The sequence below is a fragment of the Papilio xuthus genome, unplaced genomic scaffold (assembly GCF_000836235.2).
Source record: "Papilio xuthus unplaced genomic scaffold, Pxut_1.1 DF825928.1, whole genome shotgun sequence".
Classification (NCBI taxonomy): domain Eukaryota; kingdom Metazoa; phylum Arthropoda; class Insecta; order Lepidoptera; family Papilionidae; genus Papilio; species Papilio xuthus.
Genome location: NW_013532721.1, coordinates 3,574,298 through 3,718,476, shown reverse-complemented (window position 1 = coordinate 3,718,476; position 144,179 = coordinate 3,574,298). Strand labels below are relative to the sequence as shown.

The window sequence follows — 144,179 nt, the reverse complement described above, 5'->3', positions numbered from 1 at the left end:
AAAATAGTTTAAAGTGTGTAGAGACGTAAATAAGAGTAACTTAACTCATTAGACGAAGGTCGAATTAAATGGGTTTCTAAAGCCCTTATTCTAAAACTCTTTTCAGTTCTCGGCGGAGGCTCAACTGTAATTTATTTAATAAGAGATTTATTTAAAAAATATTATCGATTTCAATATATGCCTAATTACATCGACTGCAGATGCGTGAAACAATACCAGACATGCCGCACGCACGTGCTGGATCAACACTAATACTGCCCTCGGGGTCCAGTCACGAGCCATGCGTGTCAGTTTCGGATAATTTTACAAAACTTAAGCAATTTGTGTAAATTTTCAACCTACATAACAAATACCTACTATAAAGGGTATCTTAGTGTTCGATGAATACAAAATACCTTATTAACTCGTACTGATTTCAACAAGCTAAATAGTTGTGTGTGTTCTATTTGACCAACATGAATTATATTTGGTATAACTGCCTTTTTTAAGTTTTCTTATGTTATTACTTTGTCTTTAAGAAAAGCTCTCTTCCTTCATTTCTTTCGTTAGTTCTGAAGGGGGGGAGGGGGGTAATTGAAGTCTTTAGTTCAGTTCACTAAAGGAAACGTTAAAGTTTAAATAAATAACTTTTAGACAAAAAAGCCGTTGGTAGCTTTTACCGGTTAAATACCCTATTCAGCAATCGCGTTATTTTTCTAAACCAATCTAACTTCTTACTAATATTATAAATACGAATGTTTGAATTTAAGGATGGATGTTTGTTAGAAGGTATCTCACTGAAATCTGACATAGATGTAGAACATAGTCTGGAAGGACACATAGGCTACTAATATTTTTTTGTATTCCGAGCGGACGTAGTCCAGTGGCATGTATGTGTACAAAGCCCACCCACTAGTCCGCGGCTAACGCCATCTATGTGCCAAAGTGTGCAATCAATATCGTCCAGTCGCCGCCGGCTGATTTATAACATTTATTAACTTCGGTTCACTTTTACTGATGCAAGCAAATTTTTAAATGTACCGTGACAGAAAACCTTTTTTTGGTTTGTTTATAAATGTATTAACATTTAACGCTGATAAACTCGAGACTCCTGTAACCAGGATAAATTGAAAGATGAACAAGGAAGCCTTCTAAGAAGCATAGATATCATCTAAAGAATATTTAGGTATTGACTATATTTATTAGGCTTTTACTAAACTTTTTTCTTATACTATGTCACTTCTAGTTTCTTAATTCTCACTGTGTAATTCAAACTGAAATAAGTTGTTTAACAACTGCAAAAATGTTAATATCAAAAAGTTAAAATTAGAAATAAATGTGGCATTTTCCTTTTACCATTAGTCTTCAAGTCGGAAATAGTAACACTGAGGCCGTCCAAAGACTGTTCCCTAGGCCAACGGCACCGGAACCATAACTCAGGGCTGCGCCAACAAATTACCCGCTGACAATAGACAGCTAGACGTCGCGAGGAATATTTACGACAAGCAACTGTCGTACGACAGCCCTACGGTGGTACTATAACTGCGTCATCTGCCCGTTGTGTTGATTTTTATTCTCTAACTGTCGCCCGCGACTCCGTCTGTGCGGAATTAAAAAAAAATACTTATTTAGTAGTATGTGTTCTTCTAAAAGAAATTTAAAGATATGTGTGAAGTCAACCAACCCGCACTGGGCCAGCGTGGTTGAGTATGGGCTAATCACCCTTAAATTAGGGTAGGCTCCGAGCCCCTCGGTGGGGACGTATAGTGAGCTGATGGTGATGTTCTTCTAAATTAGGCTCTACATTTATGCGAAATTTCATCGAGATCCGTTCATCCGTTCTGGACAAACATCCATTCAAACAAACATTCATCCATCCATCTGAACATTCGCATTTCTTATATTAGTAAGATAGTAAGATTCGGATTATTACAAAACAATTTCGATACTTATACTTACATTAAAGACAATTTAAAAGTGATTTTTCAACACTTGGTTCCATAATCTATTTTCATTTCAATTCTAAAATTGATTTATTAATGTAATAAGATATCGTTAAAAAACTTATTTAACCTTAACCAAACCGTTTACAATATTTAATTCAAATTTCCACAAAGAAGTTATCAATAATTTATAATTTACTGGAGAATTGAATTGTGTCAATATCTCGATGTATTTAATAGATTTAATCTGCATTTCAAATTTTTTCATCTCACTCACTTTAATTATCGTTTTTAATATAAACAAATGCATTATTATGCATCATTATTTTAAAATAATATTTAAATATTAATTTTTTAAATATATCTTTTCGAATTATCAAATTTAAATGTACATCCATTAATATTATTTATTACTTCATTTATTTATTTCCTTTACAATAAATTTCATTAAAAACAACCAAATAAATATAACATATTTACTAAAAAATAACGCATGACCTGAAGAATTTTATGACTGAAGCAACCAGCGGTCAGAGAAAAAGGTACCTACTCACTATGCGTTAGTATGCCTCACTAGGTATCCAAAATAACTGCTTTTGCTACCCTTAATCCAATTGTTTAGCGAAAACTTCTTAAAGTGTTGAAAGCTCTTGTCTATTAGTCTATTTACGAATATGATGGGAATAATGGTAGTCGATGTCACAAGACGATAACCAAGAGAGCTAATACTATTTTAACAATTTTTCGTTTTCACAAGGTTCTTGTTTTTTTTATAACAGAAGGGGGCAAACGAGCAGCGGGAACACCGAGGTGTTCAACGACGCCCATGGACATCAGCAATATCAGAGGAACCGCAGATGCGTTGCCGGCCTTTAAATATATAGTTATATTTTATATGGGATAGTGACATCGACTATTACACAACTCTTTCCGTTGCTTTCTGAGACCAAAATCTATGTATGAAACTTATCGTGCTCCTTATCATTATATTTGACAAAACACATATATGTTATAAACGGGGGTTTTGGTCTCAGAAACCCGCGGTTTGTTATCTAAAATCTTTCTTTGTAATTTAAAATAATACAATATGAATATTGTCTTGAATACTATTATACCTATCTATCATTTTACGGTCACGCTGACACTTACCTTTTTATAGTCGCCTCTGCTTAAAAGTTCGAATTACGGAGCTCTAAAAAAAGTAAAAAAAGATGGCCACAAAATTCAACCGGAAACTATCAATTACAATTTGCCAAATTGGACCATAAACAATGCAATAAATAATTCATATCTTTGGAAGAAATAATTTATAATCATACTGTACTAAATTATAAATATTACTAATATTATAAATGTGAATGTTTAGATTGATGGATGTTTGTTTGAAGGGATCTCCAGAACTGCTGAATGGATCCCAATGAAATTTGGCATACATGTAGAACATAATCTGGAAAAACACATAGGCTACTTATTAAGTTTTTTTTTAATTCCACGCGACCAGAGTCGCGGGAGACAGCTATTATCATATATTAAAATCGCTCTTGTATTTGTAAAAAGTATAATTTCCGTCCATGTCTAGAGTATAGCGCGTTGACAGGTTGTAAATAATTTGATAGCGTAAAAAGGACACACGTAAGTTAACAGGCGTGGCGGAAGCGGTTTATCGCGATCGCTTGCGCCCGCACCGTCTGCACCTGCCCTTACGCGTAGGGACGACCCCTTGGTACACTCACGTTCACCATACATGTATACACGACAACATATTTCTTTTGGTATATTCTCCAAAAATAATTATTAAGTAAAAGACAATTATTTGTAGTTGTGTTTTTATTGGACTCGACTTTTTTTTGCTAAATTCTTTTCTTTCAATCGAAACATATTTGGGTATTGGTGTTCACTTAACACAAGATGAGGCGTTTGTTTTTTAATAAAAAGCAAGTTTATAATAATCATTTTATTTAAATAATTACGAATATTTATAGGGATTTATAAATGATATACATTAATTACACATGTTAGTTAGCGTACAAAAAAATAAGGGATCGTTAAATAAAAGACAGTTATTGTTTTGTAATTTTTATTAAAATGTCGTAAATTGTATAACAAAACATAGGTTGTTTTTTTTTAATTTCATAAAGAAAACTACTGCTCATATGATGTTTTGCGCTTCTAGGTCATCAAACATAATCCAAAAATCCTCCTATCTAGAAGTCATGGGTTCGATTCTCGCTATTTGACAATTTAACAAAACGTTGAAAAAAATACTTACTGGAATATTTTTAACTATTAAAATATAAAAAAAAATATCAATAGAGACAAATTAATAGACATAATTTAATATTGAAAAAATATGCAAAGAAATTTCACGGTCGGCGACCTTAGTCAAAAATACCAAAACGTCGGTACAACTTTCCCATACTAACGTTATGCGCACATCACTAGTCCTAAAATAATTACACGTATACTGTGGCCGGTGTATCGTTGACCGATACGTGTGTTTTATTTTAATAATATGTTATTATTCGGTATGCAATCGCGGAGTGTTCCCAGTACAGGCAGCTCGGGGAAGCGACATCTAACGACAAATTATATTATTGTCTTGTTTGATTTCTATCGACCTCGCTTTTGGAATTCATTACGTGAACATAAGAATATAATACTTTGCAATTTTATTAGCTGTCCATCCCGTAGGCCTAATTAGTGCTCTTTCCCTTCGCACTCCTTATTCTTACAAGGAAAGGATGGGAAGTGGAAATGGATTATCCTGATGGGAGGATGCATAGAAAAGGAAAATATTCTCTTTCTGTGCATCCCCTCTTCCTACGATTTAAGGTAAGCAACGCATACGCGATTGCATATATGTATGGGCAACAGTCCCTTCGCTATTTCAGCGATTTCAGGTGGCCGCTCGCTTGTTTGCCACCTTATGATATACAAAAATTGCTAGAAAGACTTGTGTGTTGCCTTTAACAAATCTATTCTGTGGAGTTGATCTTTTAATTCTAGTACTCTGCTGGTTTGTCCTCTACCTTCCCCAAGAGAGGGACTTTTAATAGCGATCGTATTATATATACTCTTAAATCGTTTATTTCAATAGGGATATTTTAAGACAAAATTTGCATGTCTTATAAATATTGCGTTGAATTAATCAAGCTAGGAATTAATCAAGGCATAGCGTGTCCGCGACCTGTGGTACAAGCAGCAACAATAAATCACCCTCCTGCACCCCCACACCCCGAACCTCAACCCTGTGCAGGCAACATTATAACAGAAGTCTCGTCCTTGAACACACATCTATAAATACGGACTTTATAACGTTTAAAATATGTTATAAAGTCTTCAATAACATTAATTGAAGACTAATTTCATATTGAGCCGCTCCCTGTAGAATAAATTCCAGCTTGGTACAATCATGCGTTTCTAAGAAAGGGTATTGATAGACAGACAGACGGACAACACAGTGATCCTATTAGAGTACCGTTTTTTTTCCTATCGAGGTACAAACATACTTACATATCCGTAAAAACCCCGTCATAACGCCTCCCGTAGTATTCAGTTGTTTGAGCTTCAAGCCACGACATATCAAACATGCCTATAATAACCGTAGCTTTCCATTGCTATTATATGTTATTTTTAAAATGAATAATTAACTTTTTCTCCGCATAATGAATACCCACGATTATAATCATTGAATACACAACCAATATTCGTTTCAAAAGTTCGTTGTCTTTAACAGCCAATATTAATGTTCTCCAACATTGGCCACCAAGCTTAATAATATAGAAATGTTTGTCCAACATTTGATCAAACACACAATTATGATAATGCGGGACTTCTGGCGATGTAAAGTTTGCAATTTGCTTTTGCGTTTCGTTTCTAAATTATATTTTTTGCAGTTGTTTCTTCTTTATTGCCGCACACCATGCAACTAAGACCATATTGCAGTTAATGTACATTTTCTTTTTTTTTTAAGTCTTACCAAATATACCTATTTTACATTTTATGTTAACTTGGCTTGGTAAGTAATATAATACTTATTTTAATTACCATATTCGTAATAAAGTCAGGAAATTCACACAACCTAGTTATTATTAATATATATTTACTAGTAGTTGTCGCACACTCGTACCTCGCGGTATTAACTTAATATCTTGGCCTAGACCTAGACCTTCTTCCAGATTTTGTTTTACATGTCTGTCTAAGTTCAATGAGATCAGTTTAGCCGTTCCATAAGAAACATCTGTACATGTATAAAAAAAAATCGCATTTATAATATTAATAAGATAATATGATTTTTGATAAAAATTTGTAATATAACTGAACATTTAAGATCGCCAATTTGACTAGAATTTTGAATAAAGGACCTCCATTTAATTATTTATGCCCTTCAGACTCATCGTAATTAGGTTAGGTTAGGACCTATTCCATATTTCTATATGTCCCGTCATTACAATTAAAAATAGCGAGTAATTTAATAATTAAAAGAAATAGAAAAGAATTATTTTTTGTGCTTGTAGATTTGCGCGTAGGTGTCAATTAAGGGAACCGGTCCTCGGTCCTTCCGCGTGTGTAATTAACACCGGCCAGCATCTGATATGCACCAGTACTCGATAGATAACACGCCTATGTGGGCCCTCACTAAAACTGCCACAGAGTATTGTAAACAGCAACACTTGCAGAAGTGTCAAATCAATAGAAAATGTTATAAAATGAAAATTAAATAATTGGAAAAGAAAACTAACACAACACAATTTAGTAAGTTCAGCTTGGTTACGTAGATTTTTTTTATATTTTACTAAAAATACTGCTTGCTTAAGAAATTATGTTAATCATAGGTAACCTAAGGAATGGGGCAAAATACTCTTATGGACTTCGAACGGATCACTAAACATCAATTGAAACCTCTGAATTGGCTACTCTGTGGCTGACATATCTATCGACAAGTCGGCAGCCCACATTGGTGGACTGACAAGGCGGCAGATTATTTAAATGTAACTCGAATTAATTGTATAACAAGTTGCAGTTCCTCGTCTCCATTCTGTAGCTTAGCCTTGGATCTATTATCGCTAACTCAACGCATTATTTGTCTAAACATTATGAATAATTTCGTTGACTTAATAAATATTTTAATCAAATTAGCGAAAGTATTAGTCGATTAAGAAGTTTTCTTAGTCGAAAATGTATAGTGAACTTTTTCTTGATCGAAAGGTATTTATAGAGAAACGTGGATGAAAGATGGATTCATATAGTAACTACTATGTTATTACAAGGTATCTATACTGTTTTCTGCTTCTATGTCCCTCCTTCGTTTTAATTAATGTTTCGGAATTCCACCTTGAAATAACTTTCAACACATTTTTCTGCTCAAATCATCATCATCATCAGCTCACTATACGTGGGGACGAGGCTCTGAGCCCCTCAGCGGGGAATGAGAGGCTCAGAGTCTGCCCAGGCAGGGGTAATTAGACCATAGTCCACCGCTGGCCCAGTGCTGGTTGACTTCACAGATACCTTTGAATTCCTTCGCAGATATGTGCTGGTTGCATCACGAAGTTTTCTTACACCGTAAGAATGGCTACGATATTTAATCAAAATTTACTACGTCACTTTTGAGGAAGAATTTAAATGCGTTTTTTCTGCGTAATTAATTACGCATATAAAACGCGCGTAAAATATAAAATAAAGTAACGAACAAAACATCAATGAATATTTCTGATTCAGGAAAGTAACGACTCGTTTTATTTGCATTTGTTAACAATGTCGTTATGTTAATCATACGCGGGCGGCGCTCGAAATCGAGAGTGAAGTCAGATCGATCTCTCCCGATTCGATCGTTACCCCAATCGATTGCTGCCTAATCGATTTCGTTCCGTTACAATCGATTATTAATATTTAAATCGATTATATCACACTGACGTGTGTTTATCAGACGTAATGATTATTCAATTTGATACGTTAAACAAAACAATACTACTAGAGACAAAACGTAAAAAATAGATTTAAACTTTTCAGTTACATAAAAATTGTTTTAAGATGTAGAAAAATATACATTGCGAACAAATATTAAAAAAATTATGTATAATAAAAAAGTAAAAAAACAATTGAATAAAAAAATACGTATAAAGTTGCATTTAACGTACGCTTGGAAAACAAATGAACGCGTGGTATTCAAACTGAATATTTTTTAGGTAAATAAAATAAAATGATCTTCGTAAAACAGGTGTGAATACCGCGTGCTACAAATACCTCGACACTTGTTCATTATTCCATCAAATGTGTCAATAACTTAATGTTTTTATCTCATTATATCCTACACAATGCCTTTGATATTTCCTAATTAGGTTTATTAGATGTTACCCGTTTATAAATATATTTAGTTAAAACAAGTTCAAAAATGCAACATCTTGTCAATCGTGAAAAAATAATTGTACATTCGTAACATTTTTATGTTCAATTTTAACACTGTATCAATAAATTCGAAATGATATCCATTGTCATTATTATACGTTAACTAAACAATACTGCATGCCAAGACCAAGTTCACACTTTAAGTTACAACATTTAAAATGACTAGCACTATGAATTAACCGTTTGGAATTTTAGGAATTAACAACACAGCCGTAGCTTTAAATGCATGAAATTTAAATAGAGATAAATACAAAAATAAACATTTGTAAATAAAAAAACTTACCAAAAACTATGCGCACTTGATTGCTTATTGGAGCAAAAGGAATTTCAATCCTATATCTCACTAATATAAATGCGAATGTTAGATGGATGGAAGGATGAATGTTTGTTAGTATGTATCTCCAAAACGGCATAACAGATCTAGATGAAATTTGACACAGATGTATCACACAATCTGGAAGAACACATAGGCCATTTAGTTTCTTTTATTTCGCGCGGACGGAGTCGAAGGTGACATCTTCTAATATTATATATACGAGAGTTTGTATGGATTGGTAGATGTTTGTTATAAGTTATATCTAGAATAGCTCAACACATCTTGATGAAATTTGGCACAGTTGTAGAACATAGTCTGGAAGAACACATAGGCTACTCATTTCGTTTTTTTCCATCGGCGCGCGACATCTAGTAGGCTATACATAATATATCTTTAGAAAAAGATCATCATGTATACGAACAGCACATAAATACACGTTCTTTATATATAAAGGTAAATAAAAATCAATACAAATGCATCGTAGTATAGAGGCAATAAAACGGACACGGAAAATACCATTCCCCCCTATACACCGTTACGTGAGTCCTTTAACTTATTTTTAAATGCTAACAACGTATTTGCGAGTGTAGGAAAGTCAGCAGTAATGGTCTTCTGATAGAAACTATCTCTACACCGGTGACAGTTTACGATGTTAGCCTGCTCTGTTGTATACAGAAAACTTATTCCGTTATATTTTATTTGCTTGTTTATATTATCTGCTAGCTGTCCGCGTGGCTATAAAAAAACTTAATATTTAGATAATTTAAATAAAAAGCAGCTCTGCAAGGCATAAATTCGGAAAAAAAGAATAAATAATATACCTATGTCCGTCTCCTGGCTCTAAGCTATACCTTCTAACCAATTTTCAACCATATCGGTAAAGCCGTTCTTGAGTTATAAATAGTGTTACTAACACGACTTTGTTTTATATATATATTGATTTTACACAAAGACATTTATTTAAAAGAAAATGTTTTATATCTCTGTTATAACAGAGCTGTACAGTTTGATTTACGAAAATATTTTAGTGCAACAAATTATTCTTAAATGAAATATAAACATTAAACTTCAGCTTTCCTGCGGACTTGGTAGAGCTACGGCAAAATTGTTCTATCTAGAGTTATTGTTTATTTGAATATGTATATTACATAGGTTAAGAGATAATGATCAATTAAACAAAAAGAGATTGAATGTTGCCAAAAAGGTATAGTTTGGTCTTCACCAAAGAAAGTAAGGATGGATTGTGTGAAAGTGAAAGGTGGATTCAGTTATGACGGTTGATAGAGATGTATGGAGCAGTAGAAGGTACATATTACACTGATCCCCCTTAGGGATTAGGATAGGTGAGTATTACATAGTGCTAGCCTAGATCCGAAGGTACATAAGGCTGGAAACTACACAAAATTATATATTTAATAGTATACTTAGGCATATCTAGTCATATAGGTCAGTATCAATCAGTACGACAATGTCCAGACGCTGGCTCCATTACGTTACGTCTAGACGGCAATGCAACGTAATCGCAGGAAGCAAACTGTACCCCTACTTTATAAATCAATCTTAATATACATCATACGCGACCCAATTATACCAAGTGTTCATTTTACACTTTACTTGTCACAGTGAAATAGTTAATGCATAAGGGCTTGACACTTCGAAGGTACATTATATGTTGAAGAAATTAGGTAATTTTTTGGTTAGCTGGAACGCACTTAGCCTGACTTACCGTGGGTTTTTGAGACCAAAATCCCCGTTTAAAACGTATTGCTATCTCTGTTTTGTCAAAGATGAAAGGTAGGGATAACGATATATTTTGTACAGAGATTTTGATCTCAAACCAACGGTCAATAAAAACGTCCCATAGTGTGCATTTAATATGAGTAACAATTTATTATTATTGCACGAAAATTTGTAATTAAAATAATCAAATTCCTCCATTTCTATACCATCCATCTATCCTACTTGATGCTTGTATGAATAATTTTACAAATCTTTTAATCGTACATTGAAAAAGTTACTTAGCGTTTTATTATTCTAAATAACGGTAGCTTCATGATGCAAATATCTAGTAATCGTATACATATTAAAGCTAAACAATTTGCAGTACAAACCTCACTTCATCATCATCAACAGCTTACTATACGTCCCCACCGAGGGGCTCGGAGCCTACCCTAAGTTAAAAGTGATTAGGCCATAGTCAACCACGCTGGCCAAGTTCGGGTCGGTTGACTTCACATATATCTTTGAATTTCTTCTCAGATATGTACAAGTTTGCATCACGTTGTTTTCCTTCACCGTAAAAACGTCGAATAAATGTAAATTTGTAAATCGGAAATGGAAAAACACATTGGTACATAGCGGGATTCGAACGAAGGACCTGCAGATTGCAAGTCAAGTGTTTGACCCCTGAGCCGTCGACGCTCCCTCAATTAGACGACATAAAACTACGCCTACATTCGCTTTTACTACTCATGTGGACAGTTGTCAACTAGATACCAATTAGGTATCGATAATAAGGTAAAATACAGAATTTAACAAGTCTTAAAAAGTCGCCTAGTCGTCTAGCAAAGACAGACACGATTGCTACAAACTCGTTTCACTTGTAAAGGTCTAATTAGGTAAAATTCTACAAGTATAGTATTAAAAATAACTTCGAAAGTATAATTATTGGTATAAAAAAATAAACTTTGCAATGCAAATTAGTAAAGGTTGCGTAAGACCGCTAGTTTCCGATTTTATAGAGAAACGTGGATGAAAGATGTATTCATATAGCAACTATTTTGTTATTTCATGACATTTTTATACTTATTTCTGTCGTTATATCTCGCCTTCTTTTTAATTAATGTTTGACTTCGAAATAATTTTCAACACATTTAAAAGTTAATTATTAAATTTTTATGTACGTATATAAAAGGATACAAAGTGTCTTATATTACTAATATTATAAATACAAAAGTTTAGATGGATGGATGGATTTGTTAGAAAGTATCTCCAGAACGGCTCACTGGATCTCTATGAAATGTAACACAGATGTAGAACATAGTCTGACGAACACATAGGCATACTGAGTTTGTTTTTTAATTCCACGCGGACGGAATCACAGACAAAAGCTAGTATACATGCTTTAATTGATGTTGACAAAAATAATGTAATGCGTGCAATAATAATTATAAAAACTAGCGTGTATCGTGCGATGTATACCTTTCATGTTCAGCAACGCTTTGCTTCAACAACTATTGTAATTATTACACATGTACAAAATTACAATAAACTATTGAAAATAATGTCTTTTTAAGCAAACTGAATCAGTTAATAAGCTATGAGTTCGTCCAGATTATGCGTCAATGTGACACATATCTCCATCGTTTAGAATTTAACAGTGGTAGAGCCCGCTTTAACATCTTCGCACGAATTGGCCCGGCTCGCCCGGTGAAATACCACCACCACACAGAAGACAGGCGTCAACTGGAAGCAATTCCGCGTTTCGTCTGATGAGTGTGCGTCCCGGAGGCCTAATTTAGTCCTCTTTCCCTTCCCACCAAGGATGGGAAGTGGAAGTGGACTTTCCGAATGAGAGTATGCATGGGAAGGGAAATTATTTTCTTTCTGCGCATTCTTTCCTCCGTTGATTAAAAGTAGGCAACGCATATGCAATTGAGTATATCTATGGGCAACGGTCACTTCGTTATTTCAGCGATTTCAGGTGGCCGCTCGCTCGTTTGCCACCTTATGATATAAAAAAAGTAGAAGCTCCAGAACGTTAGAACACAGATAGCATACAACCTGGAATTATACATAGTCTATTAAGTTTTTTTAATTCCACACACAGATTCACGGGCCACATCTAGTATTACTATACAAGAAACGCTCACTTAGCCTCATATTAAGATAAGCGCAGTAAGAACTGTTGCTGGCGGTCAGTTTTATTAATTAATTCAATATCTAAATTACTTAGTCATCTAAGTGTATTAGGATATTAATATATATAAAAACAGGTTAGATTAATCTTTTAATGTAAGATAATTTTAAAAACTTCAATGCTGTTTATTCATACATATTTATAATTTTATTTTAATACTAATTTAAAGCGGAACTACAGATTAGCGTTTTTAAAAATTCTTTTTCTATTTGACCAAACTTTTAATGTTCATAATTTACCATTGAGGGCGTCGGTGGCTCAGGGGTCATGCACTTGACTTGCAATCTGCAAGTCCTGGGTTCGAATCTCGCCATGTACCAATATGTTTTTCGATTTCTGAATTATATATGTACATTTATCCGACGTTCTTACGGTAAAGGTAACCATCGTGATGCAACCTGCACATATCTGAGAAGAAATTCAAAGATATGTGTGAAGTCAACCAACCCGCACTTGGCCAGCGTGGTTGACTATGGCCTAATCACCCTTAATTTAGGGTAGGCTCTGAGCCCCTCTGTAGGGACGTATAGTGAACTGATGACGAATATACCATTGTCTTTAGGAGATAACTAAATTATTGTAGCTACTAAGATGACTCTTTAAACACGAATTTTTCACCGGCATAAGAACATTCACTGTCGGATCAGAATGTCCAAAATTGTACTAAATAAACATACATGAACATACAGAACCTTCTTCTTATGAAAGTCGGTAAATCAAACTACTGCAGCCTATCATACTAATATAAATCCGAATGTTTGGATGGATATATAGATGGATGTTTGTTTGAAGGTATCTCCAGAACGACTGAACGAAATTTGTCATAGATGTAGAACATAGTCTGGAGGAACACATAGGCTACTAATTAAATTGATTTTTTATTAACGCGTAGACGAAGTCGTAGGCAAGAAATAGTCTAGCATGCATAAGGTTAGTGTCGAAACACTTTATCATCAGCTCACTATACGTTTCAACTAAGGGGTTCGGAGCCCACTATTAACACATTGGAAACACACCTTGAAAGTGGCTTAGTGATCCAGTTAAAGTACAACGCCGATATTTTCCTACGTAATTAAAAAAAAACTGTATATTAAAATTAATTTTAAACAATCACATGATTAAGTTCTAATTATATTCCGCTGAATAATATATTTTATTTTGGACTTTTCGAATAGCAACAAGTTTTCTTGTATAATTCTTTAACAAATTAATTGTATTTAGTTCCTTGATATAATCGATTTTTTGGTTTTATATTTCATGATCATTGAATAAACAGCCAATTAAACAAACATAATTCAAGCGTCTGAATGAAATTATTTCTTATTTTATTTTTAAGACAATAAATATTTCGTCGTTTAATTTATTTTACAAAAAGCAAATTAATGAACCGACTTATAGCAATTTTTTTTTTTAAATTACCACTCTTTTTTTACTTTTCACATAAACTATACGTTTCTAATAGGATAATAATTGCAATAATTGCATTAATAGTAATAATTCTAACAGTTGGTTTTGAGAAAAATATGCCTGTAAAAACATTTTTATCTCTCTTTAGTCAAAGATAATGAGAGGGATGACGATATGTTTTACAGCAATTTTTGTATCAGAAACAAACGTTAAGGCAAGTTATAATTAAGTATGAAATAAGTTTAATAGAGGAATGTAATGATCTTGTACATATGGTACGCGTATTACGTACGACACAGTCAGTACGTGATATAAGATATACCTAAAGTCGCCGGGCGCCGTCGCGGGGAGAGGGGAACTAGGCCGGACCGAAGCCTGCCGCCCAACGACATCTAGCGGAACGTTTTGGAAACGCACAACAATTCTCTGTGTAGAATGTAGAGGACTAATTATAAGATTTTTTAATTCTATAATGATTGTGTAAATATTGTATGCGTGTGTGTGTGTGCGTGTGAGTGTGTTTGTGATCTTGGTAAGAAAATAACAGTTCAAAGCACAACCCACAATTATTTTATCTTGCTAAAACCAAAACGACATACAGGAGAATCTAGTTAATGTAATTTAAAAAAAATCACAATAGTTTTGAATAAAATTACAAAAATATATCCAACAAAAATATTGAAAATACGAATACATTCTCAAGTTCAACAAAAAAAAAGTTATTTTTCTTTATTAGCAGCACAAAGCGACGTAGCGTCGTTACTTCGTCACGGCTGTGCCGGGGAAGCCTTATCGCGGCTTATCAATCGCATTTGTACCTAATTTACTGAAGGAAGTGACGCCCGATGTCACGCTCCGAACTTACCAACATGTACGATTTTATGGAATTAAAATGAATATAAAAATATTAAAGAAATTAATAAAAAACTATCACGACTATAATAGTTTTAGTGTGAACAGAACAAATAACTTTGTAATAAAATAATTGCGTGCTGTAGATTTACTCTTAACCTGTCAACTACTGTATCTTATTAAGACGTTTAAGATACTGTTCAGAAAAAAAAAACGACTTTCAGGTCATACTAATATTATAAATGCTAAAGTTTAGATGGATGCATGTTTCTTAGAAGGTATCTTCGGAACGGCAACGGATCTTGATGACATTTGGCATAGATGTAGAACATAGTCTGGAAGAACACATAGGCTACTTATTACGTTTTTTAATACCACGCGGACGGAGTCGCGGGCAACAGCTAGGAATAATATAAGCCTAGTCTATGTCCGTAGGAATTTTAGTATTAAAAAATAACATGTGTTTTAACTATACATTTCCTTAATCATATCAAAGCAACATCTAATTCATTTTACTTTTTCTAATTGTGTTAATCAACAACCAAAAAAAGTCGATAAAAACTCAACATTCGACTTTACTTGGAGTATTTCGATTCACTTTTATTGACACTAACAAACCTTACTATATTAACAACCTTACGCAATTGTTAAATTAATAGTGAATAGGATATATAACTTTACAGATAGCGTTGTAAAGCAACGCAAGAGTTAAGTGAGATTTGAGCAAGATCTCTGACAGATGTATTAGCTTAAAACACAGAGACATCAATTCAAAGATATTCGTTATTGACTTCATTTGGCAGAGTCGTGCGATTGACAATATTGGACAATGGCGACGTTGTGTCGCAACGTAAAAGAAATACTGTTTACAAGACTTGTATAAAAACTTATGGTTATCTCTTTCGTTCTCTTTGAAATGACAGAGATGACAATATACAAGTTGCTAGCTGGATTTAATGATTGTACCTAGTAATTCCTTTTTTGAATTGTGTTTTGTTTTTATGATACATATTTAATATCTCTTATTCATCCTTAACAACAATAAAAAAACATGAAATTATAATTGGTTTAAAAAATAAGACACTACTGGTTTACTTTATTGACTTTCTGAACGATGGTTTGCGACCTATTATATAGGTAGGTCATTCTACAAAAAATGACGTGTCTGTGTTTACTGTACTCTGTAAGATGAATTACTATCTTTCTAGACAAAAGGGAATAAATTTACAAATAACATACAAACATCTAGCTTTGTTTAACTGAAGAACATTCCTTTTTATCAAACTTCGACAAAATGAAAGCTCCTGTAGGTATTTGAAACAATTAACCAATGACATGCGCCGCGCTACTTCCAATCCGTGCACACCCCACCCCTTTGTCTGATATCGCCATTCGCCACCCTGCACCCAGCAACCCCCGCAACCCCTAACGTGCCTCATATTGTGCACAGGTATTAATAGATATGCAGATTAAATTACGGCTTCTAAATCGATAAAAAGTAAGACAAAAGACAAAAATGAAATAAGAAACTTGTAAACATCTTATCTTAATATTAAGATTGAATTCTACTAAAATCAGTGGATATTTAAACGTAGGTTTTCATTGTCAAACACTTGATTTATAATTGTCAACAAATACAAAACATAATCTCTAATTCTTTGAAAATATGAACAAAGTGCCATAATATTTCGGCAATGTAAACCCAGTTAGTCAATAAATAAATGTAGACTATTGAATTATAGAAATATCAATAGAAAAAAACATCAACGATTCTACGAGAAAATTACGTAACAAAAGAATGACAATACTTATAATTAATGCTAAATAATCTGTGTTACGTGTATATGTATTACACGAGTCGTTAATGCGCGTTGCCCGAGGTAATAACACAACTATTACTTAAAGATTTAAATTCATAATTCTATATTGAATGTAAAGTTGATCGAAGAAATATTAAAACAATCACGTATAAAACAAAACTGTTCTTTGTAACCAAGATTTATTTTGTCAAAACAAATTAACAAAAAACTATTGCTATCTCTATAAATTTCTTGAAAAAAATAGGGATAAAAATATGTTTTTTGCCGGTGTATTGTAAGTGGATACCGACGGATGCCAAAGTATTATTGGTTTATAAGTTTAATAAAATTAAGTAATATTTGTTGCTACGTATTTTTACGAAATAAACATTAATAATTTAATTCTAACATTCTTCGGGTAAAAATAATCGATTCTTTTTTTGTAATTATATTTAGCAATTAGTAATGTCATAAAGTTCGATAGCCGATAAATGCAGTCAATTGACAGCTAACCTAAAAATGACAGGACTCGGGTCATTGGGACCCGACCCCTGGCGCGTGGGTATTGCCTTCTGCCGAGTATAATGCGACATCAAAAGACATAAGTAAATTTTACAAATACTATTTAGTGTGAATGATTATTCTATTATAGTATTGATTTTAAATTTAAATTGAAAGCTTTTTTATTAACTAACTGTCCGCCTACAACTCCGTCTGAGAGGAATTAAAAAAAATCAGAAGCAGTGTTCTTCCAAACCATGGTGTATATTAATACTAAATTTAGGACATTAATAGCCGTTCTGGAGATACTTTCTAACAAACATTCATTCATACAAACTATCGTATTTATATTTTTTATAAGAGAAGGGGGCAAATGAGCGGCTGGAACACCGAGGTGATCAACGACATCCATGGACATCTGCAACACCAGAGGAACTGCAGATGCGTTGCCGGTCTTTAAGGAAATGGTATGCTCGCTTCTTGAAGGTCCCTAAGTCGTATTGGTTTGGAAATACCGCCGAGGACAGACCGTACCGTATGTAATTTATTTATTGGAAGAATAATTAATAGCGGTTCAGTAATTAACATCAAATACTTTGTTCTTCTAAACTTGGTGGTTAAAACAAAAAAATGATATACGTTTTGTGTTTATTAAATTAACCCTCTTGCAGCCGATCGATGGTAAAATTTATTAAGTCATATCCAATAAAAAAGATGAACCATTAACTAGGATGAAAAGCAGTAATTAGATATAAAAAAATTATAATCAATCCAACTTGATTTACTACAGTAATAAAGATAAAATATTACTGGTTGTATGATAGGTATCAATTGAATGATTCAATTAAAAATAATCACACGCAAATAAGGCGACTAAACAAATTAAAAAAAAATCACTAAAGAGAAAATGAATCAAAATCTTAGTTACCATGGTTACACTTTAACAAAAGTACATGTAAAAATCTTACTAATATTGTAAATGAGAATGTTTGGATGGATGTTTATTTGAAGGTATATCTAGAACAGCTAAACGGATCTCGATTAAATTAGGCATAAACAAAGAGCCATGGAAGAACACATAGGCTACTAAGTTTTTAATTCCACGCGAATGGTGTCGCTGGCGATAGCTAGTTAAAATATAAAATTGTGCAACAAATCAGTTCTTTGTACTACTAATTGTTTGTTTACAAACTTTTTTACTTGATTTAGAATATTGTGTAGTAAGAGTTTCCCGACGGCATTTCATTCAGTGTAACTTGGATGCTAATTACGAATTTATCATAAATTACAATATTTCATTATAACAATATGATACGTTGTAACGTACGGATCGTTAACAGCTGTGTTTTCACATGTTTATATTTACATAATACGTAACAATTCCTATATCTTTATTATGATGACTAACATATCGTTGGTTTCCGAGACCAAAGCCCTGTAAGAAAAATAGTCAATCTTCTGACTATCTTTGACAAAACAGAAGTAACAATATATATATATAGAGATTTTGGTTCTAACAGTGGTAGAGCCCGCTTTAACATCTTCGCACGAATTAGCCCGGCTCGCCCGGTGAAATACCACGACCACACAGAATACAGGCGTCAAGTGGAAGCAATTCCGCGGTTCGTCTGATGAGTGTGCATCCCGGGAGCCTAATTTAGTCCTCTTTCCCTTCCCACCCTTTTTCTTATAAGGACAGGATGGGAAGTAGAAGTGGACTTTCCGGATGAGAGGATGCATGGAAAGGAAAGATATTTTCTTTCTGTGCATCCTCTCCTTCTTCGAAAGGCAGGCAACGTATGTGCAATTGCGTATGTCTATGGGCAACTGTCACTTCGGAGGCCGCACACGTGGTTGGTTTCTGAGACAAAAAAGAATTTTGGTCTCAGAAACCAACGATAGATGAAAAGCCAAAAGTAAGACAGGCATTATAATAATTTTAAATAAATTATGACGTCATAAAAGAATAACTTTTGTATAAAAACGAACAATAATAATAAGTTTTTTTAATTAAATATTTTAATATGTAAAAAAAATCTATGGTTTATAATTTTTTTACAAGCTGACGATATAACAGGCAGGAAATAAAATTTATTTGTTTTTGTATTTAAAAAATAATTAAAAAAGTTTATTTTTAATTGTGTTTTATTTGTGTCTATACTTACTAATAAATCAGTTGAAAAACTATACAGTATGGATACTTTGGCGATATCATAAAATTCTTCATAAATTAAATTAAATTTTTGAAACTGTACTGAAAAAAAAATGATGTGGGTGTGATCAGAATCCCATCGCTGAGATTCAAATTAAACAAAACAATTTTACAAAAAAACAATTTATTGTTTTTATGAAAACAATAAGGTCGAATCAAGATTTACTCAATTTACCATGAAATTCGTCTTGTTCTCTGCATTATAAGTACACAGGCATGTATTTATACTTTTCTATGGTACATAATTACAATACATAAAAACCCAATTTAATTCTGAATGGATTCAGTTATAAAATCCCTCGTCGAACAGAGATCTAGTTTACAAACTCCCGGCTGTCGGGTCGATCTTAATCGTGTGTTATTATTTATTTCATTTCTGTCAACTGCGGCCGCGAGATGGGGCGACGAGATAATACAACGACGAGACACGACAAACTTAACACCCTTTATGTAACATTTTATAATCAATTACAAAACTAATTCGATCGCAATTACAAAACTTATTCCACGTAACACGATGCAAAATAACAAAGTTATAACAAAAAAAAACTAGCATAACATAAAGTGGTGAGCGGCAAGATATCGCAGTCAGGGACCGCTCGCGGCGCTACCAAAACTGTGGTGCCTATAAATTTAATACAAGACTGATAAAGGTGGCCCCGCACCTGCCGCGACCGCGTTTTTTAAAACATATTTTACGACGAAACGCAGAAAAACTGACAACCAACCTACCTACGGCGTGCGAACATAGGCGATTACTATACTACACTGATATATATTTTTTTATAGTAACAAAAGCGTAAAAATATTTATTACAAACCAGTAATATTTTTCATAGATAATGCTAATGAAACTTCTTTGTAAACGATCTTAGGATTTTACAAGTTATCGTATAGAGAAAAAAAAATTGAAAAATCTTAAATCTGTTTTTTCCTACAAGACAATCTGGTAATTAATACATGAGACTTAGCAAAACAGTAGTTTCTAAACAAAATAAATCGAAAATAGAATGTTTAAATTCAATATTTGTTATGCGGCGTTCGTAAGACGTAAAAAAAATGTTCGCATATTTTATAATTACTACGACAACAGGTTTCGAGGTCCAACTGTGTTAAGCAAATAATATTGGTGCGCTTTAGTATTTAACATGGTTAAGATACAGATTGGTTGCAATGTCTACATTTGTTAACAAATTACTTGTTCTAGTTATCTTTGAATACGTTTCAATATAAATAAACTCTCAAATCTTTTTGATTCATAAATTCAAAAACAAAGAAGTAATTTTTTAAACAATTCGCGAATATTCCAATGAAATTAAAGTCTCAAATCCGTCTTAAAAAGTATGTAAACTTACAGACGGTTTATTTGATTATTAAATCGATATATTTTTGGAATAATCTCTACAATATTTCGATAACCGAATCTGATCCGAAGATGAAATAAACAGAATTTAAACAAGCATATATCTAACAAAAATACTATTACTAAAATATACTGATATACTGAAGTATAAACAGTAGTTTACTTGGAAGCAGATAGAGGGCGCTACCTCGTAGGTTTCCTAACGAAGGTCATGCCCCGACGGCATTATGAACTACGACAAAATGACAATTATGTCACCAACCAATTGTGAACTTCGACAATATATAATCGGCTTAGATACATAATTACTCGATTTGCAAGATGATGATTAATACTTTCCGATTACTTGTCAAAGTTACTATAAGAATAAGTAAGGTTGTTTTAAAATAACTTTTTTAAAAAATGTTACGTCAAATATAATCGGACGTCTGAATTGTATTGTTAATGTTTCGTACCGTTTAGAATTAGTGGATATGCGTAATACCTAGTGAAATTGTTAACTAACATAGTTTACAATCTAACGGTGACATTTACCTTGAACATCCACCTCTACAAGTTACAACCGCGATGTATACGTCAGATAAATCCATTAACGAATTACTTTTTTTATAAACTTGGTCGATTAATCTTTCATAGTGTAAATAGTACTAAAGTTAATAACAAAAGAAAATATTTTGATAATGATAAAACTTTTTAACAAAAAAAGTTATAACTTTTAATTTGGATTTTCTTACATTTACGCATTTACGAGTTCGCTTATTGCAGAAAATAAACATTACTATGAAGATCACAATAACGATATAAAAACATAGATAAATATTTGATAAAAGCAAATTGATAAACAACGCATATTCTAAAAAAGATAATCCAAAAATTAAAGTAAACATTTCTAATACAAAGCAAACATTCGACAACAACGAAAACACTGAAAAATTTAAAGTTGTTTAATAAAAGGTAATTAGTTAAAAAAGTTAAATTAATTTCAAATAAACCAAGACTATAGAAAAATAACGATTAACGGGTAACTATTAGCAATTGAGAACAATGTCTTTGAATTATATTATACTGACATTTTAACTTTAATACACTGTCGAACCTAGAAGTATGTGAGTCTAAGAGACCATAATATTGTCACTTATAGAGATTTCTAACCCGAATTTCTCGCTTAAGGGTATTGTCCGACGGGACAAGACGACTCGTTGATAGGTTTCTCGCTTATCCACTTTCTATTGTATATCAAAAAGGAACAAATAACATACCCTAATAATAACACGTAATAGAATATAGAATTGCCATCTAATAGATTGTATTGGAAAAAGGAAGCCTCAATTGTTTATCAATTTGCTAGCCGCTGTTATGCAAACTAGATTCACTAGTAAAATTCTATCCGACAACCTAAACATTGTTTTCATATCCAACCAACATTCACGTTCATTTCATGTGTTCAAAAATAATAGATAAAACGGATGCACGACTAAATTGTTTCTATTTTAATTGAAAACATAAAAATACAAGCAAATCTATTGATTAGAAATAAACCAATCTAATACATGAAATAAACAGTATCACTTCTAGATACTTTTACATAGAACAACTTACTAGTATTATAAATGCGAATGTATAGATGGATGGATGTTTGAAGGTATCTTCGGAACGGCTGAACGGATCTCATTAAATTTTTTTAGTACCGCGCAGACGGAGCCGCGGGCGATAGCTATTAAATATATTAGAATGAAAGTAATAGAAAATGATGGAAAATATAGGAAATTCTTTCTTTCTTTGGTTATTTTCCAACTGCGAAGTATCAGTGTAGGTATAGAACGCTTCATTAGATTGTTGGAATGTCATTTTGTCCATGGCCAGTAAGTAACCGTCGGACGCACGTAAACTTTTTGCTTGTTCAGTGTAACATGCGTTACGTGCATTGCACACGACCGTATACCTTTCTGTTTTTTTACTATCACTATTGGCAGGTGAAAACTTATGTTGAACATAAACATTAATTGTGTCTGTCATAACTGTGATTTCATTCAGTGCAGCACGAATGTGTGACAAGCCATCGTATCTTCATCGACAAATTGTATTAAAAGTAGCGCCCCCTATCAGACTTAAAGTACACCAAAAATTTCATAGTCATTTTGAAAAAAATAAACGCCCAAATAGGCAACTGTATTGATCATAAACTTTCTTGTCTTTTAGAACACAAATATTACCAAACTACAGACTACCAACCTGCATTTTTAAGTACTAAATTTATTTGCCAATATTTAAATAATACTTGCGATACTGTAGATATGTTACAAAATGTATGATGATGACATTAAAATCATCGAAACAAAAACAAAAGAGAGCGTTTGTTTGTGCGTTGAGTGCTAACTTGTTTCAAATTACGAATAAGCCGTCAACAGGGAGATCTAGTAATATCTGTCTGATTAACACGACGATCAAATTAATGACGAATACTACTTAAAGCGAAACAAATGATAAGAAGCAAGGTACAGGAAACGTTAGAATAAGGTCAGATTTGTTTTTTGTGTCATGTCGCGCCGCCGTCGGGCGAGCCCTTGTCGACAGAATAAAAGAACATTGAAGGGATACACAACACGACACGCGAAACAACGTATGTGTCAGGCGCGCGATCATATGAACGTTTTTTTTGTCCGCAGCCGTGTCTCGAGGTGGAATCGTTTTGTGCCCGGACCCTACCTGCCGCCGACAAAAACAAAATAAATAATCCACACGCCGAGTCGCCTTCGACCTCCTATCATCGACATCGCCTACAGTTCTACACACCGGGATTCACCAATAAATACTCCGTAATAAAATATTTACTCTGGTTTATTTAAATACTTAGATAATAATATAAAACATTTTAAATCTAATTATTTATTATTTACCTACTAGAGGCTTGCACTACCACTGCCTTCGCCCTTAGTTTATTATCTATTGTAGTTTATACAGGTATATACATACTTCAACTTGTCAACTTCGTTGAAAATAACGAATTAATTACATTTACAACAGCATTTTGGTTCGAATCGGGCGAACAAATCGCGCGGACTCGCGGCCGCCTCGCCTACGCACCCTACCGCGCTTCTACCGCGCCTTTACCGCGCCTTTACCGCGCTCGCAACGCGCTTCTACCATAGCTCCGCTCAATATGACTTCTCGATTGCAAAAGTTTAAATTTAAATTAATGATATCAATGTAATGCAATGAAGTTAGCACGAGAGCAATATTTAGTTAAGCCGGTGCAAGCGCGGGGACGTGGCGGCCGCCTGTCCAGGACAATATCAATAAAAGACTCTTTTATATTTCAATTTCTATAAAGATTTCTTTTAATATATCATATACGTCGTAGGTACATTATATAATATAGAAAAAATACCTATTTTTACAAATATTAAGTACCGAGATTGGCCACAAATACAAACAAACGAAAAAAACAACAAAACAATTAAAAACAGGAATAACACCATTTTGGCATCTAGTCTGAGTTCTTTTACTTATAATTTTAATAAATTACATGTGGCGGCTCGGAGGGCGCGCGGCACGGCGCAGCGCGACACGGCGTGTCGTATCGCGTCGCCGCCGCGCCGTGCCGCGCCGCGCGTCACTCGCGAACGAACACTTAAAACGATAATTGCACCTATCGACTCACTCGTATTCACTGAACGAACTTCAACCCGATTCGCGTCACACTGGTCTCCAACGCTTATCATAGATTTACAGTAGCGACGACTTTAATTAGTCCACACCGCGACGACTCCTACTGTCAGGTAGGGGCGTATGAACATTGTTAATTTATATCTATAAATAAATTCGAGAAATCGTCCGTCACGCTAGCGAGGCGCTTCGCGGGTCGCGGCCCGCCGTACTTACCGGCGGCGCGATGCGGCGCGGTGCGGTGCGGCGCGGCGCGGAGCGAAGCGGCGCTCACAGCTCGGTCCCGCGGGCTGGCGGCGCGGCTAGTGCGGCTCCGCGTAGTACGGCCGCGGCGGCGCCCACGGGGCGAACTGTTAGTGCGCGGCAAGCGTGTGCGCGCTGGGCGCTAGCCCGTGCTGCGCGTGCCCACCGTGCGCTCCATGCCCACCGTGCGCGCCGTGTCCTCCGTGGCCGCCGTGTGAGCCGTGTCCCCCGTGCCCACCGTGGCCGCCGTGCGCCCCGTGTGGTGGCGACAGCGCGGGAGAGTGCGCGTGGAGCGGCGGTGAGCCATGGACATCGTGCGAGTAGTGCCCGTGCCCCATGCCATCCAGCATCTCACCGCCGAGCGTATTTGGGGGTGTCATCCGTTTCTCTTTCTGTCGTCGATTGCAAAACCACACGCGCACTACCTCCTTCTCAAGCTGCAAGCTATCCGCGAGAGTCGTTATCTCCTGGGCCGATGGCTTCGGCTGCTTGTGGAAGTGCTGTTCAAGAGCGCCTTTCACGGATACTTCTATAGACGTACGCTTCTTTCTTTTTCTGCCTTGTGCCGCTATTTTATCGATACTGGTCGGACTTCCGGTGGTGGAGTCCGCCTCCTCCAACCATTTCTGTAGGAGCGGCTTCAATTTACACATATTTTTGAAACTGAGTTGTAGCGCCTCGAATCGGCAAATTGTCGTTTGTGAGAAAACATTTCCGTAAAGGGTACCCAACGCGAGGCCGACGTCGGCCTGTGTGAAGCCGAGCTTAATGCGCCTCTGTTTGAACTGCTTTGCGAAAGCCTCGAGGTCGTCGCTGGTGGGCGTGTCCTCCTCGGGCTGGTCACGCTCAAGGCCCGGATGATGGTGCAGCGGGTGCGGGCTGGGCTGCACGTCTCGAAGCATGTGGTGCTGGTGCATGGGCACCGCGTATCCGCCGTGCAAGGCAACGGGTGATCCGGCGCCGTAGTGCGCGGTGACGACGGGCGCGTGCCAGCCGTGGCTGTGCTGCAGATGGCGGTGGTCGTGCGGTGCAGGCGGCGGCTTCACGTCCGGCTGATGTGCATGCGCGTGGTGCTGGTGCACGGCCCACGGGTCCGCCGGCGGGAGCGACGCCCATGGGTTGAGGACGGGCGCGCCCGGCGAGGGCGAACCGCCCGCCTGCAGGTGGTGCTGGTATTTCATGTCGGCGGGCTCGGCACTGCGCGGCGACGCAGCGTGGTACCCTCCTAGGGTGCCGAGGTCCAGCTCGCCTGGCATGTACGTGGTCGCCGCCATGGCGCCGTACCTAAGATCCACGGTGGACGGCGTCTTGCCGGTTCGAAGGCTCTTGAGCCTTCACCTGGCGCACTCGGTCGCGAAAAAAAGCGCGGATGTCGCGCGGCGTTGCGGTAGCGGCGGGGGCCACCTCACATCACCGAATAAAACAACGAACGACATGCGCGTGCGTGCGCGACGGCAGCACGGAGCGGACTGAGCCAACGGCGCGGCGCGGCGCGGCGCGCGCCGGCGCCGGAGAGGGGCGGCCCCGCCCACCGGCCGCCGCCTGCCGACCCCGCGCCCTTCACCGCGCGCGCCCCCCGCCGCCTCACACGAGCCCCCACGCCGCCCTCCTACACCTATTATTAACACCTGATTATTTACAAACATTTTTTTAAGTATTACTTACGCCACTCAGAACTTACACTAAAATAAGGAATGTAATAAGTAAAACGCACCTGTTTTATATTTTTCAGATGACGTCAGGTAATTTTGCTAAGTTAGCCTTGTTGCAACCCTTCAAGTATTCTGTTTGTACTGAATGGTGTGTAGTAGTAGAGCAGGTCGCGGGTCGCGGGTGCGCGCGGCGGAGATGGCCGACTCTGCTCGGCGCCGCACTTTATTGTTTGTTTGTATTTTTATGCAATTATATTGTAATTATGATAAGTATATTTAAATAAATTCATTAGGCGTGTAGCGTCGTGTTACGTGTTATTACGTCGCAATGCCGACGCTCGACATATTAATTATATCAATAAGTAGGATTTTGAACAGAGAAAAACTTAAGTCTTCAGGAGAGTTCCCCCCAATGTTCAGAAAACAATACAAATATTAAAATCTTGACGTCTCTATTTCCATGATGTCATTTAGTGGATAATCTTATAACATCCTTGTTCTATTTACGAGTACAATAGTTTACCTATAGGTCATCAGCATGTGCTGTACTGTGTCGACAGTCTTGGAACAAAAAACGACATCACATTTATTCTTCTAATATAACTTTCTTTACAAAATTAAATAGATACCTATTTTATTGTAAAATTACGTCTTAATTTATTTTTTATTCTTATTATTAATTTATTTATTTAATAACGACAATTTAATATTGACTAAACACTGACGTTGACGTCACATGACGTTTCATGACACGGACACAGATAAAATATAAGAAAATATTAGTTCTTCCAAAATTAAAAAAAGAAATAGTTTTAAACCGTTTAAAAAAACTAATATTGAATATTTACACAAATATATTAGTTAAAAAATATGATAATTTGTAAAAAATACTTATAGGAAATACAGAATAAAATAAACCATAAATAAAAATCTTAATAATTTTTAATATTAATTAATTATAATAAATTTTGAATACATTTACAAAAGTTAAATTTTATGCGTTTTGTGTCTTTTTGTTGACATCTACATTGTATGTAAAGTAATTTATTTTTGTAAAAAAACGTTAGTTATTGTAAGAAATAACTAAATAATTAAAATAAACTGTTAATTTTATCTTATATATAAAATTCTCGTGTCACAATTTTCGTTCCCATATTCCTCCGAAACGGCTTGACCGATTCTCATGAAATTTTGTGAACATATTGAGTTGGTCTGAGAATCGGCCAACATCTATTTTATAATCTCGCGCGCACGAAGTCGCGGGCGACAGCTAGTTTCCTTATAAAAAGTTGAGACTTCGCTTGTGTTTATTTTTTGTGTTTTTTTTAAATATTATTAACGTTTTGACTTATGGAGGAATCGCAACCTTCCAAAAATTATTTAATATGACCAGTGCTCAGGCGGTATTATACATGTTTTTTTTCTATATTGAACTTTCGATATTGATTTAAATTTTATTTTTATATATGAATACAAGAAACAATATAAACATAACAGAGTTTCAACCTCTTGTTAAAACTGCTCCGCTGACACCGCGATCCGAGACAACGCGCTTAGTTTAGAAAAATGTGACATGTAGCGCCATCTAGTAGGGAGTAGTGAAATCAGAGGGTTTATAAATATATATATTTAATGTTGATTGTTAATTTTCTTTCAAGACGAAAACTTATAAAAAAATTTAATTTTTAATATATCTAAAGTCTGTTAAAATGTGTTTTAGTAGTTTTTAAAAAAAAATTGTGGATACTTTGTATTTTATTTAGTGATTTGTTATTTGAGTTTGCCCAACAAAATTGTTTATAAAACATGTTCCATGCAATGTTAAGAAACGGTATGATTATATTAATAAATTACCATATAAATATCAGCAATCTTTTATTTATTTTTTAATTACTAATTTTAAGTATAATAACGCTATCTAGTGCCAGGTAGCGAAACTACGAACTCACCCCTAGTAATGAAAGTTTTCGAAGAGTTGTAACCCACGTGAAGAACAGCGCTAAAATCATTCATTTCTTAAAGATATTTTCATTTAAATATAACAAAATGTTGTCAATACCTTGGTATATATCAAATGTATTATGTCTCAGAATTCTTAAAAATTTAATTCAAGATAAACAAACATAATATCATATATAAAATTCTCATGTCACAATTTTCGTTCCCATACTCCTCCGAAACGGCTTGACCGATTCTCATGAAATTTTGTGAGCATATTGAGTAGGTCTGAGAATCGGCTACTATCTATTTTTTAAGTCCGCGCGGACGAAGTCGCGGGCGACAGCCAGTATTAATATAATATGCAATACCTAACTGTAGGAAAATATTTTCTTTCTGAGGATGCACAGTCCTCCGTCGATTAAAGGTAGGCAACGCATATGCAATATGTCTATGGCAACGGTCACTTCGCTATTTCAGCGATTTTAGGTGGCCGCTCGCTCGTTTGCATCTTAAGATATAAAAAAAGACAATTTTAACATATGTTATCATTCTGATGTACATAACAGATTAATCCAATAAGAAATATTCAAGCAAGCAAAAGTTTAAATCTTATGTTAAGTGACTACAAGTTATAAATGTGTTGCAAGCCACGGTCTGAAGGTAATTAATCCGCAAAATTATTAAAATTTTAAATAACAAATAAAAAAGAATTGCACGAAATCTTACTAATATTATAAATGCGAATGCTTAGATGGTTTGTTAGAAGGTTTCTCCAAAACGGCTTAACGGATCTCGATAAAATTTGGGATGCATATAGAACATAGTCTGGAAGAACACACAGGCTACACATTATGTTTTTTTTTAATTTTCTGCGGACGGAGTAGCGGGCGAATGCTAGTACTTCAATAACATCAATTATTAGATTCTATTTCAAACTCTACCACTCATAAACTGGAATTATCTCCATTGTAGCACATACAGACGAACCTGAATAAGCGAGAAACTATAACCGGAAATCATTGTTACGTTCCGACGGACCACCTCCACAAACGAGAACTCTGGTAAGAGACACCTCTATAAGCGAGAAAAATCGCTGTTCCTTGGACTATCAAATCCAAGACACAGAAGACAGGCGTGAAATGGAAGCAATTCCGCGTTTCGTCTGATGAGTGTGCGTCCCGGAGGCCTAATTTAGTTCTCTTTCCCTTCCCACCCTTTTTCTCATAAGGAAAGGATAGGAAGTGGAAGTGGACTTTCCGGATGAGAGGATGCATGGAAGGGGAAAATATTTTCTTTCCGTGCATCCTCTCCTCCGTCGATTAAAGGTTGGCAACGCATATGCAATTGCGTATGTCTATGGGCAACGGTCACTTCGCTATTTCAGCGATTTCAGTTGGCCGCTCGCTCGTTTGCTGCCTTATGACATAAAAAAAGTTGGTCTGTACTGTTTTAAAAAGTAGACAAATTTATATTTGAACGATAAAAACTCATGATTGTTAAAGAAGTTTTTGTAGTCAAGAATATGTTGACCTTAGAAATCTCATATAAGATTCAATATGACTAACAGATTCGGGAATTATAATATTCAATGACCATGGGTTACTGATGGCTCACGTGCGCTCGCCGGCTGACCAGCGTCAATTGCTTATGCATCGTGGAAAATTTACCTTTGTAATTTTATATTGGACTCAAATATTTCAGAGTAACACTTAACTATGTGAGTTCTTCAAACGTATTTTGAGTAACAATCATTTATTTAGAACTAACGACTAAATAACATGTATATATCTGTTATATGTAACAGATACCATGTAATATATCCAACACGGTGCGCAACTGCACTAAGTAAAAAAGAAAGAAAAGAAAAGAAAAATAGGATAGTTTTTTTTTTCTATCAGAAGGTGGCAAACGAGCGAGCGGCCACCTGAAATCGCTGAAATAGCGAAGTGACCGTTGCCCATAGACATACGCAATAGCATATGCGTTGCCTACCTTTAATCGACGGAGGAGAGGATGCACAGAAAGAAAATATTTTCCCTTTCCATGCATCCTCTCATCCGGAAAGTCCACTTCCACTTCCAATCCTTTCCTTATAAGAAAGAGGATGGAAAGGGAAAGAGGACTATATAAGGCCTCCGGGACGTACACTCATCAGACGAAACGCGGAATTTCTTCCACTTGACGCCTGTCTTCTGTGTGGTCGTGGTATTTCACCGGGCGAGCCGGGCCAATTCGTGCGAAGATGTTAAAGCGGGCTCTACCACTGTTAAACTTCCTCTGGTGTTGCAAATGTCCATGGATGTCGTTGATCACTTCGGTGTTCCCGCCGCTCGTTTGCCCCCTTCTCTTATATAAAAAAACAGTAGACTTACCAAATAAATACAATTAAAAATATTATAAAGATAATAAAAGTAATATGTGCCTAAATAATAAATTTAAACTAAGAAATTTCTCAATTTACGACACAGCTAAAGTATTTTTTTAACTAAAATTGCATTTCCACTAAGACAGAAGTTTGCCAACCTTTTCTTATAAGCAAAGAATTGAAACGAGATATAGATTTGCCAGGGTAGGGGACGGGATAAATAAGAGAAGGAAATATCCTCTTTCTGTATGTACCTTAATTCATTTAAAATAAAAATGGTTAGTAAGAAAATTATCCTGCGACTGCTATACAATACGAACGTCGTGTACGTCCGTGTACGGCGGCTCTTACCTGAGGGTACTATCGACGGTGAATCGAGATGGTATCACCCAATCGATTCGCATCGCTTCGCTGCGACTCTAATTGAAAATCTCTCGCGTTTCTGCAAAAAAAATATTATCCTAAGGCGATTTGTATATTCAATATTGCAATATTTTAGATATTCTACATATGTTTTTTTTTTATCTTAAAATATTTCGTTGGTTTATAGTGTTCATCACTAGAGTTATATATTTTGAAATTTTTCAAAGTTACTACTAGTACTATCTTATATGTATATAAAATTCTCGTGTCACAATTTTCGTTCCCAAACGGCTTGTCCGATTCTCATGAAATTTGATGAAATGAAAACATATTGTGTAGGTCTGAGAATCAGCGAACATCTAATTTTAAACCCGCGAGGACGGAGTCGCGGGCGACAGCTAGTCTTACTATATATCTTACTAATATTATAAATGCCAATACTTAGATGGATGTTTGTTTGAAATATAGTCTGGAAAAACACATATGCTACTTATAAAGTTCTTTTAATTCCGCGCTGAGGGAGTCGCGGGCGACAGCTAGTCAAAGTTATAACCATGTAAACGTAACATTAACAAATGTAAGCTCGGAATTGATTCCCGGAGCGTTCGCGTATTGCCCGAGGCGTGCGCGTTTCTTATACTCTTGTAATTGATTTCTGTTCAAATTAAATTTTATAAAAAGAACAACAACGAATACGATCGGATATCCTGTGCAAAGGATAAAAAATTAACCCAAGGTATATTGTTTTAATTTAATAACTAGCTGTCGCACACGACTCTATCCACGCGGAATTAAAAAAAAAAACTTCATTAGTAGTGTATGTGTTCTTCCAGACTATATTTTAAATCTATGTCAAATTCCAGCAAGCTCCATGCAACTATTCTAGAGATATATTTTAACAAACATCCATCCATGCAACCAAACATTCGCATTTATAATATTAGAAAGATAGTAGAGTATCATTGTCGTTATTTCTGCTTAGTCCTTTGGGTTGGGGGCGTGAGTGCATTACATATACACAGACTTGATAAATCAAGGGAAATATCATTTCTTATAAGAAATCATTTGTTTCTCAAGAAATTAATTCTTAGTAGAGCAATGATTTACTATTACAAAATATATGACAATAACAAGTTATGCCCATATATGGGCAAAGGAGTAACTTAGAGCCGGCGCCTTCCACATTCCTATAATAACATGAACTTAAATAATTGCTTCGGCTACAACTTGAAGTTACCGATTGATTGTGAACATTGTTAGATTATAATCGAACTAGACATAAAACGTAGGACCAGAAATTTTGAAACTTAATTTGAATTATTGTGTTCAATTTATCAAAACTTGATTTTTCTTGCATAATTTTTTTTTTAATTAGTAATAGTGTGCGACATAAAAATATAAATTGTCCATTTATAATCGTTCACAATTATCAACTTAAATTTTCGGACAATTAACAATATGTACCTACATCTTGTCCGATTATAAAGTACTGAAATTCATAGTTGATCGGTGACATAACTTTGTCGCTATAACTCATGCTTTTGATTACTTGTGTTAAAAATGATACGACAAACGCGCACGGTATTCCTGTTCAGAACTAACTCCATGATGCCATGCATCTATTAAAACTATCCATGAAACAACAGGAAACTATTTCATCAGATAACAAAATCCACGTTTTAATTCCGAAAACAAAATATTATCAAAATAATGACAAGTAAAGCTACTAATAACGTAATCTTGAATCTATCGAATCGAATGTCTTAATTGGCTTCGAGCATTTGTTAAGAGCGTCGGTGGCTCAGGGGTCAAGCGTTTGACTTGCAACATGCAGGTCTTGGGTTCGAATCCCGCCATGTACCAATGTGTTTTTAGATTTCCGATTTACATATGTACATTTGACGTACTTACGGTGAAGGAAAACATCGTGATTCAACCTGCACATATCTGAGAAGAAATTCAAAGATATGAGTGAAGTCAACCAAACCGCACTTGACCGGCGTATTTGAGTATGGCCTAGTTACACTAGTCATTAGTATAGTGAGCTTATTTATGATGATTTGTCAAGACTTGCGTAATACACTTACTGGAAATGAAGCAAATTTATCAAGCATAACAGAGGTAGACGCCAATATTAACATCTATGCCATAAATTGGTATGCTCGCCCGGTGCAATACCACAACTACACAGAAGACAGACGTGATGTAATTCCGTGTTACACCTAATGAGTGTGCCGGAGGCCTAATTTTAATCCTCTCCCTTTGCTCACTCTTTTCTTATAAGGCAACGGAAGGGGAAGTGGATTTGTTATAAGGACATATATCTTCTTTCTGTGCTGTTCCATCGATTAACGGTAGGTAACTCATCAAGAATTGCAGGTTTTTGGGTAGCGGTCGCTTCGCTATTTTGGCGAATTAAGATGGGCGCTCGCTCGCTTGCAACCTTAAGTATATGTATCGTATTATTCATAACATAACAACAAATTATAATACAAAAGAGCTACCGAACACTTTCGATTTCCATAGGAGTATACTATTTTAATATTTCTGACCGGTCTAGAAATTTATGACGCATTACGAATATAAAATAAAATATGTTAATAACAGATTGATTATAACTGTTGCTCGCCCTTTTTGTCGAAATTGGAACTTGGTAATTTTTTAGGGTTCCGTACTTCATAGGAAAAAAACGAAACTGTGTTCTCCGTCCGTCTGTCTGTCAAGACCTTTGTTCCTTTTTTTATTATGCACTTTAACTATGTAAAATTTCATGTTCGTATGTTCGCAATTTTCTCGAACGCGTACAAAGTTTTAGCTTTATAAGTTTTATAATGATTTCTTTAGAATTAAAATTCCGTCTATATTATTAATTAATGAAATATTATGAACTAGCTTTTGTTCTCCTTTATATGACACTAGCTATCGCCCGCGACTCCGTCCGCGCGGAATTAAAAAAACAATTAGTAGCCTATGTGTTCTTCCAGACTATGTTCAAACTTCAAACATCCATCCATCCAAACTTTCACATTTATATTAGTAAGATAATTTTAGGTCTTATTAATTGTTTCTTTGATGCGTCAGCTAAGTGAAACTGATAAAATAATTATATAAACATTTATAACCAGGAAAATTAATAATAAATTAAAATCTGTACCAATAAAGTTATAAAAAGCGCCATACTTTAACAGGAATACATTCGTGATAAAAAAAATACAAAGGTCATAACATCAATTTCCAAATGTTGGTAGTACAACACCGAATAATCAATTGGTATGTCACGTGTTTAAAGTAACGCTGACACGATTCAGTCGGCGATAACAAGTACAACTTACAACATATATTGACAACTGATGACAGATTTATGTAACAACGCAAAGAATTACAAATCAAACGAAGCTAACTGTAGGTTTCTGAATCCAAAATATCAGTTTAAAATATATTGTTATCTCTGTGTTGTTAAAGATAATGAAAAGGATGACGATATGTTTTATAGTGAGTTTTTTTTTTTTATATTAGTAAATTTTTGTTAATTTACTAATGTTTCTTGTAACATTCCAAGTAAGCTTTTGGCTTGTGATAGAATATGGTTTACGATAATAATCCAATGACGGAATTCAAACTCTCGACCTAGTGATTGGAAATCCGTACCCTTAACCACTAGGCTATTGGCGCTTTAAATTGGATTTTTTTTATTTTTATTTATTTTACTTTTTTAATTTTGGACTCAGAAACCCACGGTAAGTGCGATGTGTTATTGGAAAATATATTAACCTTCAATTTTAACTGTTAAGAGAATTGAAATTTAGCTTGAGAATTTAGCACGTATATTAGGCCTTTTGTACACAAGGCCGATCAGACACCGGCGATTTTAGTCGCTAGGTGACTTATACGTTATAATGTCATAGAGGTTTGTACGAAGCTCGCGTTGCCGACATTGCTGTCATCGCCTAAAACAGTCACTCGCAACCTGTTTTTCAAAATCGTTGCCACTGCACTTTTCAAGATGGCGGAGCAAATCCGTACAGTTAAAATGTAGTCGCTATGACTGACCGAATAGATGATTCGCGTCGGCAATTCAACGTCGTGTGTACGGAACGCGCAACGCGACTTTCACGATGCAACCATACAAGATTCGTTGCGACTATTTACGTTGAGTTTTCTTTGCCGAAACACAGTTACAGATTTTTATTACCTATGTTTTTTACCAAAGAAAATAATGAAACATTATTTTTATACTCCTAATACAGCATTGAAAACTCGTTTAAATAAAACAAAACCTTTTTTAATCCAAATTGTATGAGGTAAATTTGGCACAATATTGCGAAAACGATATATTTTTTTTTATTTTTGAAAGTAATAAGTTTTGGACATTCTAAGGTTCTTAATCTTGTAAGAATCACATAGTAACTTTGTCCACTAGACAAAGATTTATAAATTTCATTTAGAATGATTAAAACCACACTACATTCTTAATTAGAAGTTAGTTATGTTAATAGGAGTTAAAACCATTTTATAAAATTTAATAAAGTTTTCTGCATTTGTATCCAGTTTATCTTTATCTTCACAACAGCCATCATTTACCAAGTGAAGGTGCTAATTCCAAACATATTGAAGTATTAATTTTAACGTCGACTACGAAACGATTAATGATATACATTTGACAATGTCTTCTGTTGTATTGCATCGGAATAACTTTTTAAAAACGGGTCCGCTTTATAATAATCTTTAGATCTTTGTAACACAATTGTTACTGAAAATATTTCGCTGTGGCAAAAAATCTACACTTGTGTGTTATACAAATTAGAGAGCAATTTCAATAGTCAATAACTCGATCGTTATGCAGTATACAGCGAATCCCCGGATACGGGCTAACGAATAATGAAAATGATCGGTCGATTTTTTTTTAATATCACAAGGTAGCAAACGAGCGAGCGACCACCTGAAATCGCTGAAATAGCGAAGTGACCGTTGCCCATAGACATACGCAATTGCATATGCGTTGCCTACCTTTAATCGACGGAGGAGAGGATGCACAGAAAGAAAACATTTCCATGCATCCTCTCATCCGGAAAGTCCACTTCCACTTCCCATCCTTTCCTTATAAGAAAAAAGGTGGGAAGGGAAAGAGGACTAGATTAGGCCTCCGGGACGCACACTCATCAGACGAAACGCGGAATTGCTTCCACTGATGTAAAGCAAGCGTCTTGCGGGGACCCAGTTGATGATTATTTCGCAGTAAAGAAAAGTAAGGACTATCGGCCAATGCATGTGGTCCCTAGCGACTAATGAAAACGGTACTCGCATGCGAGCGATATGGTATGCGTGAACAGAAAATGTCGCGCACCACGCACACGGGCGCTAAGGACTAATGTAACTGCGCCTTTACTAATATGCGTATTTTAAATTGGTCGTAAGTTTACTGATAAATGAATATTAGTCGTTAATTTTAAAGTTTTTTTTTGAATCGCAGCAAGAAAATAATTTCATACAAATATCTAAGTAAACAAGTTCTCTTAAATTTCATACCGACAGCTGTATTTAAATGCATTAACTGTTGATATTATTTTTGTTGTAAACTTAATTGGCCATTTTCTATTGAGTGAGGAGTCATCATGGAATCATTAATGAAACATGTTCTGCAAACTGCCGACCGGACTGGAATGCGTCGCTTGCGCACCGCATTGGACTACTGTATCATTCTCTCATGCGAAATGAAGACCAATTTAAAGTTACACATTGAAAAACATACTTTAACAATTAAGGATAAGATTGATATTTGTGTACACGAGATGTAGTTGTGACATTTTAATATTAATATATTGTGAGTTAAACGTGCAGTTAACTTCATAAGAATATAATGAGTGGGTGGAGTTGAATTAAATAGTTGTAGCTGCCGGCTTGCGGCCAAACAACTTGACGCGAGTCCTTCCTTTTGCAATCTAGTGTACGCTATTGTTAGTACTGGTTGAAAAAGTCTTAATTAATTAGAAAAAGTATTTATATAACTTGGTTACGGTCACTTTCTTGTAGCTGTAATCTTTCAATGACATATTGATTTAACGCGGTGTTAAAACAATATAACGACATAGTAATGGCGACGCTATTCTACACTTATTTGTCTACAAATCATGTTGGCAAAAAGATTGAAATTTAACTTACGGATTGATAGATTAAAAACATACAATAGCGTTAAATTATTCAGAACTATAACAAGATTATTAATAGCTTCACTTAGGGCAGCGTATTAAAAAGTCGAACATGGATTACCAAAAAACCACTCTAGGCGAGCAAAATGTTTCGGACCCTTGGACTCCCACCTATTCAGGTTAGCCTGTAATATAATGAAACCTTGAATATACTTTGATAGACGATCCATCGATGTTTGATTTGTAAAATTGAATATAAATACTTTTTATGTAGTAATTTTTAAGTTAACCCTTAACAAAATTGAGAACAACTCAAACACTATCAACTAAATCAAATCAATGAACCGATAATTCCTCAATTTAATATAGAAACATAAACTTTACATAATTAATTCTACTCTTATAATTAAAAGATTATAATCAAAATCAATAAAAACTTCTGTTCAAACTATGCTAACTCATATCAAGGTTTCACGTTCCGGAATGAGAGCATCTTGGATCTCAGTTGGCCGGAAGTTTTTCGTCGGACCCGATTCATGGCAGTGGGTGGTCCGGACCGAAGTCCTGAGATGCCGAGCAGCATTCCGGACGGCACCGATCTAATTGCCCCTCTCATGATTACATAATCACTATAAATACAACATACGATGCGTTTCAAATATTAACTGGCGACATAGAAGTCAACACAAAAAAAAAAGAAAAAGTATGAACGACAGATATTTTTTAAATTAATATTTTTGACAGAGCGAAATAATTGCTACCTTCCTTTATTGCTATTTAAAAGGCGGAGTAAAATGTTGATTTGACATTTTGGATATATTAACATTTAAAGTTAGGGAAAACTTACTTACTATACTTGTAAATTATGATTGATAAAACATAATTTAATGTTGCTACAAATTATTCCAGTAGTAAGGGAAAAATTATCGAAAGTCGTTATAAATTATTCGTAAACAATCTCAAGATAGTTCGAGTTATATTTTTTTTCCTATCAATAAATCGCTACGAATATAATTATCGCAATAAATCGCTCGATCAATTCTTCACCATTGAGTTTCAACAGATTCAAATTTATTAATCTATTCAGCAAAAAGTGGAGTCGATCGCTGACGTGCGAGGTAAGATGGATCCGATCGTCTGATCGTCGGGGAAATAATCGAACAATCTCGATCTCAAATCGTTTTATTGGAATCTATTTAAGATCAATAGTGTTATATATGTTCCTTTTTTATAGAACCATTGTTTATGGTCGCAAGACTTATTTAATTAAATAATAACTTACTAATAATATAAATGCGAAAGTTTAAATGGATAGTTATATATGTTTATTAGAAGATATCTCCAGAACGGTTCAAAGCATCTCGATGCCATTTTGTTCAGATATAAAACATAGTCTGCAAGAACATTTCTTTTTAATTCGGTAAAACCTAGTACAAATTAGGTGATATTAATATGTCTACTAGCTGTCGTTTGTATGTTTGCACGGTTCTCGGACCTACTGAATATGCATATAAAAATTCATAAAAATCGGTCAAGCCGTTCCTGAGCAGTATGGTGACCAATATAATGACGCGAAAATGTTGTATATAAGATTTTTCAATTCCTTCCGTATCAATGCTGCAAAACTATACCACATACATACCGAAACATACGTACAAACGACTTATTATTTAAGTTTTTTTAACTTGATAGAGGGAGAGATTACGGTTAGATATACCCCAGACAATATAGTTATGTTTGCGTGCTCGTAACGTAGCCACGTCGTCAGTGTGGAAGAACCCTTACTCCCGTAATAAGCCGCAGCCCACGCCCTGTAATTGCTACATTCGGTAGCTTGTAACATAAATCTGCTACCGGCGTTCATCATTACGCTATTATAATCGCTATTGTCAAAGTTATAAAGAACAAAATTACTTCAAAGGGGAGGATCTCTGTGGTCATTAATTTTAAAAACGCTTTCGATCAAACGGCTATCGATATTCATTATTATTGTAATTACTTTATGTTCTGTTTTTATTGCATCGACGTGTGTAACAAACAACAATTTCCAGTTAAATCGTCTTATAAATATAATTTTATACGTTAACATGTATGAAGAAATAGGAATGTCTATATGTCCGCAGATCTTTGTACAATTAATGACATTTAAAAGACCAGTGCTTAAACACTTACTAAAGTAATATCGACCGAACTAAAATATTTCTTACCGTGCTTACACTGCCGATAAACTTTCATAAAATCTTTTATTTTATTTCAACCAAAAAAAATATAAAAAAGAGCTTTCGACTGTATGTGTGTGTGTGTGTGTGTGTGTGTGTTGATAAATAAACAATACAATTCGGTTTAAACAAATGAAGACTAAAATTACTCAAAACAATCCTGCATTTATTTTAGTAAGCAAACATTATTTGAACGTTCTACTCAAAGGATTCGCAAAGAATAGAATAGCTACAGATTTTCTAAACACTCTGCGTTCCTATCTTAATGTATAAGTCATATCTGTTCTTACGACCAATGAATATAGTTTTTTAAAATAATGCCGTACAAAAGACAGTTGTGAAGTGGAAGCAATTCCGCGTATTTGATGGGTGTGAATCCCGGAGGCCTAATTTTTTCCCTCTTTCCCTTCCCACTCTTTTTCTTATAGAGGAAGGATGGGAAGTGGAAGTGGACTTTCCGGATGAGAGGATGCATGGAAGGAGAAAATATTTTCTTTCTGTGCATCCTCTCCTCCGTCGATTAAAGGTAGACAATGCATATGCAATTGCGTATGTCTATGGGCAACGGTCACTTCGCTATTCAGCGATTTGAGGTGGCCGCTCGCTCGTTTGCCACCTTATGATATAAAAAAAAATTACATTTAAAATAAATAATTTCGTTAATAATATTGCTATCTCTTAATAACTTTAGTTAGTTAGTAAAAATGGTGTCTACCAACGAAAGTAAGTTGCAATTACCAGAAAAATGTCAATCCAACTGGTTTCCCCTAGCAAGTTCCTATATCTAGTGGTGACATCGGAAGGCGTCACCTGCGCCACCTGCTGGGAGGTGGCAACAAAAACACCGACATGCGTCTGCGCATTTACCTTACCAAATATGTAAACGCACGTTTTATGTATTAACTCAATTAAGTGCTATTATATACTAGTTTCTAGTATATACATCTATTTACTATACATATAAACACAATTGGACTGTCTGTAATATGAAGTAACCGTTTTACTACATCTATCTATGCACCAAAATATCATTTTTTTTTCAATCTTTGTCTATCTGTTTGTATTGTTAATCTCTAAAATAGCTGGACCGATTTTGACGGGACTTTTACTGGAAAGTAGCTAATATAATGTTTATTTTAGCAATTTTTTTTATTTTAAATAAAATAAGTATTGCCGTGCGTTTACACTGCCGATACATTCGCAGAATATATTGTTATCACAGTTTATTTAACACTTTCAGTGCCATCAACATTACTTACACAAAAAATCATTGTGGCATTGAAAGTGTTAAGGACATAAAGTGAGAAGACGAAATGTTTTTGTTCGAGTGTTTCGGCAGTGGAAACAATCGATATATCTTTTTATTGATGCATCAGAAATTAAATTGATAATTAACGATACGAAATATACGGATCAAATCACCGACGGAACTAATTCTCGAAGGCATCTTGGATTTGATTGTGCTTAAACCCTCTGTTGTTTTCTGTCGAATATCAAGAAATCGACCAAATTATAGTAGATTTTATGGAATTAAAGCTCTAGACTTAAGACCAGCACGTATTAAACGTAGCATTTTCGATGGAAATTGATATGTATTACGAAGACAGTGGGTGAACGCAGGCGATTAGCGTGGCCTTACCGAATACGCAAATTACGCCCGCCAACCAAAAGTTCGATGCGCCACAGTCTATCTAATAAATTTTATAAATTCAAATATAATTTTATAACTTTACATGGATGAATAGGTTGATTATTGATAAAATTCGGCACAGATGTAGAACATAGTCTGTAAGAACACATAGGATACTAATTAAGTTTTTTTTTATTACCGCGCTGACCGAATCGCAGGCGACAGCTAGATACTAAATAAGAAGATTTTTTTTTTCTAAATTTCAAAATCAGAAACAAAAAGCGTTTAATAATAGCTCCATAAACAATATTTCTTTTTAATTTAAAGTAACAAGAATGTTGACAGTATTTTGAACAAAAGGAAACTTGTTTTTTATCATAATATAAAGACAACTGCAATAAAACTTCTATTGTAGTTAATTCAATAACAAAAATGCTTTTAAATCTATATTCATACTAGCTGTCGCCCGCGACTCCGTCCGCGTGGATAAAAAAAAACTTAATATAGAGATAAGTTAAATAAAAAGCAGCTCTTCAAGGCATAAATTCGAAAAAAAATTAAAAAATGAATAAATAATATCCTATGTCCGTCTCCTGGCTTTAAGCTACCTCCTCGCCAATTTTCAACCATACCGGTAAAGCCGTTCTTGAGTTATAAATAGTGTAACTAACACGACTTTCTTTTATATATATAATATAAGAAGCAAAATAACACAGATTGAAACGCAATTGAATAAAATCGATACATGATTGAAAATTCATTAATATCTTTGCTCGAAATGAATCATCTGTTTTATATACACTGTGGTTTATGCACCTGTCGCCCACTAAATAATCATCTAATAATATACTCAAATTAATCCTCGATAATAAAGTTCCGTTACACGACGGCTACGCAGCTTTTTAGGGTTCCGTACCTCATAGGAAAAAAACGGAACCCTTATACGATCACTTTGTTGTCCATACGTCTGTCTGTCAAGACCCTTATTTCCAAAACGCGTGAAGATATCAAGTTGGAATTTATTATATACTATGATTAATTTAATTACCGTATGATCTTTTACTTAATTAATATCTTACTAAAACATCTTACTATGATATTATAAATGCGAATGATTAGATGAATGGATGGATGGATGTTTGTTAAAGATATGCTTGGATCGCGCTGAAATGTAACACAGATGTAGTGTGGAAGTACACATAGGCTATTAAGTTTCTTTTTTAATTCCGCACGAACTAAATCTGACGCGATAGCTAGTAAATTGTAAATATCAAAATTAAACGTAATTTTCTCTTTATCTTGCATCAAAATTAGCATTTGCAAGCAAAACAAATAGATCTCATTCAAAGAAATTCCAGACAAGCTTAAGAAATCACTAGCTGTCGCCCGCGACTACGACCGCGCGGAATTAAAAACAAACTTCATTAGTAGCGTATATGTTCTTTCCATCTATGTTCTAAATCTATACTAAATTTCAGCGAGATCCATGCAGCCATTCTATCCAGATAAACATTCAAACATCCATCCATCCATACATCCAAACATTCGCTTTATAATATTAGTAAGATTGTGTTAGCTATGCGAACTACAGACATACCTACTGGCACAGAATTGACCATATAAGGAGCGCGGCGTTCACTGTGCAATAGAACTGAGACGCCCGTGGTGGCGCCACTGCTTCCTACAATTACTCACAGATCTAAAACACTCACATAGGCTTACTAATACGCAAGTTGTGACATACTTTTCCTAGTTCATTTATAAAACTGACCTTCAACAACTTATTATATTAAAATAGAAATTCCAAGAAACACATATAGCTGTATTTTTCTAACTATAACTTCTAAAGAACAAATTGATTATTATCAAAGATAAAGATATCAAAGTTATAAATATACTAGCCGTCGCAAATCCGTCCGCCTGGAAAAAAACATAATTAGTAGCATATTTGTTCTTCAAGACTGTGTTCCACGTCCATGCCAAATTTCATCAAGATCCATTGAGCCGTTCCGGAGATATCTTCTAACAGACATCCATCCATCAAAAAAATTGTAGGGTTAGTTAGGCTAATCAGCTCTTCTGAAAAAATTAGTCAATTCCAAACTGCGCAAACAAACTTTAGTTTCTAAACGACAGTTAACTTTGTTATTTATATTAGTTTCTTTCCGTTTGACTTTAAACGAAGATAAAGTTATAAAATTAAATATTCATAAGGAAACGCTAATAAAATGTCACTACGAATAGTCTAAGCCATTCTTTTGATTGGTGGACTGTCGCGGATAATGGTAATGCGTTTGCAATACGAAGAATAAACAGCGTGTACACAGTACGGAATGAATATTGTCGTTAAATTTGCAATTGATCGCTTCAAATTAACTAAAGAATTCACATCCAGTGCCTTTTAAGATAGCAAACCATTTTAGGACTACATATGCACTTCAAACCTTTTTGACATTCGGCATAACTTGTATCAAAGATGAGTTAATAATGAATATTATGTTTTTTACAAAGTAACATGGTGTGACATTTAAACATACAAATCAATTCAAACTTTCGTAATTATTCACAATCAATCAATCAATTTTTAAAGACAGCAAAACAAAATTAACTTAACGATAAGTAATTATCAAAATATGACCAAAAATATAAACGTAGATAGACTTAGGGTCCTTCAAGAAGCGAGCTTATCACTATCTCAAAGGCCGGCAACGCATCTGCGGTGCGGTCCTCTGGTATTACTGATGTCCATGGGCGTCGTTAAACACCTCGATGTTCCCGCTCCTCGTTTGCCCCCTTCTGTTATAAAAAATATATATAATATATTACTTTGTGTTACTGCATTTAGAACCTATGAAATCAACGCTATTCTTTTGAATTTTTCACAACTAGAAAACTTTAATAAATTATTATAAAAATCTTTAGATTACTTTATATTTTATTTCTTATCAGGTTTTAAATATTTTAAACACTGTTTCAATCGCACATCCTATTCAAGCGGTTCTAACACTTCTTAATATGTCTTCAATATCAATGAATTTAAAACCAATGTTAATATAATAAAAAATGTAGGTTATCCTAAATTTTACCTTGAAATATAACTAACTTCGCAAATTATATTTTTTCAAATCGTGTAAATCTCCGACGCCTGCAGCTACCAATAATTACACTATTAAAAAAATTATATTTGCAATGGTTGTTTTGCGGCCACGTTCTGCCTCCGCTTTTTTAATATTTATGATCTTAATTAGCGGCCATTCGCAGCCGCCAACACCATTTATTTATGATTGGTCGAGTGCCTTGGGCTCTTATTTCATTGTACGATACCTCAATAACCTAATAGTAATTCAATTACAGCAAAATCACAACAAACCAAAATTTCATGATCCTGACCTGCCCTTAATCCTATGGAGTGCCGGCACAGTATGTACTACTTCTCCATACATCTCTAACAGCCGTCAAATTCTTATAGCCCCTACTTACGCATATCCTTTTTCTCACAATCCATCCGTTCTTCTTTGGTCTATCTTTGTTGCCATCCACGTTCAATCTCATTACTTTTTTGTTTCTTCTGATGATTGAAAATCTTAAACTTGTAATATAAGGTATTTGGCTGAATAGAAACACCTATGGTTTTTGCATAATTAAAACGGAAAAATCTTTTTTTTTTAATAATATTTGACTTAATATCCAGAAGTTCAAAAATAATGACGTCCTTAGAGTTATTTTCTGTAATTCCACACAGTAATAAGATAATAGATAGGGATATCTGCACAATCCAAGATCGAAGGTCAAATGGCGCATAGCGCTTAATTTGACGCAAAACCAAAATTGTTAAATGTAATTTTTGAAGCGTCAATAGCCTAATGGTTAAGGGTACAGATTTCCGATCACGAGGTCGGGGGTTCGAATCCCGACATTCGACTATTGTCGTGAACCATATCCTAGTACAAGCTTAGAACTTAGTTGGAATGGTAAAAGAAATATTAGTAAATTTACAAAAAAATCTACTAATATTTTCTTTTAAAAAAAAAAAATTTTACATTCCTATGTAATGTAAGAGAATGAAGACTTCTTTTTATTAAAAGTGTTGATATGACTTTAAAATTTATTATGATTAAAAAAACCTAAATTTAAGCCAAATAAGTTGATGTTAAATATATTCAAAAAATAACAAAGTCAGTACCATATTTAGGTAATTCTACCTTCTTCATGTAAAAACAAAACATAACACCAAAACATCTTTATCAAGCTACCTAAACGAGGTTCACGAGATTCGCGTGTTTGTATATCAAAGCAAATTACGGCGCAGTCTAAACGCGGAAAAATGCGCATGCGCGTGCTTCCACCGGCGACGTGATCCAGCGAACATAAAAATCCAATTTGCATGTCGTCTGCGAAGATGGCGCCAGCGGCAACGGGCGGGCGATGGGCGATAGCGACGTGACCGCGGTCCCGGCACTGCCCAGATCTGTTCCTAGCTAGTCACAGTGCCTAGTTATACCTACTTCTAGCGTATGATTTTCACACAGATAGCACAAATTACGTCGATGTGAGGACTGACAAACTTGAGATTCTCATCCATTTGTGCAAAAAATTTGAAATCCAATAGAATTGGGATAGTACCTGCAGGACCTCAAAAATATGAACTTTATGGTCTTATATCCTTTATGATAGTAGAAGCAAGAGGCAAACCTAATCGCTAAGGGTTGCCCTTTTGGCGTTGCAACGCAACATGATTTGTAAAAATCTCGGCCAAGGCCCATGAACATCTACAACACCAGATGAATGCTTGGTCAGATAAGGTCAAGTATTGTATAAAAGTTTGGCGAAATATTACCATGGTTCTTAAAACGCTCGTTTAATCAAACCCCTAAATGTTGTTTGCTGGGAGCTTTATATGAATGATAAAATGTCCATTCATATAAATCTTAACAAGCTCTACTTTACGTCAAATTACGAGACGACGTGAATACATGTGTAGCGGTTGAATATGAGAGAGCATATTAAAGCGAGTTTATGAGACCGATCGCGCTTATCATTGATTTATTTGTCTACTTGTGTTACCGTTAGCCTGGTCCTAACCATGATATCATCTGCGTCGCGCATGGAATGTCAAGAAGACCGTCGCTTGTCGCCTGTCGCCTGTCACCTGGGACCTGTCGCCTGCGGGCTGTCACTGTGTCACAGTCGACGCTCTTTACGACACTCTCTCGCCTTCGCTTTGACAGGCGCTGCACTGGACAACTCGATGTACTGGCAAGTGTGATGTTATTAAGCATTCGTTTTATTTGCATTTCGAATTTAAAAGTGTATTTATTTCAGAACACAAATACAGGACACTTTGCAAAAATGCAATAAAAATAATCTACAATTTTATTGGCAGTTCCATTTCACATAGTATCACGTAATCAAATTGAAGATGCGGATTGGAAAGGCAGCACAGAGCGGGCAGTGGAGTACAGTTAGCAGCGAAGTCCAGCATCAAGATAGCATCTAGGTGGAGTGGGCTGTTCACACGTGGTCGACTGGGCTATGGCTGCTCGCGTACGGAATCACAATGGAGTCACGGGGTAATAACTCGTTGCGCGAACGCCCTCTGTGAATTCATAAGCAGTTCGTAGTCCCTGTTTTGAGGAATCTAAACCGAAGTTCGAAGCTGGATTACATTTCCGGACGTGTAACCTGAAATACCTACGACATGTAACAATGTTCAACTGAAGAAAAATCAACTTTTAATAAACTTAATAAAGTCTCCGCTTAGAAGAGATTTTTTCTAATGTCATTTAATGTTAAAGACAGACCAATTAATATAATAATAATAATAAAATAATATAATAATTATGAAATGTTGATATTGATCTGTTAGGTTAATCTATTGTCGGTAATAATAGTTGACAGTTGTTAACAAGCGATGTGTATAGCCTCTTAAAGTAAATATTAAAACTAATGAAATTCTATCAAACACAATAAATATACTTAATTTTACGATCGATATAGGAGTTACATAAGAAAAACTTCGTTAGTACGCCAGACGGCCGTTAGATGTCGCGCATGAGAATGGTATCAAACATTGACGCGGTGTAGTTTTTGCCGGCCACCTGGGGACTGTATTAGCATTGGATTATGTGGAAATGCGAAGCGACACGGGCCGGCAGTTAGGAGCTCCAAACGATAAAAAAAAACGTCGATTCGATTGATAAAGAAGGCAAATTAATGAATTATTTACGGTGCGCATGCGCGCGCGCCGATCGGCCGCCATCTTGTGAAACTATGCCAGACATCGGATTCGGACATTTCTGCGCAAAGTTTATCGTCGCGTTCCCGTCGCGTTCCCGCCGCGCCTGCCGCTCCTGATCCCGCAGCTTGAATGAAACTTTTTACTAATGACATCCGATACGTCTCTTTTGACGACCCGTTTTACCAAAGTCAACCATACGTTTTATTTTTATTATTAAAATTGGTTAGAGTTAACAATTTTTTTTTAAAATTGCAAATGACTTTTAAATCATGTATGATAATGATTTATTAATTTAACATTAAAACATTATGAATTGTCATATTATGACATTCATCGCCTTGAACAAAACAGTGTAAGTAAATATAATATGTATTTTGCAGCAGTAATTTTAAAATTGTTGGATTTACGATGGAACCTATCTAAATCTCTGATAAACAACATTTAAATATTATTGATATCACATCACCATTACTTCGAGACATAAGGATATGATAGATAATAAAATAATGTTTATAAAAACATGATTAAATACTGGCCGATTCATTATCACATTTCCATTTTTAAAATATTGTATAATACTTCTTTTTAAAGACATCTCCAGGCCGATTCTTACAAGAGTTAGTATCATAAATATTTTGCAGTTTTACAACAATAATGGAGTAAATGTATAAAACATTTTATGTGTCCATTATATAATAAAATGTTTATAATACTATTACCTGAATAAGTGGATTTAAAACTTAATATTAATATTATTGTTTTAAATTCAATGATCTCATATATTAGCCGCTAAACGATATCGACGGCAGGACGAAGTGTCGACGGCAGTTTATTCGCGATCACAATAAATTTAAATAAATACATTGCTATACGGCTGCGTCTCCTTCGTCATTCGCTGCCTCATTATTATGGATCTATTAAATATTATCTTTAGTTTTGTTTCCAAGAATTAATAAATAAGAGATTTCGATCTTAAGACAATCGTTCTTAGGTGGTTTTTTGTTTGTACATTTTTATGATCGGTGATGGATTTTGGGTCCGAGGTGAACAATGATTGACGCGTCGGTTCGCATCTGAATAATGGGATGCTGGCGTAACGCGTTCATGAATCCAATGAATATCAAACGCCTCAGCCGTAGGTACGATACAATACAACACAAACAGATCGAGCAGATTTTATTCTTAGATAATATGTTGATGACAATTATCAATTTTATTTTTATCTCAAAATATCTAAAAACATTAACTATGTTTGTTCGTCTACAGAAATAAATTACCCCGGATGTGCTACGTGACGCCTTTGTCTACGTTTCTGCATAAAAAATATTTTTATAATATTGTTAGGTTCTTGAAACTTTCTAAGAGTTAACTTATGGAATATTTGGCTCTGGTCATTAGGTCTTCTTGGTCTCAGTCCAGTCCCTTTTTTTTACGTCTAGTTAAACTACGCTAAGATAGTCAACATCTTATTTATAATAACTAATGACGTATTCTGGAAGGAAAAATTGGCAATATTACGTGAAATTCGATTAACCCATACTATGCTGCACAATTCTTAATCCTTCTACCCGAACAGTAGAATGGATGTTTCACTTTCATTGAGCATTCGTTGCTCACGACACGGCGGTAGGAAGGATAAAAAATAAACATAGTGGCAACATCTGGAGTCGACGCACGTCGCGCGACCACGTCCCGAAGACGTAAAAATCACATTTCCGGTGCGGGCTAGATAAGGGCTGAGCGTGATGAGCGCACTTCCACACGCTCCCACACTGCCCTTAGCCAACAAACAATTACCACGACATGCCACTTTATCTATCCCTTTTATAAAGAACAAAGCCTCGTCTACCCGAAATTTCTGCTAACTGTCACAAACGTTTCTCCATGTTTCCACATTAGCTGAAGATATTCTAATTTCTTATAGCGCTCTTAAAAGCAAAGGAGGCTTAATTAGAAATCCTCGAGGGAGCCTGCTGAAGATGTTAATAACACATGGTAGCCTAATCCCTGGTGGCCTTTGATTGAAACTAATATATTTTTTACATACTAATCTAGAATTAAGCCTTTGCTTTAAAGGGTTGTGTTACCGTTGTGTTATTGTCCACGTAAATTTAGAGCCCATTTATAGTGAAGTTGCCCAATGGATGGAACAGATCAATGCATGCAAATTTCGATTAGATATGCAGTGTTTCTACCACAGATTAATGTGGCTCGTTTAACGCCAACAAGAAGACATGTTTCGAATAATTAAAAAACTCTAAGATTCGAATCTGCCTACCACTTATCGTCAACCATCTCCTTGCAAAAACTAATGTATGTGAAAATTTACCAAAAGCCTCTTCGAGGTTATTGTCGCCACAATAAACATGACACCAACGAAATGCAACTCAATAAAATATGTGTGTCGCGGACTTTAAATGGCCATAAAGAGGATCTGCGTCGATAGCGCTACGAGGTCGCCATACATATCGGCGGATAGCCGTGTCGCGCCGTATCGCTCCGCGTCGCCGCCGAGGTGAGATCCGTACATCACGCCGCAGCTCCGACATCAGCATTTGCATTCAGTTCTTATTAGAACCCCACGCCGACGCCGCCGCTGCGAGTGACCGACACACTAATTAAACAATTTGCTAATCCACTTGCAGGCGCTTCCCTAACTACCAAAGCCACGAAAGAGCCGACACGTCTTCGCCTCTGATATTGCAAATAGAACTTGAAGCAGTTCAGTTAAAGTTAATTTTCCAACAGCAGCTTCGGAAATGTCTTAGCAGTGCGCACTAAGACATCGATGGAATGGTTGATTTCTATTGTAATGTATGTAAAGTCGGTGCGACCGCAACAATTAGGCTAGGATGTGCGAACCACGGCCGCGGTCGTGTCTGCGCAGCGTCACGCTGCATTGCGATCGACAATTAGTGCGGCGACGCTCGGCCGCCCGATCACGACCGCATCTGATATGCTCGTCCCGCGCCAAGCAGACGCGACGCATGCTAAGGGAGACGAGCTGCCACAACGTTCTTCTAGTAGGAGAAATCTAATGATACGTGGGTGCAAAAGAAAATCTCGGCGCCAACGTTATCATCATCTTTGAATCGTATTTCCGATTCAAGCCACGTTATTAATAAGGAGAGAGGCGGCTGCGATCGGCTGCGCGCCACGCCGACGCGAACGAATAGTCGAAAAAGGTAAGCGCGCGCTCGTGACGGGAATGTCGCTGATGTTATGTATTTTAGGTCGCACTCATTGTATTTTAAACCGCCATTGTCTCGTACTTCGCGCCTGCGCGCCGAATGCCTGCGCTCGCGACTCCACGCAACCTGTCAAACAATACCCTGGATATCTGAAAAACAAAGGGAATTACGTAAGCCTAACTGCAAATGGCTAAAATCACTAAGTTATTGAAGATAATTTAAAGCATATTCTCCATGATCTATAAAGTTCTTTCGAGTCAATCGATCCATTTGTCGTCATAAAAAAATTATAAGCAAATTTACTAGCGAATTATAAGTGCGCAATGTACACGGATGCTAAATACAGTTGTTAGTCCGAAATGGTAGGGTTCCCACAAGGTTGGTTGTGAATGCGCAGCGCGGCGCGGCCGGCACGTACGCCGGCGCACGCGGCCGCGTCCCACGCTCGCGCGATTGATTAACGGTGCGCGGCCAGTCGTACGTCCGTTGTTCACCCGTCGTGACTCCGTCGTCAACACGTCGTCAACGCGTCGCCGCTCAGTTTGAAACTGGTCCTAGCTACCCCTTTCCAAACACGCATAATAAATTCATCACTACTAAAAATTACATAGATGTGCTTATACAAATGAAAAAAGCTTTTAATACAGATTACAAAAATTATTTTTTATATAATTTCAATAAAAAATAATGAGAGATAATCATCAAACTATTTTACAATGAGGGCAAGACCCATTTGAACCATAACATCATATTTTTGAACATAAATATCCATATCATACTTGGAAATTCGTATAACCATGAAGATACCATTAAAAGTTATTTGTTATTCTCGTTAATTTAATGAACTACAACTAAGTTGCAAAAATGTCTTCCAACTAATTAGTGTAAGTAAATTAAAAGAACATATCAATGTTATGTTGATAACAAAAACAGATAAATATTGTGACGTATAACAATTTATTTCAAACTTTATCTCGGAATTCAGGCTATGAATATGTATCTGGAATACTTCATATCCAATATCATAATTATTATAGCATCAGCTTGTCTTACGGATAATCAATTTCTGTTTTACGACACATGTCCTTTAAAAATGTTCTGTTTTTACAAAAATAACAATTCAAGTATGCGAAAAATGATTGAAATTACATAAATATTTGTTTATAACGAGTGAAAATGCAGCTGACAATGCGATGTCTGCAAATTGTGTGTTTATGACCACTTCAAATATGACAAACGTAAAGCTGAAATGTTTCGGTACAATCATGGAAACTGGTGGTGTTCGTCGTAAAAGATATAGTCGTTTGAAAGTTTTTACACATTTAAATAATGACCAACAGGACCAGCTTTTAAATGTGTCTGTCCCTAAAAAAAATCTGATATTTTTAATAAAAGGTGGAATTTTTTATCTTTGCAAGTTACAAGGCAAATTTTCTGTAAGCGGAACGCCGCGGATTTTCGCGACTGTACATAATTGTCATGTAACTTAACAGTGTCATGACATATTAAACGTGAAAGAAGGATTTCGCATGATCATTGATGCGTGTACATTCAACTTTGGTTTACTAGTGCAGACAAATGTATCAAAAACATATTATAATCTTTAATTTACAAGTAAAGTTTTCTATCCAAGATCTATAATTGTAGGCAATGGTCCCTTTTTTCCTGTGCTAATGGAGGTGTTTACATGTTGATTGCTAAAAGTAATGTACCTGGATGAAATTATCTACTTACTTGATTAAAGGTAATTTTTGTTAATATCATTTTTTCAATCTGGCTATTAGCAGTCTACGGATGACGTCTAAATTCCAGCCTGTCATATAACGGTACAACACAAACATTTAAGTGCGGACGAATTCGCAACAAACGAATATTCGCACAAAGTATTCCATGCGTGCGTATGCAAATTAGGTTGTATTTAGATCCCAAGGTTAAGTCAGTGTCAAGACTAGGCTTTGTTTGGTAGATTGATGCCTACTAAAGATTATTTGCAACTTCTTAAATCGTAAATCTGTGACCTTGATTAACGGTGTGAAATACAACTATACGCATAACATCTGCAATTTTTTCATTTAAATAAGTAATTACAACATTTGTTTTGCGAAAAAAAATCTTTTAAAACCTGTCATCTCCCAATTTCTATGATAAAGCAGATAAGTAATTATTTTTTGTACACTTTCGACTGTGGATACATTATCTTTTTGAATTTCAACAAGAGTTAAACCATCGTGGGAGCTTTGCTTTTTTACTATAAACGACGTTCGACAAACATTCGCTCAAACTGATACCCAAAACATTCCAATCAATTGCGAAACGACGTCGCGCCTTGCATCTTAATCACACGACGATTTAATGCACGATAAATTTTATTCAAACGATACTTTGTTCACTAAAAATAAATGTAATCAAAATAAATGTCAGAATAATGATTAATTAATATATTAAATAAAATAAAAAAAAATCATTAAAAATTGATGACAATTACAAGACTTTTTACAGAGGCTTTTTAACAGTGGTAGAGCCCGCTTTAACATCTTCGCACGAATCGGCCCGGCTCGTCCGGTGAAATACCACGACCACACAGAAGACAGGCGTGAAGTGGAAGCAATTCCGCGTTTCGTCTGATGAGTGTGCGTCCCGGAGGCCTAATTTAGTCCTCTTTCCCTTCCCATCCTTTCTTTTATAAGGAAATGATGGGAAGTGGAAATGGACTTTCCGGATGAGAGGATGCATGGAAAGGGAAGATATTTTCTTTCTGTGCATCCTCTCCTTCGTCGATTAAAGGTAGGCAACGCATATGCAATTACGTATGTCTATGGGCAGCAGTCACTTCGCTATTTCAGCGATTTCAGGTGGCAGCCACTTTTTGATATAAAAAAATCAAATAATACAGTTTTTGATACATATAAAAAAACATCTCGTCCTAAGAATTTTCCTTCTTCAGAATCCAATAGATTTGGTGCATTTTCTTATGACTAATAGAGTAAGTTTCTAAACATTTCAATACCGGAGAAAGGGGAAAATTTCTAGACTTCTGGTTCTCGGTAAGCGATGAAAGTTGTCTAGTATGAGTAACATAGATGCTTGGATCGTGTGATTTAAATAAAACATTAACGAGCCCCGAGCTCACAACCCTTGGTGAATTACAAACTTGCGTGTATAGGACACGTAGGAGGAAGCATAGCGTGAGAGCGCAATCTAAGACAAAGTTTTCTTCAAGACCAAGGAAACAATTGTTGAAACTAAAGGAGAAGAGTAAAAAGAACTAGGTGATTTAAAAATAGAATACTCTGTGAAAAATGCAATGTAGAAAGTTCACTGAATCAATGTTTCGTTCAACCCATACCTAGTAATAAGACAAGACATATTCCGGTGGTTTCCAGTTCTGAAAGTTCTGTACAAAAACGTATCGTTATCTCTTATTTTTCAATACAAATGAGAAGGATAGCATCATTAGTTCATTCATGAAATAATAAAAAGATGCAATGAAAATCTAATTAATCATTTTGTCTCACAAATCATCTACATGTATAGAATAAAAAGAAAAGGCGCATTTTAATCATTCAATTCGATTCGTATAAGTCCCACGAAGTAACTAATGACATTAAAATACTGCAGACACGTTTTTCCAAGTCTGCACGAGGACGCGGGAACAACATGAGCGTCACATATAAAACGTTATGATCGAAAACGAAATTCGTAAAATACCGTTTTTTATCCACCCCCCAAACTAACGTAATTATACGGGAAAATCACACTTATTTCTTAGAGAATAAGGTAATATTTGGTATTGGCAGGTATTAAGATGGTGGTACAATATCTCGTGGCCAAAAGTCTTCGCAAAGCTCGAAAGCAACAAGTCCACTGGGGAAAGGACACTCGAGTCGTATCGATACTTTGATGGAACGTTTAGGACTGTATAAAATACGAGTCATTGTCTTTTTTGCGCGCGTAGTCCGCGACCGCGGAATGCCAACGAGCTACCGGCCGTGCGACGTGAGCGTCCGCCTCACACCGTGCGGCCACGACACGAAGACGGCACGACGACGATACGACGCATAAATTAGTTCAATACGCAACTTGTTAGCAATAATAACCAAATCAGTCTGTCAATACCTTATTTAATGAATTCTCGCGTAAATTAATCCTGTTAATTTATGTAGTTTAGTTAACTTAAATTCATTTTTTTTAATATTATAATCATAAGAACACCAAAATATATAATCGTCATCGTAGCATAATATGAAAAGAATCGTATAAAAGACCTCACGATCCCCGAACTATCTTCACACCGAGAAAAACTTAGGTTTTGTCTCTACATCGTCAACATGAAATACTTCAAAATACAAGACTATTCCTTATAGATAAAACATAAGGTCCAAAATTGAACATAGTGACTCATGCAGTAAACGTAATCCTTTTAGAGACATGGGTTTCGCCCGGCTGACATACGGAGAGATGCAACTTCCATTCCTCGATGATTTCTTTATCACCGTCATCATGCCAGTATTCGATAAAGAGTTCGATTTTAGCCGACTTCAAAAAAAGGAAGTTATGGATTTGAAATTTTCTCGCGTCCCATTCGTTTCGGATCGCTATCGTGAGAACATATCGCAAATTGCAGCATAAATAATTTGGCGTATAATTATGTACGTATTTACGAATTAAACGACTTACCATCCCCATTTTCTTACTTAATCCTTAACATATATATCTAACGTTTAGGTGAATTTTAATGGTTGGTTCCATCGGTTGCATGACATCAAATGTATATCAAAGACATTTGAAAGATTAACCGTGCACTTCTGAGACCTAAATCCCCGATCAAATTATTGTTATCGTTTTATTAAAGACAACGGGATGACGACATACTTTTGAGAGATATTGGTATCAGAAACCAACGGTTTAACAGATATTGAAACACCAAAATCTATTGAAGCCTACCAAATTCTGCCAAAAATCGATAGTATACAACGACCTTTACTCCTCCCATATGATGAATGAATATTGTTGGTATGTTTTGTGGACAAAACATACTAAACTTTTATTGAATAATACCCTATATCATTTTTATCCACCTGGGCAAATACATTACTTTAAGTTTTAATAAGAATTGTGTATTTCTATGTAAAATTTCTAATATGCTCTAGTTACAAGAAATAACAGCCAATAAATACGTACAACTTTGTCTTTCGTATAAGGTAAGTCTCGGATGGAATTTCGCTGCAACATGTGTGGTCTCTAATTGGGATCGTCGACTGCTAAATGGCTTCTTCAAATTTAACAGGCTTTTGATTGCTCCTATTATCCTGTATCACAAGCGAAGCATACTTTCTGTATTATCAGGGCTACCACAATATCGGTTTTTAGCAGAATAATCCTGTTTTCTATGGAAAAATAATTAAGGGTAGATTTAGATTAGGGACATCCATGTCTTCCGGACACATTTTGTGTGTAAAAATAGTCCCTGAATGACGTTTGTTTCGTCATACGTTAAATATCATCGCTACAATTTTTTTTCTTCGACGGCCGAAAGTCAAAAGTTCAATAATAGATCGTCAGTTGTTTTTCGCTAATATTCGGTTCTATTTTATTTTTTTAATTGACAGCCCTCTGTGTGCTATGCTCTTAGTATGCGTGGAGATATTTTTGTAATGAAAACATTAAAAAAACCAATTCTTACATTTTCAGTTACAATGTAACGGCCATCTTTATTTATTGGTTTTCTGCTACGGTTCAGGTCTTCTAATTGCTTCTGGTTACACTCGTTTGGTTTAATATCTTGCATGTTTAGGTAACGTGATCCAGAGCTGCGTCGTGTACATTTATAGGTTTACAGCGTTATCTAAATATATCTATTATACATTCTTTTCCTCAATATTTTTTTTTAATTTCACTAAAATAATGAAGCACCCATAGACATTTTCAACAAGTTATCGATGTGTTCATTAAATAGATAGAAGGGACGTACAAAATCAATGTATTTATCCTTCCTATACGTCCTATGCCAATGTGTAAATTTTCCCATTCCAGATTCCTTCTAAGAAAAGTTTAGGAAGGGTAACTAGGCCTAGAATTTGGCCTCTGACACGAGACATCGAATAATATTGAAATCATTTTAAAAAATCTATAATAAAAAGTATAAAATCACATAGGTTTTTGCAAATTTAAATGTAAACGATTAAACAAAGTACGGGACATTTTATACAATTAAGAAAAAAAGATAATTCAAGGGTTTTAACGTCTTCATTAATCTTTGAATATTCTTTTAATAATTTATCGTCAGGTATAGATTACTTTTTTATTTTAACATGTTTGTCCTATATACTGAGAGCAAGTAATATTTTATTAATTAATGAAAATACCTTACCGTATAATGAAATCCACCTTTTATTACTTTCCACCTGCAACTAATTAAAGCTACATATGTTAAAGAATATTAACATTTAATTGTGAACACATTTCCCTTTTTAGTAACATCAACAACGGTAAATGTTGATCAGTGTGTTTGTCAGTACAAGTGACAAAAGAAACAAAGCGTCAATTACAACTCCTGAGTACGTCCCTGTCTATTTAATGACATGTTTATGATAATTCCTATTGTACTGTTTACATCACTTATCACGTGTCTCTTGTTAAATAACTGATATTAATTTGAGACATAATGAATTTTTAAGTATTTTAAGTTATCACGTAATGAAACTTTAAATTCTTTGGATTCCCAATTCATACTAAAATAATTTTATGGTGGTTTAGCGTTTTAACTAGTTTTCTCATTTTTAGCCCTATACTACAATTATAGGAGATAGACACGTTTTGTTTTGTGACTGACTTCTAAAAACATGCATCCTTCGGAGTAATTATTTGCGATATCCTACCTCGTTTAGGATGATTACCAGATTTGATTTGATAACTTTTACTTCTTACACTCTTACTTGTTCCAAAATGTCTACTCTAGACTACTGTCTCCTCGAAGCTCCAACCTCGTCTTTTGTCTATGATACTAGAATTTTATGGCTGCTATGTCTCCAGCACGTACGGCGGCATCGGCGAGCTGTATGGCGTGCCGCGTGCTCCCGCCGCCAGAGGTCGCGGGGAGTGCGGTGCGGGGCGCGGTGCGGGCAGACAACAATGGCGCTGCGGTAACGAGCGGCCGCGTACGCGCTGCGTCCGTGCCCGCCACGATACAGCGCACCTCAAATTTTGACAATTTGAAATATTAAACATAAAAACTGTTAGAATTTTCGTCGATTACAGTTAACAGTCGATATACCTGCTTTACCTTCTTTATCATAACGGCTTCTTAAACTTAGTAGACTCTTGCCTTATTCAAACTTTGCTTGTAAAGGATTGACTGACGTAATGATTATTAAACATAACAATTTTCTGCAAGCATCATGTCATAAGTCTCAGTACAGCAGTAAGCTGACTAAAATTTCTAAATAAATATTAAAGCTAGCTTTCTAAAAGTTCTTTTGAGTTTACAACAGTTTGAGTAGCGCTGTATATGAGACGAGAAGCGCACGTCCTCATTGCGCATTCCGCGCTCGTCCATACGATATTGATGTCACTCGGCGTATTTTTTTCGAGACGTCCGCCGTTGCCTAGTGCTGCCGTGGTCGCCACACAGCACACACGTAGCTGGCGCTTACAGCTACAGACGCACGCACAAACTTTGACTAACTAAAAATAGACAAGGAACAATAGGACTGTGACCCAAAGTGAGTCTTGGCGTCTGACACAAGAGAGCGCCATTACTGGCACTGTAGCCAATTGAATCGCGAATCGGAAACATTGAATGCGAACTACGCAATAGTTACATACCAAAATATACGGATTTCACTTTTCAGGTGTGTTCACAAATAGGGATAACGTTTGTAAACCGAAGATCACAATGAAAACGTCCAGGGATGCCAAACCAATGGCACGCAGGTTATTGATAGCACGTGCCACAATATTTTGTGCACGTTATTAATTACAAAATTACAAAATGCACTTAAGAATAAAAGTCTGAACTAGGTATAATATAAGAGGTGAACATGAATGATACTTGCGCTCGGAAATAATAATCACAAAGATATACTATGACGTCATTAAACATTTAGTTAGATAAAAGGCACATTAGTAAGTAAAGGTTCGCAACCTCTGGCGTAAACTATAAGTTGATAGAGCACTGTTCAAGAGTCTTTTCTTCTTTCATCCTTACTTTAACAAAATAAACAATTAATTTAACCATATATTTTCCAAATCTACGACTATAACTCGGCATGAGAATTTCTTATAGATGTCTTAGAAGAAAATACCCAAAAAGCTCCGAATTTGTGTGGTCCCAGTTTTGAGGATTTCGATTTCTCGAAGGAGTGAATACCGCAATTTATTATTTCAATATCTTTGAAACATTTTATTCCAGTTGATGTAAAAGTAGTTAATATTTTTTAAATAGGAAAATTACATACATGTTTGAGAAACACTGTTGTTATAAAAATTAAAGTATTGATTAACTGCCAGCACTTTAGTAAGTGCCAAAAAAGAAAAAAAAGAATGACTGGAAATTGCGGTTATGATTGATATTTTATTATTAAGTTCGATTTTTCTATAAGAATTAACATTCATTGTAGACTTCATAAATAATAAAATAATTTACAAAGTCTTGATAAAACTATAATTATTTACAAACGATTTTCATCATTTTTTAAATTAAGTTCTGTGTCCGTACCTGTTGAAATTAACATTCAAATAAAATTAATATTACTACAGCTAGATTAAAATTAATAAACAAATCGCGAACAAATAATTTGCTTAACCAAATTAACAACATTAAATTACCTACAAGAATATAAAATGCTATTTCTATTACGTATAAACAAACCATTTTGCAAAGACACCTTTTAACTAAGAAACATTTCGCGTTAAGTAATCAAAATAGACGTCACTAACGATTCAAGTAAAAATGGACGTATGGTGATATCAATTGCCTTGTTGTATAGCAACACGTACTTAAATACCAAAATACTGAGATACCTCACGATAATTGCTGCTAAAGATAATATCAAACAAATAGAGGTTATCCTTGGATGACAAACAGTTCACGTTATAGTGGAAATAACAGTAATGTCAATTGCTTTGTTATCTACAAGCATACGTATTCACTGTTCGTTATAAGCAGACCTCCTCCACTTCTCTCTAGCAATACTTAGTCTGGCGTTAAAGGGGTATTCATTGTAGTTTCATAGGTCAAGTTACACTGGTGAGATGGTCGTGAAGTGGTCGCGACGGTGAGTGCCATTGTTTTTCTCGTGGAGTTTTTTCCTCGCGCGGCCAATGGGGGGCGTCCGCGACTCTCATTGGCGAGCGACGGGGGCGTGAGACAGCGCCGACAAGCCCCCCTTGCTTTTCTCCCCTAGCACTGCAATTACAACTTAACTCGTTACTCCGCGAAAGCTTTTCACGAGTTCTTAATGTTTTGATCGTTAAATGAATGTTTTTTTTTATAATTCGTTTATAATTTATGTTCATAATTTTTATGTAAAGCACTGTCCATCGTCACGTAACATGTAACATTTGTGTATGGGAAATACACTTATGATTGTGGAATAAATTAATAAGACATATAAAATATATATTTCCAATTTATCTACTAGATTAGTTGATATGTTGAAAATATTTATCTCCGATCCTAGATGTAATTTGAAACTTAATTAGTCCATAATAGTTTTTTTTAAGATCGTCGGTGGCTCAGGGGTCAAGCACTTGACTTGCAATCTGCAGGTCCTGGGTTCGAATCCCGCCATGTACCAATGTGTTTTTCGATTTCCGATTTACATATTTACATTTATCCGACGTTCTTACGGTGAAGGAAAACATCGTGATGCAACCTGCACATATCTGAGAAGAAATTCAAAGATATGTGTGAAGTCAACCAACCCGCACTTGGCCAGCGTGGTTGACTATGACCTAATCACCCTTAACTTAGAGTAGGCTCCGAGCCCCTCGGTGGGGACGTATAGTGAGCTGATGATGATTTTTTTTTTGAGATTTGAACCAGTCCTAAAATAAAAATTAGACTGATTTGATCCTTACAATTGGCACTTTTCTTACGATTCAACAAATGGGTTTAATTTTCTTCACAATTCGATGACGGGACGACTTTCAGATCTAGAGATTAGTTCCAAAAAAAAACTAAAAGTTAAAAACTATTTTTTATAAACTATCATAATACATTTATTAATCGAAAGACATTAAATTCATCTCAATTCATAGCTTCACAGGTTCCCTTGCATTTGTGTGGTCCATAGACAAGGGCAGGTTCACACGCGCGGCGCACGACGCGCCCATACGCCGCACGCCCGCGCCTTATCTAGCAACCACGATACATCTCCACGTCTACAGATATGATTAATGCTTACCTACAATAATGCAATTTGAAAAAGCAATATATTTATGCTTCAAACAAAATGTGCAATTATAAATAATTCAAGAAATGTCTAGTTCGGTAAAAATCTTGCTTTAAAAAAAAACTAAACTAAACTTATTTTAGCTGATAGTAAAAGAGTTATTGTAAATGAAGGTAAAATATCAAAGTGGTACTTATATTAATTTCTTGATATTATAAATTACAAAAAAAAATATTAATGTGAAATCTTACTTCTATTAATATTATAAATGCGAATGTTTGGATGGATGGATTGGTGGATGTTTGTTAAAAGGAACACCTCAACGGCGTAAAACTTAGCACAGATGTAGAACAAAATCTGGAAGAACACATAGACTTTTTATTGTTATTACTTGCGGATGACGTCGCGGGCGATAGCTAGTACTAAATAAAATTATATCGACGATTTATTTCCAAAATACTCATTAATCACAAGGAGCGTTGAAGTATTTCCCTCAATAAATCCCTCAGTTTTATATAATTAAAGGATAGACAGCGAGTAAAAAGCAAAAACGAGTAAAACATTTGAGTTAGCGAGATGTAAGAGCACTTAGCGCGTGACTAATGAAGGAGGTTCGTATCGCTTTGCATCACAAACGGCAACTGCGGGCCCTTGAACACGACTACTAGAGTGCGACCCGGCGACACTACGACCCTCCGACTGCGACTCCGCAGGGAGATTACGTTTTACACTCTAACTAAACGTGGGTTTCCACTGACAAAACAGCTGTACAAAAACATTTTGTTACCTTTGTTTTTCATAGATAATAATTGTGATATTTCTGTCCTTAATTGTCTAGTAGAAAAAGTTTTTTGTCATCGCACTCACTCTAAAGCCAGCTATACACAAAAATGTGCAGTTGCAACAGAAGGATTGGCTTTAAATATTGTTACCGTTCGTACGTCAGCAACCAATATATAAACATCAAAATTAAATCTTATATATAAAAATTCTCGTGTCACAATTTTCGTTACCATATTCGTCCGAAACGGCTTGACCGATTCACATTAAATTTTGTGAGCATATTGAGTAGGTCTGAGAATCAGCCAACATCTATTTTTAATCCCGCGCGGACGGTGTCGCGGGCGACAGCTAGTAGCAATATAAATATACGTCCAAATAAGTTATAAAGTAAGCCAGAAACATTGTGAGGTATGTTGTTTTTAAATTACGTATACATCAAATTACTACAAGACTATTCCTAGAATTGTATAAAACGCGGCGCCTGCTATGCTGGAATTATCGTGAAAAAGAACTAAGGCATGTTCTTATTGACTCTATTGATGCAATTATTTCTCAGACAGGCTCTGTGGTGGTCTCGTGTTGATTACGATCGTTAATTGATTCTATGTTGTAATTGCTTGACATAACATCCTATCGCAAGCTAAAGTACAAAGACGACCAAAGATGTACGATACAACTTTTATTTTCAATTTCAATTGATTCTTTGCAAGGAACAAAATCTAGTAATATAGCCAATGTCACCTGGGCATAGTGTAGCTTTCGAACAGTGAAAGAAAATTTCAAATCGGTTCAGTAGTTTTAAAGCCTATTCAATAGAAACACACACAACTAAATCTTTCCTATTTAAAATCTTATATATAAAATTCTCGTGTCACAATTTTCGTTCCCATACTCCTGCGAAACGGCTTGACCGATTCTCATGAAATTTTGTGAGCATATTGACTAGGTCTGAGAATCGGCCAACATTTATTTTTCATCCCCCTAAATGTTAAAGGTAGTCCAGCCCTAATTTGTTTTTTTTAGACAAAATTATTAGTTTTTATTTTTTTGTGATACAACATACAAAAACACCAACAAAAACAACTCGATCGGACGAAGTCGCGGGCAACAGCTAGTGTTAATATAGATGAGGGATGCAACAAGACTCGACGATGCTTTCAATAAATATTCCCGTAATATGACTGAAAATAAAAGAGCAAAATACGTAAATTTCCATTTTAAATTGTTACGAATTTGTGTCTTAAGCTTAAGAAAACATTTAATATTTTGAATTTTCTCGCATAATTATAGCAAGCTCATCAGGTAACCCAGCTTGTTTGTTACTCAATTCCCTAGAACACGTCAATTATTTACAAACAGTAATATAATCATTGATCCAGGGGGGATTAACTTAAAAGGAAATTCATCTTGCAATTACTTGTTGATTAGTAAAATATAATAAAAACAGGAAGAATCCGATGTAAGGTAGAGTAGTGATGTATTTAACTCAATTAGAGTGATCGTTAGGACTCAGTCGCCTCCTGCGACGTCGTCTCCAGTCGCATCGACAATTAGACGAGCGTCGAGTTACATGGAATTGCAAAACAACCACCAGGAGACGGTCCTAGTGACGCTAGACCACGCTAACAGATATCTCATTTCAATTAAATAACTTGATGATGTCAAATAACTTCAATAAAACTATGCACTTATTCACATAATACAATCGTTCTGCCGATTTGTTGACATATTGTTTGGGAAAACTTAAACAGACCAGAGATCTAAACAGATTGATATCGCAAATTAAATTGAACTTTATGGAATTGTAATAAGGTTTAATTTTATTTTTCATATCTTTTTTCACTCTTGTATTTGATAAGAAAACTGCTCTTTTCAAGGCATGCACAAGAAAGGGATCTTTTCTTGACATTTTCATTCCATGCTTGCAACGCAACTGCAACGATTTCCCTACCTACTTACATGTCTATGGGCAGAGAATATTTGCTATTTTAGAAATCTGGTTGCCTCTAGCGCATTTTCCTCTGTCTACTCCGAAACTAAAGTAACATATTATGTATAATTAAAACTAGACATTTCCGAGCTTTCATGGATAATAAGAGTTTCGTGGAAAACTAGGATTCAGACTATTATTTAGCAAAGTAAGCGTTACAGGTACCCTTCCTTGCCGATATTAAGTTTGTTTTGTCTCGAAGGGTCCTAATTTAAATGCGAACACCCTTGTCGCTTTTATTTTTATTTGCTTATTAGCATAAACAAACATCCGTCGCGCGAGTGTTTGACCTCCGAAGAATTACATTCGCAATTCGCAATACACAAGTATTGCATTCGGATAGAGTGGCTCGCAAATAAACTAAAAGCTGGGGCGCAATGATATCAATCTTGTACAATACCAACAAAGAGAACAGTAACAACAAATATAGTATTACAAGCTATCGCCCGCGACTCTGTCCGCGCGGAAATAAACGCAACTTAACCTATGTGTTCTTACAGGCGTCTATACCAAATTTTAGCCAAATCAATTCAACCATTTCGGGTAATCTTTAAACAATGTTTAGAAGGATGGATGTTTCCAACCTTCTAAACATTCGCTTTTATAATATTAGTAAGATAACCTTAACACAGTATACAGTTCGAAATGTATTAAAGTCGTAAAAACGACAAAAAGAAACAATTATAGTAATCCAAAAAAAATTAAATACTTACCCACGTATATTTTTCATATTCGTATGCTTTTGGAGGACGATAGCACGTGGGCCTAGCACGACCATTTGCGACAATCGCCTTTGTATAGTCATCGTTAATAATGCCAAAATTAGTACGAGATTTTTAGTATACTTTACGCCCGTTAGAGGCGCTGCATGATACGATGGCAATTGTTACAAAAATTCATGATATCCTACCGATCTTTTCCATTATCTCCTTGATTACATACAAAAACTTTAACATAAGTCACAAATTATTCAGTCTATGTCAGTAGTGTTTAAAATATCTTCAAAATTCTCATTAGTGGTTTATCAATATAAATAAACAGTAGGGGGCTACCTAATATTGTAGGGCGCCGTGTGCCGCTCGGTCACGTGTCGACGTAACGATGCGACACGCAAACAAACAAACAGTCGCGCAATCACTGCCCCTTGCTCTGCCCCAATACGTCAGGGTACCTGGGAAGCAACAAAAAATTACCCTCCTAAGTCAGTCGGGTAAAAGAATGGTCTTTGTACGAACTATTAACTCTTTATCGATAACAATGGTTCAATTCGGAATCGATTTTTTTATTTTTTAAATAAAGAATTTTTTGGCGATTAATTAAATTATTAAATTGTTTGACATCTAATTGTTCATTACAACAAAAATGATGAGAACAATTCATTAATTAATTACATTTATATTTAACTTTTGATAAACTTCATGTATCAGTGCCTCATTATGCAGCTCAAATTGTTTAGCGCCTTTTTTACCAGCTAACATTCATCTAAATTAATTAATCCACTAACCCTGGGTTTCTGAGACCAGAACCCCAGTTTAAAACATATTGTTATCTCTGTTTTATCAAAGATAATAACAGGGATAACTATAGGTTTTATACTACTAAACACAATATCTAGTGCAGCTTAGCAAAAAAAACACCTCATTAAAATTTGGCTAGAAAATATTGACGTTGGTGACCTCAATATCTCTACAGGGGTCCATTCGACAGCTAAGTAAAACGTGACCCGGGCCCCAGCGACATATCGACCACAAAAACTTATGGTCTTTAATTGTGCAGACCAACAATAGATCGCGCTTTGTCAATTGTGGGAAGTGTTGGTTGATCGATTGATTTGTGCCGACAATACCAACCACAGGGGTTGTTTAAAATCAGTGTTATTTTAATATCAGCATTAATTTTTAAAACAATAGAGTAACTAACAAAAGAGTATAGCTTGGGGTTCTTTAAGAAAACGGCAAATTGATTTTGTTTGTCCTCTAGTCTACACGGCACACGGAATTTTGGCAACTCGATCTATCATTCGATTGGTATTTATTCCTCCTAAGTCAGTCGGCTAAAAAGTCATTGCATTGTTGTGATTTAAATCCCAAGCAATACTGTCCATGCCAAACAATAATAGTTTTATTTAACAAAATCCCAAATAAAGGGTTTTGCGCGGGACAGGCGCGCTGATGCGACAAATCGTCTTAGTTTTTAATTTAACCGGGCGACGTAATCCCGACGGGAACAGGGTCCTAATGGAAGCTGGCCACCCGCAAGCACCCACCCTCCGTGTCGTGTCGAAATTAAACTATTGCGCGAATAAATAAAATTGCCCTTAGACTTTCCCGTGGGTTTACACTGTTCAGACATATATACAAAAACATATTATCTTCCTTCTCATACACTTTCAGTAAATAGAGATAATTGTTTGATCAACAATATGTTGTCGAACCATGCGAGAGCAAAGTAAAAATGCTGCCTGCATTAATATCGAATTTAAAAAACCTATCTTAACAATATAGTTAGGTGTTGCGTTGATTTAAATTCGTAAAGTAATTAAATGTCTGGCTGACGATCCACTCCCCAGACAGCGTCGCGTCGTAGTGAATACCTCTCTGTCAGTCCCCTCGGTACACAATTAAAATGTCTGTCAATAAAAACAAGCATATAACCTAACGTTATTACCAATGGTTATAATTGGCCATATTTATAAAGTTTAGGAAAAATTTTGACCAACAAAATATTTATAATTGTAAAATAAACCTTACAACAAATAACCTATCATCGATCATATCATGTCTTTACAAGAACCACGTGATATTTTTTAAACCACAACTTTATAGGAAAGCAATTTTAAACATTTAAGCGTTAACAAAATTCTAAAATATGCTAATTTTAATGTCGGAACGTAATTAAATTTCGGTATTTTTTTTATAAGAGAGGGGAGCAAAGAGCGGCGGGAACACCGAGGTGATCAACGACACCCATGGACATCTGCTACACCAGAGGAACTGCAGATGCGTTGTCGGCCTTTAAGGAAATGGTATACTCGCTTCTTGAAGGTCCCAAGTCGTATTGGTTAATTAAAGTGTTTTCTGAAAATAAGCAAATGGAAAATAAATAAATAAAAATGAATTCTTAAAAATTTCTTAAGTTGTGGTTTAAAAAATAACACGTTGTTCTTGTAAAAAAGTGATATTTTATATCACTTATAAGACGAATTATCTCAACGTATGCCAAGAATTCTGGGTTCTGTGATGATTACAATCAGATCTTCATCTTCCTCTATCAGGAAATACAGCATAAACCGAACGCCACGTACAAAATAAATAAACCACTGCAGGAGCCACGGCACTACGTGTTAATAGACATCGAAACTGCCACGATCTTATCTTTCTTCTTTAGAATACCTCACACTTGGTCGTCCATAAATATTGCTCGAATCAGGATCGTCCTGAAATATGTTTCAAAAACATTTTATTTTTTTTTTAGAATAATATTTAAATTGGTTCTACAAATACCAGTGTACGGTTCAATTTAACAACGGATAAGTTAATTAATTTAACTACAAATCAAGTTCAAAAAAAAATGAAACATTTCAGAAAAGATAAATTAATACACCTAAATTCTGGGCTTGGCTTTCAATTTCTTAAACAATTAATGCTTGTAATTTGTTTTATACATTGTTTGTCAATTAACATTTTTGTTTTTAGTGTCTCTATATTATAGTTAAGTGTGGTCACCGTAGTCCCACCTGTGCCAAGAGTTTTTGTCGCAGCGTGCATTGTGTCATTTAAATCATACCGTTGTTATGCCGGTGCCGGGGAACCCTTTGCGAGATTCTCCACGCCCGTCACCACTGGCCATTCACACTACTGCTGTCTGCTGCCTCCACCTAGGGCTGCCAATATTCAATAAAAGTACATTCGAATATTGTAATCGAAAAAAAACTGATGCATTGTATCAAGTCAACTCTTGACTTTTGGCGGAACACGAAAAAGAAACAACGTCGAGTTTTTATTATAACAACTACTTTAACCTTAAGGCTGAAGCTAAGACTAAGGCTAAGCTGCGATTAGACATGAAGAGGCAACCCTGTCTACTGCTAACACCGAACTCATTCAGCTTCCTTGATTTATATCACACTATACAACAATCGTAGCGACCACTTCTATGCTCTATATATCATCTTTTTATCAAAAAATACATATAAATTGAACGATCTTACTTAATCCGTGGCCAAAATCGTTCTTTAAAAAGATACTATATTTTTTTTAATAAAAACAAAAAAAAATTCGACGTCCTTTTAGGAAAATGCCTTTGATTAATATTTGTAATCGTTCGTGTATTCTACCTACCATAACTTTACAAGTAACGTTGCTCTGCAAGTTAAGTGGGAAAAAGATAGTCATTTGGAGATTGTATTGCACGATACTGCCTTGAAGTTAGTTTGTAAAAATTATGTGGTAGTTAATAACTTTAAGAGAGACTAATAAAGAACAACATATCATATACTGGCTAGGTAAATGGAGGATGGAAAGTATATAAAGCAAGCAAAACAAAAGTTATATATAATACAATTCTTGGAACTGCTATGCCCATGTTCCATGTCAAATCATGTATGTAGAACATTCGAGACTAAACAAGCGAACGGCGCGAAAATACTTGAATAATTCAAATAATCATGTAAAGTGAAGTGTGACGGCCGTAGGTGTCCGAGGTGAGGCGCATCTCATTGGAGCCAAGTGGTCAGATGTATGCAGATGATATGGACATGGACCCGACGACTTGAGATTTCGACATCTCATCAATATTTGATCTCAATTTGGGTTGCTGATGTCGCCGGATGACGTCAATGCCTGTGCTGTACCTACTTTGGAACCGCTTTGTTTTTCAGCCAAGGGTAACGTGTGCAAAATATTATTTGTATGGAATCAGATAGGCACATAAGTGATAATATCGTTGGTAGAGCTTCATTTTTTTTTCATATTACCTCCTATTGTTAATTATACAGTAAACAGTCAATATCGCCTCTCAAGAAATTTACGTAGGAAGGTACATTTCAAATTTAAATTTTTAGTGAATCAGTTTAGAACTTAATTAATGAAAAAAAAAACAAAATATATGGGTTTTCAATTATTTTTCTCAGTAAACTATTCAATTTTGAATGTCCACTTTTTATTATTTTTCAAAGGAAAAATTTCCACGTAATTTGTACTACTTTAGTGTGAAGTCAGCAACTAAAATCGCTAATATTATCCCAAAAAAGTTGTTGTCATACAGCGAGAGTGCTCTTGACCCCTAAGGCTTGGAGGCCTGATGGATTCACGAGGCCCGGATACATACGCAACACAACAAACAGATGGCCCAACATTTTAAATTATAATGTTTATCCGCACAAAATAAATTGTACCCAAAGAATATCATTTTAATGTACTTAATATGCGCATTTTTTCACACATCACGCCTTGACAAAAATATCTTGATAAAATGCTTGCTTTTTGACATTTCATGGCAATTCTGACGCCAATGAAACCAAATTTAAATCAGTTAACATAAATTGGGAAGTATTATATGATAATTTCTTAAAGTGTTATGTTTGTAAGCCTACTATGTCATATCCAACGTACTTTAAAGCAGTCTTTCACAAAGTGGGCGATAACGCCCCCTTGTGGGCGCTGCAGGTCTTAAGTTGCGGGTTATAGTAAAAGTTTCGTTTAGAATTCTCCGTTAATATACATATATATGTCACAATAAATAATTAATTTAATTTGAAGTTATAGTGGTTTTTAAATATGTGAAAATATGGGGGCGCTAAAAAAATATTTATTCTCAAAGTGGGCAGTAGACAAAATAAGTTTGGGAAGCACTGCTTTAGAGCAACAGTAGAAATATCAACAGCACAGTAATTAAATTCTAATTATTGTCAAGGATAATTTGTTATTATCCAAATTCAAGCATTGTGCTAATTTAAGCAATGCTGTTATGAAATACTAAAGTCCGAGCGTATATGCGTAGTTCTATGAATGTAGACGAAACTAGAGGGGTGTCAAGACCGCGCCAAATGAAGATCAGTGGTCTCTACCTACCACTCTGTGTTACGGGCGTAATTTGACTACATGTTGTTATTTCATACTTGAATAAGAAGACAAGATTTTGAGTATTTACTATATTCATAATATTTCATCCTTATTTATCTTCAACACAAAACGTGCGAAACCGGTAGCTTATCACATCCATCCAGAATTCCTAATGTTTATAAAATATTGCAGTTATTAAATAAAATAATGGCCATGTCATTGCGACACAGGTTCAGCAAAACTTCGAGGAAGGAGACCTTCGTAAGGGCACAAAAACGGCTCATGTCCCGTTCTCTACCTGCATCTCTTATCAGATGTTTATTACTACGAATACAGTTTTTGGCTTTGTGCTTTTTTCTGGCTGCTTTTTTAATGCATTTGTACGCAATATCGTGTCCTACATAACAAATAGCTTTATTGTTTGTAAAATTAAATATTTTACTGTCAAATACATCGTTTTTAAAAACAATGTGTGAATTAATTCTGTTACTTTGTAAGCGACATATTATATTAATTTTTAACTTGATGGTTGCACTAATTGTCTCTTTCTTCTCTTTCAAATTCAGTGAGCGACGGGCCGCGTCCGCGAAATAATACCAGTACCACTCATCCTGATGAAGGGCCGCCGATGGGCTCGAAACAAGTCGGTGCCGCCACCGGACGAATATACGTGAGTGTTTAGCCGTGTTTATATATCAGTTTAGTATAATGTCTCACGACAGTTTGAATAATTTAATAACAGAGATAATCATTGTTTTTTTTTAATAAATAATTGTTTCGTTAGCTTTCGCTATAAAAATAATCTTATAAAAGTAATTTTCAATGCAGCTTGCTGTTCCAGAGCTAAGATTACAACAACGGGCCGAATGGGACATCGCACCACAATGCGTGACCCGACCACGCTACCAAAAAAGTCGATCCCATTTTCCATTATTATCCTAAACACAAAGATTACTGAAGAACTCGTCGATAAGGACGTTCAGGATATCGATACTTATACAATATTTTGTACTATCAAAAAAGTTTGTTCTTAATAACGTTTAAATTGTAAGGATAAAAATCTTAACCCTTACCTGTGAGGGCATAATCAATTAGTAATATAAAGTTATCATTGCGTTCTATAGAAGAATTTCAATATGTACTAGATCGACGTGCATTCCCATCGCATTTTACTATTGCAATTTTACTTATATTATAAATACGAAAGTTTAGATGGATGGATGTTTGTTACAAGGTATCTCCGTAACGGCTCGACGGATCTTGATGAATTTTGGCACAGATGTAGAACATATTAAGAAGAACACTTAGGCTACATACTAAGTCTTTGTTTAATTCCGCACGAACAGAGTCGGGGGTGACAGCAAATTTACTTATGCAGTTAACAGAACTCACAGAAGAATAAAGTACATTTCATCGATATCGATATGTAAGGGACATCACTAGCGAGGGTAGATGTATTTTTTCCCGATCTCACGGTCAGTACAGACAATGGCAAGTGATATACAACACGAGGTGGTGATTTACCGCCGACACAATCGCACGGTGCAGCTAACCGTGGACTTCCACTGGTGAATTATCTACACAAATACAAATGTCATCCCTCTTTTTCTCTTTGAAGAGATAGAGATATACAAATAAAATAAACCTCAAAGGTCTTCATCTAAGTAAATTAACGGCAATGATCTTAGTATGCTGCGTCTAATTACATTATGTGATATAGTCGACTACATCCACTATATCAACGCACGAGATATAATACAGATGTATGTGTGTGTGAATGTGTATGGAGACGCAGCCGGCGTTTGATTAAGCAGCGGGATCCGGTAAATCAATGTTGTCTTACGTATTGCTTATACCAATCTATGATTATATTACTGGGGAAATATAAAGAGATGATACAATTACACAAAATAAAATTGAGTTGAATATAAATTAGATGGTTTGTTAAGTAATAGTACCGTCTTATAAATACTATAAAGGTATGTATTTAGTGTGATTTTAAATGGGTATAGATAATTTTTGATTTTGAAATGATATCGACACACGACACCCTATTACGTGACAAATTATTTACTCATAAATTAAATTAATATTTATTTTCGTAAGTATCATCTCAATAAAGATTCTTGTTTCCAGGGCGGGTGGCGGCGGGTGGAGTTACCTAACTAACTATAAATTACAAGGTCACCAATTAAGATAACACCGCGCCGGACGCGATTCCAGGTCGCTCTATTAGGCTTCTGGCACACTGCGAATACAAACCTGATCCGAAACAAACCAAAACTTTATATGAAACCCTGACTGTCGCGCACGACTCAGTCCGCACGGAATGATAAAAAAACTTAATTAGTAGGCTATGTGTTATTCCAGACTGTGTTCTACATCTTTGGCAAATTTTAGTGAGAACCTTCAAGAAGCGAGCGTATCACTATCTCAAAGGCCGGCAAAGCATCTGCGGTTTCTCTGGTATTGCTGATGTCCATGGGCGTCGTTGAACACCTCGGTGTTCCCGCTGCTCGTTTGCCCCCTTCTTTTATACAAAAAAGATCCATGCAGCATTTCTCAAGACACCTTCTAACAAACATCCTTCCATCTATACAAACATTGGAATTTATAATATTAATAAGATTATTAGATTTAGTTAATCCCGACGATTTGATTAGCAGGCAAATAAGTTTATTATACAGCAAACTATGCATACCATTTCCGTATCTACATTCATATATCTTCGCATCGCTTCCGGTTCGCTTTGGCGTATGTGTACTGCAGGCTTTACTCGCTTCTAAACGAACACATAAATCATATCCTAAATACGCATTAGTATAACAGATATAGTCTTTGCTTTTACTTAATTTTAAAGTTATATGAGAAATAAGTACTAAAACGACAAAAATAAGCAAAAATGTTGATTTTGCAAACTTAATAAACCCATGTCAAAAGTATTTATAAAACACATTTTGTGGGCTACATTATTTATTGTTTAATATTTACTAAATCAATTCAAAAAATCTCATGTCGAAAATAAATAAAATAATTTCCAGTCAAAGTTATTCTATGTCATCTTATGAGACATATTTAAAAAAAAAATGTCTAATACTAAATCCTGTTTAAAACAAATTGGCAGAAATATTTCTTACAAATAAAATGAGTACATTCTAAAACTTTGAACCAAAGCAAAATCCTTCCGCAGATTCCTTTTATTATTTCATATAATAAGGTCCGATTCCAAAAAAAATAAGATACGTAAATATTACAAGATATGAGTGAACAATCGACAATGCCCGGTGGAAACAAAGCGTCGGCGGTGCTCTGAGCTCGCGGCCATAAGTTACACAGCCCAAATAAAACGCGCGGACAATACCGCGGCGAAACAGTAGCAAAGATTAGCATATCCACCATCGACCGCCTTCCACACGGCTTGCATCACGACATTATAAACCTCACCCTTATTTCCGTGCAATAAAGTACATTTTCGTATACTTTTTAGTTTAAAAGTATGAATCTTTGTCGCTAGTATATCGATTCGTAAACTTTATTCTAAGTTTTGCTCTTTTAAAATTCACATATGAGGTGAAAATCTTATCTCTCTTTGGTACAACACGAATCTTTGAGGCGGTATTTGTTTGGTCTAGCGAACAATGCCAAGGATATATGGGAAAGTTTTTTATTGACATTAAGATATGTTTTTGTAAACATATGACTTTTTAACGTAACTTATGTAATATATTATATATAGTACATATTTACATATGTCAAGACGTATGTATGTTACATTTGGCTCAATATTTTGTTATTAATTACGAGGAAACTTAAACAAATTAATGTTTTATCGAATGATTAGTCCTGATTTTACACAACTCTTAATTACGACTCTATTTCATTTAGCAGATGTACATTCAAAAGGTGATTGCACAAAATAATATTAAAAACATAAGTAAAAATTGGTGTAAACAATTTTATTCGTCCGCGTCGTTTTAATTAGGCATTTATTTATTCTGTCTGAGTGACGGCTTTTTTTAATACAGCCGTATTAGAAAACATGAATATTTTATTTGCCTGTAGTCATCTTACTTTTGGATAATTTTGGAATATTCTGATAGACAACGACTGGACTTATCAATCAATTCAAGTGAATGGTAATGTATCACGTGGCCCTACACAAGACTCACGCATAATCGGTTTTTGTTTACATCTTACGAATAAACTTAGAGTAAAGGTAACAAAACTCGTAAGTTATCAGTTAAAATCGTTTAATAAAACATTTCGGGAAAAAAACTCTCGTCTATGTATTCTTTAACAATACCTATATTGTTTATTAATATTATAAATGCGAATGAGAGGATGGATGGATGTTTGTTTGAAGGTATCTCCAGAAATTTGGCACACATATAGAACATAACCTGGAAGAAAATAGGCTACTAATTATAGTTTTTTAACTTCGCGCGGACGGAGTCGCGAGCGACTACTATTATATTGTACAACGCAATACGTTGTTTTTAAAGCTTGTGCTAAATCGATACTTCGCAAAGTCATATCTATTAAGACTTTAACGTAAGAAAATCCTGTGATAGTCCAAGAGTGCACTAGAAATTTCAGTTTCTAACTTTGGATGGAATAAAATGTGCACGAGGAGTTTCAAATCGGCGTTTAAACAAATATATAAAAACTTCGTCAAATTCTTTCAAACAGTTTATTAACATTCGTTATTCATTTTACGTTGTTTTAAAACAATATTTCTTGTTGGATAAAGCTGAACACTGGTGAGTGAAATCTGCAGCAGGGGGTCGCAGCGGTGTCCGTGTCTATAGGAATCGACCCCGCGCCCCCCACAAGACTCTCGCCCGTTTCTTGCGACCCCCTAATTCCCGAAATGGGCCACGCTTATGTATAATTCAATTGATTTCATTAAGGATAGTTTTTCAAAGTCGGGTCACAATACATATGAATGTACGGCCTACTCTAATAAATTGGTCGGAGCCAAGTTTTTAGGCGAACTTCCCGACTTGTATACTGTACAACTAATGGCAGCCATACACGTTATTGTGAATAACTTTGATTTAATTTTCATGCAATTATTTAAAATAAATAGTCAAATCATTTGAAGAGCAATAACGATCCTAAAATTATTAGAAATTATATTATAACTTAAAACGGCAAAAGTTTAGAAACTTTGAAAATTATCTTTATTTTGTTATATTTTCATTTTCAAATGAATGTGTAAGTAGTTTTTTCGCTAGGTGAGTATAGAAAAGGAAATTCTTTGAATCGTCATTATTCTTGCCGTGTATGGCATACTTTAAATTTGATGCAGTGCACTTATCAAACACAATTTCTTGTCGTCGTCTGCTGCCCATTAGGTGGGTTTAAACCGCGATCGATTTTCTTCAAAGATTTAACAAAATTAAATCGATAAGTCACTTTCTTTTATCTTAGCAGGCGATTGAGATTACATCAAAATAATTATCCCTTGGGAACATACCGAAAATGAGTTCTTATTGGAGAATTTTGTGATCCATCCTAAAAAGGAATCTCGAAAAATTAGTTTTTATAACTTTTAAAAGCTATGGAAAGAGGAATGAGACCAAGATAAATTACTTTCAAATAAAAATGTTAAGTTACTGTATTTAACTTAAACACAGTCAACTTTAACTTCAACATAATCGTCTCATAGAAATCACAGTTTTATGCAGTTCACTTTGTACCACAAAAACTTATAAAACCATGTCTTGCAAAACATAGTAGACATTAATATTTGTCATAATCAAAGCAAACATAGACAAAACTAAATAGTCTATGTCGGAAGCGTAATTTGTTACATGTCTGTCTTTACTTCGCGTTAGTTCATTATGATTTTTAATTCTATCAATATGGCAACACACGCGGATAATAAAGTGGAAGTGGAGGCGCGTGCTGTCGTTATAGCTAAGTCTATATACTCTGTGCAAGTCGCACAGATAAAAAAGCGACTATAAATCAAGCAGAGAGACACGGAAGTCAGCTGCAATAGCACGTACGCCAGGAAATTGCAGTATTTATTTTATTGACTAAGTTTTCAGCGACAAAAAGATGTATTATTTTTTATCAATTAATAAATAAATCCTTTGCCGTACATTTTGTTCTTGTATACGTTCGAAACGGGGCTGGAGAGTTAATCGGATATCATGAGGTTTAATATTATTGAAAATGGCTAATACATATAGAATTATACTTAAATGTGTAGTTTATACTCATAGTCGTTAACGTAAATACCTCTTTGGTCATAAAAACACGTGTATAGTATGATATGTTTGTTTTGCGTATTAAATTAAAACAATATGCTATAAAATTTTACGAGTCACATCGTTATTGCCACTTCACACGCCACGGAGACGGTCAGTAAGAAAAACAATAGCTGCTTCGACGACTCATTGTCCTCACAATTACAATATCATCACCTGTCACTTATTGTTACGTGCGATCAGTTATAAATTAAATATTTTCTATACTAAAAATATCTCGATTTCGATCGATGGATTTCTATCAAAATAGTATTTGTGTAATCGTGTAGGCTGATCAAAAGTAGGTATAAGACTGTACAATAATAGATGTAGATACTTTTGTGTACTTTGTAAACTTAAAGTAAATCTTTGGGATGGAATCATTAAGGCAATAAATAAATATCCATTCATTGATTTCGTAAAAAAACGTCCGCCATGGCGGGAGGAAGCGCGCCACGCGGCGACGTCTCGCGCGCTTTTTTATGACAAAAGCGCGCGGAAGTGGCGCTGCGAGCGCTGCGAGCGCACGCGTCATTAAACCGCGCGCTCCTACGCTCACGACAACTATATATTTATTGCTGTACGCTTTGACAATTCTATCCTTCGTATTTGCAACACCCTTAGACCAAAAACACAGTTTTATATTGCACTCTGTTGCAAAAAAAATAAAGTTTCAATCACCTTATATTCTGTCTCATTTTGGGGGTAATTACGTGGGAGAATGATCTGGCGGAAAGTTCCAGTGTCATTATTTTATGACGTCTTCATCGGGGACGCATCGGACACGGCTCGGGATATTTGTCAAGTCATACTAGAGTAGTTCCAAAAAGGGCAGAACGGATTTATTGCTCGTTTTATTTGTGTTTGGATTTTATTTGTAAGTTTGTTGATATTATGTTCGTAAAACGTGGATTAGGGATGATTAAAGTTTAGCTTAGCTTCTTGGCTATAAATTGTTTGGATAGAATTTGATCATAATGAACAGATGGGTATGAAAGTAGAGCTAGGTGTTTTTTTTATTTAGCAAGCCTTCTTAAATCTTGCCCTATCTATCGTTATTCAAAGCCTCATGCTCTGCCGACAAGAGAATCCAATTCATAATCTTTTTAATTAAGACTAAGTTATTTTAGGATCTGAGGATCGATCACGAATATTTGCAATATCCGTTTTCGTATCTTGAGATTTAGCTATTGCATGATAATTTTTTACGGAAAATGATTTCATTTAATTTCAAGTAAGTAAAATTTGTTGGAAGGATTAATTTTACTCTATTATTATTTAAAAGCGGAAACCTATTTAACGCCATCTAATGGTGTAAGTTATGACTACTACAATGCTCATTTGATGCGTGAAATAGAACAATTAAGTTAGTGTGAAGTGTAGGCAACAGATGGCGTTGTCTGATAAAAGATTTTATAACTTTCATTTTATAAAATACCAAAAATTTTTACATAAATAAAAAATAAAAGCTAGGACAATATAAACTGAATCTTTTGCAAAGAATAAGTTCATAAATTTTAGTGATAGAAAGTTTTAGCAATATTGTCAATTCCTTTAATTAATTTAGATACTCTTTGGTGGATAACCAATAACCGGAAGAGTTTGTTTATCGATCACTATAGCAACAACAGGCTAGATAATAAAAACAATGCTGGAAAGTGTCTGCATTTTATAATTAAAAGTGATGTCACACACAATTAAATTCATAGCAAGGAGGATGGATAGTTCGATTTTTAAACTAGGGTTTGAATGACAATTTATACGTCATTATTGATAGTGCGTGAAGTGTTGTGTGTTTGTGTTTTGTGTTTGGTTTCCACCTGTTGAGATGAGCATGTCAATGCGTTCTGTGCTCGTGGAGGGCCCGCAGCGGCCAAAGGGACCCTTCACGTATGCCAGCACGCCAAGAGCGCTCTACAACAACATGAAACTCAAGAAAGATCCTTCATGGTAAGGGCTAAGGACTTGAAACTAAGTAGCTGTATTGTCAAGGTCATAGTGTGATATCACAAAAAAGTCTACGTTGAGTCGTAGACAACAACGAAAATGATGATAAAAATCTTGCACTAACCAATAGTGCGAATGACCATTGTCTTAAAATTACGTTTAGTTTACTTAAAATATCACAAAAAATTCCAATAAGAGTTAAGACACATGGCCAAAAACAAAATGTAAAATAACATTCACGTCTTCCTAATACTATAAATGTTGAAATGGATGGATGGATTGATGTTTGTTAGAAGGTAACTCCGGAACGGCTCAATAGATCTTGACAACATTTGGCACAGATGTAGAGCATAGTCTGAAGGGACACATAGGCTACTAATTAAGTTTTTTATTTTTTTAAATTGCGGCAACAGCTAATCAAACATAAAAGGTGGGATTGACTGATCAATAGCTGCATTTCCAGTAATGCGTCGCATGTTGCCTGACATTATGGTGCGATGATATGTCTGATACATTCATGTTTGTGACGTCACTTTGGCCTTAAAGTGCACTTGTTTACCATCGATATTACGCCATAAAACTCAAAACAGATTTTACCTCAAAGCTAACTGCCTAAACAAAAATAAATACTTATAACAACTACAAGAATACCTTTCTACTTAATTTAAAAATTAGATACGATGTCATGTTTAAATTATTAAACATGACATCGTATCTAATTTAACCGGGAATTATCACGGTTTACAGAAATTGAGTCATATAAATTCACAAAAAATACGTAACGTAAAATTATAGCTTTATTATATTTCCATGTAGTGTTGTTTTTAATTAAAACACATTGAAATCGATGACCTTTGATAACCATACAAAAAAAAATATAGAAAAAGTGAACATTTCAAAACATAGTACACAAATTCGATAATTTTGTGTACTAGCTTTTCACGCGACTCCGTCCACGCGGAATTAAAAAAGTTACTTAGTAAGTAGCCTATGTGTTCTTCGGGATTATGTTCTGCATCTTTGCCAAATTTAAACGAGACCCGTTGAGCCGTTCCATCTTCTAACAAACATCCATCCGTCCATCTAAACTTTCGCATTTATAATATTAAGAGTAAATATGTACAGTGTGTTTTTTGTCGTAAAACAAAAAAATATTTATGTATTTCTCAATAACTACTATTAAAAACTAATAATGTTTACATTTTTACACATAATTTTATTTCCAATGACTGGGATTCAACCCTGGGAAGTAAAGCAGTTCAAGGTCGTGTTCAAGGTCGTTAGGGTTAACATACATACAGACATACACCTTACACGTATACAAAAATGGCCACTAATTGACATTACCGGTCACGGCAACTTGCAATCTAAATAACGTCAACTTTTTCACATACTCATTTATCATCTTAAAATACCTTTGTCAAAGTTTTCTCCGTTTATGTAAGTTTTCAATATAGAAACATAACAAAAACATAGTGTCAAAAACTCCAAAAAAAAAAACTTTTTTTCTCAGGAAAAAAACATCCGCATGAATGATATTTAAATGATCCCACAAAATTTAAGGAAATGTCGATCTTACATGTATAGAATTGCACTCTTTTTCAGCCCTAATTATGTACATGATTCCAAAAATTAGGAATCTTTCGATGTGTATTTTTTCCGAAACTTTACAGGAGTTCACAATCAATTCAGTTTATAGTTTTATGAATTCCCTATTTCTTGTCAGGTTTGTCAAACTTTATTTTACACAGACATAGTCTAAACTCCAGACACTAATCGCTTTAAATGAATCTAAAATGAACATCTTGCTAATATTATAAATATTTAGATTAGATAAGATTACGTTTAGATGGATGGTTGTTGTTTGTAGATATCTCCAGAACGGCTGAACGGATCTTGATGAAATGCGGCATACCTATAGAACATAGTCTGAAAGAACACATAAGCTACTTGTTACGAACGGAGTCGTGGGCGACCGCTAGTACATTATAAAAGACGTTGGATTTCTTAAAAGAATTTTCTCGTGTCCTATTTGACCGATGTAAACTCGCGTGGTGATTGAAGATAAGCTATTACAAGAGGTCTGGCATGTTAATACTGCGGTGGAGAGCAATGCCCTTAACCTTGGGTGCTAATAGCAGCGCCCTCTAGGGTGGACTGCCCACATCCGTTTGCTAGCCCAAAGACCCCTAACTTTTATTCTTTGGCTATTACTTAACATGCATACGAGCGATTACAAATTTGACCGATGTAGCCAACTATTTGTATACTAACTGTCGCCCGCGACTCCGTACGCGCGGAATTAAAAACTTAATTAGTAGCCTATGTGTTTTTCCAGACAATGTTCTACATCCATGCCAAATATCAGAGAGATCCTTATAACGTCCAGATTGATGAAATAGACAAGAAGGACGGTATTAAGTGCACCCGAAACCGACTTGCATATATGCTTAGATGTATGAATGTAGAAGCGAGAGAGGAGTGTTAGAACGCGCCAAATCGAGATCCGGGGTCTATATATACAATCTTTAAAAATTAAAAATAAAACACTGATTCTATCTATAATTAAATTGTATAAGTCATTACGTAAAACAGACCCAAAACCACTATATGATCGTACACGTATAATTTATTTAGTAGATTTCGTTTAATAGGCAATCTGCAGATGTGCGATAAGTCGAATGACCGGGGGCGGTTGCTAAGCCAATACGAAAAGTACAAGAGCCAGTAGTTATATCCGTTTTAATATTTCTTAAAAAATAAAGTTGTTTTATTATAAGTTTGGAATAATTAAGTTCATCAACAAGTTAAGTTGATTACATCATCTCTGATTCATCGATTCCGTAATGGATCCTTGGCAGTCTTCCTGCAATTTATCCTATAGTCCCATAGTGTGTAAGCACCTTCCTAAAGATAGAATGCGGTAGCAGAGATATAAAATTATGTATGAAACATGGATGTTTACCTAGGATGACAACCTGGAGGTTATCTTAACTAGTTAGCTAGACGACAATGAGTTTTGCAGAATTTTGCTCAGTGCAAATGTGAGTCACTGAAACATGCTTGATTTCATAACTATCAGTAATTACCCGCTTAATTTTATTTCCTATTTCGCAGTATCTTAAAGATAAAATTGAAATACTGGCTCCTAGACTATTTTTTAATAGAAGATCGTTGCGTCGCGATCGTATTCATAGCTTTTATTACTCGTAACCGGTAACACGTAGCACGTAGCGTTTGGCAATCCGCTATTATGTAGGCGGCGTAGCATGACGCACATCCTGGCTACGCGGTCCAACAAAACGCCACAATGGACCCTCAAGGTCAACTTGAAGAATATATTAACGCCAAAATGTAAAGATTCGTAAGCTACTAGTATTTTTATTATTTTAAGTTAAGGGAATTAAATTTAGTTTAAGGGTAAAGTGACGGTTACTCGAAAATTTTACTTGCTGCCTAATCTACCTTAACAGCGTTAGTGCTTATTTACGTAGTTATTCACTTTATACGGTAAATGTTGTGTTATTTCCTATAAATATTACATGACTTTTTATTAAGTTCCATTCATAATTAAAGCTGTCTAAAAATATAAATCTGTTGTTGTATTAGCTGTACATTGCGATATGATAATTAAACAAGAAACAAGTCTTGCGTCTCTCAACTGCCCTCGGTCAGTCGTAGCGCCTGCGCGACACGCGCCGCAGCAATTGGAGTCAACTCTACAAGGCAGCAAGCGCCACCTGACGGCGGACGGTGACGACGTTTTGTTGGTGAGCGCAAGTGACCGTCGTCCGGCGCCCAACCCCGCCGGCAGTGCCCTCCGGCCGCCGCCGCGGACTGCCGTCCTCACCACACGTAACACGCGATGTCTGCCTCACTCGTGCCTTCCGACAACGACTTACCAGTCGTCGACAACGAGACCACGCATTCAGACCACGCAGATAAACGTAACCCCAGTAATGTTAACGTAGTCCGACCGCTCGCCCGGCCACCGGTGGACTCACGCACCGTTCTCAATCCGAAGTTTTCTCGCGCGCTCGACTTTAAATTGCGTCGGTTAAAAGAGAAAGAACTATTGGAAGCGAATTTACGTAGGCCGGTCAGACCTCGATACGGTATGGGGGCGTTGGCCGCCTCGGAATGCAACCTCCACCTCAGTCAAGACCGAGCTGAGCGGGAGAAGGCAAAGAATCGCTCTCACCCACATATCAACTGTATCCCTTCAATGGAAAGAGTGAAAATATCACCGAGAATGGAAGACAGTCCATCGCCGGATCAAAGGAAGCGAAACAAACAAAATGAGCAAGACAAGCCGCGTTTCGTTACGACTGTTAAAACTGGGCAGTTTCTCCTACCCCCGCCGGAAGTTGCTTACCTTCTGGGATTGCACACTCTCTACCCTTCTCAAGAAAGAGAGAAGGTTGTTTATTCATATGCCAGTAAACCGAAAGCTGTGACTACACGTCCAAAGCGAAACGTGGAAACTAAAGAGAACAGGATACCTAACGGAGGTCCAAACGTTGACGCTAGCAAAAAGGGAATGAACCCCGGAGAGGCGTTCCGTGGGGTCCGTGCGTTAATCGCCAGCGTCGCCGGAATGAGGCATATGGTTGAAAAGCAAGACAAAGTGTATGTTTTCCTATTTTTTTTAATGAAATACCACTTTTACAATCGTATATAAAAGCAATAACCTCACCTAAGAATGACTCGATAAAATAAACACAATCGTTTTCGAAAGGTTATTTTCCTAAAATAATTCTTTGCAGGTGGCATTACCCTATATAGCTGGTTAGAAAAACTTTACGTATTTTTTAAAAGCAAATCCATCAAAGCAATGTTACTTGTTTGGTAAATTTCAATCGCGGTAATGTGCAGGAGTATGTAGAAATTCTTTTTACGGAGATGTCTTTTAGATATATTAAACTAGAAGTGTTTAACAATCATTTTCTATAATTCGATAGTCATAAAACCTGAAATTTACAGCACAATATATTTAGATGTGAATGAAAGTTTGAGGAGGGTTTGTATCGGGGTCAAGCCGTGTGTAATGACCGCGGCTGCATGCCCCACTAGCCCCTGCCTCCCCCCGCGGCCACCCCCTCACATACCGCGCGCCGCGACGCCGCCGGTCAACTACCCCCGGACATTTATACCTCTTATCTAATCTTATCAATTATAAATCTATTGTCTCTGATTAAAGGAGTCACGATTTTATTTGTTTTAAAAGCTTTATATATCTGAACATATATTTATTTCGTTATTATATAATAATTTAATCCATAATGATCCGCGACGCTTTAGTCATAATAAGGACCTACTTATCGAAACAAAAAAACTTCATACTTCAAAATTACATTAAATCTTAACAATAGAACTCCAGTAAGCGATGTTATATGTCATTATATAAAACTGAAAACCTTCAGTTATATTAATGTAATAGAATTATTTATGTATATTTTTTGTTACAGTGAAGAGGTGGGGCCACGAAATCTGATGCACGACCGGCGCGTGGTGCGCGGCAGCACATTCGCGCCACAGACTGCGCACGCGCACGCTGCGGTAAGTCACAAATAGAATAGTGGCGCTGTAGTCGCGACCTTGGAACGTTATCAAAATGTCAACAAATGGAATGAATGGTAGAAAAAAAGGACGGCAATAGATAAAGCTATTTCTAATTATACCACTTTAAGATACTCGTATTTTATACTCGTGACGTTAATTACTATTCTCATTTGTAAGTAAATTCCCTAAGCCATGAAAAAATGTTAATGAAAGTCAGTGTAAACAACTATAATACATTACAAAAGCCGTGACTTGGTAGTCAAACAACCATGCGCGATAGCGACTCGTTCACATGGTTAATTGAGCTTAACACTTGTTTAGTTGCAGTGTTTAGTGTTTTAGATTTTTGAACACTTGCACCGAAGCCTACAAAAGAAGTTTTTCGAAACTGATATTGTCTAAACGTAGTGGCAAATTCTGTTTCAATTAATCCTTAATTAAATACAATATCTCTATTCATATATTATAGTCAACCTGTTTTACGTAATCTTTTTATCTGTGTTGTCTTTTTTGTAAAGAAACTGCTACCAACTCTCACCATGATACCTACATGCCGCGTCCTAAATAAAATTCCATTTACCCAATTCTAGCTATTCAAAATTATTAAATTTTTCAAACTAAAAATGAAAATTACTGAGTCACTTATCATATTACAGTTACAACAAGCCAGTAAACGATGAATCAAAAATTCATCGAAATTATCATCATGGCCGGACTATAGCCGGCACGGACTGGATAATTCACTGCACGTGCCCTTGTCATGATACAATTTGAACTCAACGTCGATCACTTTAAAGGTTACATTTGATTGATTAGATCGAGTGTGTGCAGCGACATGCAATTTGTAGGTACATTTGAAGGCAAGGAAAACGAAAAGAAATTTGTTTACTTGCAGCTTTTTATATATAAATGGTATAGTAAGTGAGCAATTCCAGGCGTAATTAGTTTTACAATTTTCTTGTACTTTCATTAGTTACAAAAATGTAATTATATATTCTTAATGTTATGGAATTAAAATATTAATTTTTTGTATCGTATTTAAATAAGTCAATAGCTTCTGTGATGGGTTCGATTTTCTAAATAGTAAACGTTTTTAACAAATAAAATTAGTTTTATAAATCTTTAATCTTTATTAACGCAACAACTCTCAGTGTCGCACACAAGCGTGCGTGTTAAGTTTCGTCACGCGAGCCCCCCGGGTGACGTGACCAAAACCACTGATTTCGTGGCCCGAACCTTAACTTGTGAGAAGTACATTTTGAAAGTGACCCATGAAAGTCTTAGCTATTAATTTTATTGCAGACTTTCTGTTAATATCTTGATTAGGTCAACATTAATTAGTTTTTTTTAATTATATAATAAATCAGAAGGTTACCTTTGTAATTATTTTAATTAAATTTTGCGCAATTACCATGAAGAAATTCGTTACTTCCAGTAATGAAAATTTGCACTGTATTCATTATTTATGATTTAACCTTATTCCAAGCTATTATGATAGTATTATAATTGCACTATATTTTTGTACGGAATAGGAAAAAATCACCGCTGAGCTGTGAAAGGCGTAGTCTGTTTGGATCTACATCGAATAATCTCAAGATCTCTCAACACCCAAGGGTACTTTGTGACTCAACAGTACTTTGTGTGCTCAGGGCGATGGTGCGAGCAAGTCACGGCGACGCGCGTTGGCCCGCCGAGCAGCGCTGGCGAGACTACGGCCTGGTACACCGCCGCCCGCACCCGGCCGGCGACACCTGCCGGTGCAGACTGACCACTACCTGCAGGAGGTGAAACTGAATACTTCATATCTTGTTTGATGTATTTATTGTTCACACATTAATCCTATAACTGCTATATCTGCTTGCTTGGTTTGAAGCAGTTACCGCGAATCAACATTCAAAACAATGCCCTTTAGCATTTTCATGCATAACCAAACTTTCGATGTGGTAAAGACAAAGAAATAAGGAACAGCAGTTACTAATGCTTTATGTACTTGTGCAGCTATTCGATAAAGGCGTGGAGCTGGAGGTGGGCGTGCAGACGGACCTGTTCGCAGACCGGCCCGCAACGCCCATCTATGTGCCAGCGAAGACCGGCGCTGACGCCCATACGCAGATTTATCCTGGAGATGTTAGTACCAGTCACAACTAATTGGCACATTTACAATTTTTGGGTTACTAAAGCAGAATATTAATTTATGAATATATTAATAGTAATTTAGTATTTATCTGACCCGTGGTTACATATTGACTTCATATCTGTTGTAGATGTAATTTGTGATATTCTTTTCTGGGCAGTTGTTCGACTTCGACTTGGAAGTGCAACCTATCCTGGAGACGCTGGTGGGCAAGACAGCGGAGCAGGCGTTGGCGGAGGTTGCTCAGGAGGAGGAGCTGGCCACACTACGAGAGCAGCAGCGTCGCTACCTCGAGCTGCGAGACGCCGAGCGCGCTGAGCGCCAACGACTGCTCGCGCAGGACATACGTCTACAGGCTGAAAAGGTACCGGTACACAGAGTTACAATGGCAAAGAGAAACAAAACCTGAAAACTTTAAGCTTCTATTTTTTTACTAACAAAAGTGGCGCTTGATAGATTATTATATTATATATATTTGCACAGATTATCGATAGAGAAGACAGTTAAAGTTATGGCGATAAAATAGCAATTTGTTTGTATGTGCGTAGGAGCGTCGCGTCGGCGAAGCTCGACTGGCGCAGGTGGCGGCGGGTGAGGCGCGCGCGCGTGCTGCTGCGGCGGCGCTGGTGCAAGGCTACGTGGCTGAGCTGCTACCCAGCGTGCTTGCTGGCCTCCGCTGTCACGGTTATCTCATCGAGAGAATACAGACTGGTATCTATCTATTTTTGTCCTTAATTTAAATTCCTACATAAGTCTCTTAACGAAGAAACGGCAAATACGGTTTTTCAGGGAATTCTATAGGAAGACTATCCCTGATCCTCGAAAGAGTCTTATATTTTGAAGATTTTTCTGCTGTTTTTCTATACCTATGCGATTTGATTAACAGGCATAAACGAAGAGGTAATGCCGTGGCTAATACAAGAGGTGTCTCTGGAGATTGAATCCATTATCACAAGCCGCGATGTCATCACAGGTATGAATTGGAAATTATATTGTTTTGAAATTAGATTCCAGATTTAGAGGCCTATAAAAATTCAAATAGAGGAAAAATGTAAGCAGACAATCTAATGAAAGATAATAAATTTATATATTTGCAATTAATTTTATAATAATTTATAACAACAGAGATCGTGCGCGAGGTGGTGGAGACGCGCGCGCAAGCGCCGACGCCGCTGCACGTGCCCGACTCTCCAACGCCGCCCTCCACGCCCAGCATGATGCTAGAAGGTGAGCTCACACCTCACATTACAAGATTACAATTTGAACGATACAGTATAGGTCCACCTTAACAAACGTCAAAGTACTTGATATAGTCTTGATCGCACTTGCCCGTGACAGCCGGTGCAAGACCACACCGGTGGCTCCCGCGTCACGTGCGCATTCGCCATGCCATACCATCCTCATTAGACTACTATTCAACTCTGAGCGGACCTTACAATACTTGCAATAATATCGCATTGCCCGATTTGTAAAGACAATACAATTTGAACTCTAATATTTTTTCATGTTACGTTTAACATGAATCTTACAGCAAAACGAATAAAGTTGAAATTACATCAATTATTCGAGAGTACAAGTTTTATTCAAAGGAATGTAGTCTTTATCACGTTTGAATATGGTTCATTTTCCATTTCTAAGATTTGCCTAATTTGGATTGAAGAAGACATGTAATAAAAGTGTTAATCGTGTGACAATGCATTGAAAAAGGGCGCGTTTTGCGGCCGGTGCTGCGGTCACGGGCGATTAGCTAACGCGGTGTGACGTCACAGCGGCGTCGCGGCGCACGTGCGCGCGCGCTAATCTCTCGCGACACTAACGCCATCGCTAATACAACCACTTGTCAACTACAATACGCATAATAATGCTATTAAAAATAAATTTTTGTTACATTATATTTGATGCGGGGCGTTGAGTGCACTTACTATTTATAAATTTATAAACGGAGATTTAAAAATGCCGAAAAAAATAAATGTCATATGTATAAAATGAACTAACCTATAGTAGAAATATTCTTTATAAAACTATTTATCGATGTTCTATTGTATGAGATTTGTTAAAGTATTAACTAAAAACACAAGACCTGTTTTAAGAAGTCTAGAATTAATTGGCGTGATAATATGTTTATCCTTATTCTAATTTATACTAGTTTAACTTACAATATGACCTGAAGAGGACGTAACATGAAAATTCAATAGCAAAGCTTACCATGTGGTGAATTGAGTCTTATCGTTTATAATTATTTAAAAAACCTCTCGCCCCTTACCACCTGGAGTTGTGTAATCGGATCCATATAGATTTGTGTTTGGCAATAGTATTTAATTCATTTATTTAATGTAAAATTGTTGAATGCAAACATGAGGCACTCTATCTCCCGTCGAGTTTGTATTGCTTTCGGTTTGGCAACGGCTATCTGATGAGATGGGAATTAAGATAAGACGCACGTGCTCACAACACGCTCCCCGTACACTTGACTCGGGTAATTGTTACAGGATTTAATAAAAATAGAGATTCATATACTGTTAATATTGAGAACTATCAACATGTGTATTAAGAAAAAAAAGTAATTAAAAAAAACGATTTTTAATTGATTTTGACATACGACTCAAATGACACTTTACAATTGTAAGTTTTTTTTATATCATAAGGTGGCCAACGAGCGAGAGACCACCTGAAATCGCTGAAATAGCGAAGTGACCGTTGCCCATAGACATACACAATTGCATATGCGTTGCCTACCTTTAATCAACGGTGCAGAGGATGGACATAAAGAAAATATTTTCCCTTTCCATGCATCCTCTCATCCGGAAAGTCCACTTCCACTTCCCATCCTTTCCTTATAAGAAAAAGGGTGGGATGGGAAAAAGGACTAAATTAGGCCTCCGGGACGCACACTCATCAGACGAAACGCGGAATTGCTTCCACTGACGCCTGTCTTCTGTGTGGTCGTGGTATTTCACCGGGCGAGCCGGGCCAATTCGTGCGAAGTTGTTAAAGCGGCCTCTACCACTGTTAAAGATGTCATTTGGCCAGACAGTGGTATTTTATTTTTCGAAGCTATAATTTTTTTTTTAATATTAGCAGATTTTTTGTAAATTCACTAATATTTCTTTTTACCATTCCAACTAAGCTCTAGGCTTGTGCTAGGACATGGTTTACGACAATAGTCGAATGGCGGGATTCGAACCGCCGACCTCGTGATCGGGAATCCGCACCCTTAACCATTAGGCTATTGACGCTTAAATTGCACGTTTTTGACCCAAATGAATTGTCTTACTTTGAAGTCAAAATACTTCTCTCTGGCCAAATTTCAGACCTTCCTCTCAATTGAAAGAGAATTCAAACTGGATGCATTATTTACAATTTGACTAAAGATAATGTTATTTAATGAAACAAATGGTGTTCTAATTTTGTTATTGTTCTTGCAGACATGAGATAATAGTGAATGAAATTAGCAAAAGTCACGGGGACTCTGTATCAGTGGGGTCTGAGTGTTAAACAAACTCGTGAAGCGAGCGAACTGGCAAGACACTACACATGTCACATTTGCCCCAACCTATTCGCTAATGCACATCTAAATGGACTTTAAGAGTTCCATAATCCGTTATTGAAAAACAAACCTTAATGTAACGGCATTAGATTAATTTTGTTCTGTAAGCATATCTGTTCCTGACTTCGAGAGTTCTAAATAGCATTGTTGGAAAATGAACCTTGATCCAACGGAAAAAGGTGTTGATTAATTTGTGTTATTGCCTGTTTGTGCAGCTGCATGTAGTCGCGTCGCCTCCGAACAATGCTATAATGATGTAAAGAGCTTAAATGTTACAATTTTGATTACTCAATTAAAATGAGCAACGCGAACAAACCGGACTTGTTCTTTATCCTAATAGGTGCCTATAGTCGGTGTAAAGTTTAATACTATAGGCCATTTGTTTAAGTTTCGGAGAGTTGGCCTGGCTGGAATAAATCCGGATCACATGCAAAATACGCCCCAGTCCTGGAATTGCGTTAATTGAACCATTAAAACGATAAAGTTTAGTTTAGGAAAATAAGAAACTTGCATAAAAAAAGTAAACATTAAAAATTAAATGTTATAATATTTTAAGCCTTTCTACAATCCTTACCTATTGATTGTGATACTCCAAACATTCATTATTCATTTTTTACTAAATAAATAAAATCAAAATAAACCCTATACCATTTACAAAAATCAAGTTAACACGAAAAAATTGATTCATTTTAAATTTAATATACCGGGCCGCCATAACTAGTGGGTCACCACAACTGCTGCGGGCCGTGGCTTAGAGCGGCCCTGGTGTAAACAATTAAAATAATGCAAAATCAAAACACGAGAGGGCGAGCTGTGCACCGGCTCAATGTTGCAGCTTTTTATCTAATAACAGATTAATTCAGCCGCCAAATCTCTACATCGCTTGTACAAACACATGCACACGGTCACCATATTGCTCTTCAATTAAATTGTTTTTATTAAAATATACCTATAAATTGTGGACAATATAAATAGACTAGGCTATTATAAAACAGGTGTAGGTTCTGGTTTTTATCATTGGAACAAACTAAACAAATTGTCTTTTTTACTTGACAGTATTTTTACACTTTACAAGGTTGTCTAGATGCGTTTTTTATTTATTTATTTATTTATTTACATATTTATTTTTAAAAATATCAACCATAGTTTTACACGATTGTTACAAATGTCCGGAAATTTTTTAACGTGTATTCAATATTTTGCAATTGAGTGTACGTGACATGTGCTCGATGCGACGCGACACTAATACGACAGTTATCGTTGCTCAATTGTCGTGTAAATGCGACCCTTGAACTCAACATCACACCTGACATTTTATAGAACATCATTTCTGTTAGTTTAACATTGAATTAAAATAAAAACATATATTAATTATAATATTACTAGTTGTCCCCCGAAACTGTGTCCGTGAGGAAATAAAAAAAATCTTAATTAGTAGACTATGTGTTCTTCCGGACTACGTTCTACATCTATGCCAAATTTCAGCGACATCCATGCAGCCGTTCTGCAGATGTCTTCAAACAATCCATTTAAAAATTCGCATTTATAATATTAGTAAGATATAACAGTAAAATTGTAATTCTGTAATAATGACCCTATTTACTATATTATTTTCAACTGGGTCATATTCTTTTTAAGTCTATTTTTATACCTGAGGTTTAATATAAATTTGTGTTTACAGGAATGGAAGAGGAATAACGTTAGCGCCCTTTTAGCGTCACAAACTACGCTTACAGAAGATTCTAGCGGGATTTACGTTGTAGTAAAATTATCAAATTATAATGTGTAAATATACTAGTAATTTTATAGTCATCGTTTTGGTTAAAAAAAAAAGCAATTGTTTGTTATTTTATCGTGTTTAAACTGAAGTTTTTAAATAAATGAAAAAAGGCATATGTATGAAGTGAATTAAGACGAAAATTTAATATTATTTTACAAGCAAAATGTTGTGAATTTTGATTAGAAATATCATAGATGTAAAATGTAATATTTAGAAATATTTAATTACAACTTGGTAGAGTTATAAAGGTACTACGATAATGAAATTTGCGGCGCTTAGCGCAATATCTGTCAGACGATATGGAAAAAGATTTATATAAACCTAATTTTGTTTTAAAATCGCTTCTAGACAAAGATATTTCTATGTGGAATCATAACGATTTCAAGAGCAAGTTATTTAAATTAAGATTTCATGATAAATTCTATGTATTGTTAATTGTTTTTTAGACTACAAATATGTACATAAAGCCTTTTAAAATAGTGATAGTTGTTTTGTTATGGAAATTAGTGTAAATTGCAAACGTTTAATAAATATGTTTATAATATTAATTTCATAATTTTCCATTCACCTATCGATAATAAGTAATTGTTATAAAACCATTTCTAATCGAACTACTCGTAACTTTTGTAGGAACTCATTTATTTTCCCGCTTGTTGTAGAATTTTGTGTCTTTGAAAAAAAAGGTAACAGTTTATTTGAAAGACGAGAAAAATATTTAAAAACAATAGAAAATTGAAAGCAAGAAATCTGCTTGCAAATTTGAAGCAACCACCCACCCAGCAATAACCCACCGGTGTATGTATAATACTTATAAAAATTCGGTACAAAATGTTAATAGGTTTATAAATGAAGGATTTTAACACTTGGATAAATAATATAGATGATGTTATTAGAGGGTGATATATTTTTTTCACGGATATTTTGATTGCGGGGTCGTAGACAATATGTGTCGGAGTGTTGGGGGCGTCGGAGGGCGGAGTGCCGCCCTGAGGGTTGCAACCCTCCGGCACGTAAATACGAGGCACACGCGGCGCACGCGCCACTTGCATTCCACCTGCAGCACTGCACTTGCCACTGGAATATATAAATTTCATCAAAAGAAGGTCGCTACTGCTACTCGGTTTAGGTACACCAGACGAAAGGTTAATATTTTCCACGACGAGACATAGTGGTAGACAATCAGCATGAGAACGCTGGCTCGCCGTGGCCTGTCTTCTGGCGCGTGTTCTGCTGCCTTCGGTACGAGGGAGCTGAGATCAGCGCTCCAACATGCGCTGCTCACACCACACAATGTAAGTTATACTCGTATTTCTACTACTCTATCGTACGTAAAATTTTCTCTAATAAGGTCTTAATATCTAAGTTTGTAACCGTTCAGTCCAGAAACTTGGCAGGTCCCAAGGTATCCTTAATTACTCTTAAATATTGTAGTTAAACAAGCGAGCTCATGTCTCATGTAATGTAGCCGTAGTGATATCCGTGTGACCTGTGTAAAAACATTCTTATGCCTTATACAGGTGTACGTGGATTTAGACGTGAGCGGTCGTCTCTGCGCGCGAGGTGGGCCGGCGGGAGCGGCGGTGTGCGCAAGCCTTGCTCCGGCCTCCCCCGCGGCGTCACTGCTGCTCTGTGCCAACACGCACTCTGTACCTCAGCAACTGGCATCTGCTCCGGAAACGACAGAAGCTGGCTGCCTCCAACTGCGCCTACAAGCGGAGGCCGCGCCCCTACAAGAGCTGCAGATTTGGTTCGACGACACAACTCTCGCTCTTCTAAATATGCCTTTCCTATCGTTGAAGAACATTCAAGGTATATGCAATTTAATTTTAACTCTTTTGAAATATTCTGTTTAGTTAAAATCTTTCTTTTTACAATCGTAACTTTTAACATTGAAGACTAATAAACCCGTATAATCTTCCAGGAAAGAAAAATTACGTGTGCCACGACTGCGGCGTGGAATTTGAGCAGCCAAATCCGTTGAAGGTTCACCTGTTCATGAAATGTGGGGAGTATTCACTGGGAGCCTTCTGGCATACCTGCCTCGAAATTCTAGAACGTGGTACAGCCCAACGGAGCTCGGCCTTCCGACCATATAACATTTCGTCGGTACAGCATTCCGTCAGCCCGATACCACACTGGCCGCTTCTGCCTCTCCCAGCGAATGACGCCGCGAGCGCCGCAGTGGAGGCTCTGGCAGCCGCGTGGGGCAAATCGCGGGGCGGCCACACCTGCCTATACTGCGGCAAGCTCTACTCGCGTAAATACGGCCTCAAAATTCACATCCGAACGCACACAGGCTACAAGCCGCTCCGCTGTCGACATTGCTTGCGCGCCTTCGGTGATCCGTCCAACCTCAACAAGCACGTACGCCTGCACGCCGCTAGGACTCCGCACACGTCGCAAGACTCCGCGCCTCACGCGTGCCCGCGCTGCGGCAAGCCTCTCGCCCGCCGCAGAGACCTGGAGCGACACATGCGAGCGCGACACTCGCATTCACCTCACACAAATACAGCCTCGCCTGACCACTCGTCTTGATTCATCGAGCTGCAATTTCCTCTAAAGATAATGTACATTGCATGTCGCCTAAAATGTCGACAATGGAGTCAAGGAAAATGATCGGGACTAAGAGACTGATGCTAAAGGTGACAACGAGATATAGGTGATCGCTGTAAAATATTCATTTGTTCGATCAATAGGTAGGTTATAGTTATAATTTAGATTTTTTTTAACAAATACGGACAATTTTGTCAGATACAGTTCACATTTTGTGTGTAAAAAAACTTTGTTGTTGTGTAAATAAATAGCTTTATCTTGTTGATATCGAGTGTTTTCTTCAAACCTTTTTTGGCTTCCAAATTCAATATAGAAACAATGAATTGCAGCCATACAACAAACCACGTAGTGTATGTAGTCAAACCTGGATAAGCGAGAAACCTATATAAACGAATCATTAGTTCCAAAATACAACCTCTGTAAGTAACTCGGGTTAGAGAAATCTCTATATGGGATCTCTAATTGCGGTTCCGAGGACTAGTATATCCAGATTCGACTGTGTTTAGTTAAAACCTCCATGCACTATTCCACTAACGAGACGACTAATACACGGTTAAGCTATCGCTTCTACATACTTAATTCTGTTTTAAATCTCGAGTCATTAAATTGACATCGGAAGCATGTATTGCCGGGTATTGTCTGACGATCTTTTGCTGGGTACTTTGACGTTTGGTTTATAAAGAGGGTAGTTAGAGAAGTAGTAATAATAAAACAATAGTTGTGTATAGTCTTATAGTTTAATGTTGTAGTGGTCACTGCGCGGCGACCTTCGCTGCGATGCGCTTGTCGCGCTCCTCGGCGATGGTGAGACGCACGCCCTTGCCGCGCGGCAGCGAGATGTACGCCTTCGTGCCCTTGCCGATGATGAACACGTTGTTCATCCTGTACACACACATCAAAAAATCATATTTATCCAACACCTTGTATGCACGGAATTAAAAAAAAAACTTAATAAGAGTATGAGTTCTTCAAAACTATGTTTTATATCTATGACCAATTTCATCAAGATTGTTGAGCTATTCTGGAGAAAGTAACAAACTTCCATCAAAATATTGGCATTTATAATATTAGTAAGATTTATTTGTTGACACTGCTAGTGGAAATTAGTCAGAACGTAGCAAAAAAGTCTTCACCAATCATACATGTGTGCTATAATAAGTTAAGTTACTACCAGAATATTAGAAATAAAAAAAATTTACAGCTAAAGTCTAAATAACAAGCTACCTAGACTGACAATAAAACAATCATGCAATTGTTCATACAAAATAAGTATGAAAAAAATAGTATAAAACTGTATATGGAATTACCTAGTGGCGAATGTGTGTCCGGTGGAGTCTCGGATGTGCACAATGTCGAAGGAACCTGGATGCCTTTCTCGGGACACGATCGTGCCCACTCGCCCCAAGTTACGACCTCCCGTGATCATGCACAGGTTGCCTAACATGAGCAAATACAATTTTTATTATTACTACATTAAAATCTTTATATAACAAGCATGATAAATATAACAGCAGGAACTCATAATGATGACTGCTAAATCAAACATGAAGTCAATGCGGCTCCGATAACTTTACAAAATATAAAAAAACTATTCAAAAAAAAAATGTTACTGTATAATACTCACCAGACTCAAACTTAATGAAGTCCATGATCTTGGAGGTGGCGATATCCAGCTGGATGGAGTCATTGACCTTGATGAGGGGGTCGGGGTAGCGTACAGTGCGGCCGTCGTGTGTCACCAGGTATGGCACACTCTTGGGGCCGGTACCCACTGCACGTACCTTGCACAGCTTGTACTGGAATAAAAAGTAAAGACTAGTTATTCCTCACAATAAGTAACATATTGGCAACTACTAAACTACAATAGCCTTGGCAACCATCTTTCTATAAAATTTTGTAGGTGCAATTACAGTAGATCCAGAGTAATCAGATATGTTTTACTGCAACAAACTATCAAATTCTATAGAGTTCTGTCTATAACCCCTTGATAATCCAGATTATTTTACCTAAATACCTTGTAGTCGGACAAATTACATGGTATATAGGTTCTATATATTATACCCGTAAAGTAAAAAGAAAAATTAAAACCTTTAATAATCAGAAATGTACAAAAAATTACAACATAATGAAATAAATGTGTGCACAATAAATGCCTACAAAATGTAAAATGTTTAAAACATTGTTTTCAATAAATACTATGCATAAAAATCATAATTCTGTCTGATTGCAACGGGCACCAAATTAGACAGGGCGGGATTACTGCATGTCCACTATATTTGATATAGTAATATAAAAGAAAAAAAAGGTACTATGTTCACTAATAACTTTAAACTTTTTGTGGCATTTTATAAATAAAAATTTTTAACAAACCTTAGCTTCCTCTGGGGTAATGCGGTGAATTGTGAAACGGCCCTTGACATCATAGATTAGCCTGAACAATTCATTGGTCTTCTCAATGGATACAACATCTGAAATTATATAAATCACCATTAAACTTATTTCTTATAAATGTATATGGTATATAAAATTAACTAAGTTTTAAAGATTATTAAGTTACTGATTTATTTTCCAAATAACTTCCAAACACTGCAATACCATTGCATTCATGTAGTAGGAATGTAAAACGAATCCTAATTTATAAAAGAAAGTGGTATTGAGCGTTTTATATTAAACTTCTTTACTCACCCATAAATCCAGCAGGGTAAGTAGGGTCTGTCCTCACTTTGCCGTCAACTTTGATCAAGCGCTGCTTTACGATCTTTAGCACCTCATTACCGGTGAGGGCGTACTTCAGCCTGTTGCGCAGAAAGATCACCAGCGGCAAACATTCACGCAACTTGTGGGGACCAGTGGATGGTCGGGGCGCGTACACGCCACCCAATTTGTCCAACATCCATGCCTTAGGCGCGTTAAGACGCTTTAAGTGCTTCTTCGGACCACGAGCCTGAACACGATAACAAAATATTATTGAAAGTTATGTTTTACTAACAACATAACCTTAAAAAAAACTGTAAATGCTTATCGAACTGTAGAAACTGTTAACGTGTATTTGAATTAATAATAACCATTGCTTAAGTGTTAAAATTTGAAACAGATAGGACTACAATAACTTTAAACAACTTCGGTTTATTTTCAAACTACATAAAACTTTCACATAAGCCACTGAAAATATAGTACTCTACACGTTCTAAATTTAACCGAGATTTATTTCACATGTTAAGAAATTAATTTTAATAAACACTTCTTCTGATTTAACTCGATATTTCTCAAAATAGACATAAAACTCACCATGTTGGACTACAATATTCACAAGAAAGACATAAGATCTGTCAAACGAACTATATGTCAACTACTAATAATGCGTTCAGATTAAGAAACTTATTTTTGTGGTTTTATTATTTGGATTTAATTTATTGGCTTTAACTTAAATATCCATAGTTTTTTATAAAGCAAAAATATAAAAATACAAGCGATGGGTTAATGTCTAATTTTAATGGTAAGGAATGAAAGAAATGTTAAGCAAATTGTGAAACAAATATTGAAAAACGGAATAAACTCAACAAATGACATATGACACAAGTCATTGTCAGTTGTCATAACACAACACATGTCACATGCTATGAAAATTGTAATTGTAAGGTTATAAATTTTAACTGATACTTATAATTAACAATTTTACGTTATGTGTACATGAATTTAATCACTTAAAGTTTTAATGGAATCATCTGACGACTTTGCTTGGACGGACACTTCTGAGGACTCAACGTAAGTTACCTTTTTTTTAAGCCATAGTATAATAGTGAGGTTACTATTTACACACAGACACAGTTTTTATATCTTAATTGTAGGTAATTTTAGACAGGTATATTTAAGTTATTGTCGTGAGCAGTCAAATTAAAGTCAAATAGTTACTTTTACTAATACATAGTTACTTTTTTAGAATTATGAAAGAAAACGGCGATGATGGTGGTTCAGAATCAGGATACAGCTATAAGCAAAAACTTCAAAAGAAATTGTTCAATAACAGTCAAGAAATTTCTAGCAAATATGACAATGAACGAAAAAAATCAAAGAAACGGAAGCATAGTGAATTAGACAGCAACAATGCAGAGGAACCTGAAACAAAAGAAATAAAAATCGAACCAGAAAGTGATTTAGATATAAAACCGAAAAAAAAGAAATCTAAAACATCTATTTCTGAAAGTGTTCTACGTGATGAAGAATTTTTAAATTTAAAAGTAAAAGAGGAACATATGTCCACAGAATGGAAATCTCCAAAGTCTAAAAAGAAGAAGAAACGCAGAACAAATTCGGAAAGCGGAGATTATTCAAGCTTCAATGAATCTCAATCACAAGAGATTGATAATTCACAATGTGAAAATGATACTGATGTATTAGAACTTAGCCAAGAAAATGATTATTCTGATCTCAAAGAAGAACCAGAAGATAATGAGAAGGTTAAAAAGAAAAAGAAATCAAAAAAGAAAAAAGAGAAAGAAGCTATTGATGACACAATCATTGAAGACAAGTTTAGTGCAGAAGAAACTTTAGTAGAAGAAAGAATATCCAATGTTCATGAATTAGAAAATATCATAGAAGAAAAAGTACAAAGAGAAAAGTATACTGATGAAAGTATGGATGAAAACGAAGGCACAAAAAAATATATATCCAAAAATGTAGATAATACAAATCAAATAGAATCAAGTCAAGATAATAAAAGTAAAAGCAAAAAGGAAAGAAATAGTGTATTTGATAAAGTTGCCCCTACTGATGAAATTATTAGTGCTAATGGTTGCATCACCCCTACAAAACCATTGAGAAAAATTACTGATAGAATAAGATTTGAAGATGATACTTTCGATTCAAGTCATGACGAAATAGAAGTACAAGATGTGAAACATTCAGCAGCACTAAAGAAATATTTAAAAAGAAATGCTCATCTTAATCAAATCGCTGTGAATAAAAATATTGGTGCTGTTATTACGGACGAGGATGAAGTTTGGGTGCTGAAATGTCCCAGTGAAGTTGACATCAATAGTTTAAAAGACACAAGTTTAGTCTTGGACACTAAAAGTAAGCTAAAGGCAAACAGTCAAACATATGTTGGTTTAAACGAAAACTATACTGCTCAAGTCGCCCTCTTGACATTAGATAAGAATAAACCGGTTATTAAAAATGTACCACTTTCTGGTATGATACGGTTTTCCAAAAGAATTCCGAAGGCTCATTACGTTGAAGATAACAATATAGTCAACTGTCAAACAAATTTTATACCTCTACCCGACACAAAGTCACGTCATCCGTTGTTTGGTGTTGATTATAGAAGTGCAATAAAAATACCGAAACACATATCAAACCGTCTCAATGGTTTAGAAAATGAATCAATACCACAAGATAATGAAAAGAGAAAAAAGAAAAAGAAGAAGCATAAAAAAGAGGAAAATATTTCAGATAATGAACAACAAATGAAACCAGAACAAGAGCCCGTTGTTGTTCATAAAAAAAGAAAACGTAAACATTCTCACAATGATGACACATCACCAAAGTCATCAAAACGGTTGAAACACGACCCTGATTCAGCTGAAGCTTGGGATTCAGAAAAGGCAATTGAACAACAACTATTTAATTTTTAAGTAAATACATAAGTTTATGTACAATCATAAATAATGAATATAGCATAATTATATTTTATTACTATTTTTTATGTACTAGTACTACTAGGCGTCGACCGCGATTCCGTCAGTGCGGAGTAAAAAAACAAATTAGTAGCCTATATGGTCTTCCAGACTATGTTCTACAACTATGCCAAATTTCTGCGAGATCCATGCAGCTTTTAACAAACAACCATACATTCATACATCCATCCGTCCAAACACTCGCATTTATATAATAATATTAGTAAGATTACAACTGGGACAGCCAAAAAAGCAAATGGTTCTTTAAAATCGGACTATTCATTGAATTAGAAAAATAATTTGACACATCTCCATTTTTTAATAACGTAAAAATATATTTTCATTAAACAGAAATTCACTTTGCACAAATATGAAATTATTACGTTTTATTAACACTTCTTTTTGGCTTCTTCTTCAATGAATATGCGAATGACTTCGGCAAAATTACGATCTGCGATAAAACCGAGGCGATTCGCTCGAGTCGTTTCAAATTCAGGTGGGAAACTGGCCACCATGCGCGCGATCATCTCGTCCTTGACGAACTGTACGCGAGAGGCGACTTCCTCGCCGGCCACCTCTCGGAGCGCACGCACCATTTCCCCAACGGTAGCGGTCAGGCCGGGCAAGTTGATAACTCGCCAAGGGTCCAGCTGCGCGCTCGATAATGTTCCCGCGTGTAGTATGTTTTTCACGACCGTTTTCGGGCTACAAAGCCATAAGCGCTGATCTTCATCCACCGGACACACCGCACATTCGCCTCGAATCGGCTCACGGATTATTCCACTAGCAAACGAGGTAACCGCGCGGTTAGCAGCGCCACCACGGACCGATACAGTCGGCAACCGCACCGCTAACCCATCAACAAACCCTCGACGGGCATATTCATTAACCAACAACTCGCTCATCGCTTTTCCGACGCCATACGAAGTTTGCGGGGTCACAGCGGTGTAATCTAAAACGACAGGTGGAAGGTCACCACCGAAAACACCCACCGTGCTTACGAACACAAAGCGCATATTATTGGCTCGTTTCCTAGCTGCCTCAAGCAAAGCTCGGGTGACGTCAAAATTGACTGCGAGACCCAAATCAAAGTCCGCTTCGGCGTGGCCGCTGACGACTGCTGCGAGGTGGAATAAAATCTGGCGATTAGAGGTGACTATCTGATCGGCAGCACCAGGTGCCGTTAGGTCCAGGGCGAGGGTGCGCACGCGCGGATCATGGCGGATGCGCGGCTCGATCGTGTCCACCAGTAGGAGACTTGCCACATTGAGAGGCGAGTCGTTCGCCAACAGAGCATCTGCTAACAGGTCCCCTATGTACCCCGCCGCTCCAGTCACAGCGATATCCATTTTTAAAAAACTTTTCTACTATCTTGCGACGTGTAAAACTTAGTAGTAGATCTAATCACATATGCTATAGGCTGAGAAAATGTAGATTACACTAGCTTGGCGTGCGTGTTCAATAACTCATAAACAAGACTGATTTAGTAAAAATGCTTTATGTAATTACTATTATATAACATTTATAAGATACGAAGATAGTTAAATGTAAACATTTCGTAACAAAACATCAGTTCATCTTCTCTTTATTTAAATTATAAATAAATGTTTGAAATTGTAGTTTTGATAAGCAAAAGCATTGATAAGTTATGTTTCCGATTTGGAAGCTGTAGATCCCTACAACAAATGTTTGTACTTTGGACTCCATTTTTCTTAATATTTGTCTTACAGTTTTACAATTCTGAATTATATTTATTCCTATTAAGTAATTTATGTAGAAATGTCCCAATAAAATAAGAATGAACGAGTACTCGTTCTGGACAAATTGTATTGGAAAAAGGTTCAATTAAAACAAAAGAAACATTTAAATCATATATTAACATTATCAAATCCAATAAAATATCTGAACATTAAACGATCTTCTTTATTTTCTACGACACTAAAGTACATATAAATATTATAAAATTAATAAATATAATTTTGTATCGACAGATATTTATGTAAAAATAAACTTATTTTTCCTTATATGTTTTTATTATTGCATTGTACTATTTATCGAGGTTATTGTTTAGTTTGAGTTAGTTGATTGATCATGCTCGGTTCAAATATATTATTTATTTTTAGCCGACTCGAAGGACCATTTATTATCAAAGCACACAAATTACCATTATGACATTAATGTTGTTTTTAATGAAAACGCTCTGAAAATCTTCTTGTTATTGATGTCTTTATATAAATTCAGAAAAAAGAAATCGCAAAAATTGCGATTAGAATTTATAGTTTCTTGATCAGAGACAACACAGTATTCTTAGTATTATAACATTATTATACTTCATTATCTTAACAAAGACTACTACTACTTGTAAATAATTCAAGCTTCTAAGGAAGCAATGGCTTTTAATTTTTTAAATTTACGCGTACAATTACTGCACAAAATAAACATTTTATCTTAGGAAACAATAAAATCATTATTAAACCTATATTCATATAAAAAGTAAAAAATTATAAATCTCTTAACTTTCAATCACAACGATGCATGAACGATGCCCTCGTCACAAAAATATAACCTAGAATTATAGTTGCCAGGGAAACAATAAAGTACTTTATTAAATATTGCTAAAACATAAAATATGGCACAATGGCCGCATCAGGCCAGGCTTAGGAAGTAGAACGCAATGAAGGCGAGCGCGTAGAAGGCGCCGCTGAGGGTGAGTAGGGCGCGGACGAAGGCTCGCTGGCGCGCCGCGTCCTTGCCGCGTGCTGCCCGCGTGCGCCGCGCGGTGGCGCCGTTGTTGTACCGCGCCGCGGCGTACCGCTCGGTGTTGAGCACCTTGCGGCGCAGCGCCTTGCCGCCCGTCTTGTCCCCGCCCTCGCGCGCCACGTTGGGCCCGAGCGGCGCCGGCTCCTTGGCCAGCGCGCCGTACGTGCGCTCGTCGCTCGAGTCCGCCGCGCTCGCCCTCCGCCGCGCCGCCTCCTCCTCCGGCAGCGCGAACTCGGGCCGCGGCGCCTCCTCCGAGCCCGTCGACCTGTCGGGAGAGGGAGCGCGCGCCCGGGACGCGGAGTCTCGCCGCAGCTGCAGCGCCGCGCCGCCCGCCAGCGCCCCCACAGATCCGCCGGCCGTTTGTCGGTAATTCGGCGTCAGATGTCGGCCGCGGTACTCGGTCGGTGACGTTTCACCGAATCGCGGCATCGATGAAATTATGAACACGCGCGGTACGTCTCGGCGACAGCGCTTCAGGGGCGCGTAACGCGGACTCGGGATGACGAGCCGCTCGCCGGCGTCGTGCAGGAGGCCGGACCCCGCCGCGGGCCGCGGCTCGACTGCCGTCAGCGGGACGAAGTGGTGAGGACGCAGGACGCGGACGTGGGCCGCGGGGTCGGGCACGCGGCCGTGCAGCGGCAGCCCGTAGCGGAAGTATCGGTCGCTGTAGACGACGGTGGCGAGCGCGCCGGTGCGACCGAGCAGGTTGTAGACGGCGCGCGACAGACGACGCGGGGGGTCGCGGCGCAGGAGGCGGCGCAGCGCAGAGGGGCGGCCGGGCGCCGGCTCGTACGGCGCGGAGTAGAGCCGGCGCGGGGAGGCGGCGCGCACGGCGTGGCGCAGGCGACGCGCCCGCGCCCCGCCGCGTCAGTCCGTCAGCGTGCGCGCGTCCCGCAACGCCTCCGCCTCGCGCAGCGCCTCCAGCACCGTGGCCGCGCTCCACGCCTGCGTGCGGCACGAGCCCGCGCAGAACGCGCCGCCCGCGTTCGTCAGCTCGGGCAGCCCGCGCCACGGCGACGATCGTAATTCCGCGACCAAAGGCGCCAGCGTCGCGTACGTCGCGGCCACGGTTTTCGCGTACTTCCCGTTCTCCTGCGCGAAGGCGAGTCGCGCCATCAAGTAGTACCCGATGGGCCAAACCCACTCGGGACCCTGGTGGTAGTTAAACCCGTGCGCGACGTTCGGGTCGTCGCTATTGTTGGAGTTGTCGTAGTCGCCGCGGTAGGCCCAGTCGGCCGGATCCAGCGTCTTGACTCCGAGCGGGCCGAGCAGCAGCCGCTCGACGTTGTCGAGGGCGAGCCAGGCGTGCTTGGGGTCGAAGATGTCCGGGGCGACGGCCATGGCGACGGGGAAGTTGCAGCGCAGCTGGTAGTCGGCCCAGGGGCGCGTGGCGGCGTGCGTGTCCTTGTAGATGGCGCGGCGGTGCACGAGGTCGGGGCGCAGGTCGGCGGCGCCGGGCGCGGCGGGCACCCAGAAGTAGCGCTCGAAGTTGCGGCGGATGCGGTCCGCCCACTGCGCGTAGGTCCAGGCGGTGAGGGAGCCGTCGCGGTGTCGGCGCGCGACGCCGGGGTAGGGGAAGCGTGCGGCGCGGTGCTGCGCGGCGAGCCAGGAGGCGACGCTGTAGGCGAGCGCGACCAGCTCCACGGCGCTGCCGTCGCGCGGCGTGGCGGGCTTGCCGCGCGTGCCCGCCGCCTCCGAGGAGCCCATCTTGTCCATCCAGGTGCCGCAGTTGGCGTCGTTGCCGCCGAACGGGAAGCCGGTCTCCGGGTCGATGCCGATCTGAACGTTGAATCCCTTGTCCGACATGTGAGCGTCGATCGCGCGGCCGGCGTTGCGCTCGCGAAACACGAGACCCTAAAATATTATTTTCTTTTGTTTATTCGAGACAAAAATCAAATTAAAATTCATCTATCGACAAGATTTGCATCGTGATGTTTTAATAGTTGTCACACTATTCTTAAGTGACAGTATAGCAATGTCTGGTGGGCCTGGTCAGACCTGGAAGTGCACGTCGAGGGCCTCCTGCATGACGTCGTGCAGCGGCTGATTGGCGCTGCCGGGCGGCGCGGGCTCGCAGTCGTCGCGCGGGTACAGCCGCGCCACGCCCTCCGCCAGCAGCGCCCCGCCCCCCGGCACCTCGCAGCAGTACTGACAACCGAACACAGCAGAGTTAACAAATATCATTCAAGTATTAAGTACCTGGTCCAAATCGTGTGCAACACATGACGTGTGTCGTTACCTGTTTGATGCTCTGCAGCCACCACCAGACAGCGTCGCGGCAATTGTAGCGCGCGTTGCGGCCTCCGTCCAGCAGGTTGGGGATTAGGCCGTGCCGCAAGCACGCGCCGAACGACAGGATGTGCGCCTTCGCCTCCTGCCGCACACAACGTTACGAATAGTAAATAGTAGATTTGACGCCACATTTGGTATTCACATTACATTCTATCAATAAGATTACAAAAAAAAATTGGCTGTGTCATTTCTATCGTGTTCTGAAATTACCTGATACCGTCCGGTGAGCAGGAAGAGTCCCCGGAGAGCGATAAAGGTATCGCGTCCCCAGCAGCGCATGTAGCCGACCGCGAAGTGCGGCAGGCCCGCCGACAGCGAGGCCTGGTCGCGCACGGCCGGCAGAGGCGCCGAGCGCACCGCCGCGCACAGCTGCACGCCGCACAGCGCCAGCTCGCGCACCACGCGGCCGCCGCGCGCCCACGGGCTCAGCCGCGAGAGCGCGCCGCGCACCACCGCCGCGTACAGCGCCCGCATCGCGCGCTCGAAATACGCCGGCACCAGGAAGCGCGGCAGCTCGGTCAGCGGGCGCAGCGCCTCCCGGTAGAGCGCGCACACCGCCGCCAGCCGGGGCTCCGCCTCCAGTCGCCGCCACTGGTACTCGATGAGCCAGTCCCCGGCGCGCAGATTGTCGCACAGCGCGTGGCCCAGGTCGTCATTGGGGCCGACCACTTCCAGCAGGGACACGACGCCCTGCAGGCCGGCGTAGACGAGGGGCCCGTGGCCGGGCACGTCGTAAACGCCGCCGGCGCCGCGGTCGCGTTCCTCGGTGTCGCAGCAGTAGAGCAGCGTGTTGAAGTCGGCGAGGGCGAGGTCGGCGAGCGCGGGCGCGAGGTCGGGGGCGCGACGCAGCGCGGCGAGGGCGGTGGCGTGGTGCGCGCGCGGCGACACGCGCACCGCCACCACCGCGCCCGGCGCCAGCGCGCGGAACTCCAGCACCGTGTGCGCGCCCTCGCGCCGCTCGCTCGAGAACACGCTCGACTGCGCCAGCGGCACCTTCTGCTCCACCGACACCTCGTACTCCGTCAGACCGTTTATGTACTGCGAGTGCTTCGTGAACGCGCTCGGCGGCTGGAACGGACGCCCCGTCGATCTGTTCATACGTTTTAGTACACTGATTAAATAGCCCAGCACATTTATCGGCGTTGATGACATGAAAATCAATGAAGTGCACCTGTAGTCGACGTGCCGTATGTTAGCTTCTAGGACGATCTCGTCGAGCTGTCCCTCGAAACGCAGCGGCTTCACGTATCTGCCGCCGAAGCCCGGCTCGGGTGCGCTGAACGCCGTGAACGCCACCAGTATTACTGACTGCGAAACAACACTCATATGTACACTATATTCAAAAATAAAAATAAATGTGAATACATTAAATAATTGACTGACCTTTCTCGTCTTAGGTTCGTGTCTAGTCAAGGCGACTACGTCGGCGTCCATCTGGTCTACATATACCTGCACAAAATAAAATGTTAAATATCAAAATTGTACGAGATTGTAAAACAACTATAAAACGTTACATCCCAGAACTGGTCCACTAAATGATAGTTATAACTAAACATAGGAGGTTACCTCATCATATCCCTCCGCAGCGAGCTGGTAGTGCAGCAAGTTGAGTGCGCGGCGCGCGGCCAGCATGCCGCAGCGCGCGTGCACACGCCCCGCCCCCGCGCCCTCCGGACCATCCCCCTGCGTCTCCCCCTGCCCCANNNCCCCGCCCCCGCCTCGCCCCACTCACTGTACAGTCTGTTCTCGTCCACCACGTGAATCTGTTGTCAGATCATATTTCAAACAACTTTTAAACTTTCACTAAAAAAAGAAAAAAAAACTTGTCTTTATTCTAAAATTTGTAAGTGTATCGTATAGTAATTCTACAATATAAATGAAAATGACTATACTGAATCAACCATTGGTTGAATCGACATGGGTGCAATTTGTGACAAAGTTTTATGATATTTATAGTATGTGTGGTACAGACGTGGTGCGGCACGAGCTCGTCGTATCCGCGCGTGCTGCCGGTGGCGCAGCATGCCATGGATACCAGCGCCGCTGACGGCAGCATGTCAAACACGCTCCTACACACATACAAACTTAGCCATAGTATAAGTATGTAAAATATTTAGATCTTGTAATCTAAGATATTTGAATTTGTATTTACAATTTACCAATACTTCTTAGTGTTCATTTTCTTTTCCACAATTACCAAGTTGGAAGTTAATCCATATATTCAGAAGAAATGTGGAATAAAGAATAGTTTAAGTCACTTCTGCATACATCAGCTACCTTCCAGTCAAGGTCCCGTTAAAATAGGTCCAGCCATTTCGGAGATTACCCGTAACAAACGCAATATTGCGACCGGACGGACAAACAAAACTTATAAAAATTGGTTTTTCGCCACACAATATTTTAGATTTTTTTAATCAAGACTAAGATAAATGTGTATGTGTGAGAGTTGGTGAAACCTCTTATCAACGGGCGAGGGGTTGTCGTGCGTGAGGTCGAGCAGCATGGCGTGTGCGACTTGCGGCGCGGCGGGGCGGCGGGGCGCGCGTGAGAACGAGCCCACAGCGCGCGCACCGAACCTGTGCAGCAGCCGACCCTGCTCGTGCGAGTCCCACGCGCTCAGCGCCTCTGTACACACGATACAACTAGTAATAATCTATTGCACGAATTGGCTGCTGCGATACCACGACCTGACAGAAGATAGGCTTACACTCTGATGAGTCTGTTGAAAAGGGTTAACCCCCTTTTGGTTCCCAATTTCTTATAGGGAAAGGAGGAGAGGGTGAAGTGGACTTGACAGAGAGATTTCCCTTTTCCCATGCGTCCCCAACACCGTCTATTAAAGGTAGACATCACATATGCGGATATCTATGGACACGAGTCGCTTCGCTATTTCGGCGAATCCAGGTGGCCGCTTGCTCGTTTTCTACCTAATAATATAAATAATAAACATAATGGCACGATATATACTTTGTTTGAGACTAACCGCGTATAAGCGATGTGATGCCGAGCCGGTTGACGAAGATGTTGTCGACGTGGTCAGAGTTAGTGAACAGCTCGGCCACCACGTACAGGTCAGGCTTCACGTTGCGAGCGCAGTCCAGCATGTACTCAGCCACCTGACAACATCAAGGCGTCCTTCTTTCACTTAAATGCCACTCTCAGATTTGTCACTAATAAAGCCCATAGAGTAGATTTCTCATGTTAAATCTACACTAAGGAAAACAAGTTTACATTTATAGGCAAAAGGAGGACAGCCTTGAAGCAAAGACTATTCTTTTTTGCTATCCATTCCATCTAGACTGGGATCCTTGGTCACTCATATGTCGTGAACTGCTAGCTCCTTTAACAAATTCTTCCTAAAAAAATGAGTTGGTAAAGTTTGTATGTGTGTGTGATGCTCACATGCAGCGGTGTGGAGTGGCAGTTGTCAAGACGTAGGCCATCAAACACCTCGGCCGTCAGTTCGACATACTCGCGCATGTGGGCCCAAAGGAACGCGCTATCTTCCGGCTTCTCACCATACCTACATACAAGCATGACAATTTTAGAAAACAGATAATAAATCTATTCAGTCCTCTTTATTAGGAACAAGAGATCTATAATTTTACAATATTTTACCACATAGACGTAAACCAACCTAAGTTTAACACTGTCTCCCCAAGCGATCAACTCTCTGCGTAGATAGACGCGTCCATTAGCTGCGCGTGCGGCGAAGTCCTGCAGCGGGTCAGCGTCCATGACCCAGCCGTTGTGCGCCATCACGTAGCGCCCCGCCTCCGAGTAGATCACCGCCTCCATCTCTGACAGCGTGCCCACAGGACACGGGTATGTGAAGTATCTACATACACCATCAGTAGACCATCAGTACACCACCAATCACCAATTACTTTAATATAGCAATTCATCGGAAAGGTACCAAGACATCATAAATGTAACGTATTTGTTATGCGTTTGGCCACACTTTGGATATTGGATAAATCCAAAAGTAAGATACATAAATTTTTCTTACCTGGGCACTAGTGGATGTTTCTCGCTAACTTCTTCAATCTTCGGTCCGTCTGACTGCAGTCTATAATACCTATAAAATAATAAAACAAATGAGACTTTTTTGTATCATTGCACGATCAAAAGAGAAAAAAATGGTCTATAAAGTAATCATAACATGGCACAGATTCGTCCACATTCATAGTTCAAAGTAAATGTATGTTTCAATATTGTGATGTTACCGCATGGCAGCGAGGCAGTTGTTGAGTGCGCTGCGCAGGTGGTCCTGCAGCTCTTCAGCCGCGGCCGCGTTCAGCTGCTCCAGTCGTCGCGCCAGCTCCTCGCAGCACCGCTTCAGTCGCGACTCCTCGTCGAAGCAGTCCGCTCTGACCACACACACATGTTCTACAGATATTTCCATACTAATTGGCAACGGACAATGGGGAGAAAATCTGCTTTTCGCTTACTATAGATGTCAACATGATAGGAACACTAAAATATTGATTTCTACTAATAGATATTAGTTTTAAACGCGCCTATTGATGTTAATTCTGTCTATATTAGTTCGAATCCACAACACCGCTACAAACCCCCACAATCAGCGCCAAAATGGCGAAATCCAAATAGACACAAAATACTACGTTTTATAGCCAGTATATTTATAGAAGTCAGTGCACTGAATATACCACAGATATACAAAAAAACACTTCATTTTTACAATTTTTAGTTTAAGAACAAGGTACGGTTTAAGGTTAGATCTGTTATGTACCTGTACACGTTGTACAGTCTGAGCGCGAGGTCCATATCGACGGTGGCGTGCAGACGGCGGTACTGCGGGTCCTGCTGCAGCTGCAGCTCACCCTCCCCCGCCTCGCCACCACTCGGACCCTCCCCCCGCACCGCAGGTACCCTGACATACGACACATCATGTATACTGTCTACGACAAAGCTGCGAGAGCGAGTGAAATAGCTATAGTTTACTTGTTGCGCGCCATGCAACAGAACTGCTGCACGATGTCGTCCACGTTGCAGGTGAACAGCTCGTGCAGGCGCGCCTCCTGCAGCCGCTGCGTCTCCAGGATGTGGATCACACCCTGTACACAAAATGCTACAATCAAGTAATTAACTATCAAACGATTACATTTGTGTCCGCCAATCACTTTAATATTGCAGCTTTTATTTATTGGAACACAGTACACGCAGTACTATTCTCGGTTAGCAATGTCACCTCCAGATGGTCGAGCTGTGTGAGCCTGCGAGGAGCGAGGTCTGCGGCGAGACGCGCCAGCACGGCGTCCAGCATGGCGGCGGGCCGAAGGTGCGGACAGTTGAGGCAGTTGTACGTCGCCTCGGGGTGCTCCGCCAGCCACGGCGTCTCGTTAGCCGTGTGGTTCAGCACCACGTCGCAGATTGACAGCATCTGATATACAAATATTATGTTGACATTTTCGATACTTCTTCTGTTCATTTTACGGCAATCTTTTACAAATACATATTTAATAACGTGTTAATCTGTTTGCATACATTCCACTCGTTGCGTATCTTGGTGACGAGATGCTCGACGTCTGCGAAGGTGTGTTCTCGAGCCCCGTCGCCGCTGTAGCGCGGGTCCAACCGAAGCTGGTTGGCGATGCTATAGCTAGAGTTGGAAGCACCCAGCTCCTGTACACGAACATTAATGTAGGAAACAATAGAGGACGCTGTATCGAATTCTAACTATTGTTAGAGAAAATCCTAACTTGTATGGGCGTGAAGTGCAACAAGTTGTAACCCGCTTCCTTCGCGGGACGTAGCGCCCGTTCCCAGCGCGAGAGCGGCCCGAGGCACTTGGCCAGCACGGTCTGGCACATGAGCGCGTCCGGCGCCAGAACGCGGCTGCCAGCGCGCAGCGTCGGCGCCACGTGGAACCAACCTGAACCCTGCACAATGGATACTTGTAAGTTATGTCATCCTTGAAGCTTTCTACATTTGACATCCGATTTTCAACAGAAAAGTTCTTTTATATACAGTAGTTGGATGTGAATCCAACCATATGATGTCTTTATATGAAGTGCAATCTAAGTCAGCTATGATTTTAAACGTATTCTGTGGGTTTATGAAAAGTCGAAGGCACCTGTGGTCCCAAACGGGACTCCGCGCTGTCGTAGACGAAATAGTAATGGAAGCAGCCGGCGCGTGCCAGCCGCAGTGAGCAGTATGCGTCCGTATCGGTTAGCAGCAACCCGCTGCCAAGAGCCTCGCCCCCGGTACCTCCAGCGCCCCCCGTCACGTTCTCCTCCTCTTCCCCGCCCATGCGCCATTCCAGGCCGTAGTACTGGTTGCGGACGAACTCTGCTTGCTCGCCTTTTTCATCTACTGATATGTTTTTTGTTTTTATTTATTTGTTCGAGGCAGAAGAATACAAAAATTGTATTGCTTACTGCAAAAAATGATATATTGCTGACAAATCTATAGATCCAATTTTCATATTATTTTATGGAACCAATTACGGCGTTTTGACAGTGACGACAAATATTTTATAATGAACATAATGATTATATGAATCTACTCACGTGTATCGTTCACCACATAATTTGTGTAGAGGAAAACCTTTCTTCCGAGCAGACTGGGACCCGGACTGAATTGCAGAACGCATCCTTTTTCAAACCTAACAAATTAATACATTCTTAACATTTCTAATTTCTGAGATAATAAGGAGAAAATGTTTTTCTTTTTTCCAAGTTGGAAACGAATAGTAATATCGTTTTATTGGCCAATTAATCCGATTTCATTCCGATCACTCGATTAAAATCGAGTAGTAACGGTTATTGTCCTAATGACATGAGGGCAATGTTCATGTATGTATGTTGTTCCCCAATAGAAGCTTGCTACCTGTAGAGCGTAGCATCCTGGTGCTCGCCGTGGTTGAGCGTGAGCACGCGCACCTCCTGCGCCGCCTCTGCACTCTCCCTCGACTCCCGAGCTTCATTCGCCCGCTTCTCCACTGCCATTTGTCTCTACACAAATTATTACCTGATATGTTAAGAAGAAGAATATCAAGAAGCTAGTCGTTTCTTCTCTTACAGTTAAACTCGGGTGCATATAATTATGCAAACAATTATTTTTTTTTACTGAATTTGTTTTTTTCGCATAACATTTAAGACTAATCAGCGGTCGATAACCTTTTCGATGACCGCCTTCTCATGCACCTTCCGAGCGTAGTCGCTCTTGTCGCGAGACGACATGCTGGGGGCGATTGAGTACGCGTGCGTGCCGTGTGCGGCAACGCGTGGTGAAGTGTGGCGACGCGTGGTGACGTTAGGATTCGCGTGGTGTCGTATAGTACCGCGTGGTGACGCGTGCTGGGCGCGTGTCGTGTGGCGCGGCTGACGACACAGTGGCCGCGCCGCCGCGCCGCCCTGCCTTATAGCCGCGGCGTGCAGAACCGTGACCACACCAACACTCGACACCACGAGGATCGCTTTCAGGCCTTTGTTCTGACCGCATGTTACGTTCGACCTATTCACTACACTATTCGGTGCGTGGACCCTTGAAAGTAGCAACCTATTTTACTTTGCGCATCTTTTTACAATCCAAATACGAGCGTCCTACATTGGATATCATATTCAATAAGTACAAAAACATGCTATGTTGATAAATAGGCCTGCTGCACACTTGCTTGTTCTTACGATCTGTTATGACTGGTTGCTGTATACTTCATAGAATATTTCCAATGACAAGTCTAGTATCAAGAATTAAATTCATTACAATAGATATTTCGTATTCATTAAGCATTCTAAAATTTATTCGGGATTAGACGAAGTTATTTTCCAGTACCATTCGCGATTTTTAAAAATTATTGGGATGAGTGGCTTTAGCTTATCAAACTCCGACAGTCTGACAAACAACTTCGACTTTTGTAAACACAATACCTATTAATACGGTAATTATTTCTTCTGTTATCTTTATTCGTTGTAGCGTTGGAACTTATCAGCATCTACAATAATAAATTTATAATAATATGTCACCTAGTGTGACCTTTGTTACACCCGTGCATACCAAAATTAAATTGGCAAATGTTTATCGATTAAGGTGAAGATAACATTTTCAATCTATAAATCAATAGTTTACCAAGAAAAATTCCATTATTGAACTCATTAGATCCACAAATTGGTGTCCAAAAAAAACTGTTCTTTAAAGTAATTTTAAGTATTATATTTTTTCTGTCCGATTACACCTCAATTACGAACTTTGAATGGTTATTTTTATAAAACCTTTAAGTAGGTAATTAGAGAATTTGAACATACCCGTCTATCCCTGAAGGCAGTAAATCGGGCTAAGCAAGACAACATTTTAAACCAAACCAGTCACTCAACAGTACTACCAATGGACTGATCTTGATCGAAATGATTCTATTGAAGAAACGCTCCACAAGAAATTCAATTAAATTCAAACAATGGTTATTAACTGTGGATATTGGGATCGTTAAAGACTTTATACGACTTTCGGGCAGATGGAGTATTGGACTAAATGGTAACGAATAACTATGTTATATACGAATATCCCTTTTTAAAATAAACTAAGTACATACCATTTACATTTTAATTCAAACAAAAACATATAAAATATTTCCATATCATCAATATATTTTGTTATTGCTTTGCAACTTTGTAACTTTAGTCTTTCGCACATTCTTCTTGAACATAAGAATTTTCTATTTCACGTTTGATGTTAACCAGTGTATCATCATAATTACCCTGAATTTTAAACTGTTCCTTGCAAAGCAAAATTTTTCGTAAAACATTAATAGCATTTAAACCATCATTAAGACTTGGTATACAAAATTGTTCTTCTGTATTTCTGTCGTCGATTTCTTCTTTCACCGCTACGATTTCTTGTACATCATTCTTTGCAGCTGATAAACAAGTGGCAACGGAGTTATCTATATCTACAAACTTCTCTGTTTCCGTGACATTCAAAGGTGGTCGCAAACTTTGTGCCAATTTATCTAAAGGCACTTCTTCTTCATCGCTATCAGTAACAAAAATCTGTTGCACTAGAGGCATAACGTCATCATCCGAGTATATTGTTAAGAACTCGGTTATGCCTGCTTGTCTAAAGCAATCGGCTATGGTATTCTGCGAAACGTTCTCCCATGCTTCTGATATCATCAAAATAGCATCGAGAACCGAAAAGCTCTTGTGGTTATCGTTGTCAAGGTTTCGTATGATATTTAACACTTGGAATCTTCTGTATTTATATTTTAAACACCTTATAATACCTTGCTGCATAGGCTGAAGCACAGAAGTAACATTTAATGGTAAAAACACTAGTTTTATATACCTCAAATCATTAACACTCTCATGAGCAGGACATTTATCAACTAATAGTAAAATTTTCCTATCAATTTCTTCTAATTCAGCATCCCAATGTCGTAACCATCTTTCAAAGATTTGTGAAGTCATCCATGAATTAACATTGTTTTCATATGTTACCAGTAGTGAATTATTGTTTTTTAAACAGCTTGGTTTTTTAGGTTTGCCAACAACTAAAAGTTTCTTTTTCATGGTTCCTGTCATATTTGCTGCTACAAGGATAGTTAGCCTCATGTTAGACATTTCCCCAAGAGAACAATGTTGTCCTTCAAACTTGAAACTACTGTCTGGTGTCAAACTATAAAAAAGTCCAGTTTCATCCGCATTAAATATGTTATCTGGTTCATATCCTGCACATAATATCGGCAACTTTTGGGATTTCCATTCATCTATAGGACTGGGAGCTTTATTTTCACCACATATTTTTCCATATATTATGCTATGCCGGGCTTTGAACCGTTGAATCCAACTAGCGGAGCAAACAAAGTCCTCTCCAAAATGCTTAGCAAAATCATTTGCTTTTTGTTGCAGAATAGGTCCATTTACAGAATAATTATTAGCTCTTTGATGTTTATACCACTTTAACAATGCTTCTTCAATATTTGTATTTTTCGTTGTTCTTGCCCGTTTCATTTTCAAATAATTGGCATCATAAAGTATTTTGATTTTTTCTCTTTTTGACCAAATGCTCGATATTGTTGAGTGTGGCACACCATATTCCTTTGCCAAGTCTTTGTTTAAAGTTCCACTCTCCAACTTTGATATTACATGTAACTTTTCTTTGATATTTAAACTTTTTCTTTTCTTTTGCGACATATTTTATCATGTACCTCAATTTTAAAATTTGACTGATCTTGTACACTTCTAAATGAATAATAGAATCAAAAAAATTATTCTTGGTTGAACTGTATGAAGACTTATACTGAATTAAATTAAGACCTAAATTTGGTCCATAGTCCTCATTTATAAAGTCTTCATGCATAACACTGTTCCAAATGTTTTTACCAATGAAAATTGTTAAATGGAACCGCTGGTTTACATATACATTATTTATCTAATGTCCACATTAAACTTTTTTTGACTGTTATTAGTAAGTAGAATGTGAACTAACTATACAATTACATAACAAACACAATAATTCAAACATTTTCTTGTTGTTGAAGGTGAAGTGTTTACCTACCAAGTTTTAATTAATAGTTTAATTTTGCCATTTTATTTAAAGCTATCGTTAACAAGAATTCATAAGTAATATAGTAATAATTTAAATATAGTTCATGGTAAACACTGAATGTGTCAACTTTTATAACAAATCTATTATTGTTTTGGTCAAAAATAAACAAAAATCACTTTTAGCATAATTAAGTTTTATTTTCAAATAATTAAAACAGGTTACAGGTGTTGTCTGTATACTACTGAGTACTCTTGTAATTTTAAACGGTTTTATTTTCAATGATTTAATCTATTCCTTAAATCCAAAATACTTACAAGAAAATGATGTGTGATGTTTTCACTGACTCATTACTTTACGTTAGATATTTTTCCGGAATAGAAAATAATTATTTCTCTATCAATAACTACTCTTTGTTCCGAGGAAAAAATTTTATTTCAAATTGAACTAATTCCCTCCTTTGAATTATAATCCTACTTTTGTGAGTTTTTGACAGTTTTCACCTCCACATGACCTTCAATTAAAACTTTTTATGTTGGGTAAAATTATTTTATTTTACGCAAAATCAGTTAATCATTATTACTACCTTAAAAATTATAACATTTAGGTGTGGTTTATGCGTAAATCAACTTGAATAAGAAAGGGGAAATCGCAAAAAAAATACGTTGGCAGAGAGTTTTATGTTCCTTTATACTTTTAAGATTAAAAGAAAAAGTTAACGTCAAGTTATCAAATTTTCAAATTGACAAGTTTCCCACTTTCGTTGACTTTCGTTTGTAAACTAAAACTTTTCTGACTTTCATGAATGTGGAGTTAAAAGATAAAAAGACTTAAACATAGTTGAACTCTTATTTATTTGAAATCACATGAAACATGAAGTTGTAAAATGTGTACTCGCCAAACGCCACCGTGTAAATGTCAAAATTAGGTTAGTACAGTATTGAAACTTTCTTCCACATAGTTGCTCCTTTTTATTTTGGTCAATTATATTCATTTTCTTTTCGTGGTATTTTGTAAAAAAATGACTGCCGTTCTTCCTGTTACTTTATTACCGATTGGTGTCCGGGGTATGAAAGTTCTTAATCGTCAGAAATTCTTGCGTAAGGTGGTGGTTCCGATACTAAAAGTGTGCGACGAAAAGGTGTCTGAAGTGACTCCCATATGTAAGAATTACTTTCTGAAACTTGAGAATTTCAAACCTATACAACCTCTGAAACAAGATTCCGAAAATTCATATAAGATTATACATTTAAACCCGGAGAGAATTAGTCATTGGACTGACATAGACAATTCAGATCGTGAAGTACTGCAGAAATGTGGCATCACAGAAAAAGATTTGGATTCAAAAGAAATAGAAATTATGTATGAAAATTTTAAGTATGATTCGATTTTCAAAGCAGTTCTACCAGAAAATGAAGAAACTGTAAGTGGATTTTCTCAAATAGGTCACATCATACATCTTAATTTGCGTGAACATCTTTTAGATTATAAGAAACTCATCGGAGAAGTATTGATAGACAAAATCAAAACATGCAGTACTGTTGTTAATAAAAATAACATCATTGATAACACATACAGAAATTTTAGTATGGAAATTATTGCTGGTGAAGAAAACTATATAGTTACAGTAAAAGAAAATAATTGTAACTTTAGATTTGATTTCTCAAAGGTATACTGGAATCCACGATTATGTAAAGAACATGAGAGAATATTAGAATACTTAAAACCAGGTGATATTTTATTTGATGTCTTTTGCGGAGTCGGTCCCTTTTCCATACCTGCCGCTAAAAGAAAGTGTAAAGTATTTGCTAATGATTTAAACCCAGATTCATTTACATGGTTAAATTTTAATGCTAAGCAAAATAAAGTTAATATGAAAAATTTTAAATCATATAATTTGGATGGAAAAGATTTCATATGTACAATTTTTAAAGATTTTCTAGTTAATTTGTGTAAAGGGACAGAAGAAATTCAGAATGAATCTAAAATACATATAACAATGAATTTACCAGCAATGGCTGTTGAGTTTCTAAAACATTTCAATGGATTATTGGAAGACAAAGTATTTATGGAGAAATTCAATTATGAAATTATTGTTTATGTGTATTGTTTTGTGATTGGTGATGACCCATATAAAGATGCAGAAAAACTGGTTAAAGAAAGTATTGAATGTGATATAAATATTTTGAATACTTTTAATGTAAGGAATGTTTCACCAAAAAAAGAAATGATGCGAGTCACATTCAAACTGACCAAAAATATAATTTTTGGTTTAAAACATGAATCAGAATGTGAGCCTCCTCCAAAAAAAATATGTGTAGAAAAAGAAATAAAAGAGTAGGCCACTTTAAAGTGATATATAAAAAATATACAGGGTGGATTCTGAGACACTTGAACTCTTACTTTTACACCCATAGTGTTTTATGAATTTGTCAAGTGTATGTAATATTATAAGTTAAAAACTATTATGATTAATATTGTTATAATAAATTAGGTCTATAAGTGGTCTTATAGTTTTATTTACATTACCTTATTAAGAATTAGCTTAGTAAATAAATGAAATGAAACAACTCAATGTTGCATAGTAGATTGGCTCATTTCAGCATTTGATGTCTTATTGATTTAAATGTAAACAATAAATATTTAAGAATATTACTGTGGGACAAATAAATGTTTACAAATATAAAATTGTTAAAGACACAATGATCAAATGACATTTTCGTCAATTAGATTTTCTTTGTAGTGCTTGAACATGCTTTAAATACTTTAATAAATTTTGCTGGTGTTGTTTAGCATTGTAACTAGTTAATAAGGTAATTAAAATGTTAATTAACATATAATTTACATAGATTAGTAAGAATGCCTGCAACTCCATAATTTTAAAATAATATAGTCCCACTATAATGCTACTAAGTTAACATTCTTAAATAGATATTTTAGAATATTAATAACTCATGATTATACCATGGCCAAGTATTTTTCTCTTATGATTGAAAAACGCGCCCTACATAGTGTTAGACCTACACTAGTGTTGGCATCAATTAAACATTTTAATGCCAACTTTTAATTATCCGAAACAGATAAAAACGCGTTATTCTTTTTGCCGCATAAAACCTAAACAATTATTCAATCATTATCGAATTTGTATAGTAACCTTCGGAACTAAAGTATGCTTGTGATTTCTCTTTGTACAAAGTTACTTGATTGATGTTAATGTGTTTGAAATAACATAGTTGGTTTTAGGTTTATTTAAAGATGCCGCAAAAATTGGAAAACGGGAACATGGATCTACCAGATATTGCGGAAGTTCTAGAAGAGACAAAACAGGTACGATTTTTAAATGTTAAACATTTTATTGTGTGTGTTCACTGGGGCCACTTCAATTGTAGTCACCAAATCAGTTTCGATTTATTTAGTAAGATTACATTATTTTAGATGTATGGATGTTTGTTTAAAGTCATATCCGGAACGGCTGAACGGATTCGAACAAAATTTGGCATAGATGTAGAATATAGTCTGTAAGAACACATCGGCTACTTATTAACTTTGTATTAACTCCGCGAGGACGGAGTCGCGAGCGACAGCTAGTAATAAGTAAAATCAAACAGTTATTGATTTTTTAATAATGAATACGACTAACAGTTTGATTTATTCTTTACAGATAATACAAAAGTGTTTTACACAGTTTCAATTAGATGAAGTGTTTTTTTCCTTCAATGGTGGCAAAGATTGCACTGTCTTATTGGATGTTACAATTGATGTATTAAAAACTATGTATAAGAGAGAAGACATAGTAAAAGATCTGAAAGTACTGTATATACGGACAAGAGGACCGTTTAAAGAAATAGAGAAATTTGTTGAAGAAATAGAGAGTCATTATAAAATTAAACTCATAGTGGCAGAAGGAGATATAAAGGAAGTGTTACAGGGAATAACAGAAAGTGATAAGAATTTAAAAGCCTGTCTAATGGGTATAAGACGGACAGATCCTTACAGCGAACATTTGAAATTTATGCAGGTAAAAAAAAAATTTATACTCTGTTGTCTTCCTGGAATTAACTTATTTTTTAACAAAAGAATTATCCGTATTGTAGCAAACAGATGAAGGCTGGCCGCAATTCCTACGAGTGTCGCCCCTTTTGAACTGGACATACCATCAAATATGGAGCTACATACTGCAGCGACACGTGCCTTACTGCAGCCTCTATGATAAAGGGTAACATATCTGCATAAGTAAATAGAACTAACTAGGGTGAAACCTCCTGTATACTGCCTACTATTAGTGGATACAGGGTGTTTACATAATTATACGAGGATTCTCCACATACCTATGTGGTTTAGAGGTCAATAGAAAAGATTCAAATGGTTAAGATAAAAGGGTGTTTCGTTGGGCCGACCGGGTTACCGGTCAATAGGTCCAATGGGATTTTTTTCCAATAGGAAACAACCAAAATTCCAAATAATTGATAGAGAGACGTGCATTCAACAATGGCACTTTTAAAACTTAAAATAAAGGTTTTTTTTATTTACAGTTACACGTCAATAGGCAGTACATCGAACACGTGGCCTAACCAGGCACTAGCTTATAGTGAAAACGGTGTGGTGTCGTATCGGCCCGCGTGGCAGCTGCAAGACGCCACGCTGGAGCGCGCCGGCCGCGGCAAGCTGTACGCAAACGGACACGCCCATGCGCAAGCGCACGTGGACGTTGACATACAGGCTAACTTATAAGTACGTAGCTAGGGAAAAATACAAGTGAAGTAACGTGCGTTTATCATATTACAGTGATCTTGTAGAAGAAATATAGTGCAATTATTAATTTATAATTTAAAATACGCCCAATATATCGTATTTTAGCGAGTAAAAAGTTTTAGTTTACGTAAATTGTTTGTGCCTATAAAATTGTGTCCGAAAATTGGGAAAATTGTGTCTTCAAAAATACTCGTGTATAGAAAATTGAATTTAATAACATAGGGAAACCCAACACAACGTTAAACGCAATTTATCATCTCAAATTATATTTAAGTGTTCTGTATGTCACAAATATATTGATTGCTATATATGGCATAATTATATAAAACAAGAACAAAACTCTTATCTAATATAAAACAAATTTAATGAAATTAAACTACTATTCACATTGGGTGCTTGAAGAGCCCATAATTGGTTACCTCAACTGCCTGAACCACAAAATCCTTTCCGGTAATTATTTTGGATTGTTTGTACTTATGAGTTTACTTGCACTTGCAAATCAGATAATTATCTTTTGCTTCAAGCTGTTATTGTTAAAAGTAAAATTGTTTTTAATTTTATTTGACAGATAAAATTATGTTCTACAAAAATATGTTTAGTCTGTCAATGTAACTGATTGGATTTCTTGTTCTTTAATTTTTTTTTAATTTATGGAATGTTTTTATTTTTGCCAAACTATTTATTTTATTGTACTTTTTTTCTACAGATCTATTGAATTATACCATACCAATATTTAATCTATAGCGTGATAATTTTACCTCGTTTTACAGAAATTATTTATTACCAGTGCAAAGAATCATTTAATGTACTTTTATTTGTACTTAATTTTAAATACATGTAAATCGTAATATTGGCCTTTAATTTGAATTTACATATTAAATATTATGTTTAAATATTTTTCTAAAACTATTTGAAAAAATTCTTGTACACCAATTACCCTCTTACAAAATTATCACTATCTGTTTTAAAAAACTCATTTTACATAACTATATTTATTTATTTTCTATTATATTTTATACAGCCATATTTAATTAAAATAAAAAATTAATGCTAAGTATTACTTCCCATGTTGTTAGGTTTGACATGCTTTCTAATAAATTCTTGAAACATGGCAACATCTTCCGGTTTGTCATCTGAAAATTAAAAATACCTCATAACTATTTAAACCAAATTAATTTTAACTTTATTGTAATTGTTCGGCAGCATGCAAGCAATATATACGCGCATTAAATAATTTGTATTTTGCAATTCTATTGCTTAATAATCTATTTCATCTAAGCAATTGCCTAAACATCTGTTACGCTGATGGTAAATCTAGTGAATAATGGAGGTCTGTGTAACCATTGTCATCGTCATTGTGTTTGTATACTCCAGTAAAATGTATAGATGTATTTCTTACCCTCAATCACCCCAGTCTCTGTACCCTCTTCATCACTGGAGCTCTCATTGCCGGGGTGCTTTAGGTACATATCTGCTATCTCTCTCCCTGCCACTGTCTCCTCTATAAGTTTCTTCTTGTCTATCACTGTGTCAGATGAATCTGTAATATCAAGTATTTTGTAATTTGATGAACCACAATCAGGTCATACCTTTATATAATGAACCTCACCTTGAGTGCCTTTCTTTAACTCTTCCTCTTTTCGTTTTCGTTCTTCCATCTTCTCCTCTTTCATTTTGAGCCAATCTGCTTTATATTCCCTGAAAAATTTAATTATATTAAAATTCTCTATTGACTTCCAGCAACGTAAATTAAGGATATAATCTATTTATTGCAAATGGTTACTTACTTTTCATATTCTTCAGCAGCTTCATCAACTAATTTGAAGAATTCATCCAATCCCTGGAGCATAAATTTTTAAAAGTAATAAAGCTGCTATATCCACACCAAAATATTCAAAACCTCATAAAATTATAATTTAACGTACATCACCAGTATGAGCACTGACTCCACAACACTTTAGATCACTGTAGAAATTATCCAGTGCTAGGGCCATAGAGCGCGTGAGGTTTCCCGCGTACGTGCCGCCCTCACCATCCACGCCCGCGTCCAATGCATCTTGGAATGATTCAAAATCACGCATCCATTCCACTGCATATGCATTATCTACTACATCTGTCTGAAACAAATAATAATCATCTTACTTATGTTATAATTGCAAATGTTTAGATGGGTGGATGTTTGTTAGAAGGTATCTCCCAAACTACTTAATGGAACTCAATGAAATTTAGCATATATGTAGAACATATCTGGAAGAACAAAGGCCACTAATTCAGTTTTGTTTAATCCCACACAGACGGAGTTGTTAGTGACTCTATTCAAGTATGAAAGACTAAATATGCCTAGTCAATATAGAAACTAAAGATTATTATTAGTAGTTATAAACATTATGTAGCTTACCTTATTCATTACAACAATAAAAGGTAATCTCGTCTTGTATAGTATAGAGCAGGCATATAACATGTTGGACATGAAGGTGACAGGCGACACACTTCTAACCGTGTCCATTACGTACACAACTACAGTTGGACATGAAGATGCCAGTGTCTCTGTCACTATAGTGCCTGACGCTGACCATGTGAATACTTCTATTTGACCTAATAATACAAACATTAATTTAAGTAATACACTCAATAAACGACATATTTTAGTTCTCCCATATCTTTATTCTGACATGTCATTGAGATAATCATCATCAGCTCACTATACATCCCAATTGAATGGCTTGGAACCTACCCTAAGTTAGCATTGACTAGGCCATAATGCTGGCCCAGAGCGGCTTGGTTGATGTCACACATATCTTTAAATTTCTTCATAGATATATGCATGTTGCATCACAATGTTTTTCTTCACCAAAAGAATGTATGACAAGTATGTATCAAGATAATGTAATATGATAAATTAAAGTTTTTCTAACTCAAGAATAAATATTATTCCTTATTTGTAGATAAAAGTTTACAAAAAGATAGTATTTAATCTGAAACAAATATGATTTATTACCTGGTGTGTCAATGACACAATATTTGTGCTTCTTCCCGGCTTTCTCTATTAAGTCTACAACTTGACCAAACTTTGTTGAGAACAAATTTAGAGCAGTGACAATACCACCATTAGGTCCCAAGCCATACTGTTTCATCACTTCCTTATAGTCCACTGTGTCTCTTACATCTAAAAGATAAATACAGGAACACCATGTAATTAGACCAGACTTTAGATTTTTTTTTTATAACAGAAGGGGGCAAACGAGCAGCGGGAACACCGAAGTGTTCAACGACGCCCATGGACATCAGCAATACCAGAGGAACCGCAGATGCGTTGCCGGCCTTTGAGGTGGTGATAGGCTCGCTTCTTGAAGGACCCTAAGTCGTATTGGTTTGGAAATACCGCCGAGGACAGATCGTTCCACAACGCGGCTGTGCGAGGCAAGAAGTTGCGCGAGAATCGCACCGTTGTGGAATGCCAGCCATCCAGGTGGTGTGGATGGAACCTGGCGGTCTGTCGTGTCGTCCAATGACGGAACTCGGCGGCAGGAATCGCTCCAAACAATTCTTCAGAGCACTCCCCGTGGTATATGCGGTAGAAAATACAGAGGGAACTAACGTCCCTCCGCAGCGCCAGAGTGTTGAGCCGATCAGTAAGAGCTCGGTCGTTGACGATTCGAATCGCTCTCCGTTGTATGCGGTCAAATGGAAGAAGCTGGTACTGGGGTGCTCCCGCCCAGAGATGCGAGCAGTATTCCATGTGGGGCCGAACTTGCGCCTTATACAGCTGGAGGCGGTGGCCCGGTTGGAAATACTGCTTTGCTCTGCTGAGCACACCCAGTTTTTTGGAGGCCAGCTTAGCCTTGTCTTCCAAATGACCGCGAAACTGAACGTCATTCGATATGTCAGCGCCGAGAATACTGATACTGGCTGAGGCAACCAGGGGAGTGCCCTCGAAACGAAGATCCACGACAAAGGGCTGTTTTTAGCGGTAGATATAAATATGTGACTAAATATGTATAGGGACTATCACTAAAACATCTTACACCCTTAAGTTTAGACGTAACACGAATTCGCAATTTAAATTAGATCTTTTGACGGAAGAAAGAAGTTTTACGTTACCTATATTAGCTGGATAAGGCACTTCTCTGCAAGCCGGGTCTAAGTTGATCAAATACGGTCGAGAACCTTCCACTACTCTCCCCGCCAAACGTCTCGTAAATGAGGTTTTACCGGCTCCTGCCATTCCTTCAAACATACAATATACATTTGTAAAGGGTTATCTAAAATTGGAAATACAATAACAAATTGAAACAAAAACAAACATCTAACCTAAAATTATGAGGCAAATTGGTTTTCTACTTTCTTCGTCCATGATGATTTAAAGTTTAGTAAGTATTACGTTTACTGTTTTTCAAGATTTAGATTTGTATTATTAGTAAAATTCGATATTGAAATCAATTAATTATCGTAACAAACAAAGTAAACCACAAGTTTGCTGCTAATGTCAAACAATTATTGACATTCCTTTGACATTGAGTTGAGTTGAGCATCAATCTCAGCTGTCATTGATTCGATTTCAAGTTAAATCGATATTTACTAATACATCGTTGAAACCAAAAATAGATTAGAGTAGATTTTCACTTTTTGGTATTTATTGTTTTACTTTTAATGCAAATAAAATAAACAAGTACTTTTACAAAAAAATAATAGGCACTTTATTAATTGATTATTAAAAAAATATTTACATTACATACAGTTTGAATAAATCTTACAAGTTTAACTTTCTTTGTCGAGATTCAAAAACATTATGGGATACAAATGTCCTAGTTTTGATATTCTCTTCTGAATGATAAGTCGCAGCGTGTCCGTGTAGGTTGATGGCGGCTTGCACGTGGAAGGGTCTCGCCAGTGTAGACCTGTTGAAAATATTAATCTTAATATTTGAAGAACATACTCGTTGAATTTTTGAAATAGCGGCATAATGTGTATATTTTCATTTACCAGAAGAATCGCAAGTGAACAATGCGGGTGACGGCACGTGGTCTCTTGTGTAATTCCATAGACAATCTCGTAACACTTGGACAAGCTGCAACAAACAAAAGATATCACAAACCCGAACAAAAAAACAACCATTCTTAAATAAGGGAGAATAAATAAAAATTAGGAATATAAAAATGTACGTCACAATCGCAAACATGAATTTGAACTCGAAACCCAAATTTCGGCAAATGACGAAGTTGTAATGTTTGGATTTTTTAACAACCTGGTCACATTCTTAGTAACATGGTTATAAAATTAGAAATCCAATTATAAAATGCACAGGAAGTATATAATACTTCTACATTAAATCAGGTTATTTTGACTTTACTATTCAGGGATCTAAGCGTGTACTAGAGTAATGTATCACCTCGCTGGCGGTGAGTTCTGGCGCGAGTTCTAGCATGTGGCTGAGCGGGTGCGGCAGCAACTGGCCCAGCGCCATCACCGACAGCAGCTCCGACAGTGCCGACAGCTCGCGCGCCGCCTCCGCGGACTGCGCGTGACGGTCTGGCAACATATTTCACATCTACACTAACGCCCTCGATGCAAGCAAACAAGCACGTGCGCATGTGCTTGAATACTTTTCAGGTAAAACTATTGATAGCATTGTTTTAATGACGAAAGATGTGTTATAAGTAGTTGTAGTTCTTCTTATTATTTAAATTGAAACATCTAAACATATTTGCAAATTAAACCAATATGTCATAACATGATATTTTTATGGAATTTTGAAATTATGAAAATGGCAACACTAAGCCGTACTACCGCTCTGTCATTGGTCAAAATATGACGCTATCAAGATATTATTAGTTGAAAAATTTTCTGACTGCCATATATCCCTTTGGAACTATAATATGTCTGCACCTGTGAGTTAGGTTGGTGAGTTGAGTTGTGTTGTGGATGTAGTTACCTAGATGTGCACGCAGCCGGTGCAGCAGCGTGGCGGCGGCGGCACGCAGCAGTGCGGAGGCGAGGCAGAGTGCGGGGCGGGCGCGGGCCACACGACGCAGCGCCGCACGCGACACCGCGCACCTCTCCACCGCACCACGCATGTACAGCTCGCGCTCTATGCTCACTTGCTACACACACATAAGTATACAACTACTGTGACATATTTAGGGTTACGTTCCCCAAAAGGAAAATAAAAACGGAACCTGTCCATCTGTCTGTCTGTCAAGACCCTTTTCTAAATAAAGTAAAAGTGTTTTAGTATTGGAGACTCACTGAAAGACTGTTGTATTTCTCAAACGTCCCAATTAAGTCGGAAGAAAACATGTACACACTTTTTACACTATTACTCTAAAAATCGTAAATTGAACTGATCCTCCTCGTCCTTCTGCAGCCTTCATAAACCTTTTAAATTTTAGTATTAAATATATCTAGAACTAGAAATAAATGTGTAATAACTCAATTCTCACCTTAGTAAAGTCTTCATCGGGCCACGGCAGACCGTTGTACATGACGTCAGGAGACACAAGTTCCACCAACAATAGTGAAACTGACGTCGCTCCCTCAACTATGCCACTGTTGCCGTCCTAATCGAAAATATAACTTGAAAAATATTTTAAAAATGATATTATGTGAGTGCACTCAAAATTGTCACCATTTAGTATCAAATATCTAGGTATAAAATATAATTGACTCACCATACAAGACATAAGGGCGCCCATAAGCAGTTCATTATTGGTGGTAAGTATGGGAGGTATGTCTGCATCGTCAGGGCCGCCGGCCTTGCGCACTCCCTTGCCGATGATGCCCGCGTGAAACACCGAAGTGTGGCTCTGAGTCAGCTGGGTTATTGGACCCTGCAAACAAAACGATTACTGCTGCATACCTTACTTACGATATTCATATTACACATGCAACAATATGAATATCAAGAAGTATGAAAAGAAAAGAGTAAGTGTGTAATTGATGAGAAAATGTGTAATCGAGTATACTAATATTACAAAGTGGAAAGATTTGATTGTTTGTTTGCTTGCATCGAATAGGTTCCGAAACTACTGAACCCATTTGAAAAATAGATAGGTTAGATTATATAATTAGATAGGTTATATTTATTCCTAGATTTTATATGCGTAGACGAAACCACGGAAAAGTGGTAGTATGAAAAATGAGTATGTAGTAAATCTTTAAGAATGTGTAATCAATGAGGATATGTGTAATAATTGAGTAAGTGTGTATAATGAATGACTGAGGAAATGTGTAATGAATGTTTTCATGAATAAGCATGTCTAACATGTTGCTGGTTGAGGTGCATGAGGAGGTGGTGGTGTGGGCTGGGCGTGGCGGCGTGCGGGCGGCTGCCGAAGGCGCGCTCCTCGCGGAACATGGCGGTCTCGAGCAGGTCGCGCAGAGCCAGCGCGCGCGCCAGCTTGCTCTGCGCGCACAGCTTGCGCAGCAGCCGGCACGCGCTCTGGACACCGCTTATCTTCTCCATTGCGTCTATATTACGAGAAATTGAGAAATATCATAATCACTTCTGAAATCATAGATTTTTGTTTATATTTTTTTAATTGATTTATGGATTTACAAATAAACGTGATTAACTTGCGATATGAAAGTTTTCGAGAAGATTAGATTTGGACAATTTAAATCGTGTTATGTAAATTAAAATCTTACCTTTTATATGTAAACATCTAAAGAAATATTTAACTGTAGCCTGTACGACTTTCAGTATTGCTTCGACACTCGGCGGAGGTGATTTGGTCCCAGTAATGTCTACTCTATCCAACACCTAAAGTAAAATAAAAGTTTTTTAAGTTAGCAAATTACATTTGAAATTATGTAAAAGAATTGCAACGAATTCGAATCTATGATTCTATTTTATTTTTTAATCCAAACATTATTTCTTGTTTTATTGAAATTAGTAATTTTAGAATACTGTACACGAGTCGTTAAGTCGTCCTTCTTGGTGTAAATTTTTCAAGCAAAAGTGCACACAAAATGGTATGTTATGAGAGGTAAGTTACCTCAGCGAGGGCATGACATGTTGGCATTTCAGGCAATGAGTTCATAGTGTAGGTGTTGCGCACGCGCAGCAGCGAGGCGTACTCGTGCAGCGCCGCGCCCACACGCTGCAAGTTGCCCTCCACCGCGCGACTGATACTACGAGTGCGCAGATATGACACGCGGTTTGACCCCTCCCATCTGATTACATCTTTAGCATTAAATTACTATTCCTAGTCTTTCTTGGTTATAATTTTTATTTTATACTGGTATTTCGTCAAAGAAAACTGACTGTCATGTTAAATAGTAGTTGATAGATAGCGAATTTATATTGATATTAGCTGTCGCCAGCGACTCCGTCCGCGCTGAATTAAAAAAAAATTAATAGCCTATGTGTTCTTACAGACTATGTTCTACGTGTATGCCAAATTTCAGCTAGATCTGTTAAGCCGTTCTCGACATACCTTCAAACAAACAACCATCCATCTAAACATTCGCATTTACAATATTAGTAAGATACCAAATTAACCAAAATTAAATAAATTACATAAAAATAATTAAATTTAACAACAGATTATATCAAACCAAATACTTAAAAAAAATATTATAATAAATTTTCTAATACATTACCTTAAAAGTTTAATGATATTCAAACAAAAATGATGTAAATAAGTCTTCTCGTCATTGAATGTTGCATTTTCAATGAAACACTTCTTGATCTGAGTATCGGACATCATGGCTTCTCTCAATGCATATTCTACACCAGTTTTAATTAAGTTCTGATATCTCTCTGTATCAGTACTAATGTCTGTGGAATCATTGGGCGTGTGCATCGTTATAGTACCGGATATGATCCGTACCAACAATGCTAGTGTTGTATCATTCCGAGAGTACTGGAGTAAGTAACTTATTGTTGAAACAAATTCTGACGGCAAAGTGTTACCTACAACATTTTATAAAAATATAATTTTCTTTATCTAGCAATCGACCAAGCGAAATTAAAAAATAAAACTTGATTAATAGCTTATGTGATCCAGGCTATGATATTTACTGCAACCATTCTGTAGATATCTTCAAACATCCATCCATCGAAAAATTCGCTTTTATATCTAGATGGTTTAATTCAAATTACTAATTATACAATCGACTGATCAATTTCTAAATTATTGAAAGTTCATCAACAAGTTGAGAACTCAATCAACCGATCCACTGATTAGTTGAGCTACAAGTCAAGAGACTGGTTGATAGATTAATCAAGTCACTAGGTTACTTGGTAGGATCAGCAGAACTACGAAAACAATTTTGTTTCTAATAATTTGTAATACTTACATACTAAGATAAGTATTCTGGCTACAGTATACTGTTCCCGTTGATTACCAGTTAGTAGCCTCTCCCTCACTGTGGCAATCTCTTCAGCAGCACTCATCAGCAGTGGTATATTTCTATCCGGGAATAGGCATTCATATTCCAACTTTTGTAGAAGATGTTCTAAGAATGTAAAGTTGTTAAAAACTTAATAAATAAAAATTAATTAACACAACATTAAGTTTGTATAGTCATTTATGACAACACACATATACATAAAAATATTGTCATCCCTTTCATCATCATCAGCTCACTATACATACCCACTGAGGGTCCATAAGCCAACCCTAAGTTAGGGGTGACTAGGCCTTAGTCAACCACGCTGACCCAGTACGGGTTGACTTCACACTTTCATACTTATGTAAAAACAAAATATTTATATATTGATAGGTAAAACTTCAGTAGCACTGACCTAGCAACTGTCTTGAGAAGACATTCCTTTGTGTATGTTTGAGTAGTAGAAAGAGACAGTGTACATCAGAGCGCAGTAATAATGTCACAACGGAAGCGGGGCCGACACCCTCCCATGCCACACTATGTTTGTGAGCCGCGCACACCGCTCCAAGCCGGTCTAATACTTCATCTGTTACTGTAATTTTAACAAATAAAATTAGTCAGCAAGTGACAAGTCTCCTACAAAATAAATATAATACTTTATTTAAGAAATCTTCATATGTTGTAAGTATCATGTTGAACCTTACTAATATTTTAAATGTTTAGAGGGATGGACAGATGTTTGTTTGAAAATATCACAAAAATGGCTGAACGGATCTCTCTGAAATTCGACATACTATATAGAAAATAGTATAGAAGAATACATAGGGTACTAATATTGTTTTACTTTTTTTAATTCTGTGCAGACAAAGATGCGGGAGACAGCTAGTATAAAAAAAAACTTACATGTATTTTCAATATCCTGTGTTAGAGCTTTTAGTACTATATCAGATTTAGATGCCAAGTTCAACAAATATGGTATAACTTCACGCTTTTTTTCTGGCTGACCATCTTCTTTGATTGCTTCCTGAAATTTATCTTCTTATGTATAAAATTCTCGTGTCACAGTTTTCGTTCCCGTACTCCTCTGAAACGGCTTGACCGATTCTCATGAAATTTTGTGAGAATATTGAGTAGGTCTGAGAATCAGCCAACATCAGATTCGCGGGCGACGGCTAGTATTTTATAACAATTTACAAAGACATCATTAACTAGTCAGAGTACAAAATGTGAAGTAGGCAGTTTTGCTTAGGTGGATAAGATTGTAGGTCAAACTTTTCTATTCTATGGAAGTACTCACTTGAAAAAGGTCAACAATAGCTGCTCTGACATGGAATAATGCTGGGGGATGGTTGGCTAAGTGGGCTAGCACTGCCCTTGCAGCATCAGCTCCTAGCGCCAAAGCCCTAGGGGCCACTAGAGCTGGTTCTGCACGACCCACCCAACCAACTGCCCAAGAACATGCTCGGCAACCTACAAGATTTGATTAAACATTGATATCATAGCATTATAGCATATTGGTTCTTGAGAAGGTTAACTTTCCTGTAACTCAAATACTGCAAATAAAGTTGTCTTAAAAGCATTGACTTAAAAATGTTTGTATTGTAAAATTGTATGGATAAATTAAAAAAAAATTACCTAGCATCATGTCAATGCATTTAGCTCTTTCTTCAGAATTCAACATTGTCAAGTTTTGTGTTGTTATATCCAGTAATACTCGTACAGGTTCAGTTGATTGTAAAGTTGCATCTGTACAAAAAATAAATAACACATACTGAAGGAATGAAGACTATCAAACTACATATACTACAAATATACAAAATAAAAGATATACTTACTTGGTAGATTAGCTTTATCAGTGGCAATATCCATTATCAAATTGATGCACCAGGGTGCTATGAATGGTGCCCAGGTATCCCCGAGGCTGCATAATTCTGGTCCAATTATAGTCACACTCTCTAAAGATCCGTTTGCACTAGAATCCGACTGTAACATTGTTTAGTATACAAGATATTATGTTACTTAGTTAACTTGCACATTTTTAAGTCTTAATCTTATCATGATGAAAGAAAAAATACTCACTTCATAATCGCCATGATTTAATGATACGTTTACTGCATCATGAAATACCATAGCAAAATACTCCAAAACAGCATCTCTGGCGGCAGGAAAGTTTTTAAGAAGCAAAATTCCAATTTTGGTTAGTTCCGGTGCATTTTGAAAATTTCTTCTCGATACGCCATATATGAAGTTGTTAAGATCGGCTGAAAGAGCCGCTGATTTAGTTTGGGAATTCATTATGTCAGTACTTATCATTAAATTCTCAAAACATTTCAATTATCTAATGTATCTTCTTTTTCATCGCCGATTCATCTCAAAAGTTTGGATTACAATCATAATCACAAATCGAATGTCGGTTTGACAGTGACACTGACACATTGGCACACCATCATCAAAGAATAGTCGTAGGAATAGAAAAGGCTCACCGTGTTTTAAGCTTATAAGCTTATAAAATCTTAACTGTCTTTTTTTCTACATTTCCGTCTGTTTTTTTTAACAAAGAAAAAATAGACAGTTTTTAATATCATCAGAATATAAGCAAATATATGAACATTTCACATGAACTTGGATTCGTATTGACTTATAACACTGCCACCTTTTTTCTAACCATTGGAATGAAACAGATTCTGAAGTAGTAGTTAGATCAATAGATGTTGTTTTAAAGAAAAAATTTCCACTTTTTCTTAATAAATAAGTCCTTTTAACCATTCTTTTAACTCCTATTACTATATGCTGCAACTCGTGGTCTTCCATTTCTGGACGTTGACCTTGGAATAGAAATATATCTAACTTTAATAGTTAAAATTAAAATAAGCGAAAATATGGGCAAGTTGAATATATGACATCAAATACTTAATACATTTTATTTAATATGATTAAAATTAAATTATGACCAATCAAAGTTTTTCATTTCCCGTTATGAGATAAATAGAAGTTTCTTTAAATTGAGATACGGTGCAATTGCGAGACAAGCTTCGAGGTTCCTTTGTTCTTGGATCAGAGTTACGCTTACATATAAATTACAATGTGCCAGTGAAAAATAAAATAAAAATTAGGCTCACAATTAAATAAGTTTCACCAAGCAGTATTGCATAAATAGTTAAAAAATTATTCTAAGTGTAGACAAAACATAAGCTACGAAAATACAATAAATCAATATGAACCGACTAGGCAACAGCAATAGTAGTTATAGGTATTGTTATAGAGCGAAGGGGGATGAAATGCGTCGGCCGTGGGGTCGACAGTGGGTTCACGTTGTGAAAATCAATAATGTCTGCGCACGCGATTGGCGCAAGTCGACCGCTTTACGCAGGCTCGGCTTTGCGACGCGTCTTATTCTATACGCTACACGGCTATATTACAAGTATACATAAAACTAGATTAACTATTAATTATATTTCAATATACTTTATAAGTTAAATCCGCAGGAAAGCTCCATAGACAAAACTTTTCATCGAATCATCATTAAACATTGGACAACATGCACAATTAATGTAAGTATTTAAGTTGTTTAACAGTAGTCGAGGCCGGAATTATATCTTTTACACGAATGGACAGGCTTGACTGGATAATACCATGTTTACACATAACACAGAGGTAAAATGGAAGTACGCGTTGCGTCTGATGTCTCGGAGGACTAATTTTAGTCCTCTGCCTCTTTTCACCCTTTTCTTAAAAGAAAGGGAAGGGAAGGTATATTAGGTAGAGGAGGGGACGCATACGAATAGGAAATATCCTCTTTCTGTGCGTCCCTGCCCTGTCGATTTAAGGTAGGTAACGCATCTGCAACTGAATTTGTCTATTGGCAATGGTTATTTCGCTTGCTTGTTTGCCACCATTTAAAAAAAGAAGAATTGTATGAAAAAAGACATCAGCTGCAATCACGAATCAAATTCGACTAGACAATATTAGATTTATATAACCGTGCGTTTCCACTGCCAATGCTCCTGTTCAAAAATAGAAACATAAGTATGTTGTCATCCCTATCATTGTCTTAAAAAAAACATGTCTGCGTAAGGATCTTCATTTGGCGCGTAATGTAATCGTTGATTGGTTAGCTCTCTAATAATAGATGAGTAAGAGATGTGTGAATATGTTCTTAATTTACTTTTTTACTGAATTACTTTTTTATTACGATAATGAACGACTCTTTATTAACGATAATTCATTTTCTGACTCATGAGTAGTATATAGTTTATACTGTTATTAAAATAAAAACTATTTTGCACAAAAAAAGTAATTAATCTTCGTATAACATAATATAACCTACTATTACAAAAAATACACAAGTATTCACTTCTTATCCTTAAGATTTTATTTTTAAATATTTATCATTAGTCCGCGCGGGCTAAGCCGCGAGAAAAGCTAGTAAGCCAAAGTTCAGAGACTCTGTACTTTTCCATACGTAGATATAAAACACTAACTGTCGCCCGAGTCTCCGTCCGCGCGGATTGCAAAAAGAACTTAATTACTAGCCTATGTGTTCTTTCAAGCTATGTTCTACATCTATCTCAAATTTAATTGAGAACGATGCAGTCGTTCTGGGAATACCTTCAAACATCAATCCGTCCATCCATCCAAAAATTCGCATGTATAACATTAGTAAGATACGTTTACGACATTTTAGTCAAGTGATGACAAAATTAAGCTTAATGTTCACTTAAATTTGAGCTCATCCGATAACAATTTATATTATTCATGGTTTAGAAAAAAAATACCTTTTTTTACCCGACTAAATTAGAAGGGTAATGATTTTCACGCGTTTGTAAGATTTTATAGAAGCGGGGATTTTAGAATTTGTTTAGTGGCAGAATACGAAAAGGGGAATACTCATACCACGCCAAGTACACCCACCCCAGCACACGTGAACCCTTCATATAATATCGTGCGTTTTGTCCGCCGATCAGAATAGAAATATAATCGATCGTTAAATAAACTCAAGGCCGTAAGATTAATATGTTGTGGGTTAATAATGTAGAAAAGTCTATATTGCAATAATCTGCCAATTTGCACTTCAAAATAAGTAAATAGGAATGTCGATAACTTGCAAAAAAGCTTAGTAATTTTGACGTGAAGCTGTTGAGAATTATGTCTATTGAAAATCCGCACCACACCTGTCTTTCGTCTCTTCTCATTCTTTCTCTTTCACTCTTGTGCACTGTTCCCCTACTACTTTCCGTGAATTAACATGCCATCACAGCTGATCTGATCTAAGAACAACGCATTTGTGCTTTTTTGTGACTTAAATGCAGTATAATTGTAAATGTGCTACGACAATGTGGATAGTATATTTTGTGGATTAAAAAACTATGTGAAAAATTATTATTTACGTCGGAATCATTAAAAGTAGAGTCGTTTATGCTCTAGGCCGTCACAATGGGATTTACATACATACAAATTCACATTCATAAAAACAAACGTTTTAGTTGGGTATTAAAATTAAGAGGTTGAACATCTTCCATACAACTGTTGATCTTCTACCATACAAACATGGCTTTTTACACAATGTACACGGCCGGGTAAAAAATTTCATTGGCTACAGTGAATCACAGCTGATCTGATCTGATCTAAGAATAATTCGTGCGTGTTTAAAGTGTTAATAGTTTGGTGACTTGAATGCGGAATACATTTTAAATGTGCTACGGCAATGAGTGATAATAATATGAATTGTGTATTTTGTAGACAAGAAAAAACATTTGAAAAAGTTATTAAATTCACGTCAGAAACTATAAATAAATGTAAGGCGGTTTTGGAGTATCGTCAAAATAAAGTGGTTCGAAGAAAATTACGCACTTCATATGATAAAGTAGAACTCTCAGATGTAACATTAAACGGAGGATATCATCCGCAGTGTTATAAACTATTTACAGCAATTAAAATACCTCCTGATTTTCAAAAACAACAGAAAAGTGAAGCGGCATTTGATTATGTTAATAAATCAACAGACGAGTAAGTGCTCGTATTAGTTACTACCTTATGCTTGCTACTTCGTCAGAGTGGACCTACGAACCGTAACGTTATTAAATAAATGATCATAAAACAACAATTTGGAATAACCTAACATTAATTTTAAAAAAAACAACCCGATTTCTCGGCTCTTTAAAATTTAATAGCGCCATCTATTGTGTGCGTTTTAAAAGTTGGGTAACAAGAATTAGTCTGGTTATTAGAGAGAAAAGAGGTCAAATCTTACACGCCTTTTTTACATTGCTAAATATTTTTTTCGATCTTCTTTAATATGCTCTAAAATAAGAAAGATTTAAAATAACAGTTTAGTCGGTATATCCTTGTTATAAAATTTAGCCAATAAATGGCGCTATTTCGTACATGAAAGCAAAAGTCAGTTTGATTTTTAAGGCAGTGAACGATGCATAAGGGCGTAATTTCAATAGTACATTGCGGAGACTCAGTTGAAGAATATTACGCAGTAAAGACTGTCGGCCAACGCATGTGGTTCCTAACGACTAATGAAAACGGTACTCGCATGCGAGCGCTATGGCATGCGTGAATAGTTTTCTAATAATGAAACTGTGCTCTAAGACTGTTTTCTAGTTGCGAATTAAGTCTAGGGTTCGATTTTCAATGTAAAAGTAAAAATATACAAGTATATGACGCAACAGACTAATTTTGTTATTGCTTTGTCTTATTAATCATATAAAGTACTGAGTTCCTAATTACGTATTTATGTATTTGTCGGCGAAGACAGATAGATAGATGATAGATAGAGATATAAGTACAATATAGTATAGTAGGTACTGGGAATTCATGAAAAGCAGCAATTTGCGCGTGAACAGGGTGGTGTTGCGACACGCTCGACGGCAGGGCGGGCGCCGGCAACGCTCGGTTCCGCGCCCCAAGCGCATGGCGCAAGCGCGCCCCGCTCCTGCCGACGCTCGTCCGCCTCGATCGATGAGATATACGCGCAACCCCGCTTTTGGAGTTAAATCAATACAAATTCTATCGATTTTTGCAGCCGCAGCCGCCGCACACCAGACTCGAGGGTCGCACGCGGTGGTTGCGCGTATTACTACGTCGCACACAGTTAATATTTTTCCTAGTTCTCGAATTTAAAAAAATGAAAGTCTTTATTCATCGCCCTAAATTTTAGCGAATAAAAGGACAGTTAAGGTAATATTTGTATTGAAACTAGTAAACAAACATAAAAAAATTATCGTTCTGAATAGACAATTGTCTAATTTTTTTAATGAATATAATAAATAATTGGTGTTGATGAAATTACGTTCAAATTAAATTTATTTTCCGATTCGGTTCCAATAATTATGGAAAATGAAATTGTTAGTGTCTAAAATTACTGCTTCGGTGGACGAAAAACCGCCGCCTTATTTTGTTCCTTTTTCTGTTTTCTTCTCCTTCTATAAATAAAGCATGTATCCTACCAGAACTAACCGCGACAACAGCGCCATATTTACCGCGCCAGTTTGGTTTGTTTGATGTTTGAAAGTTTAGATTATAAGTGAGATTTTAGATTATTTTTATTTTGCTTCAGTAAATGTTTAAAGTATGTTAAATATATGTGTGTGATTAAATGAATATTTCTCATATTCGCTTGTTACTTTTGCGTTGTTTTTAAATGCGTAATTGTTTCTTTGTATATAAACCGGTGTTTGGGTAATTTTCAATGTTGTTTATATGTTTCATAGATCGTGTGATGGGATTAAAATGACTTCGACGGACACTTATCAGTTGAAATGGCACTCACACAGTTCGCATTTAAATGGATCGGTGGCGTCTTTGCTCCGATCGGAGCGGTTTACGGACGTGGTTCTGTGTACGATGGATGGGTCACAGATACCTGCGCACAAGTTCATCCTAAGCTCATGCAGTGTTTACTTGAGCACTCTTTTGGAGAGCCAACGGGCAGTCAATCGTATGGGCGGATTGCTGTACGTTGTACTTCCTTCAGAAATATCGACAAAGGCGTTGAAAATCCTTGTTGAATATATGTATAAAGGTTTGTGTTTTCACACTAGTTTTCTAATTTTTGATCTATTATACTTACTGTAATATTTTCTAGAAGTAATTTTTTCTTCATGAATTGTTTAAGTTTTAAACACTTTAAATTTGTTATTCCAGGAGAAACAACAGTATCTAATGAAGTCCTAGATACAGTTTTAAAGGCAGGTGAGGTGTTAAAGATCAGAGGACTATGGAGACAAGCAGATGAAGAAACCGCTGTTTCTGATAAAGCAACAACAATAGCCTCACAAACTATTGTCAACAAGCAAATGGCCGTTGCTAAGAAACCTGAGGAAGTACAAGCAAAAGTAGCCATTAAGAAAGATGATAAAATAGTGAAAACGTTTAATCCAGCGCAACAGCAGGGTGTAACTAGGTACGACATTGTGAATATAAATAAAGTCGTCAAACAGCCAAAGGTTCACTTAAGTACTGAACATTTTATCTTTAATCTTAATTTTTTTTTTGAAAATTTAATGGAATTTTGTTTTTACTTATTCCTGGTTCAAAGTGCCTTGTCTTTTAATTCCTTACTTTAATGTATTTTATATTTAAACATCATTTATTTTGCCTAACAAAAAGTGATTTACTAAATTTTTTTTAGGCCAATGTTCATTGGACCACCTAAGCTGGTGTTCATAAAGACCAGTGAGGGTGGAACTACAGCACTACGCCCTTGCACTTCTAAAGGTCAAACTATTCTAGTGGCACATACCCCACAACCAGAGATCATGACCTCCTCTGTCACAACAATACCTACTCCAAGCATCACTGTGGGATCTACCACCACTATATCTGATGATTCTCCAGATGAAGCTCCCCCCACTAGGGTACTAAGAAGACATGCAGCTGAAAAGAAATATGGAAAGAGACAAAAGACTGACACAAAGGAGACAGAAGAAGCAAAGGATAGTGAAGATATTCAGGACAACATATCCGAGACGTCAAGTATGATTATGTTTTGTCCCAAATTTTCAGTTTTTTCATTCTATTCCACTAGCAAACTGCCCAGTTTAGAAATGTATTCTTGCATAGCTCTAGCATAGAGTCCTAGCGTTAGCTCTAGCATTAACCACCAAATAATTGAGGAGCTCATTTTGTACCATGACTGTTACTTAGTTGAATTGTTGAATATTATATGAGAATCAAAAAAAAGATGGACAATCCATGTAGGTTTAAAAAATGTGTTATCACTGCAATCAATAAATACAATTCTAACTATTTTTGACTTTTATACAGAGAAATCATCACATAGCACAGAAGTGTCCACCGAGGTGCAGATAAAGGAGGAACCAGAGTGGGATGCAAGCAGCATTGAAGAGGAGGAAACCTCCATCGCAGAGATGTTCCATGCAGAGATGACAGTCAAGTCTGAACCTATTGATGACATGGATATTGAAGAGGAGGGACTGGTAAGAAAGACAACAGTATTAAATATTTGATATTAGGCTTTATATGTAGCAGTTATAAAGAGAGTTTGTCGCAAGTGATTTTGTACAATGTAAAGTATGAAAGGCAAGGCAAGATGACTTATCAATGACAATTTTTTTATATCACAACATTGCAAACAAGCAAGTAGCCACTAGAATTTGCTGAAATAACGAAGCGACTTCTATCCATATACATCTGCAATTACAAATGCATTACCTATCTTTAATCAACATAGAATGGGATGCACAGAAAGAGAATATTTCCCCTTCCTATCCTTACTTTAAAAGAAAAGGGTTAAGAGGAAGAGAGTAGTTAATTAGTCCCCATTGCACCCCCATGCACAGTTATTCAATAGATGAGATTGTAAGAGGATTTGGTTACAGATGTACAGTCCTCTGGCGTGCGAGCTGTGCGCGGAGGTGTTCACGGTGCCGGGCGCGTGGGTGCGTCACGTGCAGGGACATGCGCACTCCGACCAAGCGCACGCGCGCAAACGCAAGGCCAGATCCGCAGTAAGTACTGCCAACATCGTCACAATCAACAAAATCTATATAAAATATCTTTAATTCTTTTTCCCTATGGACCGGGACTGGTACAAAACTGGGATGCTACCCTATGAGATGGATGACCAGGCCTCTCAGTAATAATTTTACAAACTACAATTTTAAAAAAATATTTATAAACTTTAATATTTTTAATGGTACTTAAATAAGCTTTTTTACATAAAAATAAAATTGCAAGGAGATGGCAGTGAAAGTGTTAAATTTAGGTTTGTCTTTAAAAATAATATTATAATTTAGTAGTATTTTCTTAAAATATACGTTATATTCCAGAGTGATGACACGGAAGAGACGACGGCGTTGTTACGTTGCGATTTGTGTCAGAAACATTTCCCCAATCCCGCGCAATGGGTCCGTCATATACAGAGCACACACACCGAGACAGGTCTGTACATGTCCTGTCACTTTATAATCATGGAAAATGGACAGTCATACTAATGAATTTTGCCACTATGTGATATTATATAAAGATGTTTTATTTCTTCTAATAAATCATAGCTTTGATATACAATATTCCGTCAATGGTGTAAATTTGTAAGATCTGAACACTCCGGCTGACGAAGCAAGTTCAACCTGATATTTAGTGACTTTTTTCACGTTATTATTCTGTTACTTATACCAATTTTATAAAGAGGAATGATTTGATTGTTTGTTTGCATTGAATAGGGTCCCTAACTTACTGATTTGAAAGTTTCACTCTTGGGAAACTACACTATCCCGGTTGACTATATTATAACTAGATTTTTTTTAAATTACAATACTGTGTATTTGTAACAGGTATATCCAGTTAGTGTTACTATATTTGCTAACATAGCTGAAATCTGATTGTTGTGCATGTGGCTGATTCTCGACAAACACCAAACTAACGAAGGATATACGCGGCGCGATCTGAACGCCATCTATCTTTTTATTTATAATTATTTTTTTATTTTTCCACGACTCTTTGCCTCGCTACACTCATAATAATCACTTCAGTTATGTTTTTTTTATATGAAAAAATGTATAACTCTTGAAATGCTTTGTATTGCTTCGAATTTCGTTATCATTTTTTTTGTTTTCTATAAAATTCATTACCGCGTGTATGAAACGAAGCGTTACAAACGTTATAGTTAGCGATGAAGCGTTTGTAATGTAAAAAAAAAGTTAATGATGAATATCGGTTGTCTAGAATTGGCCATATCAAACAACAGTGCCCCACCAAAACGTCACAATCGTTTCACAGAGGGCGCGCAAAACAAGATTTGCTCGCACTGCAAGAAGATATTCCCCTCGCACGCCTCCATGCTCATACACATGCGCACACATACAGGTGAATATATATTTATACTTGCGCAACTCAACTCAACTCAACTCAATGATCTGCTGATCACCCCACAGTTTAAATATATAAAGCAGATCAGTAAATCGGCTCGCAGTTCGGCTCTGTACCTGCATAGTTTTATGATTTACGTTTCGAACTGCAAACTACAAGTCAGCAGGCAGCTCACAGCTCATCGGCTCTTAACAGTTATAGTTCATCATGATGAGCGACGAGCTGCCAAATTAGTTGTTGAACCGCAACTCAACGGTTCAAGTCTATGTGATCTGATCTTTTGAACTGATTTACAAACGTCTACTTATTACTATGAATTTATCTTGAAGACTTGAGTAGAGTGTTTTTTTAATATATTGGTAATTTAACATTCTTACAGAATAAATTCAACATGGTACTATACATACATTACAAAATCATCATAAATAGTACAAAGTACAAAAAAATAATATTGTCTTTTTTTAACTTGTTGTGTATGTGTCAGGGGAGCGTCCGTTTGTGTGCGGTCTGTGCAACAAGGGCTTCAACGTGAAGTCGAATCTGCTGCGTCACCTGCGCACTCTGCACGACCAGCTGGCGGAGGAGGAGGGCGCGCCCGCACTCGACGAGCCCGGGCCCTCTGAGGTCAAGCGGGAACCATGAGGACGCGGAGGGGGGGCAGGTATGTACTGCATAGCACATAGTAAAAACAACATAAAATCCTTATTTTTTACTAGCAGTGTCCCGCAACTTTGTTAGGGCTGAAATAAAAGTAGCATATAAAATGCTCGCGTGCATCAGCTTAACCTTCCCGTCCGAGTCCCGTTAAAATCGGTCCAGCAGTTCCGGAGATTGCACTGAACAAACGCGAACTTACGGACAGACATACAAAGAAACAAATTTTAAAAATTGGATGTACTACATACGTTTTTGTTTCGACTTTCAATATTACATAGACACTGTAATTTTATTAATAAATAGATTAGCTGTCGCCCGTGACTCCGTCCGCGCGAAATGATAAAAAAAACCTTTATTAATAGCCTGTGGGTTCTTCCAGACTATATTGTACATATATGCCAAATTTCAGCTAGATTAATGGAGCTGTTCTGGAGATCCATCCATCCAAAGATTCTCATTTATATTAATAGTAAGATAAGTAATTATGAAGCAGTGAATGTTGAACGTGTGGTGTTGTTGTGTGCAGGTAGAGGTCGCGGGCGGCGCGGCGGGCGGGGCGTGCGGGGCGTGCGGGGCGGGCGCGGTGCGCGCGGTGCAGCGGCCGCAACGTACGCGGGTCTGTCGGTCGCGGAGCGCACCAAGCGGGAGGCAGCGGCGGCGCTGCGCAAGCAGAGCTACTCGCTCTTCCTCAAGCAGCGCGCGGTACTCTTCTCTGCCAAGAAGTGGAAGTAATGCCGACACCACATATACAATATTGATCTCTGGTTCCTCAACATTCACTATTATATGACATTTTATGTCAATGAAGTTTACATTCTGAATGTCTACTTTTTACATAAAATGTCATTATAAATAACACTTCTTAATTTCACCATTTTTTCTGTCTGTATTTTGCAACGCGATTGTAATTACCAAGGAAAATGCTCTTTCTCTTTCACACCTATCGCGTTTGCGAATACATGTATCTCACTCTAGCTCAAGTAGCTGCGATAATTCTGTCACAAATTTTAAACATTCGAACATAGTTTAATTAGTTACTTTCTCGTAAAAAAATATCAAATCTGTACGTAATTTCAGCTTTATAAGACCAAAGTATTTTCTCAACCAGAGATCTTTTTTCATGTCGGTGTTCGCGCATAATCTTCAATGTATTAACCTGCCCACCCTCCTATGTTGTATCTTTAAGATTTCTAGATATAAAATTATTTTTGTATAAGATCTCATAATTTAATGTATATTTTAAGATTAAAAATTTAAGCTTATTTTTAAGTATAAGATAATTAAAATATATTTAAGTGTGCTTTTGACGTTATATTATAATTTAAAAACAAATTTCACATTTTTAAGGTTTCTTTAAATATTTGTCTGCGAATATTAAGATAACTTTGCGTGATTGCGTGTAGAAAAAATAAATAAGAGTGTAAATTTTTTTTTATTAATTTATTTTTAAAGAAGATAATATTTATTTGATTTCTCGATGTAGTTAATTATTACATTCCTAATTGTGTTCGTTTATTTGTTTAGATGTAAGTTGAAATATTTTAGTTTAATTTAGAGCTAGAAGTTCGCCATTTATAGTAATAAGTTTAAAAAGATGATTGTTTTTTTACAATACTCATGTTAAACATGGAACATGATTTTTTGTCTTAATGGATATAATAAATGGAAATAAATGATTGCAATATGTGTATTACATTTGTGTTACTTTTATAATATACTAGCTATCTCCCGCGACTCCGTCCGCGCGGATTTAGAAAAAAAGTTAATGAGTAGCCTGCATGTTCTTCCAGAACATGTTCTTTGTGTATGCCAAATTTCATAGATAACCGTTCAGCCGTTCTGGAGAATACCTTCAAACAAACATCCATCCATCTAAACATTCGCATTTATAATGTTAGCAAGCTTAATATGATGAATGAAACTCGAAAAATGCTTGGTTAGTTAGCCATTAAATGCTTAATTTTTCCAAACCTTTCGAAAAATCATATTTAATGCAAGACCAGTATTATAAAGGAAAAATAATATAAATATTTTTAATCTATGGTTCTTGGAATGTATACAACCGCCCATTTAAGGGTTAAAAAAAAAAGCTTTCGATGACCAAAACTTTTATTATCAAAAATCTTATCACATTATTGTTTATCATTACACATATTTCCATAAGGCACGGAGTTTAACATAATTTTATTCGGAAAGAGCGCACTAGTAGACATGCTAATTATCATCGTCGTCTATCTTGGGTGCGAGGTAGTACCGGATGTGGCCGATGTCCGGGATACGGTACTCCACCACGAGGGGCACGTCTGCTGACATTGATAGCTGCACCTGAAACAAGCGACACACATCTCTACTGAGGATTTCCACTTTCCACACACACAAAACACTTATATAACTTACATACCTCTAAATATTTATTGAAAAACTGACATGTTTTCATAATGTAGAAAACAATAATATTCTATTTCATTAGAAACTAACAAACACCAATGTCTTTAGTGACGGCAACATTTACAGTATGGGGACAATAAGATAGTGACAATTTATCAAAGTTTGTCGAAATTAAATGCGGTAACAATGGCTGTAAATTGGTATGTAGAATATAGACTGGAAGAAACATAGGCTATAATTAAGTTTTTTTTATACTTCCGCGCGAACAAAGTCGCAGGCGACGGCTAGTATTGTTATAATTTACCTGTGGACTGAGGGATGTGGCTTTGGTGAAGTAATTTAGGTACTGGCAGGCAAAGGTAAGGGTGACTGGCTCCTCCATCTCAATGACCACCGCCTCCTCCTCCTTGTCCACGGAAGCCGTCTGTGCCAGCGCGATGTTGGCTGAACCAATATCCCCAGATGCAGAGAATCTCACTCCTGCAAAAATAAAGAAAAAAGTCAACCAAAGCATGGCAATAAATATGTGTATGAAAGGGGTTATTTTAAAGCATGTACAAACATAAAGTTATATCATCTATATCTCAAATTTTCCTTGCAATTTAATATTTAATCAAATAGGTAATATTTTTTTAATGAATAGTTCTTTTATGATGTTATTTACCTTCTTTAGTACATGAGATGACAATAGACTCCCCAAACTGTGAGAGATCACGACAGATCCTCGCGAACTCGGCACTGGACAGGCGAATCGTGCAACTGTACTCTGTCTCAGGAATGCCTGTAATATAAACATATTTATTTAACTGATTATATTACTAAGTAGCAATAACATTACTATGAAATCAATTAAATTCATAAAATCAGTACATTTATTATTACAATAGTTAAAATTCCTGAACAAATTAAATACTTATTTCTATGTTTATCAATAATTTTAGTTAAACTAGCAGAAAATATGAACACTTCAGTCAAAATTTATATAAATCCATGACACAATTTTTTTTGGTACTCACCAGGCAATTTGATAGTGCTGAATTTATTAATTATAACAAATTTCAAATAAAAATCTAGAAATGTTGAAAACTTCAAATTATTTGCACAACTCACCTAAATGT

At 36.8% G+C, this 144,179-nt stretch overlaps 14 protein-coding genes across 20 annotated transcripts in view; 6 read left to right on the top strand and 8 right to left on the bottom strand.

The window, feature by feature from the left end:
- Positions 1-24,631: 24,631 nt before the first annotated feature.
- On the bottom strand, positions 24,632-26,066 carry vvl (ventral veins lacking). The gene has a single exon (XM_013322611.1). It carries the CDS (start codon positions 25,879-25,881, stop codon positions 24,718-24,720), a length of 1,164 nt encoding a protein of 387 aa, XP_013178065.1. The 5' UTR covers positions 25,882-26,066; the 3' UTR covers positions 24,632-24,717.
- Positions 26,067-77,524: 51,458 nt separating this feature from the next.
- On the top strand, positions 77,525-91,352 carry Rsph3 (Radial spoke head protein 3). Its single transcript, XM_013322313.1, has 9 exons — positions 77,525-77,788; positions 83,254-83,344; positions 84,997-85,131; positions 85,346-85,474; positions 85,642-85,845; positions 86,030-86,192; positions 86,368-86,454; positions 86,607-86,708; positions 90,710-91,352. Exons 1-9 carry the CDS (start codon positions 77,667-77,669, stop codon positions 90,724-90,726), a joined length of 1,050 nt encoding a protein of 349 aa, XP_013177767.1. The 5' UTR covers positions 77,525-77,666; the 3' UTR covers positions 90,727-91,352.
- Positions 91,353-91,992: 640 nt separating this feature from the next.
- Positions 91,993-93,345, top strand: Prdm13 (PR/SET domain 13). Its single transcript, XM_013322145.1, has 3 exons — positions 91,993-92,100; positions 92,326-92,617; positions 92,730-93,345. The coding sequence occupies exons 1-3, from the start codon at positions 91,993-91,995 to the stop codon at positions 93,341-93,343; spliced, it is 1,014 nt and encodes a 337-aa protein (XP_013177599.1). The 3' UTR covers positions 93,344-93,345.
- A 734-nt stretch (positions 93,346-94,079) lies between these two features.
- Positions 94,080-96,664, bottom strand: RpS4 (ribosomal protein S4; the record flags this gene model as incomplete). Its single annotated transcript, NM_001312354.1, is given in 6 exon segments — positions 94,080-94,243; positions 94,669-94,798; positions 94,986-95,157; positions 95,732-95,829; positions 96,047-96,305; positions 96,650-96,664. Coding segments are annotated over 6 exon segments (792 nt in total). The 3' UTR covers positions 94,080-94,113.
- A 282-nt stretch (positions 96,665-96,946) lies between these two features.
- LOC106125431 (serine-aspartate repeat-containing protein G) lies at positions 96,947-99,052 on the top strand. The gene is made up of 2 exons (XM_013322630.1): positions 96,947-97,126; positions 97,302-99,052. Exons 1-2 carry the CDS (start codon positions 97,077-97,079, stop codon positions 98,992-98,994), a joined length of 1,743 nt encoding a protein of 580 aa, XP_013178084.1. The 5' UTR covers positions 96,947-97,076; the 3' UTR covers positions 98,995-99,052.
- A 298-nt stretch (positions 99,053-99,350) lies between these two features.
- On the bottom strand, positions 99,351-100,550 carry LOC106125432 (uncharacterized protein HI_1014). Its single transcript, XM_013322631.1, has one exon. The coding sequence runs from the start codon at positions 100,383-100,385 to the stop codon at positions 99,426-99,428; it is 960 nt and encodes a 319-aa protein (XP_013178085.1). The 5' UTR covers positions 100,386-100,550; the 3' UTR covers positions 99,351-99,425.
- A 1,132-nt stretch (positions 100,551-101,682) lies between these two features.
- Positions 101,683-111,320, bottom strand: LOC106125059 (glycogen debranching enzyme). Its single transcript, XM_013322144.1, is given in 25 exon segments — positions 101,683-102,634; positions 102,677-103,650; positions 103,795-103,944; positions 104,036-104,170; positions 104,299-105,178; positions 105,260-105,396; positions 105,472-105,537; positions 105,655-105,778; positions 105,781-105,851; positions 106,061-106,157; positions 106,545-106,713; positions 107,072-107,204; positions 107,491-107,611; positions 107,726-107,926; positions 108,098-108,166; positions 108,315-108,458; positions 108,842-108,982; positions 109,054-109,166; positions 109,301-109,492; positions 109,597-109,734; positions 109,812-109,991; positions 110,186-110,427; positions 110,625-110,719; positions 110,944-111,068; positions 111,234-111,320. Coding segments are annotated over 25 exon segments (5,712 nt in total). The 5' UTR covers positions 111,297-111,320.
- Positions 111,321-111,511: 191 nt separating this feature from the next.
- On the top strand, positions 111,512-120,184 carry LOC106125339 (FAD synthase). 3 transcript variants are annotated; one of them, XM_013322498.1, is made up of 5 exons: positions 111,512-111,589; positions 117,838-117,921; positions 118,256-118,612; positions 118,689-118,810; positions 119,127-120,184. In XM_013322498.1, exons 1-5 carry the CDS (start codon positions 111,557-111,559, stop codon positions 119,323-119,325), a joined length of 795 nt encoding a protein of 264 aa, XP_013177952.1. In that variant the 5' UTR covers positions 111,512-111,556; the 3' UTR covers positions 119,326-120,184. The 3 variants fall into 3 exon arrangements, with proteins under 3 accessions (XP_013177952.1, XP_013177954.1, XP_013177953.1); XM_013322500.1 differs by lacking the exon at positions 111,512-111,589 and adding an exon at positions 115,298-115,522 and having other exon boundaries at positions 117,828-117,921; XM_013322499.1 differs by lacking the exon at positions 111,512-111,589 and adding an exon at positions 115,299-115,522.
- Positions 112,406-114,748, bottom strand: LOC106125337 (tigger transposable element-derived protein 6). The gene has a single exon (XM_013322495.1). It carries the CDS (start codon positions 114,240-114,242, stop codon positions 112,728-112,730), a length of 1,515 nt encoding a protein of 504 aa, XP_013177949.1. The 5' UTR covers positions 114,243-114,748; the 3' UTR covers positions 112,406-112,727.
- On the top strand, positions 115,530-117,087 carry LOC106125338 (tRNA (guanine(37)-N1)-methyltransferase). The gene has a single exon (XM_013322497.1). The coding sequence runs from the start codon at positions 115,616-115,618 to the stop codon at positions 116,933-116,935; it is 1,320 nt and encodes a 439-aa protein (XP_013177951.1). The 5' UTR covers positions 115,530-115,615; the 3' UTR covers positions 116,936-117,087.
- Positions 120,185-120,325: 141 nt separating the features above from the next.
- LOC106125155 (GPN-loop GTPase 1) lies at positions 120,326-123,836 on the bottom strand. Its single transcript, XM_013322246.1, has 9 exons — positions 123,658-123,836; positions 123,448-123,573; positions 122,345-122,512; positions 121,745-121,941; positions 121,272-121,463; positions 121,134-121,186; positions 120,956-121,044; positions 120,746-120,886; positions 120,326-120,479 (listed from the first exon to the last, which is right to left on the bottom strand). Exons 1-9 carry the CDS (start codon positions 123,698-123,700, stop codon positions 120,397-120,399), a joined length of 1,092 nt encoding a protein of 363 aa, XP_013177700.1. The 5' UTR covers positions 123,701-123,836; the 3' UTR covers positions 120,326-120,396.
- Positions 123,837-124,046: 210 nt separating this feature from the next.
- On the bottom strand, positions 124,047-131,112 carry omd (integrator complex subunit 5 omd). Its single transcript, XM_013322750.1, has 17 exons — positions 130,759-131,112; positions 130,515-130,662; positions 130,315-130,425; positions 129,977-130,149; positions 129,583-129,703; positions 129,095-129,271; positions 128,647-128,805; positions 127,948-128,260; positions 127,341-127,518; positions 126,991-127,105; positions 126,608-126,813; positions 126,015-126,173; positions 125,787-125,903; positions 125,279-125,447; positions 124,736-124,875; positions 124,330-124,414; positions 124,047-124,244 (listed from the first exon to the last, which is right to left on the bottom strand). The coding sequence occupies exons 1-17, from the start codon at positions 130,990-130,992 to the stop codon at positions 124,105-124,107; spliced, it is 2,745 nt and encodes a 914-aa protein (XP_013178204.1). The 5' UTR covers positions 130,993-131,112; the 3' UTR covers positions 124,047-124,104.
- A 985-nt stretch (positions 131,113-132,097) lies between these two features.
- On the top strand, positions 132,098-141,231 carry LOC106125167 (zinc finger and BTB domain-containing protein 17). Of its 4 annotated transcripts, none has more exons than XM_013322262.1 (10): positions 132,098-132,230; positions 136,398-136,708; positions 136,831-137,089; positions 137,318-137,661; positions 137,953-138,125; positions 138,528-138,656; positions 138,978-139,089; positions 139,873-140,013; positions 140,501-140,677; positions 141,200-141,231. In XM_013322262.1, exons 2-9 carry the CDS (start codon positions 136,417-136,419, stop codon positions 140,656-140,658), a joined length of 1,608 nt encoding a protein of 535 aa, XP_013177716.1. In that variant the 5' UTR covers positions 132,098-132,230; positions 136,398-136,416; the 3' UTR covers positions 140,659-140,677; positions 141,200-141,231. The 4 variants fall into 4 exon arrangements, with proteins under 4 accessions (XP_013177716.1, XP_013177717.1, XP_013177718.1 ...); XM_013322263.1 differs by lacking the exon at positions 132,098-132,230 and adding an exon at positions 134,448-134,685; XM_013322264.1 differs by lacking the exon at positions 132,098-132,230 and adding an exon at positions 135,716-135,864 and having other exon boundaries at positions 139,927-140,013.
- Positions 141,232-142,764: 1,533 nt separating this feature from the next.
- Pcna (proliferating cell nuclear antigen) overlaps positions 142,765-144,179 on the bottom strand; it is a 2,823-nt gene continuing 1,408 nt past the window's right edge. The window contains 5 exon segments of one of the 2 annotated variants that reach the window (NM_001312174.1): positions 142,824-142,900; positions 142,903-142,998; positions 143,366-143,541; positions 143,726-143,842; positions 144,172-144,179. The exon segment at positions 144,172-144,179 is cut by the window's right edge and continues 150 nt beyond it. In NM_001312174.1, coding sequence (NP_001299103.1) covers positions 142,895-142,900; positions 142,903-142,998; positions 143,366-143,541; positions 143,726-143,842; positions 144,172-144,179 — 403 coding nt within the window. In that variant the 3' untranslated portion in view covers positions 142,824-142,894. 2 annotated transcript variants of the gene reach the window in all.

Bases quoted from the DNA above. Each gene is read 5' to 3' on its own strand.
- LOC106125167 (XM_013322262.1), top strand. From the start codon at position 136,417: ATGACTTCGACGGACACTTATCAGTTGAAATGGCACTCACACAGTTCG. The intron at 137,090-137,317 runs GTACGACATTGT...AATTTTTTTTAG, and splicing joins CAACAGCAGGGTGTAACTAG to GCCAATGTTCATTGGACCAC. The intron at 139,090-139,872 runs GTCTGTACATGT...TCGGTTGTCTAG, and splicing joins GAGCACACACACCGAGACAG to AATTGGCCATATCAAACAAC.
- vvl (XM_013322611.1), bottom strand. From the start codon at position 25,881: ATGGCGGCGACCACGTACATGCCAGGCGAGCTGGACCTCGGCACCCTA.
- LOC106125432 (XM_013322631.1), bottom strand. From the start codon at position 100,385: ATGGATATCGCTGTGACTGGAGCGGCGGGGTACATAGGGGACCTGTTA.
- LOC106125155 (XM_013322246.1), bottom strand. From the start codon at position 123,700: ATGGACGAAGAAAGTAGAAAACCAATTTGCCTCATAATTTTAG. The intron at 121,464-121,744 runs GTAAGCTACATA...TATTTGTTTCAG, and splicing joins TTATTGTTGTAATGAATAAG to ACAGATGTAGTAGATAATGC. The intron at 121,045-121,133 runs GTAAGTAACCAT...TAAATTTTTCAG, and splicing joins GCTGCTGAAGAATATGAAAA to GGAATATAAAGCAGATTGGC.
- LOC106125337 (XM_013322495.1), bottom strand. From the start codon at position 114,242: ATGTCGCAAAAGAAAAGAAAAAGTTTAAATATCAAAGAAAAGTTACAT.
- LOC106125339 (XM_013322498.1), top strand. From the start codon at position 111,557: ATGTTACGTTCGACCTATTCACTACACTATTCG. The intron at 118,613-118,688 runs GTAAAAAAAAAA...TCCGTATTGTAG, and splicing joins AACATTTGAAATTTATGCAG to CAAACAGATGAAGGCTGGCC. The intron at 118,811-119,126 runs GTAACATATCTG...TTTTATTTACAG, and splicing joins TGCAGCCTCTATGATAAAGG to TTACACGTCAATAGGCAGTA.
- LOC106125338 (XM_013322497.1), top strand. From the start codon at position 115,616: ATGACTGCCGTTCTTCCTGTTACTTTATTACCGATTGGTGTCCGGGGT.
- omd (XM_013322750.1), bottom strand. From the start codon at position 130,992: ATGATAAGTACTGACATAATGAATTCCCAAACTAAATCAGCGGCTCTT. The intron at 130,426-130,514 runs GTAAGTATATCT...TTTTTTGTACAG, and splicing joins TGATAAAGCTAATCTACCAA to ATGCAACTTTACAATCAACT. The intron at 124,876-125,278 runs GTAACTACATCC...ATATGTTGCCAG, and splicing joins CCGGCTGCGTGCACATCTAG to ACCGTCACGCGCAGTCCGCG.
- Rsph3 (XM_013322313.1), top strand. From the start codon at position 77,667: ATGAGCATGTCAATGCGTTCTGTGCTCGTGGAGGGCCCGCAGCGGCCA. The intron at 77,789-83,253 runs GTAAGGGCTAAG...TTTTTGTTACAG, and splicing joins CTCAAGAAAGATCCTTCATG to TGAAGAGGTGGGGCCACGAA. The intron at 85,132-85,345 runs GTGAAACTGAAT...GTACTTGTGCAG, and splicing joins CTGACCACTACCTGCAGGAG to CTATTCGATAAAGGCGTGGA.
- LOC106125431 (XM_013322630.1), top strand. From the start codon at position 97,077: ATGGAATCATCTGACGACTTTGCTTGGACGGACACTTCTGAGGACTCA. The intron at 97,127-97,301 runs GTAAGTTACCTT...TTACTTTTTTAG, and splicing joins GACACTTCTGAGGACTCAAC to AATTATGAAAGAAAACGGCG.
- Prdm13 (XM_013322145.1), top strand. From the start codon at position 91,993: ATGAGAACGCTGGCTCGCCGTGGCCTGTCTTCTGGCGCGTGTTCTGCT. The intron at 92,101-92,325 runs GTAAGTTATACT...TGCCTTATACAG, and splicing joins CGCTGCTCACACCACACAAT to GTGTACGTGGATTTAGACGT. The intron at 92,618-92,729 runs GTATATGCAATT...ATAATCTTCCAG, and splicing joins ATCGTTGAAGAACATTCAAG to GAAAGAAAAATTACGTGTGC.